Consider the following 144,179-nt stretch of genomic DNA (forward strand, 5'->3'; position numbering starts at 1 on the left):
TTGGGTGGTGGAGGACTGTTTTTGGTTACCACAAGAGAGATGCTTTCACTCAGAACAGACCTATTGGAATTAATGCCCATGGCTTGCTTAGGTCCATTTATTTCAATGGATCCACTCTGAATAAAACTTAAGTTTATGCTGACTGGCTGTGCCTCTCCAGAATGTCACAGACAGGGATCTTTTCCAACTCAATGTCATGGACTGGTTGGGCACAGAGGAATGGTGGAACCAGCTGGGGAACTCGCAAGGGAAGAAGCTCAGAGCCCAGGGATTGGTGGTTTGGATGACGATGAGTGGCCAGAGGGAGAAGACTGGGGAGGAGGAGGTGTCAGAAGCTGAAGGCGTAGCAGGGTTTAGGGAACTGGGAGAGTCTTTGGCATGGAGAAGTCCAGTATCAGAGGCAGAAGCTGAAGCGGGAGAAGAGGGAGGCCAAGAGGCAGAGATAAGTCAGGCTGGTGAAGAATCATGGATGTCTCCCCCACCTGCTGTGACAAGCTCCCCTCCTTCATGGTCTCCCAGAATCAGAAGAGGGATGAAAAGGGTAGAGAAGAGGTTGGTTGCAGGCAGACACAGTCTCTGATTGCTTGGAAAAGCCCTGGAGAGGAGGGGACTTAGACAGCTGTGGGGAAGGGCGGGGGGACTTTCAGTCTCAGCAACTGATCATAGGGCAAGACTTACTAGGGATGAGCTACTTTGCTCATTAGGCCTAACACTCCACCAAGTCTGTGCAGAATGTGTTCTTGCTAATGTTGTTGTTGTTTAGTCGTTTAGTCATGTCCGACTCTTCGTGACCCCATGGACCAGAGCATGCCAGGCACTTCTGTCTTCCACTGACTCCCGCAGTTTGGTCAAACTCATGCTGGTAGCTTTGAGAACACTGTCCAACCATCTCGTCCTCTGTCGTCCCCTTCTCCTTGTGCCCTCCATCTTCCCCAATATCAGGGTCTTTTCCAAAGAGTCTTCTCTTCTCATGAGGTGGCCAAAGTATTGGAGCCTCAGCTTCAGGATCTGTCCTTCCAGTGAGCACTCAGGGCTGATTTCCTTAAGAATGGATAGGTTTAACCTCACCAAAATGCTGGAGAGGGTGCACCTCCACAGGCACATACCTCCACATGTGGTGGGAGTGTCCCAAAATCCAACTATTCTGGACAACAGCCATACAAGAAATATGTAAAACAACTAAGCAAGTATTAGACTTCACCCCAGAATTGGCCCTACTAAACATCTTCCAAGACAACAATGCCCATTTACACCACAAAGAACTCATAACCCACCTACTTTCAGCAGCCAGAAACACCATAACCAGACACTGGAGAGACCTGTCAGGAGTAAGCATGGACCAATGGTACCAAATAGTATGGGAAACAGCCCTACTAGAAAAATTAACTAATAAACTGAAACTGACACGGGGACAAACAGAAGAAGACACCTTCACCCCGGTATGGCTCCCCTTTATCACATACACAGCCCAACAGGACAATGACAATAATCCACCAACAGCATACAAATCAATATGGCTAACCTGATCCAAAACACCCACCCACCTCACACACACACGAAAACAAAGATCACCACAGCCAATCACAAACAAACAATCACACCCTAGGCCAACCCCAACCTCTCTCATCACCAAAGGAACACAAGTGAACAACACAAGCACGCTGACACCAAACTCTACATACATTAAGCGTAATAGAAACACCGCTACCCGACCCCACCCCCATCCATCTCCCCTCCCTCCACCCCCTTTCTTTTTTTCTTTCTTTTTTTTTTTCTTCTCCCCCTAATGCCTCAACAAATGAAACAGATTTGTAAAAATGTTACATGGGGGGGAAAAAAATACGAGGCATTACACTTACACTGTAAAACAAGAAAACCCTTAATAAAATATTTTTTTAAAAAAAGAAGAATGGATAGGTTTGATCTTCTTGCAGTCCATGGGACTCTCAAGAGTCTCCTCCAGCACCAGAATTCAAAAGTTCTTGCTAATACAGAGTTTATTTCAACTTGAACAGTGTGATTTACAGCCGGCTCGCACCTGACACTCTACCTGGAGATGCCAAGACTACCTGCACACAAAGTGTGTCCTCTACTACTGACCTGCACTGAGGCCTGAACGGATTCCCGTTCCTTTAAGAGTTACGTAGAAACACTGAATTTCACCAACTTTCTTTCCTTGCCAATTGTTGCAGACACGGGAAACGTTGAATCTCCTTGGCACCTCAGAAACATTCATAGGGGGCTTAAAAATGTCAGGCCAGATTTAACTGGGGGATCTGTCTCAGTCCAAACTCCATACCTTGGATTTGTTTACTCAAAAACTATCCATTTCAAAGAGAACCCACGTCACACGCCTGGTAAATACAGAATTGTGCTTGATGATCAGATAACACCAATATTATTTCTGTGAAGACAACATTCATTCTTCCTTACATGCCTGGCCTTTGCGGATTTAAAAGCAGAGGTCATTCACTCCTTGGTGAAGGACCGCAAGTGTCCCACGTTCTGTTTAAGAGGGTCAAACAAAGCTCAGCAGCTGCAATGCATTTCATACCAAAGGTCTGGGATATGAATGCATAAAGCCCTGAAGAACTCAAGACTAGCTTATGTGAAAGATCATCTGGGAACATTTTGCTCCTGGCATCGCACCCTAGAGAATATCACTGGCAGTGGCCTCAAATCAGGCATTTCCAAACATTGTCCCTGCACTCTGGAATGCCCTTCCCTCTACCATACGGGGAGCAACACACAACCATCACTTCAGATGTACTGTGATGACATTTGTTTGCTTGGCTTTCACTGACCCAGACAACTGGACTCAGTTATTACTGATTTTATTCTTTATATTAACAACAGCGTGGGGAGAGGACAGGAGAAAAATCCATTCTCTCACCACAGACTGCTGTTTGAAATGATTTCTTCCCATAAATCAGAGTTGGAATGGAACTCAAAACATCTAGCCCAGCCACAAAAAAGTCACTGCTACGCAGGGCCGGATTTAGGTTTGATGGGGCCCTTTATATGTCCAGCTGTCTTTTGTCAACAACAAATTGTTGCTGTTTTTTGTGTTGAATATATGCTATCTGGTAATTTATGGACCTGATAGGTATCTAAAGCCATTTGCACATAACAAAATATGGATTTTATCAAAGTAATTGTTGAACTGAAATACAATTAAGAAGAAGTATATTAATAGTGAAATACAATTTTTGGGGGCCCCCCAAAGAGAGTGGGGCCCTAAGCTATAGCTTGTTTAGCTTAAACGTAAATCCGGTACTGCTGCTACGTCACCCCGATTCAAGCCTCAGCTTGAAAAGCACTCACGACCGAGGGTCCCCCACTTTCAAGGCAGCCAACCCAGCTGTCAAAAAGAAGAAGAAGAAGTTAGAGTATGGTGCTGATAATGCCAAGGTTGCAGGTTCGATCCCTGTATGGGACATCTGCATATTCCTGCAATGCAGGGGGTTGGACTAGATGATCCTCAGAGTCCCTTCCAATTCTATGATTCTATGACTAAGAAGAGTTTGGATTTGATAGCCCACTTTATCACCACCCAAAGGAGTCTCAAAGCGGCTAACATTCTCCTTTCCCTTCCTCCCCCACAACAAACACTCTGTGAGGTAAGTGAGGCTAAGAGACTTCAGAGAAGTGTGACTAGCCCAAGGTACACTACCGCTCTTAACCACTATACCACACTGGCTCTCTTCCTAAACCATGATCACTTTTAGTATCGGAGCCAAGCTGGGGATAGACGCCTTCAGACAACAACATGCAGGAAGAGAAAGTAAGAGGAGGGTGGGATTTGCTCCTGACCTGCTCTCCCTCTGTTGCACGCTGAAAGCATCCCACCTGTTCTTTATAGATAAAGCTAAAGGGACCCCTGACCATTAGGTCCAGTCGTGACCAACTCTGGGGTTGCGGCGCTCATCTCGCTTTATTGGCTGAGGGAGCCAGCGTACAGCTTCTGGGTCATGTGGCCAGCATGACTAAGCCACTTCTGGCGAACCAGAGCAGCGCACAGAAATGCCGTTTACCTTCCCGCCGGAGCGGTACCTATTTATCTACTTGCACTTGGACATGCTTTCGAACTGCTAGGTTGGCAGGAGCAGGGACCAAGCAACGGGAGCTCACCCAGATGCGGGGATTCGAACTGCCAACCTTCTGATCGGCAAGTCCTAGGCTCTGTGGTTTAACCCACAGCGCCACCCACATCCCTTAAAAGGTAAAGATCAAGGGACCCAGTTCTTTATAGGCAGACTGTAAAACAACAGGGCATCTGAATTGTCTGTTAGCTTTCCAGGGAGAGAGCTGAACATGGAGGTGGGGGCATAGCTGTCAACTTTTTCCTTTTCTTGCGAAGAATCCTATTTGGAATAAGGGAATTTCTCTTAAAAAAAACCTCCCACAACAGCCAACAACTATAAACCTAAAAGCCTGGTTGGACCAGGCCAAAGGTCCGTCTAATTGCTGTTCTCAGAGGGGCCACCCAGAGGCTTCTTGCGAAACCCCAAAGCAGAACACGAGTGCATCAGCGGCACTCTCCCTACTTGCAATTCCCAGCAGCTGGCATTCAGAGGTGTACTGCCTCCAATAGCAGAGGAAGTACATAGGCTAGAGCACGGGTAGGAAAACTAAAGCCTGGGGGCCGGATCCGGCCCAATTGCCTTCTAAATCCGGCCCGTGGATGGTCTGGGAATCAGTGTGTTTTTACATGAATGTGTGCTTTTATTTAAAATGCATCTCTGGGTTATTTGTGAGGCATAGGAATTCGTTCATCCCCCCCCCAAAAAAATATAGTCCGGCCCCCCACAAGGTCTGAGGGCCTGTGGACCAGCCCCCTGCTGAAAAAGTTTGCTGGCCCCTGGGCTAGAGCCATGATGGCTAATTCCTCTTTAAAGCCATCCAAGACGAGTATGATGAATCAGCAGGTATAATGGCCTTCTGGATCATGCCAGAGGCCCATCTAGTCCAGCATCCTGTTCTCACAGTGGCCGACCAGATGTAACATGAACCAGATGTGGTGGTGGTGGGCACTGAGAAAAGAAAATACAATAATGACCGCTCCGCACATTAAATGGGGGGTGCCCTTTGCGTGGTCGTGCGCAACCCCCTGGACCCTATGTGGCACTATTAGCACAGGCTTGGCTTTGCCTTCCCCAGGTGGGATACCTGGAGGTCTCCGCCTACCTCAGCCAGTTGCCCAATCCCACCTGGGGAGGCGTTGCCACGGTGATCAGGCCAGGTAGGGGGAGGGACCACCCTGCCCACACAATAGGGGGAGAATCTTACCTGGGAATCGTCAGTTGGCTCCAGAGCTTCTCCCACCCTACCCACCCTCAGTTAAGACTCCTTTTGCAGGTTAAACTTTTCTCCACAGGTACGCAGGCGCTGCTATGTCCAGGTGGCTGTTGAAGGGCTGGAAAATAATTCTCCTGCATTGGCAGGTTTGACTTTCCCGTAGCAAAATGTCACAACTTTGGCGGTATCAGGCCTTGGGTGGAATCCTTCAGTCTCTCTTCCCTGAATGGGGGTGGGGCATGTAGCGGTGACCCACACCCCCCTTCTCTTTGTGGCGGCGATCCCAGGGTTCCCCGTTAAAGGGATTGTTTTGAGGGGAGGCTTTGGCCGTACACCTAGAGGTTGTCATTGCTCTCCTCTGCGATGCCGGCATAACAGGGGCGGGCTCTCTCTGTTGAACATATGTTCTCCAGAGCCAGCCCACCCCCCCGCACACTCTGGATAACCTTGATGTTCCCCAGATCCCCGGCGGGGGACTGGGAGGGATAAATACCCAATGCCTGAGCAAAGGTCTACCCACATATGAAACATAATAAAGTTGTGGCCAATTTTTAATCCCATAGCACGTTGTCTTGAGTCGTTATTCCACATGGGGGCCGCCCAGGGTGTGGGGGGCTCCGCCTGTCCACGCAAAAGATAGAAAACAGAGATGCAACATCAACAAAAACAAGTAAAATGAGATTATAAAAACAGACTGAAAGCAGGAATTCAGTAATGACAGGGTCTGATCTTAAAGGTCTGGGGGTGGGGGTGGTGAGGGGAGCCCAGAACTAAGCAAAAAGATATACAGTCTTTGCAAGATGTTTGAGGGAAGTGCTTCATGTATGACAGAGAGGACATTCCGGTGTTCAGAGGCAATGGTGGTATTCTGTAGGGCGCAGTGTCATGGGTAGCATTTCTCCAGATGATAACAAACTATTGTACCAGTCTCTACAGGGGCAGGTGGTCCCTCAGGTAACCTGGTCCCAAGTTGTTCAGGGCTTTAGATGTTAACAAGAACATGGCCCAGTAGCTGGTTGGCAGCCAGTGAAAAATGGTGCTCCACTCAGCATCCCAGAATGGCTGATAAGTAGTGTCTGATTCCTGTTTTTAAAAACACAGCTGTTACCCAGAGCTGACTCATGCCTTATGGAAAACACAAACATTCCTGATTAGAGTATAGAAATAACAAGAAAGATGGCACTCTTTACATGAGCATAAAGGTAAAGGACCCCTGACAGTTAAGTTCAGTCAAGAACGACTCTGGGGTTGCGGCGCTCATCTCGCTTTACTGGCCAAGGGAGCCAACGTTTGTCCACAGTTTTTCCAGGTCATGTGGACAGCATGACTAAGCCGCTTCTGGTGAAACCAGAGCAGCGCACAGAAACGCCGTTTACCTTCCCGCTGGAGCGGTACCTATTTATCTACTTGCACTTTGACGTGCTTTCGAACTGCTAGGTGGGCAGGAGCAGGGACCGAGCAACGGGAGCTCACCCCGTCGCAGGGATTCAGACCGCCGACCTTCCGATCAGCAAGCCCTAGGCTCAGTGGTTTAGACCACAGTGCCACCCGCGTCCCACTTACATGAGCAAAGCAAGAGATTAATTCTGGGTGGTATACTAGGTAAACAAGTGAACTGAAGCCCTATTGTGCAATATATATTGTGACTGGAAGGAAGGGAAGTCTAAAATGTAAAGTCCCTCTGCAGGTATAGAAAATCATATTCCTCTGGTTGTAGATTTTGCCCTTTGGGGCTTTGGAGCCAGTTTCCAGTTTTATGAGCCACTTTGGGACATGATTCCAGAGCCACAAAGTTACTCTTTCAGGGGAGGAGAGATCTAATGCAGGGCTTGTAGATGTGCTATCTGCTTCTAGAAATTTATTTTCAGAATGAAAGGTATTTGCCTCCAATCTGCTGTTTGTATACAAAGCAAATATTGCCGAGACACTCACAGGCTGTCTTATCTAAAGCAAACAAAACCCTGTAGCTCTGCATCTGGTATGTCTCACTGCTTGGGGAAATGCAGAATGCACGTGACAATATTACCCAAACCTCCATGTTAAGCGGCTTTGCGAACTATTGAAACTGTTAAGATAACTCCCCATACTAGTAAACAAAACTTGCCAAATGAATAGACCAAAATACCATTTGTTGGCACTGTAAGCAACATGAGTTGGTACTATACAAAGCACTATGAAAGCATGAGTGCTGTTGCACCCATAGCCTGTCTGTGAGCTTCTCATGACCACTTGGTTGGCCACTATGGGAACAGAATGCTGGACCAGATAGGCCTTTGGTCTGATCCAGGGGTCCCCAAACTAAGGCCCGTGGATAAGGCCCGAGGGACTCATTTATCCAGCCTGCGACAACCCCCGCCACCCACTCTTACCAGCGCTGCGCTGCGTGGCTGCCCACTTCCAGGTCAGAGGAGCACCAGACATAGCTTGTGCGCATGCGCAAGCGTTATTTCCGGTGCACATCCGGGTCGGAGGATGCCTGTGCACATGCACACAAGCTACTTCCGGTGCTTCTCCGACCTGGAAGTGCGGCAGAAATAGTGTGTGTGCACGCGTATGGGCACGTGCTCCCCCGCCCTCTGGCCCGCTGCACAATCGGCACTGGAGACACCGGCCCGAGGTGCGGTAAGTTTGCTGACCCCTGGCTCTGATCCATAAGGTTTTCTTATTTTCTTCAAATAAGGGTGGTGAGCCCGTTCAGACAGCCTGTTCTCAGACACTTGGTGGAACCTGACGTGTTCCTGAATGCTCTGGGGCATTTTCCAGTGAAGAAATTTGACAATCTTGTTGACAATCCCCTAGCCTTGCTATAGAAAGATAAAACAGGCAGTTGACATGACCCAAGCATCCTCTGCAGCACTGGCCAAACTATGAAGCAAGTTGGACAGAGTCTAGAGTGTGAAGTGGTCTCACACCAAAACTAACAGAACACTGGTTAACAAATACCTCTGAGTCCACTATGTGGCAATGTGAGCTGTGAAGAAGGCTCACTTTGCAACTTGTGCTACATCTTCTAGTAGATGGCTGGCAGAATTATTTTGGTAGGTCTGGAGGTTACTGACTCCTTCAGGGGACGGGCAGGTGGGGGACCTCTAGAACAACAGGGGACCTACCCTGACCAACTGGCTACACGCTTTGAGGATAAACTGCTTGCTTTTGGAGTGACCTTGACTCTGAAGCTGCTGCAGTTGCAGATGAAGTAACCAATGCCAGAGCCAGTGATGTGTTGTGGGATCTGTTTTGACTTCTGCAGTCAGCTGATGTGGACAAGGTGTACTAATTTAAAACTGAAAACATGGGAAATCCAAATCGATAGATTCACTCATCCCATAGATTGATCGATCGATAATTTCAATACAGAATTATTCAAGTATTATGGTCTGGGTGGACTTCATGAGAACCCTCTGCTTGACCCCAAATGTTTATTTAGTTTTATGGTTACAAATCATGTTACAGCTCCATCCTGTGTATCTGGAGTAAACAAGAAGAGATACCATCAGGATCTGGAGGCAGCAAAGAGGCTGTAGGAACAATGACCTCTCATCCTGAGCTGGCCAAGCCCTGCAGGGGTTTTTCCATTGTGATCTTAAGATAGAGGAGAGCCAAGGGCTCTTATATAAACACAAAACTCTCCTGTTCCCCACTCAGACTACTTGAATGGGTTTTAACCTGACTGGACACTGCCTACGTCAAGGGACACGGTTTTTCATTCACCTGAAAATTACTTACACATTGTGATTTATCTGGCTAGGGGTTATTGCCCAAGATTAATTTCTCCCTTGCACCTGTTCCTTTTTGGCCTTTTCGGTAGCTGCTCCTCTGATGCAATAAATATCATTTGAACCAAGTCTTAAGGACACCACATTATGTTAGAGAAGGGGGAATGAAGCAAAATGTTGCCAGTGGTTCCTGTTCCTGTTCAGTATCTTAGTGATGCCTTCTTCCAGGATATCCCATTCAGGGGCCCTCCAGACTTCACTTTTATTCATAATTATTTGTGCTCACGACAGTATTGGGGTGGTTTACACACAATCCTGTTTGCATCTATAGATTCATTTCATTTTATAGCTTCATTTCCAATCAGTGTGGGTCCCGTAACTTCCTGCTGAGATTTCCTGCCACAAGTGTTCTGGGGTGTTTTTTTTTGTCCTGCTTTTCTTGCAAGAGTGCCCCTCCAGATGGCAATAATGCAATAACACTGTGGATCTGGAGATCATGGTTCATTGGGGTGGGGGTGAGAGAGGGGGGAATTACCCCCTTGTTTGTATGTATATATTACTTCTACAAATTCTGGTGTTCCCCCAAAGCCTAAATATACCTTCATATTCTGCATGCGTACTGCCGTGTTGGCCATGTAAGGGTTTATGCTTAAAGGAGGAACTCTTTATATGATCCCACACTTGTCAATATAGTTTTCCTCTAGAACAATTGCTTCTGAGGGATTGAATCCAGAAAAAAAACAAGGACCAAGATGTACTTAAAATGGGCCCTAAAGCAACATGCCCTGTGGGGATTTTGGATTCCCTCATCACACTTTGCTTTTGAAAGCTCCCCATGTCCCAAAGAAATTTTCCGTAGGGCCTGGGGGCTATAGTTGAAGAAAGCAGACTAGATCAACCTTAAGGTTCTTGGGATCCTAGTCCGTGCTGCTCACTTAATCTTTTAAAAAACACAAAAACACCACCCTAAATTCTTTTATTATCTGCAAACGTGCAAGACTGCACTCCTTGTGTAGGAACTATGAGATGGGGAGGGGGGAGAGGGCCAGGAAAAGGTCATTGGAACTATTAATAGTCTGGAGCCCTTTCCTTAAGAAGAAAGGCTAAAAGCACCTGGTTACTGACAGCTGAAATGCTTAATGTTGTCCCACTCCATTAAAAATGAAGACTCATCAACTGTACTTCTAAAGAGCAATTTGACAGTGGAGCCAATGCCTCAGAGGGGTGGTGGGCTCTGCCCTCAATGGAGGTCTTCAAGCATTGGTTGGAGAGTCATCTGCTGGGGATGCTTTTGGTAGACTAGAAGGATGAGGGCTCAGTGGTAGGGAATGACTATTGATCAGTGAGGATTAGGGCTGCTCAGTCTCTCAGCCTTACCCACCTCGCAGGGTTGAAGTGAAGATAAAATGGGGGAAAGGAGAACCACGTTCACCACTTCAAGCTCTTCAGAGAATATAAATATAATAATAAATGTGGAAATTGGATGGAACAGACTTATGAAGGCACGGAAAACCGATGTGGAACCCCTCCTTCCAAATGCTTTTCACATATTACTCTTACCCCACCAGGCAGTTGAGCAACACTTTGATAATGCTACCTACCCCCTTCTCCAAAGGATCCCTTCCCACCTCCACCACTGAGCCCCTGTTCTCCCCATCCAGCTCTTGCATTGAGGCAGTTTGTTTCACCTTCTGAATCCAAGTTCCCCAACCTGGTGCCCTCCAAGAGATTGTCTCCTATCAGCCCCAACCAGCATGGCCAATGCGCAGGGCTGGTGGGAGTTTGCAATCCAAAATATCTAGAGGGCACCAGGATGGGAAGGCTGTAATCTGAACAGCTGAGGGTGTTTCAAAACATGTATCATGAACACATCTGTAACTCAGCCAATGACTGAGAGTGGACTCATTTCAATCAACTCAAGGTGGGGCTAGAGATGCATTAAAAAGTGCAGTCCAGTGGGGCAAAGCCCCACCAACCCTCAGCCTCCTGGCAGTCAGCCTCACCTACCTGTGCCCTTACTTGCAACCACTCATGGGGTTGGCTCTGCCTTTCGTTGACTCTGGTGCCTGCTACTATTGGTCTTGCTGCCTTCTGCTCCACCAGTCCCAATGGGCATCAGCCACCACTGCCTGAGGCTCTGTGGGTGGGTGTTTATCCAAAAGCATGATTTCTTCCCAAATCTCTGTGCTCTAAACCTTTACTGGATACTGTATCTCAATTTCTGACAACAACCAGGGCGATCTAAAACAGGGATGGGGAACCTACAGCCCTCCAGATGTTGTACTACAACTCCCATCGTCCCTGACAGTGCTGAGGCTGATGGGAGTTGGAGTCCAATAGCATCTAGAAGGCCACAGGTTTCACAACCCCTGGCTCCGAAAGGTTATCTAAAGCTGCATCTATCTTCACAGGCACACAACCAATCAATCAAAGAGATTTGTATGATTGGATAGGCCTTGACACTGATGCAACAGCATGCGATGTCTGCAAGTCTTTACATTACCAAATATTCCACGTAGCACACATTTATTGTAATAACTGGTTGTGGAACAAGCATTTGCATGCAGAGGCCACATACTGGGCAGTGCAAGCTCCTACAGTATAATTATTGTCATTTATAGCACCACCCGCGGTGTGCAATTATCACCCTGGAACAGACCTCATTGGCTCAGAGGCCAGGATGGAATGTTCTGCCAGCTGATCAGACTGTGAGGATAAACAGCTATTAGCTGCCCTTCACAGTGATTGACATATGTTTGCAAAAGGTCTGAAAAAACTTCAGTCAAGTGAACTTCTAAGGAAGAAACACACAGTGTGATTACGAAGATGGATGGTGGATGGGTGTGGATCTGGGGCTCAAAACCCCCACAAACTCCCATCATTTCAGGCTACAACATTGCTTCTTGAACAACTGTGTGAGGCTGTGTGAGTTCAAAATTGAGACAGTCCGGGCACCATGGGGAAATAATAAGTTTTTGCCGCTTTGGCCCCTGTCAAAGTATACCAGAAAGTATACCAGACCTCCTTTCTTCTTTTTTTAAAAAAAGTTTGAATCAGCTGAATACACAATGTAAGCTACTTAAAAACATCTTTGTTTTCAGAGGACTTTATTCCAAACAACAGTGCAGCATTGACTCAAATTAAAGTCATCAGTGGGTTTCTTGAAATATGGCAGGTTTGGCTGCTAACCATCCATCCGTGGAGTCTCATTCTCCACCTTATTTGCCAAATTCAAAGCCCCACCTACACCCCTCCTTCTAGTTTCAGAAGATAAGTTGGGATCACCATTACTAGAAAACCATAAGGGATCACGTAAAAGAAAAATCAGAGCAGTGGTTCTGTGGAAGGAGGAGTTTGACCCCCTTCCCCATCCTGTTTTCCAGATCTATATAGCTCTGAAACTGCAATTAGCCTTGCTGGTGTTTGGTTACCTGTATTATTCTGATTGTTAGAGTAATTTACAGCTTCAAAAGGGGAAGGATTTAGATCCAAAAGGCGGGGGGGGGGAGGAAGTGTCACAGCTCCCATAAAAATTGGATTCCGCAAATGCAACTTTAAAGTAAAAAGAAAACAGAAAAAGGAAGAAATCAGGTGATACAATCACAGATGCCCCACCTAAGGGGCCGAAGGGTGGAGCTTAAAAGGAAAGTAAGACTTTCATGTGCCTTCCATCACTGAAAGCTGAGACTGCTATAAGGATCCCACCTTGGCCCATATATTCTGAAGGAATCTTACTAGTTTCAGTAGAGCTGGTTATGAAAGGATACAAAGGACCCCCAATTTAAGCAGCTTTAAGGGAACTGGATTGCGCCATTTCAGATTGCAGACTTTTCCTCATCTTCTTTTTGATCTGTTATCTTTTGCTTCAGTTCTGGATGCTCTGGGACAGGCTTCCTCAACCTCGGCCCTCCAGATGTTTTGAGACTACAATTCCCATCATCCCTGACCACTGGTCCTGCTAGCTAGGGATCATGGGAGTTGTAGGCCAAAAACACCTGGAGGGCCGAGGTTGAGGAAGCCTGCTCTGGGAGATTCATGAGGATGAATGATCCAACACCCCCAGGGATGTTTCTCCATCTCTCTTCAGAAAGGGCAGTTTGGAGCCTCAGCTCAGTAGCAGTTCACTTGGTCACGATCCTGCCCATGAAGTAGACACTGTACACCTCCTTGATGTCTCCCTTCACATTCAATATGGCTGATCCAGTCACAGGCTGGTTGGGCTGCAGAGACAAGATGGAAGGAAGCGCTAGGCAGAAATTGCAGGCAGCCCAGTGGACAGAAATGCTAGCCTTGCCTCCCCATTGACTTCTTTATGTTTTCTGAACTACAGCTCCCGTCCCCCCTGACCACTGGCCATGCTGGCCGGGCCTGACAGACTGCCTGGAGGGCCACAGGTGCTCCAGCACTGTTATAAAGGGTGCATAAATGTCACTCACCCCCTCCCCACAACCAAATAGATTCATCTAAAGCAGGAATGGGAGACTTGTGACCCTCCAGATGTTGCTGAAATACAACTTCAACCATCCACCAGCACTGGTCTTGAGGAAGATTCCTTCTTTGCTTCTTTTTTGGCAAGGGGTAGGGGAATTCCCCATCGGCAACAATAGGATCAGGAGGGAAGGAAAGAGTTAAATTCTCCCCATACCACCTGCTGCAGTCTGGAGAATTATCAGCCCCCAAATCAGATGCTACTTGCATTAAAAATAAAAATGCACGGTATATACAAAGCTGCTTGTCGTGTTCAGTTTGGCCCTGAGTGTCTACTATAAAATGACTCTCATGCTTCACATGGACATATGAAGGTGCATTTTACAGAGTCTGACCATTGGCCCATCTAGGCCGGACATCTAACTGGCAGTGGCTCTGAAGGATGTCAGGCAGAGATGTTTCAAGCCTGGCTATGCAAGATCCTTTTAACTGCAGATGCCAGATATTCAACATGGAATATTCTGTCAGCTATGCTGGTGTTTTACCTAAGCCTCCTTTGCTTAACAAGGAAGCTGACCTTATAAAAAACTTCCCTCCTCCTATCCTACTGCTTGGGGAAGTATAATACAATAGCAATAAATGGCACATTTTAAAACTTGCAACATACATTTGATCCAGCAGGGGGCACCCAAGAAACATTGATGGGTTTGGTTTGTCCACGCTCAACGCTTCCTTTCACAGGATCGACAGTGAATCCTTTTAGCTGAAGAAGTTGCATGTTTTCCCAGTTGAATTCTACATTCTGCAGAAACGAAAGGTTCACAACATGCTGTCAGACACTATGGCTGATGAAACCTCATGGCACAAAACATGCCTGGGTGAATAAGCGAACATGTCCTAAGATCTGCTCCTCATTTGTAGAACTGATTCAAACTGGGATTCTTTTTTTAAAAAAAGGAAGGCAAGAGACCATCTCAATTTTTCCGAGTATCCCATAATAAGCTGAATCTATAGCACTGATTTGTGCTGGTGTTAAAAAAAAAAATGAACACCAGCAATTTCTGCTCCCATTTCTGTTTGTGCATGAATTCTCTGGCATCCCTAGACACAAAGATGTGCAGAGCTGGACTCTACATGCTGGTTTGCCAGGGTTTGTAAGAGAACGATGGGGTCTCTGCCACTGCGCCTGACATCAAACCTGACCTATACCTCTATTTCCCTTTTCCTTCTTCACAATTCTCCTCAGGGAAACGGTGGTGGGAGTTTTCCCCAGGTGACACATCCCAGGGTATTGTCGCTCCCTTTCTCAATGTGCCTCTTTCACCTATGCTAGCAAAATGGTTCATGAGAGGGGAGGCCAAAAATTGCAGAGAGACTTGCAAGGATAGAAAACGACTGAGGGAGATGATTGGCTTTTTCCTACAACTTGAGTCCCATCCCTTCCAAACAGTGTTAACACACTCCTTGGAATATGGCCCATGTTTCCCAGAAAACCACTGTGCTGGGTCCTCCAAGGGTGAGGATGTTGGGACCCACTGACATATGCCTGGTCCCTATGGCTCCTGCACCTTCTTTGATGCAAACTGAGTGCTTCGTATCGCGCCAACTCTCAGCTCCCGAGTGGCTGGGATAACAAAAGTCTCTGACTGTACACATTCCAGGTTCAGAAGAATGGAGTTTGTAGATTTGCCGCTCTCTGCAGGAGAAACAAATCCAGTTGTAATTGTTGGTGGGGCAAGAAGAAGTTGGTAAAAACACATACACATACACTCCTAAACAGTATTAATTGGGATTGTACAGGGACCATAACTACTGTCACTGGTAGGGATAGACAAATTTGCCAATTTCAGTTTGTTTGTTTGTTTGTTTGTTTGTTTCATAAAATTTATACACTGCTTGGTTTAATAAAAAAATTCTCAAAGCTGTTTACCAAAAAAGACAATGAAATTATCAGTTAAAAACAACTAATTAAAAACATAAAAATCAGCAATAAACAAAAACAGATTAAAACATACATCAGCATTCTACATGGTGTGGTAAGTTAATCTAAACATGCTTCTAAAAATGAAACAGGGATTCATCCATCAATATGGATGGGTTTAAGGTGGGCTACCTGCTTTGGTTGCTTCTTCAGCCATAGAAGTAGTTACGGCCAGTGACTCAATGGGCACATCCAGCGGGTCACCTCCTTCCACATACATTATGTGGTTCCGTGCTGCCCCTTTCAGCTGGATCACACGGATGGTTTCCTAAAAAGAAGATTATCGCAGCCTAATGTTTATTCCACTTTACTGCAACAGCCCTCAGTCGTTTCGGCAGCAATTCTCTTTGCAAACAGCTTTGAGGTTTTTTTTTTCTTTAAACAATTAAGTGGTCTGGAAATTAAGTGGTTGCTTTTGGGCAACCATTCAAAGCTCTCCACCAAAGTTCAGAAACTTTGTAGAAATCCAAATGAAGTTTGGGCTTTGCTGGGGGGTTTTAGTGGCTTTGCAAAGGGAAGAGTTGTTCTTGTTTCTTTTCCAGGGTATTTGAGAGTCCTTTGCCCTTTGGCCTAGTAAACACTAGATGGCACTCCTCATTCATCACCAATGTTCCTTCGTTCACTGGTTCATCTTAAAGTAGGGAAGACACTTTCACAACTCAGTCCTTGAGGCCAGTCACTTCTGTTTGGATTGTGCCACACGTAGTGTACCAAGAACCAAATTTACAAGAGCCTTAGGAACATAGGAAGCTGTTTTACACTGCATCAGACTCTCAACACCGATTGGAGGTTAGTCTCCAGGATTTCAAAAAGGAGTCCCCCTGCTGGGGGTTGAACCTGGAATCCTCTACATGCAAAACAGATGCCACACCGCTCAGCCCTTTCTTTAAGATACAGGAACAAAGGAAGCTGCCTTATACAGCTAGACCGTATTGGGTCCACCTAGCTCAGTGATGTTGATACTGGCTGGCAGCAGCTCTCCAGGGTTCCAGACTGCAGACACTCCTAGCCCTGCCTGGAGATGCTGGGGATTCCAGGACACTAGCAGGACCTGAGCAGAACAGAACTCTCCCCTCCTGCAGTTTCCAGCAACTGATGTTCAGAGCCCTACTTGAGCCAATCTCACCTTGCCAAAGATTAAAATGTGGATGCAATCGGAATAATACAGGCTCTCATGATCAGGGCTGAAGGTGATGGTGAACTCTTGACACTTCTTGAAAGTGATGGTGCCTTCCACGGGAGAGACGCTGAACACACTCAAGCCATTGTAATTTTGTGTACCTGGGAAAGGATGGAAACACAAACTGGTAGGAGAAAAGCAGCTGGAGAGCCCCATCTCCTTGGCCAATATTTTCAGCACTCTGTTCTACAGGAGAGGTAAAAAACCCAGCAGCAAAGCTGGAAAAATCTGGATGATTAAAAGTATTAAGCTGGAGCCTGCTGTCAAGCCTGTAAAAAGGTATAAGAGAGAAACACACAACACACATACACACGGCTTAGGGAACTAAAGTACCACAGATTAGAACAATTCAAAGCAAATATTGAACACAAGGCTTGTCACCTGGCCAAGGAAGCCCTATCTGTTTTTAGTTTATTAAGTAAAGCTGCATAACTATGCATGTGAGAAAAGATTACTTAAGATTTCAGCAGTCACAGCAGTCTTCATCTTACAGGAGAGATCCTCATTCTTTCCTATTCAGGTAGGAATACCTCTGAAGATGGTGCTTGCAAATAGTTGTATTAAAAGTAACCATCTAAAAATCTGCTGCTTAGTTGATCAGTTGCCTTAGTTGAACACCGTCGCCTACATTTTGTTAACTCCAACTCCATAGGCTTTCCCCTCTCCTTCATCTGCCATCCAGCAGCAGCTATTCCATTCGTCTGCTGCAGAGAAGAGAAGCAGGGCCAGCCCTTTTCCCTTTCACGCTGCACCTTCCAGATTGTAAATTTGAGGGCAGGAACTGCTACAAACTGCTACAGTTTGGCTTTTGCTAAAACGTATGCTATACATCTCACTATCTGCTCTGACCAAAATGAAAACAGTTATTTCTTAAATTAATTTCAGTGGAAAAGGAATGTCAAAAATGATGCAGAAAATAATGTAATTATTTATGTTATGTTCATGGACTAAAAAAAGGATGGCGGGTGATTGTGTGATTTCTGTTCCTGACCTCGGACGAATGTGCGGATTGCAGCAATTTCCACTCCTGGTTCCAAAAGAATTCTCCAACATCCCTACTTACACCGTGTGGCTGGAATTATAAACAGCAACTGTGCCTACTCTTAGAATTACTTTCATAGAATATATACAGATCCTGATCAACACAGGATTGCTTTGAGTAAGTCCACAATTATCTCCATCACTTCCATTAATGAATATTCAAAAGCATTATGAGCAATTATTTACCAACTACGTCTGCTTTCCCTGGAGATGCGAGGAAAGGGGGAATCTTTGGCTGTTCTCTCTCTCTGCTTGGTGAGAGCGAGTCAAGAAGAATATTGTATTTCAGGGTCAGATTCGAAGTGTTCTCTATCTGCAAGAGACCAATCAACCAACGGCAGAATCAAAAGCTGTGTTCCTGCAAACTGACTTCAACCTTTTTCTGTGGTTGTCTTTCTGCTATATCCATGCATGGGCACATTTATATTAACAAGGAATCTTGATTAATAATAATAGCAATCAGCTGCAGCTGCCTTAATGTTTGTATACCACCTTCAAGTATTCTATATGCTTTGCATGTGTGATCTAGTTGTAATCCTTACTCTGTACAGAAGTGATGGAGAACCTGTGACTTTGAGTGTTGCTAGACTCCAGCTCCCATCAGCCCCAGGCAGCTTGGGCCAAGGATGATGGGAGCTGCAGTCCAGCAACAGCTGGAGGCCCACTAGTTCCCCATCCTTCCTGTGAGGTAAGTAAGTATTATTATCCCACATGCTGCAGATGAGGGGACAGAGGCTGTGGTTTGCCTAAGGCCAGCTAGTGAGTTGTGAAGCAGAGGTGGGATTCAAACTGTGAGTTTCTTGATTCATAGCCCAGTGACTTAGCCACTAATTTAAGGCGTTGTTTGTTTTGTCCCTGTAAAAAACCATCATATAAATACACTCGTTCTGGTCATTACTTTGGATTTGGAGCATACTTTCTCCTGGCTTTTTACAGTATTGAAAAGGCAGCTGTTTATTCCAAGCTTCCTCAATCTCGGCCCTCCAGATGTTTTTGGCCTACAACTCCCATGATCCCTAGCTAGCAGGACCAGTGGTCAGGGATGATGGGAATTGTAGTCAGATGTTCGGGTTCCAAAGAATGTTCGCAAACCGGAACACTCACTTCTGGGTTTGCCGTGTTTGGGATCCAAGGTAAAACTGTACTGCTTTTATTCACATGCGTAATTTCTGTTCCTGACCTCAGACGGACCATCTCTTTCCATTTTTGATGGAATCCTTCAACATCCCTATTCACAGTGCAGTTGTGATTTACCTTGAAAGTGGCAGTGGCTGTTTCCTTAGCAAGAACATATCCCATGTTGAATACGTCTCCTTCCACTGAGCAAGAAATTGAAGGGATGACACCCTGGCCTGTCAGGGTAAGGGTTAGAGTGAATTTCCCACTACGGATCTCCAGCATTTCAAAGTACTGTGGGATAAAACATTATTGGTCAGTAAGGATAGCATTATTTCAGGTGGCATGAGCCACCTAAGGGGCTCAATAAAAGCTGAGTGTCAGTGTCACCTTCCTGATATTTAGGGGCGACTGATAGTAAAGTGTCCATTAGGGATGGCTAGACCCATTTGTCTCAAAGGAGAAGGGACTAAGTCCCACTGGGAGCATTGATAACATTCCATCATTCTCAGGGCAAATTGTACAGAAGAAAACCACTAGGGGCAGCCATGTTTCTTTTCTGTACACTTGGACTAATGAGCAAATGGGGGCATTGACCCACCAACCTCAATCTCCTCTCAGCTAGCCACCACTTGCCTGCCTTCTTACAACCAGTCAGGATGTGGCTCTGCCTGTTATTGTCTCTGGCTCCACCTGGCTTTCATTTGAATGTGTGATATACTTAAAAGTACATACACATTTCTATTTATATATGCATATTCATTCTTTCTTTTAATATGTCTGTCTGTTTGTACTTATAGTTAATTGAACGAGATTTTTTTTTGTATTACTGTCATCAGAGAGGTGGAAGATGTGCCTGTGAGATTTCATCCCTCAGGTGCCAAAATAACCTAGCTGGCCTTGTAGCCTGACTTTGAGGGGAACCGTGTCTGCTGGCTGCACTGCCTCAGGCGGCAAAATGTTTTGGCCCTTCCCTGTGCACTTAACATGTCTGCCCAGCATTAACAAGCCAGGCATACATGATCCGAGCGCAGACTCTGCTGGCATGCTAACACAGCATGTATTGTGGGACAGCGCATGTGACAGGTATATTTAAGCATGGTGGGGGCATGCAGAACTCATGCACGATTAACCACCTGTCATGAAGTCTGCATCACATATAAACTGGGCCTTAAGATAAAATGGAGAGTATGCCAGGGCTGCAGAACCTTTTTCAGCCAGAGGGCCACATTTCCTTGTGGAAAACTTTCCAGGGGCCACATTCCAGTGGTGGGCAAAGTCGGAGGTAAAAAAAGGGGGGGAGCAATGGATGTGCCTCTTACCTTTGTACATAGGCAACATTTCAACCACTGAAAAGTCACATCCTCAAAGAATTTCAGCAGGCCCAGGGAATGGTGTGAAACGGGTTGTGGCCCATGGAGAGTTCTGAGGGTCAAATAATGAAGCCTGGAGGACCGCAGTTGATTCCTGGGCTTGAGGTTCTCCACCCTTGCAGTACGATCCCCTTGGAGGAAAGGTGGGACACCAATGAAATAAACTAAACCAAATCCTTGTTTAGAGACTCACCGGTGTGTTCTCCTCTGGGCAGAATGAGATGAGAAGATTGCGGGATTCACCTTCCTCCAGTGTCCAGAAAGGATTTAGCACCGTGAAGGATCCAAAGGGATTCAAGAAGGAATATCCCAGCTGAAAATGACAGCTCAAGGAAACACAAGTTTAGTGGTAACCAAAGCAACCACCCCCAAAAAAGAAAAGAAATGGAGACAGCCATGGCAATCTGTTACCTAGGGACTATTACAAGAATTAGCAAGCATGAGGACTTCCCTTCAGATATTACCATATTTTTCGCTCTATAAGATGCACTTTTCCCCCTCCAAAAATTAAGGGGAAATGTGTGTGCATCTTATGGAGTGAGTGCAGGCTCCATGGCTTCAGCGAAAGCAACGCGAAGCCTCCAGAGCGCAGCATATATGACATGGGGCTGGCTGCCCCTCCACCAGGTCACTCCCTAACACCTCAGATTGCATGCCAAGAACAATATCAGATGGTGGACAGCTGATATGCAGGTTGTAGCAAAGTGCCTCATCTATTTCATTTATTTGCAGATTTATAAAAACGCTTCGCAACAGAAAGTTAACAAACAGTAAAAATATACCATACTTTTCCGTGTATAAGACTAGGGTTTTTTTTAACTAAAAAGTAATGTTAAAAGGGAGGGTAGTCTTATACATGGGGACAATCTCCCCCCATTTTCTTAATTTTGGGTCCCCAAAATTAGGGGGCGTGTTATACACGGAAAAATATGGTACAGGATATATAAAATATCATCTTACTTTATGTTCCCTACCTCAAGCAGGCTTACCCACTATTGCTGCTGGCAGTGACAAGCAAGAATGTGATCTGTAGCTGATGACTCCGAGATCCCTGGCATTTTAATTTACCCACAATATCCCAACACAAAGGCCTTGTAGTGGGCACAGGATCCCACCTGCTCAGCTTCCAACCCCTTCCATTGCTGAGTGCAGAAGGTCTTAAGGGGCCTCCTATATCCAGATGACAGGGAACACTGCCTTTTCAGGGTTCCAGATTGTGTGTTGGTTTCAAACAAATAGATAATATAGCCCCTTTCAATCCTTGCCCACTCAGCACAGGAAATTCAGTAACTGAGATGTGCTCTTATAAGATGTACCTACTATTCCATTTTCTTTTTTGTATAAGCTCCACTACAGATACAAACTGTTCCTGCTCCCCAGGAAACCTCTGGGAACAGTAGTTCTCCAAAGCGGTGGAGGAAACCTCTAGTGATTCTCAACTCTCTCACAACCATAATTTTCAGGATCCTCTGGTTGCAATCATGCCAATTCAATGGGTACCCAACTTAAATTAGTAGCACAGGTATCTCCATAATATAATATTCTAACCTGTGACTTTGAAAATGGAAGTATATGTGGGTATCCTATTGTTTTTATTTTGGAATATTTATTTTGGAATATTTCATTCATATTTGGAATATTTCATGGTGAGTCCAGTTGATGTCTTCTACTGAGTAGCCACAGATTTTGGGGAACAGAGAGGGGATGATTCAACTCAAAGGATACAACCAGTTGTTCTTGAGAGATGTTATGTAGCTTCACTTCTTTCTTAACTGTGTGCCCTAGTAAGCAAGAGAATCTCACATTTACAAAGGTGAGCCACCCAGAAAGCAACTTTATTGGACAGCCATACAAATAAAAACAATAAACAAACAAACCAGGAAATCAAGCCAGCAGAAGTCTATTTTAAAAATCCACCCGGAAGCCATTCTCATATTACTCCAGAAAACAAAACACCCCCCCAAATAAAATTTAAAAATCAAAAAAGAATTCTTAAGATGCTTTCAGATGTTTCAGTAGGGAAGACAGAGGTCCAGCTGTTCCATGTGTAGAACTGGGACACTTTTTACAAGTGCCACACAATGTTTATTTGGTACTTGCAAGGAACTGATCCTTTACTGTGGCAGCACCTACATTTTGGAACTCCCTGTCCATTGATGTTTGTCAGGGGCCTTGACTGTTTACTGGTAGTTTTCAGCACCTGGTAAAACTTTTTTTGTTTAGGCAAGCCTACCAACACATGCAATTTTTAGCATGTAATGTTCATGACATTTGTTGCAAAACTGCTTTTATTTTAATTTTGATCAATGTTTATGTCAGCTGAGTTTTTTAACATATGACTTTATTGGCACCTAAAAAAAAGTTTATTAATTTTCAATATAAGAACAAACATACAATCGGTTACAGTTTCCCCCTGCTCCCTCCCCATAACAACCCCAACTACGTATTAGCATTTTAAATTATTATTATTATTTGCATTTTTTTCTGGGAAAGTCTTAGAGGCTTTTGGTGATTAGGCAATGGTATAAGCCTTGTTAAATAAATACAGTGTGGCTGCCAATGCCCTTTTAGGGACAATATATGGTTCGAGCCATGTCAAGAATCAGACAGCGTGTGTTCTAAAGTTATCTAGTGAGTTCACAGTAAAGGCAAAGACTCAAACAAGGGAGTCCCTCCTGATTCAGCACTACAGCCTCATCTGTGCTACACATTTATATCACTATCATGTCACTTTAAACATTCCTAACTCTCTACAAGGCTCAAGACAGATCTGGCTAATGGGTGGATTTTATGTTTTAAAAAGTGGAGGAGCAGCTTGTGTAGCGATTAAACCAACTCAGCTCTTTACTGAGCATTTGGTCTGGTTTGTTTAAGGAGCAGTTATATGAAAATGACCGCTCGTCTGATATTCATCCTGATTTGCTTTGCGGGGTACTTACACATCAGCCCACTAATCATTTGTTCACTCCACAATTCTCAATGCATTTCCCTGTCACTTTCCAAACCACTTTTGTTTTTTTAAAGTGGAATTGTCGTGCCAGGTCCTTTAATTCACTTTAACTGCACAAACCTACAGTTCCAGTTAAGTGTTCCAATCCCTCCTGCAAAATGTTTACAGCCTGGAGATCACCCCATGTGTTTCCCAGGGGTCATCTAGTCCAACCCCCTGCAATGCGGAAATCAGAGCTAAAGATTCCTTGATAGATGCCCATGCAACCTCCCTTTAAAAACCTCCAGTGAAAGAGTTCAGCATCTTCCAAGGTCTGCTGCACCCTTCTACACTCCATCTTCAGACTCATGACATATTTTTGCTGCTTTAACACCATTCTAGCAATAGGGTGTGAGGAGGCTTGGTTCCATACCTACGGCAACATCCCCAAAGTTGAAGACTGTTCTCCCATTATTCGAAATCACCATAAGAGCAGGTGCTACGGAAGGACAATGCAGCTCTAGGTACAAGGTAAAATAAGGGCTACAAACACACACACACAAAAAAAAAAAAAAGATGATTGCTCTCAGAATATATAAGGTATCTGGTTGTTTCAATATATGGACTGCAAGCCACCCTAGTGTTTTATTCAAGGTCTCAAGTACAGTATGTGCAAACATGGCTTGAAAATGGGAGGCATTGGAAATACAGTTTTCTTGAATTTCAAGGCTTGTGCACCAATATCTGATATATGGGTTGGGCTAAAAATGGTATTTCCCTAATATGGATTTTTAATCAGCAGTAGAATTAAGAGTCTAGAAGGTATGAAAGAAGAACATTTTCCTTTGGGCTAATGGTAGTATAGAGTAAAGGGAGGGGATTTTTGCTGGGACAATAGTGGGAGGGGAGAAAGGGCAAAACCTCTCCTCCTCCCCCATGGCTAAGTAAGGTCCATTAATTTCAATGGATCTACTCTGACTGGTTCTTAATTATGGATTGAGAATCATGACTACTTTGGTCCTCAGTTAATCCTGACAACAACAAAAACATGGTGCCCAAATTTAGGTGCTTTCCTATTTTATTTCTCTTTCTGCATTGTATTTATTAGCCTGTGGCCAGGGACTGAGATTCCTTTCTTAATCTTTGTATGGTGCTGAGGAAACTAGGAACTTTATAAATAAATTAATGAACAACCACACCCATTGAAAAGTAGGAGAGACATTATGCTGCACAAGGGGGCAGAGGATGAGAAAGAATGGTTGGCCTAAGGGTGGATTGGGGAACTTTTGACCCTCCAGAGGCTGCTGGACCACAACTCTCACCATCCCTGAGCACTGGCTGTGTTGGCTGGGACTGATGGGAATTGGAGTGCAATAACCTCTGGAGGGCCAAAGCTTCTCCAGCCCTGGCCCAAAGCCATGAAGTTAGTTCATGAGAGAAGCAAGATTTGAACTAGAACTGCCTGGGTTTCCTTTTAGTCATTTCCCCACTGTGCTACACTAACCAATTTATTATTTATTACTGTCTTATTAATCATTATTATTACATTTATATCTCGCCTGTTCTCCAAGGAACAAAGGGTGATGGACACGGATCAGCCTCACCCCATTCTATCCTCACAAAAACGCTGTGAATTAGGCGAGGCTGAGAGACTGTGACTGGCCCAAGGTCACACCCAGAAAGCTTCATGGTCGAGTGGGGATTTGATCTCTGGCCTCTTGGGTCCCAGTCCAGCACTCTAATAACTACACCACAGCAGCACTTGTTCCAGCTGGCTTTGTGTAGTAAGCTTCTTAACTGGTTTACCTATCCACTCGACTCCTACTGCAAATAATCCATCAGTGCAGTGGTAAATTACAAAAAATTGAAGTGTTTTTTCCTTTTCCTTTTCCATTTTCATATTTAATAGAACAAAATAGCTACTTTAAAAGTGACCCCTGATACACTGCCATGTGGCAGGGGAAGCAGTGCACTCTCTCTTTCACACCCACACCCCAACTCCCATCTACATCTCTGCTCAAGGCATTTAAAACTATACGACCAGGGTACAAGTCTGACAAAAGTATGCTTGAGCAAGTCTAGCCTTTAATTATCCTGTGACGCAAAGAAGTCTGTGTCTGTTGCAACAGGCACACAGACTACTTGCTAATTTTAGCAGCTACAGATGTAGCCAAAGCAACCACAACAACAACACCCCCGCCACATGAACTGTATGGGGGATTGCAGCTCCCAGATAGTGCACCTGCTTGGCTTGCAGGAGGCCTTGGCTTTAATCCCCAGCGTCTCCACAGTTAGAAGGGGAAGGAGATGGGAAAGATCTTTCACTCTCTGCAATTGACCCTGGAGAGCCGCTTTTAGTTAACAGACCAAGAATGGGAAGCCTGCAGCCCTCTAGATGTTGTTGGACTCCAGCTCCCATCAGTCCTAGCCAGCAGGGCCAATGGTCAGGGATGATGGGGGCTGTAGTCCAACAACATCACAGAGGTCCACAGGTTCCCCACCCCTGATTCGGATCGAGAGAATTCAGAGCCACCCTAACAAGGCTGCAGCACCATTCAACTCCATAAGAATGGATATTTTGATCTGACTAAATGCATATATCTTTCTCTCAGCATCATCGCAGAGGCCCACAGGTTTCCCTTCCCTGGACAGAAGGCTCTTGGGAGCTGGGAGCACCATCCAAAAAAGAAGGCTGCCTGCTGTGTCTCTGTAGGAGTAGCTGCACTGTCTTTTATCAAGGCTGATTACAATGCAGATGGGGAACCTGTGGCCCTCTTGATGTAGCTGGACTCTGCCTCCCAACAGCTCCAGCCAGCGTGGCCAGTCCTTTGGGATGATAGGAGTTGTCCAATAAGAACTAGCCACCCAGAATGGCTAGGGCAACCCAGACAGATGAGTGGGGTACAAATAAATATTATCATTATTATTATTATTATTAGTAGTAGTAGTAGGCTCTCCCTCTCAATGGCAGACAATACTGGGCTAGCTGAATCAGTGGCCTGGCAGGTGGCTCTGTATACATTTAGTTCCACATTCATCACTGTACTTGTAGTGTAGGTTTTCAGTTCCTTTCTTCTCGTCTATATCTCCACATGCTATCAGGCAAGGGATAACGTATTTGTCAAAGTGGTTGGCGAAGCTCCGGATCAGAGATAAATGAGCTGCGATATACTCTTCGGAACTAGAGAGGAGGGAAAAAGAACATTGATGGCAAGGAAAAAAGAAAAGCAAAACAAATCATCTCACGCATCCTTTCAGTAACAAGTCATGGCTGTGGATTTGATGCATTTATAGCAGAAGAGGAGTCATTCACAGCTAAATGAAGTTTCCCTGTTCAAATGCAGTATGCCACTGAATACCAGTAGTGTGGAACAGGCAACTGGAACAGGAGAGGTCTAGTCTTTAGGTCCTGCTGGGAAGCACACAATTGGCCACTCTTGGAAATCTTTGATCTGATCTATCTGAGATTTTATTATGCTCCCTACCAGCGATCACTAAGAGGGAAGAGCAAGCCGGGGATGAGTCTATGGCAGCTGCAGGCACAGTTATCTCAGACCAGAGCAGAGATGACTTTACTGGCAGGCATCAGAAAGGGCCAGTAGAGCAAGAGGCAGACAGATCTGATCCATAGGCAGGGACTGAGGCTCTAGGTGGGGATGTAGAGAGAGTGTGGTAAATCTACAAGGGGGGCCTGGAGCAGGAGTCAAAGGGAGTAGGAATGGACAAGTGCGGAGTATTTGGAAAGATTTTCCCTGACAAGTGTACCAATAAAAAAATTTAAAATCTGTGCCACGGTAAAGGTAAAGGGACCCCTTACCATTAGGTCCAGTCGCAGATGACTCTGGGCTTGTGGCGCTCATCTCGCTTTACTGGCTGAGGGAGCCGGCGTACAACTTCTGGGTCATGTGGCCAGCATGACTAAGCCGCTTCTGGCGAACCAGAGCAGCGCACAGAAACACTGTTTACCTTCCTGCCACAACGGTACCTATTTATCTACTTCTGCTGGTGTGCTTTCAAACTGCTAGGTTGGCAGGAGCAGAGACTAAGCAATGGGAGCGCACCCCGTCGCAGGGATTCGAACCGCTGACCAAATTACACAAGTAAAGGTTAATTCTGCTACCCCCATAAATGATTCTCTGCTACTGAGTTACAGCCCTACCTGCTTAGAAGTGGGTAAAAAGAAGCCAGGATGACTGCTGGAGAGAGTTCCATCAAATGGCAAAGTTGCTGGCCACATCTTTTGTAAGGGAGACTGCTGGCTAATCCATTAGGAATCTATCCTAAATTGTAGATTATTGATTAGGTGTGGGAGCAGCCATTGTGGTGCTCTGCAAATGAGTTGCACCAGCTCTGCTTGCCTGTTTCCTGCTTGTTTGTTCTTAAGTCTTCAGTTATTCTGGGGTCCCAATGCTCTAGCAGAATCTACCATCTCTGAAGCCTATCCTGCCTACTCTCATGCTGGGTGGCTATGAGCCACTTTTAAAAAAATTCAAATAATGCTGAAGTTTAACAAAGCATCACTCTGGGGTTTGTGGGAAACAGCAGCTCTTGGCTACTCACTTTTACCATTAGATAAATCCATAATGGGGGGAGGGGTGCTAGTGTAGGAGGATGGCCCACTGAGGACATTGTGCTAAAGATTTCCCAAGCCTGATGCCAGCCCCAATTAGCCGTCCACACCCTGGCATGCACCCTGACAGTCACGGAGAGGTGCACTTGGTCAGCCGTGGATGAGGGAAATGGAAAATGCCTTTTCTCACGCACTCTGGAGAAATGTCCTCTGGGTTGGGCGGCTGAAATGGTCGGGTGTGCTTTGAGATTTGACTGATGGAGAGTATGCTTGATGGCCTCTTTCCATCTTTCCGGGTAAGTAGGGCTTCCTCTTTCCTTCTCTGCCAGAGAGAGAGAGAGAGAGAGAGAGAGAGAGAGAGAGAGAGAGAGAAGCAGGGAAGCAAAACCTTTTGATTAACTGCTGGAATGGGGGGGGGGGGGTCAGAGCAAACCTCCCCTTGCTGAAAGCAGGTGCCTAATGGGAGGGGAAAGGAAGATGATAACAGAGCTGAGTAGAGAGGAGAGTTATGGGGAAGGAATATGTTGTGCCATGAGGGCAAGACATGGACTCCACTTCCAATGAGGACCTTGTGCAGAAGTGGATCACCAGGTGCGGAGGAGTCACTATGCTTGCTTTCTGGCAGGTGGAACGCTTGGTTACGGAGGGAGTTGGCAAGGTGTCAGGAAGGTCTGCATGGTGTAAATGCACTCACGGAGCCAATCCAGTGCTCCTGCTGATGCCTTTGCCCCATACCGACTTCCCCGTTGCCTCACCCCTCCTGAAAAGCAACAGCAATTTACATTCTGGGAAGTGACTGTAGTGGCTCCTCCCCACCCAACAAGTTGCTTCTGGCTCTGTGAGCCCTTCTCGTAATGGACTGCTTGTCGATAGGGGCTGATTTGTGGGCAAGAGCAGGGATATGGTAGAAATAGGCATGTCTGGAGAGCAAAATGTTAACAGGAGGTTGATGAGGAAAGACCATCACTATCTCCAGTACCAGAGGCAATGTGCCTTTGAATATCAGTTGCTGAAGAATGGGTAGTAGAGACTGGTTCACTAGGGCAAATGGGGCACTGCCCCACCAACCTCAGTCTGCCTGCAGACAGGTCCCCCCCTGTCTTCTAACTTACAACCACTGCCTGCCAGCATCCTCTTCCTTAGTGTCAGTGTCACCATTAAAGGATGGGGACAAAACTAGAATTGGTTGGCTTTCACTGTCAACGGCTTTGACCCTCCCTACTTCTTGGGCTCCCTTGCCTTCGGTTCCACCAGCTGCATCAGCCACCACTGCGCGGCTTGGCAATTCCTAAAACTGCACCTGCCTCTCCACACAGTGTGACATGGGTACGGCAGATGTTCTTTGCAATGAGCAACACGCAGGAGGCATAGATCCCTCCCACACTTACCTGCAGTTCCAACTCCCGAGCCTTCCTCTCCATCTGAGCCTTTGCTTCAGCAGCCTGGCATAGCAGGTGGACTGCCTCCAGCCTGATAAGCTGATCACACAACACTGGACGGAAGGACACTTCCAGCATGCATTTCTGGCATGTGGGGGAGGAAAGAGGAGGCCGGAAAGAAAGAGAACATGCAGAATGAACTTGGGTAGTTAAATGGAGTTCAGACTTATGCTACATTTAACAGACACTCCAATCCATAATAGAGAACAAAGCAGGAGGCCTGCTGGATCTGGCCAAAGCATCCTGTTCTCACTGTTATCCACCTCAATGCTATGAGGATAAAATGTGGAAGAAGGAAACCATAGATGCCCCTTTGAGCTCCAATGGAAATCCCACAGCAGGAAATGAGTAGAACAGCACTCTAGCACACATGATACCTAGCAACTGTTATTCAGAGGCATACTGGAGGTAATATAGATATTATGACTGGTAGCCTTCATGGATTTGTCAAATTCCCCTTCAAAGTCATCCAAATTGGTAGCCAGAACTATAGTTTGTGGCAGCGAATTCCACAGTTTAACTGTGTGCTGTGTGAAGATGTAGCTCCCTTTGACTGTTGTGAATCTCCCACCATTCCGCTGCCCTGTAAGACCCCATGAGGTTACAGTATTGTGAAAGAGGCCTATCCACGTTCTCCAAACTACGCATAATCTTATACGCCTCTATCATGTTCCCCATTACTCAATTTGCTTTCTAAACTAAAACTCGCCAAGGCATTGTAACCATTCCTCAAAGGGGAGTTACTCCAGTCCCTTGATCATTCTGGTTGCCCTTTTCTGCCCTTACACTGTATGGTGCCCCACAAGGCCTGTCAATTCTGTGCCTCCCTCTGGACTCACAAAATATACATTGTATAGCAAATGAACACAATCCAGTTCATGTCCATGTTACTTCCTAAATCTGGGGTTTTACGCTTGCAGCATAGGCTCTCCTTATTAAGAAGCCTGAACTATATCTAGTGGAGAACAAAAAAAGGACTCTGATTACATTTCTTCTTTAAAAATGTGAATTAAAGCTACATGTGCTCTCAACACTTTATTTTCCTTTAAGGGAGGTGCATCAGGCCAGATACATAGGCTGTAGTACTCCATAAGCATGAAGGTTCTATTTTTATCCAGATCTTTAATAGGCTGAGAGTGTGTGTTTACCTTTCCAGGCAGGACAGTTCCGACACATGGCATGATCGTAATAGGAGAGTCTTCTGGAACAAGGAACTGGAAGGAAGTTGGCCCAACGGGGGCCACTTCTCCTTTGCCAACTCTTGGGACACTGTGAGTGAACTGATTGACACTGACGTGATTGTTGATCACAAAGATATTTGCTGCTGACACGTCGTTGAGAGCAGTGGCAGAAAACTGGACCAAGGTATGAGAGAGCTCAAGAGGAGGGTGGACTCCGACTGCCTTGCATGACAGCTTGAATTCTCTAAAAATGGAAACACAGCTGAAAAAATCCGGTCACAGCACAATACACAGCCTGTTGCCAAGACTTTAAATAAGCCCTATGACAAGTATCTCATTGCTTTCAAGTAAAAAGATATTTCGCTGCCCATTCCAGGTTCTGTGGCACCCCTATGGCTCAAGACTATACGGAAATCAAACCATGATGACACAAGATGGAAACAGCCCCTCTAATCCCAATGTTCAGGTGTGAGTGTGGTTGCTTAAGTAGCCAAAATGGCTCCATACCCATGCAGAATAAAGAGTTTTCATCAGAGGACAAAAAAGGTTGCACCAACCAAGTTATTCTTAGAGTAGATCCACTGGGTTGGTCTTCAATGTTAGCCCTATGCAAAATAGACCCACTGAAATTAATGGACATGGCTAATGTACTCTTAGTAAAATTTAAATGATACAATCAATTGCAATTAATGGACCTAAGTTTGCTATGTCTTTTATTTTCAACGAGTACACCCTGAATAGACCTGAAGATGTATAAAACTCAAAACCTTTCTTAACAAAAAGCTTAAAGGGGAAACATTCCCCAAACAGCCCTACAAAAACATGCATCCTGGATGAACACACTGCACAGGAGCACTTCATGCTGCAACATTTTGCTCTCAGTCCCACTTCTGGAATACTTAATTTTCACTGAAAAGATGCTGCTGATGCTGAAACATGACTGCAGAAATGCTGAAAGAAGTTGGAATGTTCTCTGGTGGTTTATTACAAGTAGAGCAACTGGAAATATTCACTTTTAAGTTTTGGGTTTGTTTCTAACATGCAAAGCTCCGGAGCGGGGGAAGCTTTGCTGCGAAGAAGCGACAGGTAGCAATGCATGTTTAACTCAGTCCCACAGCTGCTAATTTTCCTATGCAGTTCTTCCACCCTGGCTGATTTCCCCTCAGCAGGGCTCCAAGATTGGTGGCATTTCCAGGCTGTCATTGTTTTCATGTAGGATTCAATCACACACCAGCAATTCCAGACTGCACAATTATAGTTGATGGGAGGGAGGGGTCGGGTCTTTTGCAACAAGCCTTCTTTCCCCCAAAGGTTGAAAAGTGGCAGGGAAATGCAGTTTGAAAGTGTGGGGTAGCACTTTCATGCCACATCATCTAATCTCCCTGTGAGGAATTCAGATTGCATGCTCATTAAATAGCCCATATCATCTGATCTCTCAGCAAACAAATCAGGATGAATGCTCAACGAACAGGTCATTTGGAAGCATTCTGAGGGTCCTGGCTAAGCAAAGGAAAGTGGCCTCTGCGTGCATGTGCATGCAGAATGCAAGCACCCTGCCCCCAAAGCAGTAAACAGGTATAGGTTGGCCTTCACCTCCTTCCCACTAACTGCAATGTGTTTTGGCCATTTGGGGCAAACCTGAATCAGACCGGGGGATCAAACCTGGTTATCCTGCCTCATTGGCAGAACCCTTGATGGCTTGAAACTCTGTGCGCACCTGTTGATTTCAGTCTTGCAAGTCAGCTCAAAATTGTATTCTTTTGCCCGCTGGGCTTTGAAGATGATGTCCAGCTGCAACTGTTCAAGAGGCAGGAGCATTCCAAATCCATCATTGGGCTGAATTTCTACAAACTTTCAGAAGGAGGCAAAAAAGCATCACTCTCTCAGACAAACTAGCCATAATCCAAATGTTAACCCTCCAGAAAATAACCTACCTATTCTAAACCCTCCCAATTTGGATCCCGCCCCCAACCCAACTCCGTAAGTGGTAGAAAAAAAATCACACTCATTTATATATAAAAGGATGTCACATAGAGGAGGGAGAAAGGTTGTTTTCTGCTGCTCCAGAGAAGCGGACACGGAGCAATGGATCCAAACTACAAGAAAGAAGATTCCACCTAAACATTAGGAAGAACTTCCTGACAGTAAGAGCTGTTCGACAGTGGAATTTGCTGCCAAGGAGTGTGGTGGAGTCTCCTTCTTTGGAGGTCTTTAAGCAGAGGCTTGACAACCATATGTCAGGAGTGCTCTGATGGTGTTTCCTGCTTGGCAGGGGGTTGGACTTGATGGCCCTTGTGGTCTCTTCCAACTCTATGATTCTATGATTCTATGATCTTCTCACAATATAAAAACAAAGACACTGCATGTACTTTTGTCACTTATGGAAAAATCTTTCAATAAAAACGTTTTTTTAAAAGAAAGGGAGTAAAAGAGAAAAATAAATGTACAGTATTGAGAATATACCAAAAGGAAAAAAAGCACTATAGATCAAATGGAAACAGGGGAAATGCGTTGCCTAATAATGCACTTATCAGGAACAAATATTCATTTGGTCCTAGCCCATGCGTATTGTGATGATCAGGGCTGTGTGTTTGCATATATTCTGAGTGGAGTACAGAAAACCCTAGAGTGCAGTACTGGGAACACAATTATGCTGAAAATCTCCATTTAAAAAAAGTTCCTAGCCTTCATGGCTATAAAATGGTATACTTTGAAAGTGTGGGTGAAACGAACATAGCTCCTCGCCACTTTTCCATAATGTGCAAACCCAGAATGAATTAACATGTTAGAATATATTATGCAACACACACTAAATGATATACATTTGCTTAGTTTGATAATTTGTGCACTTTACAGAACTGAGCTGTTCATGGGACAGATTTTATTCAAAATGAGATATATGCAGCTCTGATAGTAATCATTTGGGTGCAGTTCTCTCCCTCATTACAAAACTTCATGGAATATTTATTGTGTTAGAAACTGAGAAGAAGGTATTTACCTCTGGGAGTTCCACAAATCCAAATTCCTGGGGAAGGATGGCTTTGTTTGTTAGTGTGATTGTTGTTTGGACAGCTTCGTAGATAGAGCAAAATCCAAAATCCACTTCGGTTGGTGTGATCTCCAAATCTGAGGTTGTAACGATTGCATGGACCGTAAATTCAACTGGCTTACTCTGAAACAAGAACACAAGTTGTGTTGTGGTGTAATGATTGAATTAGGACAGAAGAGATTCAGATCCAAATCTCCATTCAAATATGGAGCGCACTGGGTGACATTGAGTCAACTCAAGTTTATTGTTCCAATAATTTTGTTACGAGATCTCTCCCCATCCTTACTATCTTAAGTGCAATTCCTAGAGATCCCTAGACAGAAAGAATTACCATTAAAACAATGTGTCCACCTTGTAGATATGCTCTAAGAGAGATGCATCAAGAGAAACATATACATTAAAAAATTAAAACTGAAAACATCAGAATGACTTATGGGAATTATTGGGAATGATTATGAAAAGCGGTAGAAGTACGAGATGAGATGATCAGATCTCCCCCAACCTCAGAGCATGGTGAAGTCCCCCTGAAAAATTTATAATTTGGCATAATATTTGGATTGATTATTGAATAATATGTATAATTCGGAATATACGATGTGGTTTGATTGGATTGTTAAAATGGAAAGTTTAATAAAGATCATATATATAAAAAAACCCTGAACACTGTGCTTTAGATTACAGTCCTAGACTTTGTATCCCTTCAAGGCAACTCCTGCTGGCCTGGGGAGCTCTCCTAGGTTCTGAAGAAAACCATTCTGACCCAATCCCTGCACTTCACGGATGAGGAACATTTTTTAGCTGAGGAGCTACATTCATTTATGGGTAACCTTCAAGGGGTGGGTGGGGGTCAGTGCCAAAGTGGGTGGGGCTGGAGGTAGGGCAAACTGATGTGCCTCTCACCTTCCTACAGTAGGCTACATTCGAGTCATGCCAAACTCAGAAGTTCCTGCATACACATTTTCCCATGCAACACCCAGGCAAGCAAGAAACATTATTATAACTCCAGCCATGCCCTTGAAGAAGGGTACAGAGCTAGGTCAGCAAAGAGGGATGCTCTGGGGACAGTGAGTACAGCCTAAAGTCTTGAGGGTCAGATAGAGAAGCCCCCATCATAGGGTGGGCACATTTGGCTTCCAGACCTGATGGTCCCCACCTCAGCTGTACTTGGTTCTCTGTTTCCTACCACTGATGGATATTATGCTACTCAAACCATTTCCCTCAGACCTGGACCACACCCAGCAGGCTCTCATCCTGCCTGAGCAGGACACAATCTTCCCTTGTTCTCTAACAACAAGCAGCTGAATCTTGCACCAACCTGATCTGAAACCATGACCATCATTGGGACTTCCAGAACTCTTGTTTTTACATCAAAGTACTTCCTTGCATCTTCTCGAAGAGAGTGCCTGAAACAGCAAAGTATCACATACTCTTTAAAGAGCCAAGCAGAAGGAATCAGACAGAAGGAAATCATTATGAAAGCCTTTTAACATGGCTGACTTTTGTCCTGTTAGCATGTAGCCAAACCTTACAAGAAGACGGGGACAGTACTTGAGAAGCTGTTTGGGGCTTTTTCAGCTCAAACAAAATGAGGTACATTGTGCTTGAAGAATGTCTGCTGAACCTGTGCAAGTAATGCTATCTGGAAATATGCTTCCAGGGGAAATTTTGGCCCTCCAGATGCTGGGCTACAACTCTCATCATTCCCAACCATTAGGCGTGCTGGCTGGGGCTGATTGGAATTGGAGTCCAACTACATATGGAGGGTCAAAGGTTCCCTAGCCCTACAGTACAGGCTTGAAATGTATTTCACCCAGATAACAAATGCTCATAGAAAAGATTCACATTAAGTGTTTAGATCATTCAAATGACGTTAATAATTGCCTATCTCTTTCAAAACCTTAAACAACAACTTCCCCCACCCAATACTGCATCAAATCGCTGAATAACAACTGATTCCTGCAATGTAGATAGTGTAAAATCCAGGCTTGTTTCGTGCGACAGTGTATTTTTAAGTACCAATTCCATGTGGGAACTGCAAAGCACATGAAAGGGTCTTGGCCTCTGTTTCTTTGCGTGTAATTCCCATTAATGCTCTCATAAGTGTTTTCGGCTTGCATTACTAAAGGGAGCTGATTATGGGGCCATGTTGTATTTACCAGCGTTTTAAGAAAGTATTAACCGATATATTGCTCTTTTCCTAGCAAAATATTGACGACTATAAATAGGGCTTTAGAAACTTGCTCGATAATCAGTATGCAAGCTTCCTTGGCCCCAGCTGTAGTCAGGAGCACAGATGAGACACCCATCTTGGGCAATCTGTTCCTTTTGACATTGACGTTAATTAATTACCAGCTCTTCTGAGTCAGTATCAATAGGAAGGCAATACCACACAGATACTGAAATAAGAGCAGGCTGCAAGGAGAGTCGTAAAGACCATCTCCGTCTGTCTGATTACCCACCACGGAGAGGGGATGTGTAGGGATTCGCTTGCCAGAGCTTCTTGCCTAGCGCAAGCCTTGTTTGCAATTTTGAGCCAAATTAGTACAAACAATGTATCATTTTTAGAACCCCCATCCTATTTATAATCTCTGGATCCTATAACACAGAGTGATTTTTCCCATTTTGTCTCCAGGGAGACAGTGTTCTGTCTTGGAGTCTTCGCTTTGAAAAAATGGGTCGCTAGTGAGACGGTACAAGGTCATATAGATTTGGTTTCCCTCCTTTTATAATATCATAAAAAGTGGAGGCAATGCTGTGAAAATGTTGTAGATGTATGGTTTTCAAATTTAAAGAGGAGGAGGTAACCTCAAAATAGATTCCAAAGGGAAAAATTATTTAATGAGTTGCCCAGTATATGTTGACAAAATCTTTGTCTAGAGCAACTGTAATATTGTTAGACTATCAAAATCAAATCAGGGAAAACAATATTCTGTAAGATGATAAAACAATATTTATAAAAGAGAGGGAGAGAAACTGAGTAAACGATCAGCATACAATACAAAATTGCCAAATCTGAGTCATGTAAATACATTTGAAATCCTTTTTTGAAGAAATGATTGGCAACGGATTTATGATTTTTTCCTACTCAGAGCAGACCCAATGAAATTCATGGCCATGACTAACTTGCTCTGAGCAACACTTAGTTGGAGACGCTTAGAATATAATAGTTTATGACAACCTATTTTCAAGCCAGCCATTAAATGAACACCTTCAGCTAGCAAATTATGCAATATTCTTGAGAAAAAAGACAAATTTTGCATATCAAAAGGGCATCTTTTAGATTAGAAACCTGCAACAATTATATCAAGTTGTCCTCTTTTGTAGTCAAGCATTGTCACAAAAGCCATTGTATGTTTTTTGTTTTGTTTTTTTTCAGAAGAGAGCAAGGATCCATTCATGAAACTCAGGCTTCTGCTAGAATTTGTCTTCCCAAACAACCCCTGTGACCAAAAGCCCCTCTTTTGGAACCCCTCAGAAGCTTCTCAGGGTTTCCTTCATGAGAAAATTATTGATGGCAGATAAGTTTCTCCAAGCCCATTGGTACTGATCTTTCCCCTATTGCAATGGGCAGCCATGTGGGGAGTGCCAGGCGTGTTTCTAGATCACACATTTAGTTGACATGGAGTGATGGCAGAGCCAACAGGTGGTCAGTTGCAACCACAGGTTTGGCATCTGCTCAGAAAATGGATGGATACAAGGACCATATACAAATTGCACATTGATACTTATAGACACATAAACACAAAGGGAAGCAGGTGTTTACAACTGCACACATTAACACCCAATCAGAAATTAAGCGAAGCAGGGCAGTGATAAAAAGTATCTGCAAATTAATGACTCTTAGGTGGTGTGGTGTGATGGACACAGGGACATGGAAAACTATCTCATACCTTTGACCCTCTAAATGTTGCTGAATCACAATGTCTATCAGGTCTAGAAAGCATGGCCAGTGGTTGGGAAGTGGTTGGGGATTATGGGTGTTGTAGTTCATCTTTAACATTTTCAACACCAAACTTTAGTAAACCCTCCCTGTAACCCTGCTCTGCCTTCCATGCACCCCATCCCCTTTTATCCGATCTCTGCTTGGTGAACCAGTCAGGGGCTTATTTCATGAGTCAGAACCTCCTTAATCTCATCAAATCTCCTTTGAAGCTTTCCCCCAGCCCCCCCGAAATGCAGATTAACATTTTAAATCCAAGCTGTGTCGCCTCTATCCACTTGACAAAACTATAGCAGTGTTTCACAACATTTGAAGTTTAGGGACTGGAAACTGTCATAATAATGGTAACTCTCTTTCTATAATGGGATAGGAATTTAATTCTGCACAGAGACATGCAGTGTTTGCATTTCTTAAGGCTCTACTGCAAAAAGTGCTCTGGTAATTTATTCCACCAGAATGCAAATAACAGATGCTGATGCTGCTTTCATCTTGGTCTATGTAGTTCCGTGGTTCTCTAAAGTCTCAGGCAGAATCCTTCCCAACCCTGTGACCTGATGGCCTTTATCCCAGGGACTGGAAAACTGCAGATAGAAGGACCTTTTCCATGCATAGTCTGAAAAAGAGGCCTTACACTAAATCTGTATGTTGTAAGAACAGAAGTAGAGCCCTGCTGAATCAGGCCGAAGGCCCATCTAATCCTACATCCTGTTCTCACAGTGGTCAACCAGATGTCTCAATGGGAAGTCTGCAAGCAGGAACTGAGTGGAAGAGCCCTCTCCCGTCTTGTAATTCCCAACAACTGGTATTCAGAGGTATTACTGTATTTTTCGCTCTACAAGACACACCAGACCATAAGACGCACCTAGTTTTTGGAGGAGGAAAACAAGAAAAGAAAAAATTCTGAATTTCAGAAGCCAGAACAGCAAGAGGGATCGCTGCGTAGTGAAAGCAGCAATCCCTCTTGCTGTTCTGGCTTCTGTGATAGCTGTGCAGCCTGCATTCGCTCCATAAGACGCACACACATTTCCCCTTACTTTTTAGGAGGGAAAAAGTGAGTCTTATAGAGCAAAAAATACGGTACTTCCTCTGACAGGGGAGGGAGAACAAAGCCATCATGGCTAGTAGCCATCTGCTTCTCCTCCCCTGGAACTTACTCCACAGTCCTTTGGGACCCAATGTCAAAGTTGGTGGTATTCATGGACAACTGGTACTCAAAGGCATTACTGCCCCCAACAGTGGCAGCAGAGCATAGCCACCAGGGTGAGTAGACACTGACAGCCTTGTCCTCTATGAATTTGTCTAATACTCTTTTAAAGCCATTCAAGTTGGCAGCCATCACTGCATAGTAGGAATGTAATCCAAGTCAATTTCCTTTCTGGACACTCCTAAATATGTTGGGGGGGGGGGGAGGAAGAGAGGCATGGTGGGAAAGAGCCAATAGACTTTTTAAACTACATGGTAGTCAGAAGTGTATTCCTTAACGTAGGGTAAGCCACTCACAATATTTAAATAGCATGCTGCATAGTTCACATCTGTGCTGTTTAAATGCTATTGTTGGATGAACTGGTGATTAATTTTTTCTTACGATTAAGCTGAGCACAGGAAAGTTAATCCCATCTTCCCTTTCCCCAGTATACCTGAAGGAGTGTCTCCACTCTGCCTGGACACTGAGGTCCAGTGCCGAGGGCCTTCTGGCAGTTCCCTCGCTGCGAGAAGTGAGGTTACAGGGAACCAGGCAGAGGGCCTTCTTGGTAGTGGCACTCGCCCTTTGGAACGCCCTCCCACCAGATGTCAAAGAGAAAAACAACTACCAGACTTTTAAAAGACATCTGAAGGCAGCCCTGTTTAGGGGAGCTTTTAATGTTTGATGCACTATTGTATTTTAATATTTTGTTGGAAGCCGCCCAGAGTGGCTGGGGAAACACAGCCAGATGGGTGGGGTATAAATAAGTTCTTCTTGTTGTAAACTCTTAGTTAAGGTCACACAATTATACACCAACAGTACAATCCTATGAGTCCTTGATGGGGGGCACAGACTACCTATTTATTGACTGAGCATTTGTCCTGCATTCATTCTGATTTGCTTACAGGGTGTTTACACATCTTCCCATTAGTCAGTCATTCATCCCACACTCATCAAAGCATTTCCCTATCACTGTGTAATCTTGGTCCTCTCACTGCCACTCAGCCTAACTTGCCTCACCAGGTTGTTGTGAGGCTAAAAGTGGAGAAAGTATAATATATGTTACATTGAGCTCCTTGGAGGAAAGGTAAGATAGAAATGAAATATAGTAACAACAACCTTAAGACACTGGAAGTTGTCTTATACTTGGCCTATCTAGCTTAATATAGTCATACCTCATGTTATGTTTGCTTCATGTTATGTTCTTTCAGGTTATGTCCTGTGGTGACCCGGAAGTACCGGAAAGGGTTACTTCCGGGTTTCGCCGCTCGCGCATGTGCAGAAGCGTAAAATGACATCATGTGCATGCACAGAAGTGGCGAATCGCAACCCGCACGTGCGCAGATGCGCCGCTGCGGGCTGCACTCTTTTCATGTTGTGAACGGGCCTCCGGAATGGATCCAATTCGCAACCAGAGGTACCACTGTATTGTCAACACTGAGCAGCAGTAGCTCTCCAGGGTTTCAGACTAGGAATATTCCCAGCCCTACCTAGAGATGTTGAGGATTGAACACAGGATCTTCTGTATGCAAACAGATGCTCTACCACTGATCTAGGACCACTGATCTAGAACAACAGTTTGGGACCAGGATATCTGAAGGGCCACCATCTATGGTATGGACCTACCAGTGCACAGAGATATCTCCAGAGGCCCCATAGTGATGTCATGGCTAGGTAACTCCATCCCAAGAGATTTCCACCCCAAGAGATTTCCATCTCTCTTCTCCTTTCAATAACATCTCAGGATAGTTTTATTCTCTCATACCCTGGGTGACCCAATATGAAATTGTCTTGCTGCTACCTTCTGTTCCCATTTCCATGGTCTGCATTGTTCTGAAATTTTTGTAGGCTGCTTTGGGAGCTATAGAAGTGGGATGTCATTAGGGGCCAATGACTGCACCCACATGAAAAAGGCAAATAGATGATGGAAGGATCCCAGGCAGAGCAGGGAAATAAAGATCTCCCAGGATGGGCGACTAGAGGAGGAAATGAAAGCTCCCAGGCTGATTTGTGGGGAAGGTGGAGGCAGGATAAGAATTGTATTTGTGTACTGCTTTGTATTTTAGATACCCTGCTTTGGATTTTCTTCTTTATTTTTTATCTTGCTGCTGTTATAAGAATGTGTATTTCATAATGTATTTCTTATTGTCATAGTTGTATTTCTATAACCATTCAGAATTTTATGTTGTATAGATAGTATGCTATGTATGGACAAAGGGTGGTTTGTAAAGTTAATAAATATAAAAATAATAAAGATTAGCATTTAAATAGAATTGAGACACTTGGCCATGGATGGCTGAGGTCTACCTTGGCAGAAACTTCAGCTGCACACTAAAGGATGAATGAGCTTGAATGTAGCCTGTCTTTGGAAGCAGCTCCATGTGGTTGGCAAGTTCCTTGCAAACTTCAAACTTCAACCGCAAGGCACTTTTTGCTCTGCAAAGAGAAGAGGAACATCTGAGTTGGCATGACATTCTCTGGCCACCTCTACTGACAGATCTGACTGTATCAGCTACCATTTCTTCTCGCATTGCACAAATACACAATGATAGCTGAATATGTTAATTTTGGCTTCTCTCAGGCCACATTCACACCCTGCATTTAAAGCACTACTATGATACCACTTTCAACAGTCATGGTTTCTTCCCCCAAAGAATTCTGGGAGCTGTAGTTCAGTCCGGACACTGAGATCCAGCGCCGAGGGCATTCTGGCAGTTCCCTCATTGCGAGAAGTGAGGTTACAGGGAACCAGACAGAGGGCCTTCTCGGTAGTGGCACCCACCCTGTGGAACGCCCTTCCATCAGATGTGAAGGAAATAAGCAGCTATCTTATCTTTAAAAGACATCTGAAGGCAGCCGTAATTAGATAAGTTTTTAATATTTAATGCTGTATTGTTTTTAACACTCGATTGGGAGCTGCCCAGAGTGGCTGGGGAAACTCAGCCAGATGGGCGGGGTATAAATAATAAATTATTATTTTTATTATTAAGGGTTCTGAGAGTTCTTAGGAGACCCGGCTTCTCCTCATAGAGCTACAATTTCCAGAGTGTTTTAACGTTGGAAAGGGGATGAGCCTATAGCCTATATTTTAAGACAGCAAAAACATCTCATTTAAGGAGCAATTAGCAGGAGAGCATTCGTCCAGTGCAGGATCCTGAACACCATACAAAGAAAACAAAAAATGATTGATATTTGGTTTAAAAAAAATATGAAAAGCAGCTCAGGTTTGGGGCTAAGCAACTTGACAGTTTTCTGTCGGGAACACCTCAAAACCTTGGATTTGCATTGTGAGGATGAAGCAAATGGATCTGATAGCAAAGATACTCTGCCACTATACTTATAATCCCTTTCCTGGTAGTGAATGTTATCTAGACCCAGGAAAGTCTCTTACATAACTTGACGTTTGTCACACTTGTAAGCTGAATTTCTGAGATAGCAGCTTTATTCATTTCCTTCCAACTGTGAAGAATCTCAGTGGGGTCTAATTCTAGTAAGGAGTTTAGGATGTATCTCTTTCCAACAAAAATAGGGAAAAAAGGAAAAGAAAAAAAAGAGAAAAATAAATACCATTCAATTGTATTCGCTTGCATTTAACTAGAATGTGAAATAGTGATAAAGAGGAGCAAGTTAAAAATAGCAAGACTCAACATCTAGCTAGCAAAATCCATGGATTCAAAAAAAAGGGGGGGCCGTCAGCAATGGCTGGTCAGGGGAGATGACAGAACCATTTCTAAAAAGCAAAAATTGAGCTTCCATGGCCTACAAGTGGGATGGTGCTTGTCTGCCAAGAAACAAAAACCTAAACTTTTTTCTTTTAAAACTTCCATGTGTAGAAGTCCTGTGGAGATAAATGGGAATCTTATATCCCTATGAAACTACAATATAAAAATATGGGCCAAGGGCATATATCAGCTAATCAATTAATTACTTTGTTACCGCCAATAACCAGTATTCACAGAACAGCTAAATAGAATACAAATATCCAGAGCCAGTCTAATTCTGGACCACCTGCCCTGCTTTTTAAAAAAATAATAATTTACTTTTAATAGTTTTAATAAATACAGAAAAATGAAAAAGAGAGAGGGATAAGAAGCCCCATCCCCTAACAACAACAACAAAACCTGCTTAATTTCTACAAAATTAAAGAACTTGGGTGTAGCCAAATCCTACTCAGAGTAGACCCACTGAAAGTAATGTACCTAAATTAGTCATCATCATTAACTTCAATGGATCTACTCTGAATAGGATTAGCAATGGATGCAACCCTATTCAGAATAGATCCATTGAAGTTAATGATGATCAGCAACCAGCACAGCTTCCCCATCACTTCCTTTAATATGGACCCCAGAGTTGCTTCTGACACATGTGAACAACCCAGCAAAGGCTAATGGAAATGAGCTGTCTGCCCAAAGCTCTCCTGCTGTTTACATTGGGAAGGAAAGGGTCAGCAGGCCTTTGCCTGCATTTGAGGAGAGAGCAAATAATGATAAGGTGTGCAGAAAAGGCCCGTAATCATGGGGTAGGGCTGGGAGGCTGTGGGGTTGAAGGCTGGCCACCCAAAGGCAAGGCTGGCCACCCAAGGTGACCACCTCTGAGGAAGGCAGGAAACAGACTGCGGTTGAGGAGGACTAAGCCCTGCCTACTTACTACAGCTTTGTGTGCATCGGATGACAGGTGGCACCAATACCCATTGTGATGGACCTTCATCCCAGCAGAATAAAAGTGTACTTGGGAACACAATCGAGTTCCCAGCTTTAAATAAATAATGGCAGATTAACAAAACCAACAGTGCAATCCTATTCATGTCTGCTCAAACTAAGTTCCATTGAGTTAATTTAGACTTCCTCCCAAGTAAATGTGAATATGATTGCAGCAAATGCTAATAAATGAGGGCAAATTTAAGAATCAGTCAACCTGCAGAAGAACCTGGAAGTAGATGAATTCCTGGGCCACACACCTGCTTTGGATGATGATGCAGTCCTGATACAGCCTGTCATACATGCAGATTTTGAGGTCAACGTTTGGATTGGGCACCCACACCGGCACAGCCACAGAAACAGCAGTGACACTGAAGGACAACTGAACACGAACAGATGCAAAGTTTCAGGGGCAACACGGTCTTGTATGCTGAAAAAACAATTGCTGCCCCAAGTGTTCAGGTTCAAACTCTTCCCCCAAACTCTTGGAAGCCCAAATTACATACGAGAGTGGCAGATATGTTTGCTTAGTCTAGGGATGGGGAATGTTTGTGGCCCTCCGGATATCTTCCTTACCTGACCTTTGGCAACACTGGCTGGGGCTGATGGGAGCTAGAGTGCAACAACATTTGGAAAGCCACAGTTTCCCAAGCAGCCGGTAGAGTGCTTTGAAACTCTTATCAGCTTAGGGAGGAACCACCTTGTTTCAAAAAGCACTCCCTTCAATAGGAACCTGGATAGGGCTGCCCTCGTCTACCTTTTCTCTTCACTCTACTTCTCTTGTGTGTCTTTTTAGTTCCTAAGCCCAAGGGAGTGACCATTTCTTTCCACTTTTGCTGTTGATGCCAGCTCTCTCATTTATCTGAAAAGTGTGGGGGGGTGGGGGGGGTGATAAATGAATGAATGAATATTGTATCACTTTGCTCTCACAGGAGGCAGTGATGGCCACCAACTTGGATGGCTTGAAAAGAGGATGGAGGACAAGGCTATCAGTGGCTATGGTTAGAAGCAGTAATGCTTCTGAATACCAGTTGCTGAAAACTGTGGGAGAGCAGAGTGCTATTGTGCTTGAATCTTGCTTGCAGATTTAGCAAAGGCATCTGGCTGGGCACTGTGAGAACAGAATGCTGAACTAGACAGGCTGTTATTCTGATCCAACAGGCTCTTTTTATGTTCTTATGCTCAAGTCTCCGAAAAAGCACCATCATCCTAAGAAGGGGCGCTAGTCAGAATTGCCTGCAGATCTTAGGGTGAAAAATACACGTTTGGAGGCAACTCAGGTGACCAAGGGCACTTCCAAATTGCCTGTTTATTGCACATTCATTCCTATTTGTATGCAGGGAGCTTAGATGACGTTGCATCAAAGCAAGTGTTGCCCTACACTTTTCAGTGCATCTCCCCATAAAAATCTGTCACAAAAGTCTGATCTTTGTGAGGAAACTTGGTTTGTTGTGAAAGACTTCCCAGTAAACTGCAATTGCACAATGTGATTTACTAGTACGAGGTTGAACCCCACATGAAAATAGTAACAGTATGAAAGTGCCCTAATCTGGGGCCCCAGGCCTCTGCCAAACAGCTACAATACTGTAGCTGTTTGCCCTGGAGAAGAGGTGGCTGGGTGCTTAATGCTTACTCCTTGAAAACCCCTTTTCTTGCTCAGGTTTCTGAATGTGCCTTTGCCACATCAGGGGAAAAGAACACCTGTGGGGACTAGAAGACGATGTTGCGAGGATGGGGTGTGGGGGATGGTGGGAAGCGGGAGACAAGTTAAGCACCTTTTTTGGCAGAAGGTCCCAGTTTGACTCCTGGGCATCTCCAGGCAGGGCTGGGAAAGAATCCTCCATGGAGAGCTCCTGCCAGTCAGTGTTGACAATGTGACACTATATGCCCTGGCTTGATGTAAGACAGCTTCCTATACTGCTCTTTTCACCTGCCACTTCCCCACTGCTAAGCATGTTTTACTGCTGTTTGGCAGCAACCCAGCTTCCCAGACCTGCTAGGTGCATATGTGGGCCTGTCAGGTGTACACTTCTGGACCTTCCAGAAGAGGGTTTCAAACCCATTTTGTCCTGAGCAAATTCTTCTAGAGCCATGCCTACCCTGGCCACATCCCTCACTAGCCTTGCTTTGCACCCTCCCCTAGTGATTGGCATTCCATGGGTGGAATGTTTCTTTGAAGTGTGATAATACTTTTTGTCTGCCTAGTGTCTGGCCAAACCCACTCTGGGAATGTGGACTCAGCAAAGTTCCCCATGAGAAAATGTGGCCCTTATGCTGAAAAGCCCTCCATCCATTCCACAGCACATCCTAGCACCAGCACAAAAAGCAAACATAAGACTCAGAGCAATAACTACTCACTGGTTTGCAGTCTGGGTTGTCAAAGGTAATCTTGAAATCAGCCTGCACAGCCCCAGGAACTGCTGGGGTGAACATAATCTGAAGTTTGACAGAGCTGAAGGGTCCGATATCACCTTCAGAAACCTGGATAATAAGCAAAAATGAAGAGTAACGACAGCTCAACTTTCTAAAAATGGTTTGTGGTTATTGCTTACTTTCACTTCCTTTTTATTTTCACTCTGCATCTTTTCTCATCCATGTTTAAGTTGCATACGCACCATACTTTTAAAGCATATTTCCCACCTTCCCAAAGAATCCTAGGAACGCTAGTTTACCCCCACAGAGCAACAATTCCCAGTACCCTTTACAAGCTACCATTTCCAGGGTTCTTGTGGGGGGGGGGTAAACACTCTCCCTAGTGAAATGTGTCTGTCTCCATCATTATTAAGCTTCAGGAGGAATTTGGCTGAAGGACATGGTTTCTGGCATCCCCAAGATCACTGGATATAAGAATGTATTTTGACTGTAACTGCTTTTAAAATGTTTTTCCTTGGTCAAATTGTTGAGATAACCTTTCTTATTGTGAGCTGCTTATTGGCACAGTCCACTATGGGAAAGTGCCACTAAAATAAAAAAAACTACATGAAGATATCTCATCTAGGGTATTGGAGAGCCTTTACATTCACCAATAAGCTCACAGGGTTATATCCCATGTTAGTCCAACCCAGAGTAGACTCACTGAAATTAACAGGTGTGACTAATTAGGTACATTAATTCAAATTGGTCTACTCTGGGTAGGACTTTGTTAAGCTACAAGTTTCTCTTTCAATGCATTACCTTGCCCACTGTGATCTCAAGTACTTCTTCCCTAGATTGCTGTCCCGGAGGTCTCTCAGCTGAAGGGACTTGTAGGCTTTCCCCAATGATGTCCGTGTCGGAAGCCAGATTATCAAGTTGCCCTAAAAGGTAGACAAATGAGGAAACCCTGTAATATTATTAACCATATTTATTTATTTGTCTCCACCTCCTGCCTCTAAAATCGAACTCAAAGTGGCTTGTTAAAATCAGACATTAAAAACAATTGGAAAAACAAGGGGGGAAACAAAAACCCTGAACTGTTCACCAATAACATTATATAATATGCAGATCCAACTCAACCCCAACTCACGAAAAGAATAGCAGAAAATGAAGATCCAAATGCCTGGGAGAAAAAAGTGCTTTTGCCTGCTGCCTAAAACAGATGGTGCCAGCTGTGCCTCCCTAGAGAGAAAAGTCCACTAACAGGAGCAACCACCGAAAAGAATGGCCTCAGATGACAAAAGCAGTGTCAGGGTTGGTTCAGAGTTGGAGAACCTGTGGTTTTCTTGATGCTGTTGGACTACAACTCCCATCATCCCTATGTTCCTGGTCAGGGTTGGGGTTCTGCATGCCTCTTATATAGCATGTGTGGTCCCCCAGATCTGCTAGACTAAAACTCCCACCATCCCTATTAGCCATTTGTGGCAGGAGCTGGTGGGAGTTGGAGTCGAACATCTGGTGGGCCATAGGTTCCTCACCACTGCTATAAAACGAAACATGACTCTTCAGACAATGATACTAGAACCAACAGCCTCCTGAGCGCTGCAAAATTATCTAAAGCATGTTTGCTCCTTCTTGGTGTTTTGTAGAGGAAGTTGATGGGATGAGTGATTTCTCTTGCAATCATAGAATACTCCAGCTGTTCCTTTCTGACTTCTAGAAACTGCTTCCAAAGGGCTGGTGCTGCAACACCAAAAGCCCAGTTCCCAGTGTGTACAAAAAGCATAGTTGCAGCGATCTAAGGGGCAAGGAGGTCCCTTTGGCAACCTGTCCCAAGTCATGTAGGGCTGACATCAAAATGCTGCGCTGTCTTTGGTAGCGTATTGGCCACCAGTGAAGCCCTTTCAGTAGAGGTGTTATATGGTGTTTGCAGAATGTCTCAGTTAACATTCTAGCATTCATGAACAATAAATGAGAGTGAGCTATTGGGATAGGTGGCAGTTACTGTCACACACACCCCCCCGCATTGCTTTCACCACTGCAAGAGTTATGAGAGATAGTGAGGAAATGAAAAATATATTATAAAGGTGTGAAAGTACTGCTTGTCCTCTCCAGGCCTGCAAATGGATTGGGCCCAAAGGGTGAAAGCAGGGGAGGTAAGGGTGGCAAGAAACTGCAGAGGCAGATGTGAAATATATTCGGAGTCGAGAGTGGATTTCATGCTCTTTATTCAGCTCATAAATAAAGAGGTGAGGAGGAGGAATGGAAGTTCCCCGAGAATGCCTGCTTTATATATATTATTTACACAATGAGCCCCACGTGATTGGCTAATTCCGGGATTCACCTGTAGGCTAATCAGGTTGCGGATTCACTTCCATCTGGAGCTGCATTGGGTGGCTCCTGTGGACCAATCAGACTGCTGCATTCTGGACCCTATTGTTCTAGGACCAATCAGACTGCTGTATTCTGAATCCTATTGTTCTAGGACCAATCGGACTGCTGCCTTTTGGATCCTATTCAACTCAGTACATAACAAGATGATTCTAGTCAGAATTGGGCATTCTAATACAGCTGTGTCCAGGACCCTGATGGTCGCTGGAGACTGATTCATTAGGGTGAATGGGGCACTGCCCTGCCAATCACAGTCTGCCCTCAGCCAAGCCCCACGTGCCTGCCTTCTTAAAGCCAGTCCATGGGAGTGGCATTGTCCATCACCTTCCTTCCTCTTAGTCTCACAGTTTTCCCCTAGGGAATTCAGCTGGGAGGAGGCCAAGGATACAATTGGAATTATTACTTGGCTCTGCCTGTCATTGGTCTTTGCTGTGTCTGTGATTGGATCTGGCTCTGCCTACTGTTGGGTCTCCCTGCCTTCTGCCCTACCAGTCCCAACAGGCACCAGCCGCCACTGCTGTATTGCACTGGCAACTTGTTTTAGCTGTACAGTTCAAAGCCCACAGGCTAGAGTTTTGTTGAAAAGCAGCACAGCAGGGCAACTGTGGCACAGGCAGCATTTGATAAGGACAAAAAATGGGGGAGCAAATATTTCCAAACTGAATGGCTTTATTTTCTCCAAAATAAATAAACTTGATGACGCTTTTGAAACATTTAAAAGCTGGGGAGAGAAACTTATGCAATTTATCGTTGTGTCACTTTGTTCATAAAATTGCAGGTTGTAAAAATAAACTTGTCACATGGTTCTCGCTTTTTGAGAGGTGGGTGTTTCAGATAATTTCAAGGAGAACAATGATAAGGATTCTGTATCCGTGGGAAGAAATCCTTGGAGGTTTTGTATTTGAGGGGAAACTGCCATTGCCTGCTCAGGACAGGGTTGCATGAATACGCACCTTGAGGTGCTCCTGGATAATTCTTTGTCATTAGAGGACCAAGTGACCCCAGAAGGTTGGGAATGCTGTCCTTGGGCTGAAAAGGATTCCCCACTACTGTTTTAGGCCCTTTTCCAAGCTATCATTCTCTCTCCTTGCAGGTCCATGAAGATGGGGGGGGGGGAATCCAAAATCCATAGTAGGGTAATAATGTTATTAGGCAGCTAACCCAAATGTCACAAAATGGCGAGCATGATTTTGATTTCTTCAGAACTCTTGAACAAGCCAAGTTTTGAAGGAAGCTTTTTAAAAACAAAAACAAACCAGGCACAAATAGTATCTGCAAGAGATTTTTTTCTACTTCTTTTACTTACACTCTTGGAATTTACCTTAAATCACTTAAACCAGAAACCTTACCAAAATTGTCAGGCAGAGGGGTGTGGTGAATAACCTCTTCAGAGCGGTTAAGAGAAACCGTTTCCTTGTCACCAGTGAAGCGCCCCATACTAAAGTTGCTGTCTTTCTTATTCCCAGTTGTTGTTTCAACCACAGGGGCACAAACCTAATTGGGAGATATACAAAAAGCTCTCGGGTTTACGAATTCCAATTATTTTCAGCTGGACTAAGATTTGATTTGATTTATCGTATTTATATCCTGCTTTTCATTCAGATAAATCTCAAAGCCGCTTACAAACAATAAATAACAGTAACATAATAGAACATCACAAATACAGCATAAATCAAATAAAAATAATGAACAAATGATCAGTAAGCTTTATGGTTGAGTAGGGATTTGAACCCTGGTCGCACCAGCTTCTAGTCTGACTCTCTAACCATTATACCACACTGACTCCCAACACAGTATCTGATCAGTCTGGCCTCCATATAGGGCTATTTCCTGGACAGCTACTCAGCCTTTTGATTCTGAAGGAAAAAAACTATCAGTAGCCACAGAACAGGACCATCCACATAAGAACACCAGAAAAACCTGCTTGATCAGGCCAGTGGCCAGCGACTCATCTAGTCCAACATCCTGTTCTCACACTGGCCAAGCAGACATCTTATGGCAGGAGTGGCCAACTCCCCAGAGACTGCGATCTACTCACAGTTAAAGACTGGCAGTGATCTACCCCCTTTCTGATCTACCACAGACATCCAATGATGTTACCTGTTGGACGTGCCTGTCTTATGGAAAATATGCAAGCAGGACTTGAGCACAGCAGCACTTTCCCCACTTGCGATTCCCAGAGACAGGCTGCCTCTAACAGAGGGGGGTGGAACACAGTCATCATGATAAGAGATTGAAAAATAGATAAGAGATAAGTTAAGAGATAATATAGACAAGAGATAGATAACAGATAAGCAAGGAAAATGATAATATAAAAGATAAGAGATAACAATATATGAGATAAGAGAGATGAGAGATAAGAGGTATGTAAGCTATATATGATAGAAGATGAGATATAAAAGATAAGAGGCAGGTATGTAAAGAGGCAGGCAGGTGGGGACTGGCTGACGAAGACTGAGCTTGGTAGGGTGGCCTCCACAGAGTATATTAAAGGAAATGTCAGTGCTACATAAAACCTTGCCTTTTGTATCATCAGTTCCAGGGCCATTTCCCCTGAAACACTGCACCATATATTGCATAAAACCAGGGTATTTTTTGGAGGGGAGGGGGGAGACAAATACTCTTGAACAACATAATAGCCAGGAAACTCAGGCGGAATATATGGTCAATGAGCAGAAGCAGCCACTGACCTCAGTGTTGCTGCCATACTAGAGTAAAGTATACTGCCCTAATCTCTGAATGGCACAAATGGGGAACGTAGGAGTCTCAGTTTAGAGAAATTTTTCATTTGTTCCAAAATGAAAGAGAGCTCATAGTGCTCATAATGATCAAGGGGTTTGATGTTTATGGTTGTGGTAACTGCCTGCTCTCTGCTCCATTTAAGTTAGTCATCAAAGTGTTCACTGGCTTATCCCAAAAAAGGTTCCTGGGAAAAACACACACCTTGATTCGATAAAACAGTAACAAACAAGGCATGTGCAGTTTGGGACAGAGAAATTTTTTCATTTCAGTTTCTCATTTTTGCAATTCAGTTCAGCTGCCCCCATTTCCTGAGTTTGCTAATTTTTTTTAAAGTTCGCACAAAGTTTATATGCATTTGCTACATACAAGCAATTTTTGCAGACCAATTCCCTCAACATAATGTGGTTTTGTACATCATTTTCCATAATATGAGCATTTTTGTGCTTTTTTGTAAACATTTTTTGGTTGGGCGGATGCACCAAAAATTGAAAGCAGTGCAAATTTTCAAGCGATAACTGCATTTCACTTTGATGAATGGTTCAGGAAGTTTGGTATGTTTCTATTAAAATGCAAACAAAATATGTTTCTCCTGTATCCCTATATTCAGTCTGTACCCCACCCCATCCCACAAGAAATCTTATCAGAATGCTTTCTTTCTTTCCTTAATAGTCTTGCCTGAAAAGCAATCATTAATTTTGCTTTAAGTTTTCATATTTCTAGTAGCAACTTTAGGCTGGGGAGAAATAACATCACTGGGCTAGACTCTTGGATCCTATTTGGAAGCCAATCCAGAGCAAAAGGAATAGAGAAGAAACTCTGAATTGCAAACTCATCAGGAAAGGATTTCTGCTTCCAAGCAGGCTTAAGGGAAATGACAATCAGATCTCTCTGGGAAAGGAGCACCTATCAATGACTAGTTTGAGATATGCCGATCTATGTCGCTTAGAGCTCTCAACTGAGGAAGGCTTACAAAGACTGCTTTGTCGATGGAAGGTGGTGCAGTCACAGTATGTTGCACCATTGCAGTGTGTGTAGTGTCAGCTGCTTTGCGGAGCTGGAATCTTGTTCCCAAGGCGCCACAGTTCGTCAAGGTGATGGTCCGTGAAATTGTCTCTCCCACCACATGAGTGCCAAAGTCAATGAGCTCTTTATCTAGTGCCAGCTGAAAAGAGAGGGAGAGAGGGAGGAAACATAATTACTACTGTCCTAGATAGGCAGTAATGTCAGTTAAATGAACGGCTACCATTTCAAGCACAAGACCTTAAAATCCTTATTGCCGCTTCAAAAGGCAATGTCACAGTGGGATCTTTTCCCCTTGACTGTTGCATGGAAGCTGCAGCAGATTTATAAATCAATGATTTTTATATTATTTTTTTACAAAAAGAAAAATGAAATCAAATTATATGGAATGCAAATCATTAAAAAAAAACACCCATCTAAATACTACAGATTGCACTCAGTGTTCATCCTACTCAGAGCCAGGATTAAGGCCCATTAAATTCAGCGAGTCTACTCTGAGAAGGACTTACAAGGATACAACCCAACATCTCTCATATACAATTGGGTTAATACTAAATCTTGATAAAAGCACAAGTCAAAGTTTAATCTCTAAATTAAATCAATGCTTCTACTAGGTACATCAAGTTAGAGGAGGCTTTTCTATGTAAATGAAAAACTCACCGAATCATTTATCAAATATGAATATTAACACTCTATCACCCACTGAGGTTACAGGACCCCTCTAGTATGATGAACCCATCCTGCACTAATTATCTACATTCCACAACTGTACATTCATACAAATGTTTCTATCCATTTGGTGAGTATAGGACAGAATATTACAGCCCCTTCCACGGTACAGTAAAGATAATGCTTTTTTATCAACTTTGTATTTGGATATCAGGTCTGCTAAAAGGTAAAGGTAAAGGTACCCCTGCCCGTACGGGCCAGTCTTGCCAGACTCTAGGGTTGTGCGCTCATCTCACTCTATAGGCCGGGAGCCAGCGCTGTCCGCAGACACTTCCAGGTCATGTGGCCAGCGTGACAAGCTGCATCTGGCGAGCCAGCGCAGCACACGGAACGCCGTTTACCTTCCCGCTGGTAAGCGGTCCCTATTTATCTACTTGCACCCGGGGGTGCTTGTCCCCAGTACTTCATCCTCCGAGCTGCTGCCTCAGTGATACGCCTTCTGGGATGGGGCATTAACTATATTCATAATTCAGCTATTTTAGTATTTAGGCATGTTTGTTGTGCTGCTCAGTTTTGACATTTAGTGACAAATAAGAGATCCAGCTAACCAATTTATTAAGCAATTCATTTCCTGCCAATTTGCTGCTAAGTCAGGGGGCACATTTCTAAACTTGGCAATGCTGATTGCCATGGAGAGCCAGCAAGAAGTGATTCTCACCCAAGCGTTGAATACTTGTCATGGTTTATTTGATGGGAAATAAATTATTTATGAAACATCCCTGATAAGGGAAACACACATACACACACACACACCACAAAATCCTAAATGCATAAGGAGAGCCCTGCTGGATTAGGACAACCCTTTTCTCACAGTGACCATTTGCTAACATTGTCCTCCGAGATGGCTGTCTAACTGCAAACTCTTGAATAGTCCTGAGGTCCTTCTGTGGTCAGAAAGTAGCACAGAACACATTTACACTGGAATACACATCAGACTGATCCTATTAACTTGAGGCCTTGGGTGCAGTGATGCACTAACAGGCTTGTCTTTGGGACAGAGGTCCACTCAGCAAAACTAGTAGGAAGGCTCAGAATTGAGGCGTGTTTGCGGAAGGAACAAGCAGCAATGCACTACATAGACTCAGCCTAACCTACCTCACAGGGTTGTTACAGAGATCAAAATGGGGTGGAATAGAAACATGTGCACCACTTTGAGCTCCTTGCCCCTTTGCTGGTTTCCTACAATTTGCCTTTGAAGAATTAAAATGCTGCTACCTTGCAATGCCTTGATAGCAGGCACATGTTGTGGAACTAATCATGTCCTTGGTTGTACAAGGAGCTTGTTTAAGCATCTATGTTTAATAAGAGCGACTGTCCTTGATGGAACTGTGCGTCCGATGCCTAAAAATAATGCGTTGACGTCTTTTCCCCTCGAATAGCTGCTTGATAAAATTCTCGAAAGGCTCCCAACAATGTATCAGCAATAAATAAATAAACAAACAAAAGGTTCATAAACTTTTATTGCAAGCTGTTGGTTAGATTTCAAGATGCTGTTGTTTTCCACTGCACAGCTAATTTTAGGAACAAATTCTCTGAAGTTGTTGTCTTTGAGCATTATACTCAAGTGCACTTTTAAATGGAACCACCTACATGTGTTTTTGCAGCACTGGCACCTGTAGTCTTAAAAAGAAAAAACACTATAGCAATACGTATTATTTAAAATTTAAAACAGAGAACTTCTGTGTGTTTGGGACGACCCTGTTCTCTGCTGTTTTTCTGAGGCTTTCCTCCAAGTGGTGCTATGCAAAGCGGGTCCCTTTCAATAATGGCACAAATTGTGTGAAATGTCAGGTTTTACAACATACTCCTTTCACTGCCAGGTCAAGAGTGGTTTTCCCTGCTCTGAAGGCTTTAAAGTCAATTCTTTTCAGGCCCTTTTCAAGGGAGACAGCTTGAATGTGAGTGGAGGAAGACTCCAGTCGAATGAAGTCAAACACTGGTGAGGACTCATCATCGAGCCAACCTAGTGGCAGTGAAGGCAGAAAAGAAGGCATACTTTGCTGCCTCCATTGCATCCTCACTGTGCTGTTCAGCAGAGCTTTTCCAGGTAGTGTGGGTCCTTTTAAAGTCTGGCCCAAAGGAGGTGACAAAACCAACAGTAGTTTGCTGTGACTTGTTTGCTAAGCATTTTGAGGATAAAATCAATTGCATCTGCTTGGACCTTGACTCCACTCTTAAAGCAGATAATCTAGTCATGTTGGATGAAGTTAAACAATACGGCTTGAGGATGTGGACAGGTGCTTGGATTGGTCAGAGCAACCACTTGCGCTCTGGACCATTGCCCCTCTTGGTTGATAAAACTAGCAGGGAAGGGACAGCCAGATGGATGAGGGAGGTGATACCTGCCTGCTTGAAGGAGGCAGTGGTAAAAGCACTCCTCAGGAAACCCTCCCTGGATTCAGAAAATCTAAGTACCATATTTTTCTGTGTATAGGACTAGGTTTTTTCCTAAAAAATAATGTCAAAAATTAGGGGGCGTCTTATACACGGGGCCATCTCACCCCATTTTCTTAAATCTGAGTCCCCCAAAACAGGGGGCATCTTATACATGGGAGCCTCTTATAGACGGAAAAATACGGTAATTACCAGCCAATTGCCGGTCTCTCCTTCTTGGGCAAGGTTCTTGAGTCTGATTAGCGAGGGGTTAATGCCACAGAGTAAGCTGTCCTGCCAGGCCTCTGTCTACCTGAGAAGCTCAGAACCTAAAGAGGTATGAGCTGGTTGCTCCAAGCTCTAACAATATGGTTCTAACAAGCCTCTCTTGAGTTCCTGTACCAATAATTTAAGAACTTTCACCACTGTAACCAAGCCAGGTTTTAATGCCTGTGCAACTTTTTCTGATTGCTGTATGGAAAAAGCACATGAATCTGACCTTTGAAGAGTTCATAAGTAGAACGTTTTTAAAGCGTGTGACCTTTTCCTATGCTAGTGGAAGAGGGGAACTTTGGTAGGAACTGAGAAGAGCATATTTTAAAGGTCTAACAGCCTACATTTCCATGCTTTCCTATGTTTCATATTTTGTGATTTTAAATAACTGTTGGGGTTTTCTCACCTAAGAGTACTTGCCCCAAACCTGGATCTTGGCATCGAGGAAATTCTCCTTTTATGCTCCCCCCCTTGCCACCAACACTTGCTTCAACAGAGACGGTGGTGAACTGAGGCCTTCTGAACTTCTGTCTCCTGTCCACCTCTCCTTTGCTCCACCTTCTTTGTTGGAGAACAAGAGACTCTTAAAGAGCCAAAGCTATCAGCTGAAAATGGGCACTTCTCTGTTACTCCATGGTCTCCCACTTGGAACACTCTCCATACCAACAGACTGGTGTGTGTAGGAGTGCCAAGGCTCCTCTCATTGTAGCTATGGAGACAACAGCTGTTCCCGCTTTGGAGTGCTGCTATGCTGACCTGATTAGAGTTACAAGGCAGCAGCTTACTTAAAGGAAGCTAATAAGGGGAGGGGGGTGGAGCCAAGCATTCTGGAACACAAGCCTCAGACTTCAGGAAATCATACCAGGAGACAGTACTGGGCTTGGCAACTGGTGGGCACCCTCAGTACAGAGCAGCCCGAGTGTTCCAGTGGCCACTTCATCCCCTCCTGAAGCTGAGCAACAGTGGTGCTCTACAACCCTGTGGTCGCCACCAGCTGTGCCACAGCCAGGGCTTGGGACTGGTCTAATTCTTCTTAAGGCCAGATATACCTCCTCCATACTTAAGTTAGATGAAATCTTGAATTCTTGCACCAAGGAAACAACTTGCTCCGATAAAGCTTAACAGCAGATTGAACCTTTTTAAGACTATGCCCCCACACTACCTTTCCTGGGCTCCGCCCCCCACTTTGTGGATAACTTTAGGTTCTTAGTGGGCCAGCTCTCCGGTTGGAAGATGGGCACCCCTCCTCTGTCCCAAAGCCTCTTGCTTGTTGTGCTTCCTGCACCTCAGTACGGGGTCCTGTGAGGGGACATTCAGCTCCTCTGAGAAAGGTGCCAATGAATGAACTGGCTCTGCCAGTCTTCACTCTGGCTCCGCCTACTGTTGGCTGTCTTCTGCCCTAACAGTACCAGTAGCTACCAACCTTTGCTGCAACTGGATAATGAATTTAAGGTACTTGGAACACCTGTAAAGTGCTATACAAAATGTTAAGCATTGCTTTTACTACTTCAGCATTTTATAACTGCACAACAGGCAAGTCACAAGTGACTTGGGTTGCAGTTCCACAGACAAGTCACCAAAACATATGCAGAAATTGTGTTTACTCCAGAATAAATGGTGTCTGGATTTGCTGGATTAAAAAGGAGAGAGAATGCAACCAGTTTCCCTCCCTCTACTTGCTAATATCTTTACTTTCATTCCTATTTCCTGAAACAGGGCTGTCTCATCCAAAGATTCAAGGATAAGTATTGGACTCACCACACACTTCTTGGTTGAACACTTGAGTGGGATTGAGAAGGAGCCAATCTGAGATAAAAATGTGACTTCTCCTTCAAGATCTTGGTTTATCTAAAAAGGAAACAAAAATTGCTCTTCAGAATCTAGTTATACCTGTCAGTAAATTAAGCATTGCTTTAGACTACTTAAGAGGTTAATAAAAAGTGTGCAACATTTTGCAGGATTACAGCAAGTATTACAGTCTTTCCATATATAGCCCTAGCTCTGGAATTAAGGCAGATTCACCCAGCACTATTACTGTGATTTTTTTTAAAAAAAATCAGTCCTATTTGCATAAGCTTTTAACCATAATTAGTATCAACTGTCCACCAGCCCTTCTTATTGGCAACTGTGCTATTGTTTACTTACACATGGTTTAATCGGGCTATTGCTATTACTTCATACTGTTTTATATCTATTATGCAAGTCAACTTGAAAGCTGAATTAGTGGGTATACAGCCATGGTGAAGAACTTCAGGCCTGGAGGCAGAATGTGGTCCTTCAAGCCTCCCTAACTGGCCCTCAAAAGTCTCACCTAGCCACACACCTTTTCCCCGGGCAACACCCCCTCTCTGGCCCTGCTTCATGCCCCCTAGTGTTTTTGCCTGGCTGGTACGTGTCTTTGCTCCTTGTTTGGTTTTAAATAAAAACACTGAAGGTCAAACTAGACTCACATTTAAACTCTTATCATCCCGCAGTAGCCCTGAGTAAATCCTTGCTGTTTGCATTACACCAATGGAAACTTTTCCCGCCAATGGAAGTTTTTCTTCTAATGCAAATTGCAGGCATGCCACCCCTGTCCCACCCAGGTTGGAACATCTGCTTAAACAAAAGGGTTAAAGCCCCCTAACTTCTGTGTGAGGGTCTAATCCCAAACAAGACTCCTACATCTGCTAATCTGTATAGTATTATGGGTACATCCAATAGGTGGGACAATAGGGCATGTAACATTGTGAATGGACACTGCCATTGCTGGTTGGCTATGGCTGAAAGTCTAGCCACCCCTGCCTTAGGTGTCTATTAAAGTGAACAGGAGGGAAGCATTTGCTCTTGTAGACTGTCACCAGCCAGAAAGCATTTCATCAAGTCCATGGTCCCTCTTTAGATGCATTTATGGGAGGGATTGCAGTTCAGTGGTACAGGGGCTGCTTTGCATGCAGTAAGTTTCAGGTTCAGTCTTTTGCCCCCCCCTCTATTTTTAAAAATATCACTTTTTATTTGCAAACAAAACAGGAGAAAAAGAAGAAATAATTTTAAAAATAAACTCCTTTGCCAGCTGACATTACTAACAATATTCCATCTATCCTGATTTAAATGTATGAATATAGGTTGCCCGTAAAAGTATCTGAACGAAACAGATGATTACGAACCACACAATCAAATGTAGAATGGTCAGTGAGATCTTCAAATCACTGGTGGGTGTTTCTCCTTCCAACCTTACAGGATTCTCAGAACTGTTGTCCATCTGTTAGTCCCCACTCCACAAGAATATCATTTAAGAGCTTGTGAACATTCACAAATGTCAAGGATTTATCCAAGACAACATTGATGTGAGCAGTAATTTCTGATCAGAATGAAAACTCTGCAGCAATTTCAGTGCTCCATCAGCAACACCCGTCTGAACTGTCTGAATTCCTTCCTATGGAGGTGCTGTGGAGTCCAGTATGCCCCAAACATAAACCTTTGTTGGCTCAATCTCCATTTTAAATCTAAAGAAATGCTGCACACCAATGATAAAGCAACATTCCATTGATTTACCTTGCAGTACCTGGAATCCTGAAGGGCTACAGTCATTCAGAGTGGCCAACACTGGGGCAGAAAAATACTCTGCCCTGGGGGAAAAACAGCTTTCTACACTCCTAATTTTTCCTCAGTTCAAGAAGGAAGCATCTCAAAATGTCAGCTCTCTATGACTGGTACAGTTATAAAACAGAATGATGGAATTTCACGGTTTGCAAAAAGCAGATCAACCTTGTGTGACTCTTCACTTAATCCTTTTGCTATCATGAAATTTGCAAATGCCATTTAATCAGGATGACTGCATGGCACGCCTACCATAGGTTTAAAGGTCACCCCTACTTCGCAAGACATTCCAGAAGACATTGGGCCCGGAGGATCAAAGCTGCAGTGGGAAATGAAAGACAGAATTAGATGACCATTTGAATGACTTATTTGTGCTGTTCTTGTAACAGCAGCAAGCAAAATATGTGACTAAAATCATTTTAATCAATCAAGGTTTTTTTGAAATGAATCAGCTGTCATTTTCCAAATTAACTGACAGGTCTTTAAAATTCGCATATATTTTGAAAATTACTGAAACTTCAGTACAGAGGCCTTTTCGAGACCTACTTTAGTACATTTGCTGTTTGAGAGATTATTATTCACTGTTCAAAGGGAACAACAGATTTAATGTTGCTGTTTTTTTACAATCCTTATTAAAATAAAAGAGAAATAGTATTAAAAATAAGCTAGGGACAGGTGAATCTGTCCATTTCAGTTTCTCATTTTTCCAATCTCAAATTCAGTTCCCCATATTTCAACACCTGTCTGCATTTATTTTTTAAATTCTCATTAAAATTATCAGTAAATTTCTCCTAATAAAAACATTTTTTCAAAACAAGTTTTCCTAATAGAATGTATTTTGCACGTTATTTTCCCTAATATATACCATATTTTTCACCCTATAGGACGCACTTTTTCCCCTCCAAAAATGAAGGGGAAATGTGGGTGCGTCCTATGGGGCGAATACAGGCTTTCGCTGAAGCCTGGAGAGCGAGAGGCTCTCGCTCTCCAGGCTTCAGGAAGCTCTGCGCAACCCTCCGGAGCCCGGCGCCAAGCCGCGCCGGCCTCCGGAGGGTCACGCAGAGCTGCCTGCCCTCCCGGGCTCCGCGCAACTCTGCGCGACCCTCCGGAGCCCGGCGCCAAGCTGCGCCGGGCTCCGATGGGTCGCGCAGAGCTGCCTGCATTAGGAAGCCTCAGTGCGCCTGGGCTTCGCACAGCTGTCCGCAAGCCTGGGGAGACCGGCGCGGCTCCCTAGGCTTGCGGATAGCAGGCTCTTCTGGGGGCTGGGGTCGGGGGAAGCTCGGGCTTCCCCCGCGCCAGCCCCATGCCTGGGGGGGAAATTAAATTTTTTTCTTTATTTCCCCCTCCCCCCAAAAACTAGGTGCGTCCTATAGGGCGGTGCGTCCTATGGGGCGAAAAATACGGTACATTTTATGCACACTTTACCCTGGTATGTGCCTTTCTACAAACATCACTGGGCTGAAGAACTGCTCTGCAATTTTCAAAAGATGTACGTGTTTTACTTCACATCATGGGTGGTTGTTCTCAATAAAATCCTGGCTACATTCAGATATTTTTCCTATCAGTATCAATCTCATATGGATACCCATCTGGCCATCTGGAAGTCTTATATGAATCTAAATGCTTAATTTAAGATTCATGAACAGATGAGATGATCACTGTAATTCACGATGTGAACTGATGGTGGTCTATTATTAGTAGTATTCTTGATAGTATTTTTATGTATCATTATTATTATGTTTTTTTCTCTTCTCCTTCTTTAATTTTATTTCATCTTTTTTCTTTTTTTTCTTGTTAAATTTAAATAAACAAATAAGCAAACCAAAAGCGGTAAGCCAAGTACAAACCATGGCTACAAATTATGATTTCTTTGGAACAAAACAAACCATAATCCCTGATTCATGCATAACGCTAAACCAGGGTTCTTTTTTTAGTTTTTCCTGGGGTTTTTTGAGGCAGGGATACAAAGTGGGCAAAACTAGCTTATACACCATTAACTATGGGTCACACGCAGTGGTGGTATACAACATAAATCGGACTCTTGAAAGTATTCTATACATTTCAAGTATTTATCATTATTATTGCCCTGAATTTGATATTTGATAATTGACACACCAGTGTAACAGTGTTGTGTACCTTTAGCATAAGAAGAGAGAGCTCTGTCACATGACACATAACCACTGTAACTATTTTTAAGCATGCAAAGGTAGAGTTTCCTGCTTCCAGGGTGGGGGGGGGGCGGAATAATCCAGCCTGGCAAGCCAATCCCTGATTGGGACTCTTAAAAGGATGACATGAAAGTAAGATGTCAAGTTGCCATTTGATTTACAGCATAATTTCTGAACACTTGGCTAAAACCGGTCACTGTAATAAGCTGCTAATTTACAGCTTTCAACTTGAGATGAGAGTATTAGAGAGCCCGAGTTCAATCCACACAGATCTTTTCTTTCCAAGAGCCACCCCTAGCAGCAAATCTGCTGCAGCATGTAATCTTTGTCGAGAAGAGGATGTAGAGTCGAAAATGCTACCCACGTGCTTGCTTAATATGTGCCGACACAGGAATAAAGTTGTGCTTTCACCATATGAATTTGCTAATCAACATTATGTTCTTAAGTATCAGGTACCAAAGGAAATAAATCAAGCTTCATGAATGGTACCCTGTAAAACAGGAATTGGCAACATGCACCCCATTGTAGTTGGACTGGAATGCCCATCATTCCTGTTCATTGGTCATGCTGGCTGAAATTGATGGTAGTTATAATCCAACCACTTCTGGAGGGTTGCGGGTTCTGCATCCCTGATTAAACTACAATCCTAAACATGTTTGTTTGGAAGTAAATTCTGGGCTTCTTCCGTAGAACAATGCAGGGGGCCCCTGTGGCTCTCCAGGTGTGGCTGGACTCCAACTGCCACCATCCCTGGCCATTGGCCATGCCTGCTGGGATTGCTGGGAGTTGCAGTTCAGCAACATCTGGGGACCAAAGGTTCCTCACATACAATGACCAGGGACTTGTGGCTCTACAGGTGTTGCTGGGCTCTAGCTCCCAGCATATCTGGCCACTGGACTACTAAGGCGGATGGGAGTTGGGTCCCATAACATCTTGGGGAGGAAGGGCCAAAACTTCTTCCATCTCTGTCACAGGAGATGACATGGGGAAGCTAGCCTTATTAGACTTTACCGATGGTAGGGTGCGCGTTGCTCCCAGAACAGGGAGGAAGGAGTCAAATGACACTGAGGTTGATTCAGAGAAAGAGTTTATTCTGCTCTCCGGATAGCAGAAGGCACTTCCGTGGTCAGTTCACAGGAAGTACAAAGAAAGGAGAGATTTCATGCTGTATATATATCCTCCAGGCACCCTCTCCCTCCTTCCCCAGGAATCCAGACACGTAAGCTTATACACGTAAGTTGACATCACAGATGTTCCTGCTCATGTACTCTTAACCATAAAAGGGTGTTCCTGTTCCTGTGCTCTTGACCATAAAAGGGTGTTCCTGTACTCTTGACCATAAAAGGGTGTTCCTGTTCCTGTATTCCTTATCTTGGGGTAAGAAGGTCATCAACTCTAAGAGTACTCCTAGCGCCGTTCCCAGGGGGCTGACAAGGTCTGTGCGTCATTGTGGTCAGGAAGTAAGATAAGACCCAGACGTGCCATCCCTGCTCCACTCAGAACTGGCAAGGCCATCCATTGCCGTCATGGACTGATAAAGGAGAGGGCTTTGAGCACTTGTTTATACAGCTGGGTTTCTGTTTATACATAGGCTCAAGAGCTCAAGTTAATGCATTTTAGAAATGCTCTCTTGGAGAAGGAAAAATGCGGATTTTGGGGCCCGTTTCAGCCAGACTGCACAGAAACCCATTCTTTCCCCCTTCACAGGGAACCTTGGCTAGGACCCAGGCTAGGACCCACAGACTGTGAGAACCGTTGACCAACCATATGGTGTTGGCCTACCACTCCTGAATCCCATTAGCCTTGACTATTGGCCATGCTGATGAGAGATCTAGCTCAGCAACACTTGGAAGACCAAAGGTTCCCCACTTCTGCAGTAGTGGAAAATCCTGTTTCTTTACTACCATGGTCATTTGCTGCATTGCTGGCCTTCAGAAAAGTTAGCAGTGGCTGAAGCATCCAACTGGGAAGCTGTAAAGTCTAACAAGTGCCACTGCTCATTTTCTTTTCCACCTCCCCTGCACCCCCAGTCCCAGAAGAAGCAAAAATCCAACCAAATGTACTTACTGAACTGTGAAAAAATCCTTGAGGTGTTCACTGACTCCCACCAGCTTGCAGTAGTTAATGCTATAGAAAGCATTGATCAAAATCATCTTCTTTTTATAGGTTTTACCAATGTCAAAGTCCTGGAAAGAATTAAAACATGTGGTATTCTAACACACTAAGAGATTTTGTGGTGGATAGAAATGTCATTGACTGTGATTGGCTGAGCTGCCCTCATATCACACAAGAGTCAGGGCACTCAAAAGGCTTTCTTGTTGCCATTGGCTGAGTTCTATTGAACTTACTTCTGAGTAGACATGTATAGGATTGTATTGTTAATTATAAATTGTTCTTTAGATTCCAACAGGGATTAATTTGGCAGTGTACTTTTATTTTTAAAAAACAATTGTAATACAAAAGCTAACTAACGGGAGGTAGCATGCACCATCCTAGAAGAAGCATTCCCCTTCTTTCACACACAAGGGAACACCCCTTCTAAGACTGCCTACAATGGTGGCTAACTTGTGGCCCTCCAGGTGCTGTTAGATTCTAACTGCCATCAGCTCTAGCCAGCATAGCCAATGGTCACGGATGATAGAAGTGGTGGTTCAACAATACCTAGAAGGCCACAGGTTCACCATCCTTGTGTTATAGTGCGAACCTGTGAATATTTATTTAAATAAAGTCCCATAGTAATCAATGGTGCTTACTCCCAGGTATGGAATTGCAGCCATAATTCATAGTTCCATTAAACAGGGTCATTCTGCAATTGATTAATCCATGAAATACCTCAATTACAAGCAACCTGATTGGCTAAAAAAGATCAGTTAGGCTCAAGATCTATTTAAAATTTATTTTTAAATACATGAACAGCCATAGGTCAGGGTGGAGGAACCTATGACTTTCCAGGTGTTGTTGGATTGCAATTCCCACCAGCATGGCCAATAAGCAGGGATCATGGGATATGTCGTCCAGCAACATCTGGAGAGGCATATGCTCCCTATCTTTGGAATGAACCTAAAAAAGAATGCACAATATGTTTCAATATGTTGTAAGTGTCTTAAATATCTTTGAGTCAATCTGTTGCATACCTTTTGAATTTTTCAGAGCCTTATGTTTCCCCTTTCTTTAAGTATGAAGCTGTGTGTGTGTGTATATATATATATATATATAGACATTGCTCCACACAAATAAAGAAATATGCATGCAGCATGGAAAGCTATTCCTATGTGATATTGATTAATCAACTAAGATTTCTTAGATGAATAATTGGAGATTAAGTACAGTCTAGTTGTTGCAGTGCTGGACTAAATCACCCACTCAACCATGATGTTTCTTGTTTGACTATGGGTCAGTGTCTCACTGTATCTCCCCCTGCCTTCAGTCTCACCTACCTCAAAGGGTTGTTGCAGGGATAAAATGGACCGTGTACACTGCTCTGAGATCAATGGAGGAAGGGTGGGATGGAAACATAATCATCATCATTTTATGAAACTTAAACTTTGCCAGAGTAGGAAATCCTGTTTTGTGCATATTGTTAGAGTATGAATTAAAGCCACCAGAAGTCAATGGGCCATTTCTATTCATTCCAGAGCTGTAAACTCAGTTGTTAATTTTTTTAAAAACACATACCAAAAAACAACAACCCAGGCCCTGATCTATCCCCCACCCCCACGGAAACCCCATACCAACCTTAAAGTGAATGAGGCTTGGCTTGCTATAGAAAGGACACCCTCTAAATTCAAGTCCACAGACTTTATGTTTGCGAATAATTCCACTATGCAGCTTCTCCAAGTTTTGAGAAAATATCTCCTTTTCCAGTTTAGATGCACCAACAGGTTTGGAGTCTAAACCAACATCTGGCACCTGAGCAGTGTGAAACCATAGCGGGGAGAAGGAGATACATGATTAGGTTATTTCAAAGATGGGGAATATTTTTTTCACTTTTTTTCTTTTTTGCTAAGGCTATTCATTATTCGCAGGGCTTTAGTTAACAGTTGCAGAGAGGTCCACAGCACCAGGAAGAGAAGGTTAAACTCATTCCCTAAAGTTGCTAATTGTGCCATTGGGTGAAACATACAGGAGCCCAGCCTCTCGCCCACTCCAGCTTCAAATACCATGATTGTAAACTGAGAAAATGATGTGGAAAGCATTAGGATTTCAAATTGTGAGAAGAATTTCTGTCATTATTATTATTTTTAATTAAATGTGAAAAATCTTCCTGGCTGATCTTCTGGATCATATAATGGCCTTGTTTGCACACCAGAGTACAGCAAAGAAACAAAACTACAATCCCTGGTTCAGACATACCACTAGGGGCAGAATTCAACAGTGTACCCTTCTGATCCATCAATGAAACCATGAAGAGGAACAATTCCCCTCCTCCCCTGTAGCCTTTTTGGGGTTACTACAACCCCTCCATCATGGAGGGGGGCACAGGGGGGATACCTGTTGCACAAGCAAAAGCCGTTGCATGAGCTTCTGCTGATAGTACTCATTAGCTAAATCCTGTCCTAAGTCAGGGATTGTGATATGTTCCATCCATACACTACTGAGAAGACAGATTTTTAAAAGGACCTATCATTGTAAACCACTATAACTATGGTTTGCCACAATGTACAAACTGGGCCAGAGTTTGGCCCACAGTTGTCTCCCAAAAGCCACTGGAGAACAGAACACAAAGGTTCTTGGCAACAGAGTGAAACAGAGGTTTCCACTTTGTGAATGTACATTATTCATTTGTCTTCCAAGCCTTTAACACTGCTGCAGTGCTCTAAAGAGTCGCTCTGTTGTTTTAAGCGCAGGGTGAAAAGGGATTTCTTTTTTCCACATGAAATCATCTCCATCACCAACTCAACAGAATGTCATGTTCAGTCGCAACAGTCAAACAAGCCAGCAAACATGAAGTGATATGTGTCTTCACAAATCTCTGAGGCAAGACTAAGCCAGATATCTCGCCCCCCCCACCCCAGTTAGGAGAAGAAATGCTTTTGAAAATAGTCCCAGACTTCAGCTCCTTTAAAACAGAGCATCCTAACAAGAGTTTCGGCAAACCAAATGCTTCTCCAAGCAGAACTGAGGCGAAGGGGAGCCAGTTTGAAAATGGCATGAGAGAAGCATCAATCCAATAACATTAGGAAGCTGAAAACCATTGATATACTGGTCCTTTTGGAGTGCCAGTTTCACAGAGATGTAAAGAGACACCATTTCTGTCCTGGTCCATTCAATTAAACTATGGTTTAATGCAACATGCAAACTAGGGTCATATCCATACCATACACTTAAAAAAGCTATCTAATCTCTACTTCCTGAAGCAATAAGCAAACTGAAATACAATCATCCCTTGAGATTCACAGTTCTCTGAATTTTGCAATGCAGTTCTCCAGCAAAGTAATAAGCAGAAAAATGCTTATAATAGGATAAATTGTGCATACAAAATAACATACAAAAATGCATTATATTAGGAAAAACTGTTTTGCAAAAATCAGTACATTAGGCAAAATTGAGGTGTGGGTTATAGTCAATGCCAGTCCTACTTAGAGTAGACCTATTAACGTTAATAGACACAGCTGATTAAAGTTTGCTAATTTCAATGAGTTTACTCTGAGTAGAACTTAGTTAGGGAAATGCACACAAAAATGCTGATAAATTCTTACAAAAACTTTAAAAAATGCAAACTGATATGGAAATGTGGAGAACTGAAAGTAAAAATGTGAAACTGAGAGAAACCAAAATTGACAAATTCTCCCATCTCTAGCAGTGGGTGGGGTCTCTCACAACAACAGGGTAAGACTCTTCAAGGACTGATAGGGCACCCACACCCACCCACATCAAAGGAGTAACCTATCTTAGCAGAACCTCTTCTGCTGAAGGAGATCTAGTGTGGTCCTACCAAATAAATAAACAAAAAAGTAAGTAAAGCATGATGAACCTGGGGCATGCTGCACTCTTGGTTCCAAATTCCCGTAAACTCTGGCTTTGCTAGTGTCTCATCCCGGGTGTTCCCATCTTCTTCCTCCTCCTCCTCCTCTCGGTATTTGGTTTCTGCAATCATCTCTTGAGATGTTCCCATAAGTAAGTTTCTGTCATCAAGTGAGGCGCAAGGTGAAGGAGAACGCCAATGTTTCTATTGCAACACAAAAACACGAGTGACTGCCTGGCTACCCTGGTGAAACAGACTAAATCACCTTGAAACTTTTACTGATTAAAATTACATAGGGGGAAAATGCTGGAGATATATTTTATTTTTTACGTTGACAAATGATCTAGAAGTCTTGACAATATTACAAAACAACATATCATGCATTTCTAAGCAAGAGCAGCCCAAACTAGTCCAGGAGTCTGGCTTTCCTCAGTGACCAATTAGAAGCTTCCAGGAAACTCAGACTATGGGCACTAAGGCAATAGCACCCCTGCATCAAATTGCATTTGGTGAAATAGTATCACCAAACCAGGAAGTTCTCCTTAGCTATTAATTCCAATAGCCAGCCATTTATACACCTTTTATTAACTTGTCTAATTTGACTATGGTTGCCATGCGTTCAGAATTTCTTGGACATAGCCAGAATAATGCAGTCAGAAGCAGTGTCCAGAGGAAATCGCTGAACTGTCCAGGAAAATCCAGACGTATTGCAACCAATGCTGGTAGTCTTGATTTTGGCGTGTTTTATTAAAAATAGCTCAAAAACTTCATTTTTTAAAATAGATTTTGCAAATAAAGCTCAACCAACAACTTTGGGCTGGGAGAGATTCTGCTTGAAATCCTGGAGGGCTGCTTCCAGTCAGTGTAGACAATACTGAGCTTGGCGGACCAATGAGTCTGACTTGATAAAGCAGCATCTGATGTTCCTAATCACACCGTTAACATCACATGTAGTTAGGTGCCAAGACCCAGGCTAGATTATGCATTCCCTAGGGTTTGTTTTTCTTCTAGAAATAGTGAGTGGTGGGAGGGATCTTGGATCGGGATTGTGGTGTATAAGAAGGAGGGTGATCCTTCCCCCTGCTCCTATCATCTATCTCCAAAGGTGTCATTGCAAGAAATAGAACTTTAAGAGGCAAACAGTAGTTCTGAAGAGTTGATTTTTAGGGTGGAAACAGTGGAGGTCACAGTCCCAATCTATAAGGTCTGTTCTTCCCTACCAAGACATAGCTGCTGTTTCTAGAATTAAAACAGATCCTGCATTCTTTATAATCTGGATCTAAACTAGTGGCCATCAGCAACACACCGTACGTCAGTGAATTCCTAAATGGATTCTTATTTATTAATTATTAACTTTCTATTGAGCCCTTCCTTCCAAAGGAGCCCAAGGTGGCAATAACACTGAACCAGGAGCCCTACAGGTCTGGTACTATTTACCTACCCGTATCCAAACAAAAGGGACGTGGGTGGTGCTGTGGGTTAAACCACAGAGCCTAGGACTTGCCTATCTGAAGGCCGGCGGTTCGATTCCCCGTGACGGGGTGAGATCCCGTTGCTCGGTCCCTGCTCCTGCCAACCTAGCAGTTCGAAGGCATGTCAAAGTGCAAGTAGATAAATAGGTACTGCTCCGGCGCGAAGGTAAACGGTGTTTCCGTGCGCTGCTCTGGTTCGCCAGAAGTGGCTTAGTTATGCTGGCCACATGACCCGGAAGCTGTACGCCGGCTCCCTCACCAATAAAGCGAAATGAGCGCCACAACCCCAGAGTCGGCCATGACTGGACCTAAAGGTCAGGGGTCCCTTTACCTTTACCTTTATCCCAAAAAAGGAAGGAACTCCAGGCATTTCAAACTAGGACAGCCATACCACTGATTTATCAGCCCTTAAAGACAGAAGTGGGAAACCTTAGGCCTGGTGTGGGGAGTGAATGCTGCCCTCCAGGTTTGTCTGTCTGAACCTCAGAACTCTCCACAGACCACAGCCCTCATTTGCCCTTGCTGAGCACCTCAAATGTTTGCCTGGCTGGAGAACCCAGACAATGCCTACCACTTGTCTGAAAGGAGAATAAAGAAGTGATTTTTTTTCTGTACAAACTGGATTAATGTATAAAGGTAAAAAATTGCATTTGTTGCTCCACCCCCTTTTACCTCTGGCCCTGCCCACCACTGGCATCAGGCCCTCGGAAAGTTGACCTGAAGTGAATGTGGCCCTTGCGCTGAAAAAACTTCCCCACCTTAGTTTCAAAGACTAGCTACACTTCTGTTTACCTGTGAAACAGTGGGCACTGCATCATCACATGCTTTCTTGATGTACTGCCATGTTTTCATGCGCCATTTTACAGCGTCAGAAAGCTTATCCTGGCTCTTCAGGGTCTGTGGGCACGACTGCTTCTTCACTTTCTCCATCTGAGCATCTTCTTTCAAAATCTGACTGACAATCTCAATTTTCCTTGCTTTCTGCTGTTCCACAAATTCCCTGTATTGAAAGCAAAGATGTGCAAACTAAGAGACCTAATGAACCGTCAGATGGCTTCATCTTCACCTAAACAGCTGGAATGTTATTATAATTTGAAAAAAAGAATATAGAATAGAAAAAAGCATTCTCTTTGCATAGGCAAGGTATTCCCTTTCAAGGCTTATGTATAGTTTGTGCCAGCTAAGTAACCCTGTGTTATCTAGTACCTGTTAGCTACAAATAACCCAGAGATGCATTTTAAATAAAAGAGCACATTCTACTCATTTAAGAACACGCCGATTCCCAGACTGTCTGTGGGCTGGATTTAGACGGTGATTGGGCCAGATCCGGCCCCTGGGCCTTAGTTTGCCTACCCATGCTGTACAGCATCTAGTCCAACTCCCTGACCAATACATCAAGCCCATAGTTAGATCAGCTCCAACAGATGCCTATCTAACGTCAGCTTGATAAACTCCACTGTTGTGACTTGCTCTTCCCTGGTACCAGACACTGAGTCCTCAGAGGACGAAACAGTTGAGGACCTTGAGGGTCAAGCCAGGTCTCCTTCAGTCAGTGCCAAGGATCCTGTTGAGGAGCCCTGTGGGTTGACGTGCTGAAGGACCCTTGAAGCCACCGCTCTGTCCTTGAGCCCAGGCTGCAGAGTAACAACACAACATGTGTCTACAGACCCAAAGTCATCACACACCTCATGAGTAAGGGGTCTGGTTGTGCGTAAGCAATCCCTGGAACTCTACTATCAGCAGCTGGGGTTGGTGTGTGGTCTAGCATGTGTAGCCAAGTTATGAGAGTAGGGACAAGAATCACATACTGTATGTCACATTGGACTCATTAGAGGAGAGTCAGGCTAAACAAATTTTGGGGTGACAATCTTATGTGTTTTTACAGGTAGCTTTATGCAGCCTAAGATGACTCTCAGAAAATCCCTAGAAAGTCAGCACCTAATAATATAAATGACTTAATGCACAATGCCAATGCCTTCCTTTCTTTTTTTCGAAAGACCCAGCAAGCAAAGCATAAAAACCTTCATCTAATATTTGTCTTTAGTGATGCAATGCCTCCCACACCTTTCCAGAGTTAGATATTATATAAACCAGTGTTCACTTGGTAGTTTCCTCTAAGTTTGAGACTTCATATCTTCATTGCAAGAGACACAAATAGTTTCCTGTTCCTTTTTAAAAAGTACTACCATCCCCCCCCCCACCCCACACTCGCAAAAAAAAAAAGTGGCAGCTCACTTCTTCCGCTTCTCAAACTCCACCTGTCTTTTATAGAGAAAAGCCTCCCGGGTGACATTGTGTCCTTGGGCCTCGATGGTTTCCTTCATCTTCTGCTCTTGCTCTTGAGCATCAAGAAAGTTGGCTTTGTTCTGAGCCTGGTGAGTTCGGAGCTTTTCCTACATATTGGTGCAGGGGAGGGGTTAGATTCATTTGTGCACAGTTCCACAAGAAAGAAACTTAAGATAAATTTGCAGAGCACTACATATTTAAACATGCCAGACAGAGGGACATCAACCTACAACTGAAGACCCTTGGGACAAGAGGGCCTTTGCCATAGGGTTGAAGTTTGCCCTGCTGGCCCCTGTTATCAAGGAAGCACCCTGCCTGTCGAAACCAACTGAAGACACATTGATTTCAACACAGAGTTAAAACTGGTTTCAAAAAGTGCAATCCATTTCCAACCTAACCAAGATGCCAGTGAGCTTCCACTGGACTTGAAACAGGTTGCAAGCATTCCAGCTTTTCAAATGCTCTCCACCTTCCATATAATAGCAACACTGGTGGTCGTTAGAAGGGAGATTGTAATTAGAGCCAGTGTGGTGTAGTGGTTAAGAGCGGTAGTCACGTAATCTGGGGAACCGGGTTCGCATCTCCGCTCCTCCACATGCAGCTGCTGGGTGACCTTGGGCTAGTCACACTTCTTTGAAGTCTCTCAGCCCCACTCACCTCACAGAGTGTTTGTTGTGGGGGAGGAAGGGAAAGGAGATTGTTAGCCGCTTTGAGACTCCTTAGGTAGTAATAAAGTGGGATATCAAATCCAAACTCTTCTTATTACATATATATCCTTCCTTTCCTTCACAATTGAAGCAATACACATAATCTGCACACACTTGTAAGGTAGGTTAGGCTAAGACACAGCAGCTGGCCCCAAGTCATCAACTGAGCTTCATGGCTGATCTGAATCCTAGCCCAACACTTTAACCACTGTGTAGTCCTGTCAAGGGGTGCTAAAACAGACTCCTCAGTTGGGAAAGCTGGTCTACCCAAGGATTCCAAGGCATGCTTAGAAAAATCAAAGAACTTCAAAATAAAGCTAATACCCGATTGGAAGAGATATTGTTCTTCAGGGACAACACAGTTTCCATCCTCTTTTGCATATATTCCTGGTTTTTCTGTTCCTCGCTTGCTTCTTTGTCACGGATCCTATTGGAGGAGCAAATCCAGTCAAGTTCATGGCTGCATCTATCATTCCCAGTGTTGTTATTGAAAACTTAAAATTTTAATGAAGTGCAAATGGCAAACCTTCCCAAACTTTTCTTCAGAAACTTGACTGCTTTTTCATGGTTCCTCTGAGCATCTTCCAATGCTTTGGAAAGACGGTGCTCATAATCATCCCTGGCTTTCTGTATTTTTCTATAGAGAAGCGAAACACAGATTTCAAAACAAAATAACATTGTATGCCTGGCTTATATTCTTGAGTTAGTAGGACCATGGCTGGTGTTAGGGGTTGGTTTTTGTGGGCACCTGGCAAGGTCCACAATCCAGAAGGAGCCTTTTACTAATCCTAGCCCTGCTACTCCTCTTCATTGCTGCTGCTGTCTGTTTACTTGCCCTCTACAAGTAGAGAGAGGAGCAAGAAGGAGCACTAACCTTTGCCCAATTCGCCTTCCCTCCCTGGATGCTGCTGCTACTGAAACTCAGAGGAAGAGGCAAGTTAATGGATGGCAGCAGCATCAACAGCAGTAAGGAGCTGGCACCCACTAAAAACATGTTACCCAAGAACCACCACACAAAAAAGCTGGATCCAGCAGTGACAGGAACTTCAGAAGTTAACTGAGTTTGCTGTCAGGCTGGTGATCTGGAAGCAAGCAGGTCCCATTCAGGTGGACAGTCCAACCAGGAAAAAGGTGGGCTGTATAAAGTGGGTATGTGAAAGTGAAGAAGGGGCAGGCATTAGTTTGGGTCCTGCCTTCTGGAACAACAAGAAACAAACTTTGTTCCATCATCACATATTTCAATGATGATCTCTTATTTTATAATGATTTATCAGTACACAAGTATGCATCGCTAAGGGGAAGAGATATGAAGGAGCTGGAGAAATGGACAGCTACATTGCAGTATACTGAGGCAAGAACACTAGGAAAGAAAAACCAACAGAAGGTTCCTACTGCATTGGTTGCAGCTTGAGAACTAAGGCAGGTAATTTAGAACTCCAAAATCCAGGGAGAAATATGGATGGGGAGACTTCGGGAAACAATTCCAGAGTGGCCCCTGCACTGGTACCTTCCAGATATTGTTGGGAATAAAACCTCCATCAGTTCTAACCAGCATGACCAACGGTCAAGGATTTAGTCCTGGGGTAGGGAACCTTTTCAGGTTGAAGGCCACATTTCCTTCTGGTTCCAAGGACCACATGCCAGTGGAGCAATGACTGTAAAATTTACCTCTATACAGTAGGCATGTTTCTATACACACCTCTCTCTATCCTCCTTCCAAGCAAGCAAGCAAGAGGTGCTATCAGAGTTTAAGGGCACATTTCAGCCAGCCAAAAGCACTCAAGGGGGATGCAAAGCATGGCCACTGCTGGGTGTGGTCTGAGAAGAAGGGATATAACTTTGGGGAGAGTTTGATAAAGAAGCAAGTAGGGACATATTTGCCCCCTAGGCCTGAGGTTCCCACTCCAAGTTTAGTCTAGCAGCATCTGGAGGGGCTGGCCTTAAGTTGGGGAAGACTGCAGCACACACCTCACTTACCTCTCCATGGCCAGCCACCTCTGGTTTAGCTGCAAAGTTCGGTTCTTCTGGTTCTGGAGGCGTTCTGCTGCTTGCATTTGGTTCTGCTGGTCCAAATATTCCTCGTCCTGTTTGATCTGGTTACGGAGCTCAGAAAAATTGCCCTGCTCAATTTCAATCTTCCACATCTCGAGTCTTATAAAAACAGACAAAGGAAGAACAAGCAATAATTAAGGACGTCTGCTGACTTGACCGCTGAGCAATTTGCTAGCACTTTGTGGATGGGAACCATCCTGCATTTTCCCCCCAAACTGACCACAGCTTACAGTAACACACCAAATCAAGTGAAAGCTTGCCAAGTCACAGATTAAAAATATTTGACAGTGGAAAATAAAATGAAACATTACACTATAGAAACACCATGAAAGTAAAACTCACTTTTCAGCTACTGAACAGAGAAACCACCTTCAGCTCATTAGCCAGAATTTTCCCTCCCAAACACCCACACAACAGCCCAATAAGGATGCATCATGCTCAATAAGAACAGAATGCTTACTAGCTATTCAGGGCTTGAAAACCAAACATCAAGTGGGCAGGAGTACAGAATGGAGTATCCGTAGACCAGGCATGACTAGCTACTTTGAACCCTGAACAGGAGCACTTGATACAGCAACATTTTTTCATAGCTGCCCAATGTTTCTCATCATTACAAAACTTAGGTTATTTTGGTTTCATGTGATAAATGTTTTATGCTACAATTCTATGCACACTTACCCAAGAGTAAGTCTCTAGAGACTTAGTGGGTTGTATCTAACCAAGTCCTATTATGAGTAGACCTGCTAAAACTAATAGATTGCAGTTGGTTATGTCGCCTAGCGCCATTGGGTCTACTCTAAGTAGGACTACCATTGGCTAAATATAACCCAAAGGCAACGCCTAAAAAATAATCACATGTGGTCCTTTGCATACCAAATACTAAAACCCTCAATTTCATCCAATCCTTTGAATTAGCTTGGGCCAGCTGAGGCCACTTTTGACAGCCTTTTTTAAAAAAATATTTTTTAAAAATGCAAATGCCACTCATCACACTACTAAAAAAAGTGCCATGGAAGGTTTCTCCCCCGTTTCTTAAGCTTTTTATATAATTCAGCTGCAGGAGTCAGGCTGCTCTCTGGTTAATCAGCTGCTCAAGCTCTGCCATAAGCCCTTCATCCTGGACTCGCTTTGATGTGGCTGCAGCAGTGGTGTGACCTCCGAGACAAAAATAAAAAGGATTGGGTTTTTCTCCCCTCAAAAGACAAATACCTTGTATTTCCGTAAAGCATGATTTCAAACATGCAAGGCATCAGTTAAGAGCATGCAGTGCTGACTATTATGCCAGCTCAAACATAAATTGCTGAACTAGCCATTATTTTGACAATTCAGCCCCCCAAACACTCCTCTCTCATCCTAGTCCAACACTCTTAACCAGAATACCGCACTGCCTCTTCTCCCCTTTCAGGCAATTTCTATCTCAAGTGTGAAAAGGAAGGATTGACTTTCCTCCCTCTGTTGCAAAAGGAGCAGCAGGCCAAACCAGTGCAGCCTGGCAGAGCTCCATCAAAACATCATAGAAAGTTTGAGGAAGAAGTAGGTTAGACAAACATCTGTTGGGAATCGTTTAGATAGAAATGGTCCTCTTTCGGGGCATGGGATGACCCCATTAAGCTCCCTTCCTGCTCCAAATGTCTTTAATACTAGCAGTTGCTTTCATTTGGTTCAGCTTGTATATCGAAGTTTCATTTACAAAGCAGTTAATTGTAGGAGTGGAAGAGAAAATAACTAGTGCTTTTTCTACAAATATGTATGTTGAACACTTAAATTATCCAAAGAATCATTTAGTAACCTAAATCAAAGCTGCATTTTAAAAATACATTATTTCTTTTTGCAAGTTTATTCTGGATTGCACTGAAGACACAAATGACAACGTAAGGTTCAGGAGATGGGGCACTTTCTGCTTCCACCCTGCCCCCTCACATTCTTGCTGTGGAGGGGGGTGGGAAGGAAGGACCAGAAGATTTACCCAGTGCCTGACAGTTGGAAAGAATCAACATCATGTGAAAAAATATTTCTAGGCATCTCAGTTTTACCCATGATGCCACAAGACCAAACAAATAAACAAATAAATAAATAAAACTGTTTCCACAATGCAATTCAAACTTTCTTTAAGAGGGTGGTTGTCTTTTCACATTTTCCTTCCATCCAAGCATTAGGCCTTAACACATTTGCATACTTATTGATTAATTCCTCCACTTTAAAAAAACCAAAAAACATTAAGTAGGTTTTTCTGGACTCAGGGCTAAATTGCTAGGTTGCATTAATAGAAAACCATAATGATCAATCCTGCCTCTGTCTCTTTTGTGCTCTTTAAACTTACAGGCTTTCGTTCAGCATTGCAGTAATTTTTGACTCAAGGTCCTTTTCATTTCCCAGTTCAACACACACACGTCGATGCATTGCCTGTAGGCGGAACACGGCGGCACTATTACATTAAGGGGGAAAAGAGAGAGAAAGAGAAAAGAAGAAAAATGGAAATAATGAATGTTAAAACCTGGCACATAAAAAAGAGAAACAATTATGGTGCCTTGAGGGGTAAAGGCTTATGTTTTCAGAATTCTGCCAGTTTATATTAACAGAATGTCTTTCAATTACGTCCCTAAAGTGTCCATTCCCCGTTCAATCTCCTTAAAAACATCTACACAATGTGAATGACAATAACCATGGACAGCATTTTTGCAGACCTTACAGTCCATTTTAAACTGGTTTGCGAGTAAAAAAAGAAAAAGGAACAGAAAACATATTACAACATTTTGTAACTAATATATTTTAAAACACAGGAGATTGGTTTATCAGGTGTGAACAAGGTCAGGGGCATCTTACCCATAGACGTTAGTGGCGCAGGGTGCCAGGGCGCCAGATTTTGGAGGGCGCCACAGGCTGAGTGCCTGCTCTGGGGCAGCCCGCTCCTCTCCTCTCAGCCGCCCATTGGAGCATGCTGCGTCCAGCTCAGGGAAGGCCCTTTTTGTCCCCTCCTGCCGGGGCTGCCTGGTAGGTGCAATCGGAGGTCGGGGTGGGGCGGGGCAGGTGTGTTTCTCCCACCCCTCTCTGGCTGCATCGCTGCCTGCTGCCTCCCTGCTGAGTCTGTGAGCGGAGCAGGGAAGCACCCTGTGAAATCTCAGCACCGAGCAAGGATGGGACAGCCGGTGAGCCACCTGATCTGCTTGCTGGCCCTCCTGTCGCGTGGACTTCCCTGGACGGGGGCAGGTAAGGGGCACCAGGCGCTTAGAGGGAGGCTTTGCAGGAGGGTGTGGGAGGCCATCTGGGCTGTAATCAGCCCCCCTTTAAAAAAAAGTTGACAACACTGAGAAACGGGGGACGGGGGGCGCCAGAGAGATAGTTGCACCAGGGTGCCGGATATGTTTAAGACGGCCTTGAACAAGGCCACATTAACTGTCCAGGACTCGAACCAGTAGCAGACATCACTGGGCACCTGCAGAGGCCCCTGTTTCCCTGTTAATTTCCCCTGCTCCTGGTGTTCTTCCTTCTTGCTACTTCTGCCTTTCATCTGCCCTCTCTGAGTAAGCCGGCAGAAAGAGGAGCAAGGGAGAATGGTTACATCTGCCTGCCTCGTCCTCTGAAAAATGGTGCCAACCAGCTGAAATATACTCAGAGTCGCAAAGTGATTTCATGCTCTTTATTCAGCTCATAGTGGTGAGGAGGAATGAATGAAAGTCCCCTCAAAGTATCTGCTTTATATACATTATTTACACAATGGGCTGACATGATTGGCTAATTCTGAAATTCTACTGTAAGCCAATCAGGTTGTGGATTCACTTATATCTGGAGCATGATTGGGTGGTTCCTGCCAACCAATCATACTGCTGCATTGTTCTAGGACCAATCAGACTGCTGCAATTTGGATCCTATTGTTCTAGGATCAATCTGACTGCTGCAGTTTGGATCCTATTCAACTCAGTACATAACACCAGGTCTACAAGGAGACTTGAGCTGTTGGTTGGAGGAGTCACTTACAGGCCATCCCAGCTGGGTGTTTGCCATTGCAGCCCATGATTCCCCTCACGTGGGATGTCAGACGATGCTGAAGGACCAATTGGGCATGGTGGAGAAATTTAAGCACATAGATCTGCTGACTTCACTCCAGCTAGCCGACTCATCACTGGGGATGAGTCACATACTCCTCCCCATGTACCTGCAAACTTCTAGTTTACAGTCTAGCTATGAATGGCTTTAAAAGAGGAATAAACCAATTCATGGAGCTCAAGACTACCAATTGCTTTTAGCCACAATAGCTATGTTCTGTCTCCACCATGGGTAGGCAAACTAAGGCCCAGGGGCCAGATCCGGCTCAATCACCTTCTAAATCCGGCCCACGGAAGGTCCTGGAATCAGCGTGTTTTTACATGAGTAGAATGTGTGCTTTTATTTAAAATGCATCTCTGGGTTATTTGTGAGGAATAGGAATTCTTTCATATTTTTCCCCCAAAATATAGTCTGGGCCCCCACAAGGTCTGAGGGACAGTGGACCAACCCCCTGCTGAAAAAGTTTGCTGACCCCTGGTCTCCACAACTAGAGGTAGTGTGCATTTGAATGCCTGTTGCTGGGAAGTGAAGAGTACACTTGGGTCATTCTTGAACACCTAGTTTTTTAAACAAGTACCACAGATCAGAAAGTATCAGTGTGTGAAGAACTGAGACCAACTAGAAAGAATTGACAAGTATGAGCCTAACAACAAGCAAGTCAGCCTTTTGTGCTTTGGCTAGCATTGAAATAACCATTTGGAAAATCTGATTTGATGTCTGCTTTTATGATGAAGCATCCTCCAAATGTGTATTTTTTTTCTGAGCTGAAAACATTTGCAGAGATCACTACAATGTGTGGACTACTCCAGTTATCGGGCATCTGTACTAACTCTACAGCATAGATAGGAGCCTGTTATCCCTGATGACTGGGGCTGATGGGAGTTGGAGCCCATCAACATCTGGAGAGCCACAGGTTCCTCCAATCCCTGCTCTGTAGCAACTTTTTAGAATCCTTAACTGTAGAATTTAGTAGATGGAAAGAACATGAAGTCAAGTGCAGTTCATAATTTTAACAGAAGAAGAGTGTCATCAAAAGGTTAAGGAGAACAAAACAAACAAGGACTTCACATAACCACACTGCTGTTTAGAATAGGAATATGTTGGAATCTGAAGCCTAATCAGTCAGAGGAATTTGGCCACTCTCCAGGTGCCCGGCTTGGATTCCTTGTTGATCTCCCCCGTCAGCGACTCCCGGCAAGACAAGGCCAGATCTCTATCGGCCGATCCTCCTCACGAACGTGAGAAGAACACAACCACTCCTCCCCTCTTCCCTGCCATCCCCAGGGAGGGGAAAGAGACAGACAGAAATGTCTTTACATGCCTTTATTTCTGTCTTTCCAGCAGTGCAGAGAAACGTGTCTGCACTCTTTCCACAGCAATAGCAGAGAGAGAATACTCCACCCATGTACTTCCTGTACAGGGTCATGTGACACTCTGAGCTAACATCCGGTGCTCAGTGCACAGAATAGACTGTCCCTTGTTCCCACTGTACAGTCCCATAACATCAACATCCTGTTTGGCTTTCCAGCCATCTGGAGCACTCAGCAGCATTGCTCCTTTTTCGTAACAGGGGGAGCCATAAGTTTCAAGAAATAATTGGAATTCCTTCAGGATTATACTATTCTATCTCAGAACAAAATTATGATCATAACTTTGCATTTGGTTAATGAATCAGAAGCCCATCCTGCTGCTAAACACATTTGTGTGCCTTATTATTGCTTTCTCCTCAGTGAACAAAGCCATTAGAAATTACTGTCAAATTTAAATTAGTCCCATGAGCAAAGGGTTGGTAGCAGTACAGTGCCATCTTGCCCTATTCTCCTTAACAATCTGATATAATGATGGTATGAAACCATGAAAAGGGAACATTTTGCTTGATTTCATTTCACCTTTGTACCTAGTGGTTGTCTTTAATGCACAGTAGACCAACTGAAGTTATTGAGCATGACTAACTTCGTTCCACTGACTTCAATAGGTCTACTCTGAGTGGAACTACAACCCAAAACTCTCTAAAATAAGATCTTACAAACTTTTATGTACTTCACCTAGCTTGCCCCTAACAATAATACTTAAGATTTGCATAGCACTTCTAGTGTTCTGAGAGCTTCAGATACGTTATCTAGTGGCAGTTTTGATAGCAACCCTGCAAGGCAGGGATGGGAAACCTGTGATCATCCAAATGCTGTTGGACTACAATACCCAACATCCTAACCAGTGGCCACACAGGTTGGGGCTGAGGGGACTTCGGGTCTAACATGCTCCCCAATTCTGCTGTAAGATTAAGTCAGTTCTGTTTTGCAGATGTGGGGACCGAGGGAGCCTTGCTTAAAGCCCTTGAGTAAGTTCAGGGCAGAAAAAGTTATGCAGATCCAGAATAAAACTGGAGACATCCTGATTTACTTCTGAAATGTCATACACATCATACATTTAAGTCACATTAAAAACCCAGCCCACAGACACACACATAAGAGAGGGGCTATTGGTTTCTTTCTATTATGCATTTTGGGTTCTCATTTTGTATTTTTATGTTGTGAACAACCCTGTGATCTTCAGATGAAAGGAGGTCTACAACAACAAGGAATCATGGGAGCTGTAGTTTTACCCTCACATAGCTACAATTCCCAGTATCCTTAACAAACTACATTTTCCAGGATTCTTTGGTGGAAGCGAAGTGCTTTAAATGTATGTGTATGTGCAGCCTTACCCTGTATGCCAGGCTTCCTCAAACTCAGCCCTCCAAATGTTTTTGGCCTACAATTCCCATGATCCCTAGCCAGCAGGACCAGTGGTCAGGGATGATGGGAATTGTAGTCTCAAAACATCCGGAGGGTCGTTTGAGGAAGCCTGCTCTATGCTATATCAATTCATGAGAAACGAAGCATTTCCATTACGAGGAGACAGAAGGCTTAACTTGAGCGTGATTCCCCTGTGCATCCCCCCTCCCACAATCACCTCGTCTTGTGTGATAAGATCAAATGATCTTTGATCATTTTCTTTCTTCACTGCATGGTTCAGCCACAAAGAAAGTTCAGTAATCTGCTATTAGGCGCCTTGCATGTGTGAACAATTGCCCGACTGTAATCTTACCTCCTCCTTGGATGTGGAGAAGAAAAAGATCAAGCATTTCCAAAGCTGCTACACGCACCTAACTCTGCTGAGTAGTAGGCACCCACTGGGTATGAACAGTGTGTGACATACAGAGAGATGGCATCAGCAAGGAGGAGGCAAAGTGCTCCATCTGCTTCCCAGCACACAACAAAAGGTTAATGTTTTCTACCGCACACTGTGGTCCTCAGAGATAACTGCATTTGTGTTTATCAAACATTTTAATCACTGACTCATTAAGAACCATTCAACAAAGAGAATCAGGAGAGGTGGTGGATGGGGACTATCAAACACTTCCAGCAACAGCAAGAGGCCAGAGAGAGTAATCAAAGTTCAGAATGAGCCATGTGAATAAATACTGAAAAGGGTAGCAATCTATGACATGCAGGTACAGCTACGTACCTGTTCCCAGCCTCCTTCTCTCTCTCAATTTCGCTCTCTACAACCCTTTGTTGGTTTGTTAGGCTGTCGATATGGGAATGACAGGCGTCCAGTTCCTCCCTGAAAATAAGCAGACACAAATCACTGGGGGCAGGGAGGGGGGGTCTTCCTAAATCTTTGGCCCTTCTCTTTCTTTGACATTTCTGGCAACTAAGCTGCAGATTTCAGCACAGAATTAAGAGTCAAAAATCCATCTGTGTACAAATTAATGATTATAAATACTGTATATTTTAATACTGTAATTAAAAAAAACCCCAAGAATACCAGGTTATATCCAATGTTAGCCCTACTCAAAGTGGGCCCACTGAAATTAATTGACTAACTTCAATCTATTAATTTTAATGGGTGTACTTCAAACAGGACTTAGTTGTTTACAACAGATGTTCATCAATTCCAGTAGCTCTGCTCTGAGTAACGATACTTAGGGTAGTGTTCAACTTATTCTGAGTAGAACCTCAGGAATTAATGAAGATGACTGAAGGCTTATCCATACTTCCTCTTGTCCCGCTGCTTTCACCCGGGGAAAACCACTCTTCAGTACTCAATCAGGGCAAATGGCATTCATGTTTTCTCCGAATTGAGATTTGCTCCAATTTAGCACCAAAGAGCAGGTTTTCCCTGGGAAAGGAATGGGGCAGGGGGAAAACCACTCAGGCCAGTGCCTAGAAAGTGTGGGTCAAGTGGAAAACCACTTGGACACTTGCTTTCTAGGCACAGAACTAGCAGAAGTGTGGACAAGCCCTAAGTTAGGTCCAGTAATTTCAATGGGTCTACTATGAGTAAAATTTAGCTAATACCATCCTTTGTATTTATTTTTTACAAAAATAATTTCTAAACCACTTTTCATTTATAAATAAATCCTGAAGCAGTATATAAAAATAATATAGTGACAAAAAAATAATAAAACATTATTTTATGTTTATGGGCTTCTTTGAAGGGATGATCAGGATATAAACTGAATAAATAAACAAAACAAACAAATAAATAAATAACAACAGTGAAACAGTAAAAACTTCGCAATTACAGAAGCAGGTTCATCAAAAGCTAGCATCAATGGTTGAGAAATTTATATGAATTTATTTAAAATCAATGATACAGATTGTTGAGGGTTGGGGAGGTGGGTGCTTGCTTAGAGCAGCTGAGTGAGTTCATGGGAAGCGAGAGATTTGAACTGAATTTGTAGCCAAGAGCTTACCTGTGCCCTTAACCACATAAAACGTCATAAATTTCTGAAGAGGGAGACAGCAGCAATCTGTGTTAGGGCTCTAGCATGAGGGGTAGGGAGGCGTAAACCCTTCTGGACTGTGTGCAATTTGTGCTGCAAAACAACCTCTAATTCAAGGGCAGCTCTTTCCCCCAGCCCTCCATGCAAATTGCAGGTCTGTGTCCATGATCCCAATCAAGACCATAGCAGGGGGCAGGCAATAGGATTGTCAGAGAATTCTGATGAAAACAAAAAAAATGAGGTGGAAATTGCTGCAATTCACATGTTTGCACTCATGCGATTCACATATTTGTTCATACCCTTCTTGATTTTTTAAGTCCTCAAATGATCCATAAACAATGACTATTTTTTAAAACGTTGTTTTGACGTTTCCTTTACATTGAAATGAATGTAAGTCACGTAAATAGCTACATAATCTATGTTAAACAGTGAATAGTGAGACAAGTCTTGAAATATTTGGCAGAAAGTGAATTGCAGTGAAACAGAAACAGCACTGATTATGATGAATACAGATCAGAGCAGAAATTACTGCCTTTTATGCCCATAGGAGAAGCATTAAAGACCCTTTACCCACCATGCTAGGATCCCAGAATGCTAGCAATCTGCATATAAAGCACACCCCTGCACTTAAGGGCACTGACACATAGCTAACTATTGCCTAGCTCAGCCTTCAGTCGCTTGACACTATATTATGCTACTCAGTTCCTCCATTTCCTCCCCTGCCTGCTTACTCCTACTTCCAGGAACCCAAGGGTATTTTAAGCAAGAACATTTTCTTTAAAATAATGGCAGCAGACAGACCCTTTCAGCATAATGAGAAATCAAGTCTTTAAGCACAGCCTAAACCCTAAAAACAACTTTTACTCCATACATTGTGGAAACAGCGGAAAATGCTTATGTGTGTGTAGTGGGGAGGGTGGATGGAGAACTGACCTGGTTTTCCTAATAATCATCTCCTTTTCCTTGGCTAGATTGTCAAGTTGGTTCAGGTTCCTGCGCAAGTTGAGAACACGAACTCTGTCTGCGTAGTTCATTGTTTTTTTTATTCTCTGTGTCTTCGGTTGTTCTGAGCCTTCCCTGCTTGGTTGGCTGGGTGTGGGGAGAGAATAGATTTCTATTTCCATAGATCTTAAGATCAAAAAGCCATAAAAAGAGGCCTTATAGACCTTATAAATTTACTTGGTTTACTTATATATTTAATTAACATCTTAGAATTATTTCTGTTCCACCTCTTTGCCCCTACAAGGTGTCAAAGATGAAGACAAGCAACAAGAAGGAAGTTGTCATGTTTCTGCTTTTCTTGAGGGCTTTCTGTCTGGTATAGTGTCACCCAGCACTGAAGACAGGGATGCTGCATGAAATCAGGTTGAGGATTTCCTGTGCCCCTCCCTAGATCAAGGGTGGGGGCTGACGGCATCCCTCCCTGTGTCTCCATCTGGCCCTCAGCATTCTGCCCAAGTCACTCCCCTCAGTGGCTCTGATTTGTTTACCTGGCTGGAACATAAGTGTGAAAATACTTACTGGAGAATGGGAGAGTGGTGTGTGTCTATCTGCACCCACATCTCTCACACCCACCACTGGCATGTGGCCTATGGAAGGTTGCCCATGAGGAAATGTGGCCCTTTGGTGAGAAAAAAATCCCTACTCCCACTGTAGAGCTGTTGGATTAGAACTTCCAACATGCTGGTGCTCATGGGGGTTGGAGTTCAACCAGATCTGGAGGGTCAGTGGTTCCCCATCCCTAAAAGAGACCTTCATCTAATCAAGGGACACAAGATGCTGCCTTATATCAAGTCAAACCAATGGTGCATCTAGCTGTGTACTGTCCACCCTGACTGGCAGTGGCTTTCCAGGGGTTCAGGCAGGGAGCATCCTCTGTTCTACCTGGAGATACCAGGGATTGAACCAGGGACCTTCTGCATGCAAAGCAGATGTTCCACCACTGAGCTATGGCCGTTCCCCAAGCAAGAACATTATGTTCTTATGGGTACTCTCTCTGAATTCTGAAGTGAAAAGAGTATCTTCTCATGCCAATGCACTCACCCAATAGAATCCAAATGCTCTCCTTTCTCTCCTTCCTCTTCATCTCCTTCCAAAGCATCGTTACTGTCTGTGCGGGCCTCCTCCTCATAATCGTCTTCAAGTTCAGGTCCTGATGGAAAGGAAGGAAACTTTTGCTCTTTGCGACTTCGATACCCTTCCTTGACAAGTCGACACAAGACAAGAGGCCGCACAGATGACAAGCTAAAAGCTTTACTACTGTGTATAATGGGGGGGGGGGATCTTGTCACAAAATATATACAAAGACAATTTTACACTCAGGGACTTAACGCAGGCAAATGCACTCCACCTTGGCGACAGAGCTGTCACAAGCCATCTTTCCTAAGTGCTGCACAAAGGAACTCTGTAATAGCCAAATGGGAAAATGGAATTTACAGTTCAATGACAGGCTGTAACAGACAGCAGAGGAAAACGCATTTGTTTGAGCATTCTGTTCATACGTCTCCACCATTTCCATAAGCTCCACATCTATGCTCCATTGCTATCAGGAGAGGCAATGAAGGTCCTGAGTCAGTGCCTGGAGGTGGTAATGGACGGGGTTGCTACCCTGGGCTCCTTTCAGGAGGAATGGCTGGAAATAAATTGAACCCATAAATATGGACCCATAAATTGAAGCTGAATCTAGACAAAGTGAAGCTTCTGTGCTCCCCAGGTCCAGGATTGGTTGGGACAGACTGTTCTGGACAGAGTGGTAGCACACCTTGAAGGACATGAGGACATAATAGACTGCTGGATTAGGCCAATAACCCATCTAGTCCAACATCCTGCTCTCACAATGGCCAACTAGATGCCTGTAGGAAAACCACAAGCAGAATGAGAACACAAGAGGACTCTCCCCTCTTGCAGTTTCCAGCAACTGGTATTCAGAAGCATTGCTGCCTGGTAGGTAGTTTGGGAGTACTCCTGGAACTATCACTGTCACTTGAACCCCAGGTGTTTATGCCCAGTGTCAGGTGATGTATTAACTAGAGCCTTTTCTGCACAGGGATAGCTGGCTACAGTTATCCACACTTTAGTAACCACCAGGAAAGACTACAGTAACACACTTTATGTGGGGCTGACCTTGAAGGAAATACAGAATTCGCACCTAGTGCAGAATGCAGCAGCCCAGGGTGTTGACGGGGAAAGTCACATATAATCTCTATTTTCAGACAGCTGCAACATTGCCTCTCTGATGGGCAGACCTTACCTAGGATAATTTGTTTTTAAGATTCAGCAACTGTTGGGACAACTTCAATGCTACCATTCAGAACTCCATGCATGCTGTTGAGCCTGTATTGTTATTAACCTGAATAAAATTATCTTCCTTTCAAATCAGAGCTGCTGTAGCTGCAAAGCTCTGATGACCCAGAGTATAGCTCATAGACAGAGTAGAAGGTTTGCTCTTATGAAGACACTGATGTCTCTAAGGTAGGGGCAGACCACAGCTTTGTTATCTATCTACCATTCCCTGATGTTCCTCTTCCTCAGCTCATTGCCTATGTGTTTCGTGCTTCCTTCAGCTGCTTTGCTTGTGGGCTTCATGATACTTGGCTTCCTCACCACTCTGCGCCACAAAGCTAATCCTGCCCTATGACCTGTGTACATTTTTAACTAGCAATGTGCTAAAGGTTTTCTTTTGTTTATTTAAATACAAAAAGGGGAGCTGTGGGAAGAGCATGAAAAACACACTTTTCTCTAGCATTTGCCTTTTTTTTTTTTTTTTTTTGCCTAGGTTTCTTCTTTCCCAAGTGATCCTGACCATTCAGGGATCATAGAAGGAATCTGCCAATGCCACAGCATCACACCCGTGGTTTAAATTAGCAAGGGGTGAGGAAATTTCCTCACTGCCAAGGCAACTGAGCTGTGCAATCCTGGGTTTCTTGGCACCAGAGACACAATTTGTCCCTATTCTCCAGAAAAGTGAGTACAGACGCCCCCTGATTTGCTTGGGGGTTGCTTTCCGAGTCATCACATGCAACAGCAGACCATGCAAAAGCCTGCTCTGACCCCATTCTGTCCCCTTTTCCAGCCATTTCTGGGTCACTGCAATGCACATGCATGGACATGGTGAAAATGGTACTTCTAAGGAGACACAATTTTTTTCTGAAACTCATTCCCACCCTCCCACTTCCAGCTCAACTCTAAATTCCTGACCAAACTGGCGGCTCCCTTCCCCCACTGAATCTGGACTTCAAGTATTCTTGCAGTGTCCTTCCCTGAGCAATTGGAATGTTCACAAATATTCCATGTCCTCACACTCAGCTTGACCAATTGGTGTCAGAAGCCTCACAAGTGCAATAAAATATACACCATCATTTTATATATGAACCTTTCCAGCTTTCCTCCTCTTGCACAAGTTGGTCAGATATCATCTCATCTTCTTCATTATCTTCGTTCTCTTCATTCTCTTCAGGCCTGAGGTTCTCTTCTGAAATGCCAGTGGATTCCATGTCATTTATTTGGTCCATCTTTTTCCTTTCAAACAGAGCTTAGCTGCCAAAGAAAACAAGAAATGTTAGTGCGAAAATTGTTTTCAACCAAAACAAAGCATGTAATTTAAAACAAATAGTACTAAATAAATGTATTCCTGTTCTGCGGCCAAAAGACTATAGGTCCAATATTTAAAAACATTATATCCAACTAAGTTACTCTAGGCCTAAGCTAGTCATACTATTTAATTTCTGTGCGTCTACTCTGAGTACATATGAAACTGTGATAGACCATTGGTCTATTTAGCTCTGATTGGCAGTGACTCTCCAGAGCTTTTGACAAGAGTTCTACCCCAGCCCTACTTGGAGATGCCTAAAAGGACATGGGTGGCACTGTAGTCTAAAGCACTGAGCTGCTTGGGCTTACTGATTGGAAGGTCAGCAGTTTGAATTTGTTCAATGGGGTGAATTCTCATTGCTCTATCCCAGCTTCTGCCAACCTAGCAGTTCAAAAGCATACCGGTGCAAGTAGATAAATAGGTACTGCTGTGTCTGGAAGGCAAACAGCGTCTCTGTGTGCTCTAGCACTCGTCATGGTCCCCTGTGCACCAGTAGCAGTTTAGTCCTGCTGACCACATGACCTGGAAAGCTGTCTGTGGACAAACACTGGCTCCCTCAGCCTGAAAATTGAGATGAACACCACATCCCAGTCACCTTTGACTGGACTTATCCATCCAGGGGTCCTTTACCTACCTATCTGTAGGTAGGTAAAGGTAAAGGTAGATGCAAAGGATTGAATCCAGGACCTTCTGCATGCAAGGCAGATGCTTTACCAATGAGCTATTGTCCTTCCCCTAATCACCCAATGGTAGGATTAGCATTGGATACAACCCTTGATGTTTTCCTTAGAAATTATATGAAAAGTGATTTTTTTAAAAAACAAAAACACAGCCAAAATTAATTTTGTTCTTAGCCCTGTATTTGACTGTAAGCTGAATCAATGCAGGTCTTATGTGGCAACTCTTGAGAAGAAGTCTGCTCCCTAACAAATTTAGGAGAATTTTTAAAAATTCTGGTAAAAACTCTGTATATTTTATTATTATTATTATTATTATTATTATTATTATTATTATTGGACAAGTATGAGAACATCTGTTGCTTTTCAATGTGCTGAACATTTTGTACCATTCGTCCTTTCTTCTCCGTTTTTATGCTCATTATTTTTTGTATTGGCTTATGCCTGAAGTAAAGAAATTAATCTGAATCAAAGCTTTTATTATATAAAAATCATTATCTAAATCATCAGTTCATTATCTAAATCTGGAGTCAGTAGCTCATGAAAAAACATTCTTGGAAGCTTCACATTGAGTGTTTGTTCAAAGCATGAACTTCCCCTTCTTTCCAACAAACAGGTATATGTAGGTCACCTCCAGGCTGTATTTTGCAGGAGGGATTCACACGCATACCAAAAACATAAGTGTGTGCAGGTGGATTATAGCGCCCTGCCACCCTAGCACAACAAATCTTTCTTGGGCTTGATTTCAAAAACAGAGAAACTGAAGACCAGGGGTGGGAGGCTCAGTCAAGACTGGGACAATGGCCATCCCACCCACGCCATTTTCCTGCTAAATGTCACCCCTCAAATCTGTAATTTCTTTATTTAAACAATTTTATACCCTGCTTTTCATAGCTGAAAAACTTCCCAGAACCATTTACAAAAAAACAGTAGGAAGACAGCCCCTGGTTCATGGCTTACAGTCTAAAAGGCAGGACACACAAGGGAAAAGGGAGCACAGGGGGAAAGTCAACGCAGACACTTAAAGATACCTTCAAATGTGCATTTGGAGCGAGATCGCCACAAAAACAAGTACAGGAGATGATGGGAAAGACCCACTCATCATATTGTGTGTACCCTTCACCCTAGAAATGTACTTTTCTTTTTCTTTTTTCCACAAAGAAAAAGATAATGAGGTAAACCTATAGCCTATTCCAGCCCAACTCTAGGAAAACAAAAATTCTAGTACTGGTGGACTTGATCTGGAAGCAAAGGCCAGATGCTTTAACTAGACCCTGAGGCGAAACCTAGCACAAAAGCTGTCTACTCTTCCGGAGGTCCACAATCTTTGGGGTCTGCCATGTAATAAATAAAAACATAACAATGCTGTATATCAGAGGTTGACGCAAGAGTGTATACTTAAAAAAACGTTTTAGCATAGCCCGCCTTCCTATTAAAATGCTCAAAGCTGCTGAAATAAAACTGGGGTGCTTAAAAACAACCCAAGGTTGTAGCCAACTAAGTTTTATTCAGAGTAGACTCACTGAAATATGTGGGCTGTATCCAACGCTAGTCCTACTCAGAGTAGACACAGTGACAATAATGAGCATGGCCAACTTATGTCCACTACGAGCAATGAGTCTACTCTTGAGTAGGACTTTTTGTTCAATACAACCCCCATGTCTCTAAGTTAGTCGTCGCCATTCATTTCAAGGGGTCTACTCTGAGCAGGACGAGCACTGGGTACAACCTTCCAACAGTTTTAATTGTGTACACCTGTAGCAGCTGCAGAATATCAACTTTCCTTCATCCCCTGTTGGATTTATCGCTGTTGAGTAAAATTGTTATCAGCGCAAGTGACTTAAGATTGACTGATAAGTGTAGCAAACCAATCTGTACTAACTTTGGACGTCTTTTACATCTAAAACGGCGCCGCAGTGGAAACTTCCCCCACCCTTCAATCTCTCCCCTTTCCGCCATTGGTATCGCCCAACCGCCTCGAGTTTTAAATGAACTTGCCCCAAAGGAAGGACGCAAAAGGGAACACAACCGCCTTACCTCCGGAGCGCTTTCCACTCGTCAAGTTTGGAGTGGCTTCTAAGGCAACGGAGCGAACCAAGTTATAAAAAAGGGTGTGGGAGATCATAGTTTTGCTTTTATATTATTATTAAAAGGGGAGAAATATGTCGCTTTCCCGCACGTCCTCTAACGGAAAATACTTTTCTTTTTTTTGGCCATTGGTAAAGAACTGAGGCAAAGGCGGGTGGGCGTTGATGTCCCCTGCCTCGAGTTGAGGGGATGGTACATCCCAACAGCGCCTAGGCTGGCTTAGGTGAGCTCTGTCACCTTTTAAAGCTTGCGCAGAAGGGCAGCTTTTTAAAAAGCTGTTGAGGGGACAGCAGGAGAAGTGGCGTCTGACCTGATGGTGCCCCCCGCGCCCACAAACTTCTGTTTTAAATCTTAAAAACTCAGGAGCCTAATTCTTTCCTCTTCGTTTTCTAGACATCATGTTTCTTGGGAAAACACGAATTACAAACGTATACTCGCCGAAGCCAAGCGCGCGCGCACACACACTTATTACCTCAGCTGCCTCAATGCTGGCAAAATGGGAACCGATCAAAACTCAACGCCCAGTGAAAACATTGATAGCATTACAATCAAGCCTAACAATTGAAACATCTTAATAATAATAATAATAATAATAATAAAATAACATTACAAGTTCAGGTCAAAGGAACAGGGATAGCTCAGTCAGCTGTAGAGCATGAGACTCGTAATCTCAGGGTCATGGGTCCAAGCCCTGCTGGGCAAAAAGATTCCAGCTTTCCAGGGGTTGGACTAGATGATCCTAGGGGGTCCCCTGCAACTCGACAATTATCTGAATTGTATGAATGCTTGACTTTTCAGCAGGAGAACAGACTCCCACAAGAGTCTCTCCTTCCTTGGAGGTTTTTAAGCATTGGCCATCTGTCATGTAGGACCTTGTTGACATTCCTGCATTGCAGGGGGGTTGAACTAGATTACTCTCATAGTCCCTTCTAATGCTATGATTCTATGAACACTGGTGCCACCCGTGGGGAAAAAGTTCCACTACGTGTTCCCACCAGCCACTAGGCTGTGACAAAACTAACTGGGCTCTGTTAGTGTCCTTACTGGGCAGTGAAGAGAAATCTTTTTTTACCAGTAACCTGGTCCAGAGTTAGGCTGTGAGGGTGTGACTGGCCTGAGGACATCTACTGAGATTCTTCATGAGGATTTGAGCCTGGTTCTCCCAGATTGATTAATTAATTATTGGTTAATTAACCACTACACTAGTGATGGAAACCATTTTTTGTCCAAGGACCACATTCCCTGCTGGGCCACCTCTGCGGTGGACAGGGGACAGAGCAACAACAATGATTTTTTTACCTCATATGTAGTAGGGTAGTTTCTACACACACCTTTCTCTACAAGGAAGCATGATCAGAGGTCCAGGACATATTCTAGTCAAGCAAAGACACTCAAGAGGATTGTAGAGCAGGGCCAGTGAGGGGTGTAGCCTATAGAGAGTCCTGAGGGCCATTTAGTGAGATCTGAAGGGCCACATTTGGACCCTAGGCCTGCAAGATGACAGCTATTCACCTACACTAGTAGTCAATACCAGGCTGCTTGCAAGTTCAGAACCATAACTTCGAATTGCACCCAAAGACAAACTGGAAGCCACTGGAGATATTTTAAACTGGCAAAATATGTTCAGTGTGGCAGGTCCCTTCCAGATCACCACTTAATCTCTGGGTACGTTTTCCTGAACTAAACTGACACTGCTCAGCGATTGAGTTTGCCAACTGGCTGTGAATAAAAAACCGTCTGCCAACTGACAGGAAAAACAATTGATTTCAAAAATAATCAGCTAAATCCTTATTTAGAGTTCTCCAGTTTTCCTGTATATACATATCTCCAAGCCAGCCCTTTCTGGCTCCTCTTCTCTCTGTTCTTTTTTAAGAATTGGCAGATAGAACATAAATTCTTATAAAATGAAATCTCCTGCTACATCTGAGTGACAACTTCTCTGTTACCATTTTTAATTTGTATTTCATCTTCCCACTGCCCTCCCCCATAAAGGCTACTGTTGTAGAAATAGCATGTATAGCTATTTTCCCTCTTTCCTATACTGAGCTATAGGTTGCATCCAGCTAAGGCCCCATTGCACTGTATATTGAAGGCCGTGTCATACCACTTTAAACAGTCAACAGCTCCCCCCTGGGAACTGTAGTTTGTTAAGGATGCTGAGAGTTGTTAGAAGACCTCAGTTCCCCTCACAGAGCTACAATGAGCCAGTGTGGTACTGTATAGTGCTTAGTGTCAGACTAGGACAGGGGAAGCCAGGATTCAAATCCTGACTTAGCCATGAAGCTCACTGGATGACCTTGGGCCAGTCACAGCCTCTCAATCTATCCTAACTCACAGGGGATTAAGATGAAGAGGGGGGCGGGGAGAAAACTACATGCAACCCTTGAGCATCTTTGGGAAAAGGTGGGCTATAAATGCAATAAACATAAACATAATATTTATGTAATGGTTAACAATCAATTCCTGTTCCCAAGAAGTTCTGGGAATTGTAGGTCTGTGAGTGGAATAGGGGTCTCCTAAATAGACCTAAATAGTCCTAAATGGGACGCGGGTGGCGCTGTGGGTAAAACCTCAGCGCCTAGGACTTGCCAATCGTCAGGTCGGTGGTTCGAATCCCCGTGGGGGGGGGTGCGCTCCCGTTGCTCGGTCCCAGCGCCTGCCAACCTAGCAGCTTGAAAGCACCCCCGGGTGCAAGTAGATAAATAGGGACCGCTTACTAGCGGGAAGGTAAACGGTGTTTCCGTGTGCTGCGCTGGCTCGCCAGATGCAGCTTGTCACGCTTGCCACGTGACCCGGAAGTGTCTTCGGACAGCGCTGGCCCCCGGCCTCTTAAGCGAGATGGGCGTGCAACCCCAGAGTCGGACACGACTGGCCCGTACGGGCAGGGGTACCTTTACCTTTACTAAATAGAAATCAGCCCTGAGTGCTCACTGGAAGGACAGATCGTGAAGCTGAGGCTCCAATACTTTGGCCACCTCATGAGAAGAGAAGACTCCCTGGAAAAGACCCTGATGTTGGGAAAGATGGAGGGCACAAGGAGAAGGGGACGACAGAGGACGAGATGGTTGGATAGTGTCTTCGAAGCTACCAGCATGAGTTTGACCAAACTGTGGGAGGCAGTGGAAGACAGAAGTGCCTGGCATGCTCTGGTCCATGGGGTCACGAAGTGTCGGACACGACTAAATGACTAAACAACAACAAAATAGATATCTATGCAGAAGCACTAGCAGAGGAACAGGGGTGCGGGGGGAGCGCACCGCCCCCGGCGGCACAATCCCAGTGGGGTGCCATCACGGCTGCCCCCCCACAGGCGGTGCGCCACGCCCCCAGGACACGCACCACGCCCCTGGGATGCACACCAGCCATGCCCACACCTGCTCTCCCCCCCTGCCAGAGCTTGAAGCTCCTCCACTGTACAGAAGTCCCAAAGAGTTCAATGTGACTTCACTCCCAGTGTGTGTACACAGGATGGCACAGAAAATGCAAGCTGTGAGGTCATCCATTGTATTCTCCCTGTAACATTTGTTTTAATTTGTGTAAGCTGCCTTGATTCCCGGTTTTCGGAGGAAAGGCAGGATATAGATTATTATTATTGTTCACAAACACAAAAACACAGCTGAGAATCATCAACGTAGCCATTTCCAAACCCCAAACTAATTCTCTAGCTGTTCCAAAAATTCCAGCATGAGTTTTGTATGGTGATTAATCAACTACAGTACTTTCTGTTGACCCAGCTCTGTTCAGCTGGCTTAGGGACAAGATAGCAACGGAGGTGCCATTTCAGAATTGAGTGTGGGAAGGATGGAAAGATTAACACAGCTAGATTTGCAAACACCCACTCTTGGACATATTCAACCGTACATTTGATGTCTTATATTACCAATAAAATAAATGGGGAGGGTTTGTTCTGAAACATTTTAACACGTTTTCCATGAACGACATACAATTAAAAATAGATTAGCAGTACTGAGATGAACACTATTATTTTCACTAAGATACGCATTTTTATGCACCCTTTCCCCTCATATACTGTACATACTGTTGTGCAAATTTCAAAGGATGGCTCTGTTTTCAGTATGCATATCATTTTGGAAAAGGTAAATTAGGGCAAATTTATCCTACATCCCCACTTGTAATAAAACAGACTCTCCCCTGCCTGGTGAAATGCTAATGATAAACAAGTAAACAACCTGACATGAGGACAGGGAAATTTAAAGAGTCTGTGGGTCTGTTGTTGGAATTTAAGTGTAATAGATTTCCCATGAGCTTTAAAAGTGTGTAGGAACTATTAAAAGCAATTCTGGGGCTGGGGTGGAGAGAAAATAATTGAAACTCTATCAAGGTTGTTTTCTGCCTCCTGAGACAAGGTGCATAATGTTTGTAGATTACAAGCAATTGTAACTGGAGAAGCTCAGTCTTAGGGTGACCATGTGTGCATCACCGGAATATAGGACGATGCCTTATACCAAGGATGCATTCATCCATACATATGTTTTCTCTCCTGAAATTGCAAACCACACTGGAACACTTAATACTACACCTAATGTGTCTCTTTTGTAAGAAATTAGTAAAGAAGAAGAAGAAGACATCAAGCTTTCTTCTTTTTAAGGCCCTGTTTTCTGCTCTGGGTCTCCTAACTCCCTGGACCACACTCCATAGCAATATAAAGTTTTCAAGACAATTTTGCCCTGTTGCACAGTGAATGGCAAAGGAAGTTGTCCTCTGCTATTATTACCCAGCCCGGGGGCAAAAAAAGATGACATGACTCTTTATTGCACCCCCTCCTTTCTGGCAGTGATGGGAATTTTTAGCTTATATGAGTAGCTGTCACCTTGGAAACGCAGGAAAGGAAAAGCGAACCTATATCCATAAACAGCAATACCATATATATCACACAGAAGGAGTGCCCTGTACTTTATTGTATTTCAATCCAGTGTATATCTATCATGTGGCGTTTTTAAATTTTTAAGTGTGCTTGAGATCTTTATCACACTCAGAACAACCCTGTGAGGTAGGCCAATTTGATTATCTGTCTTACAGAGAGGGAAATTTTATGTTATCTCCACTTCTCCCCACTTCTCTTTCTCTCTCTCTTAAGAAAAGACCTTTATTGTCATTTTTTTCATAAGAAATGTGTTACAAATGTATGCAAATGCTGAATACAGCAGGAGCGATGATACTAAAACATAAGGTGAAAAATAAGAGAAGGGGAGGGGAAACTAGGATATAACAAAATGTGCAATGCAGCTTAATAGAATTGTATATAGAGAAAGAGTTCATTTCGTTTTCTAGCTTTCTACATGTTTACCTGGAAAACCAGAATTTAGAGGCTGTTCCTCTGAATTAACATGAGGAAAGAACTTGTGCCATGGCTAATGAAACAAAGGGCATTATATACTAATAATAGCACCTTGAATTTGTCCCAGTAGCAAACAGGCGACCAGTGCAAATTTCCAGCTTGAATCCAGATTTGTCACCAGGTGCCTCCTCGGTGGGCAAAGGCTCGCCAGCGGAAGGTGGTGTATAGTAGGCAAAATTGCATACAAATATGTGTAGATTAAGAGAAATCTGCACAAAGATGCTGAAAAATTTTCATGAGGACTTTAAATAAAAAAAATTACAAACTGATGTGGAAATGTGGAGAACTGAACTTAAGACAAAAACAGGGAACTCAAGAGAATCAGAAATGGACACATTTGCCTATCCCTAGTGGCTATTCAGCATGATCAATTCTCATTGGGCTGTTTTGGGTTTGTTTTGTTATGTCACTAGCTTATGGTTTTTGTTGTTTAAAGTCTCTTTTGTACTTCTGCAAACCTCAGGAATCTCCCCACTGAGCCTGCTGAACATCCTTCATTTCTCAGTGGCCCTGTTTTAGCTATAATCCTGTTGGCACACACTACCTGTGTTCAGTAGTAGAGGGTGTGATATATACTATTGTTCAAGTGCTCATCCCACCAGCTGTAGAACTGGAAGCAATCCCTGGGCAAACTCACCCAGAAGAGATCTAAATATTCCTGTGGCGAGATTGTTATTGATATTTCCAGCTCTGCTTGTAAAGATAGGGACAAGTGTGCAATTATATATTCAGGGATGTTTGGAGAGGCTGCCACACAACCGCCTTTCCTTAGGTGTTCATGCAGAGCTCGTGGGAGAGAGCGAAACTAATTGTGGATGTAGTGAATTTGGGGAGGGGAGACGGGATGGACTTGATTTATTTATTGCCTCTGGAAATTGCACGAGACAATTAGAGGTGCTCAGCTGACAGGTGGCTATGAAGCCACCTGTCATTCTTTGAAAGTGATCCATGAGAAAAACCTGAAACAATGCAGGTGCAACTTTTGAAAAGAATAATAATGAAAAATATACTGATCCAACTAAACAAAGCACACAAAATCACCCTCATTCCCTTGAAGATGTTGCTCTCATACAGAGAATTAATGGATCAAGTTGTAGCTCTAAGGTCGTGAAAACGGGCTGGTCCATTATGCCAGTCTCAGTCTGATCTCAGCCAACTCCCATCTGCCTGCCTTCTTACTTATTTACCTATAGCTAGCGCAGGGAGTGACCCTGGCTATTAGATCCCCCCCCCTTCCTTAGTTTTGCAGAGAGGAGGATAGGAATAAAACTAAAATTAGTTGACTCCGCCTACCATTGGCCTCCTTGTCTTCTATGCTACCATTCCCAATGGACATCAGCCATTCTGGTCATGATCCTATCAGTACCTGGAGTCAATTAGTTGTTGGTGTTGCCCATTAGACGCTTGTTATCTGAAGGTCTCCGAGTGATTTACAAAACATTTAAACATAAATCTAAACACATTATACCAATTATACCACATGGTAGTGGTGGGTGGCAGCATCTTAACAAGCAGAGACATCACCTTGCCAACAAAGGTCCGTATAGTTAAAGATTTGGTTTTCCCAGTAGTGATGTATGGAAGTGAGAGCTGGACCATAAAGAAGGCTGATCGCCAAAGAATTGATGCTTTTGAATTATGGTGCTGGAGGAGACTCTTGAGAGTCCCATAGACTGCAAGAAGATCAATCCTCTACATTCTTAAGGAAATCAGCCCTGAGTGCTCACTGGAAGGACAGGCCCTGAAGCTGAGACTCCAATACTTTGGCCACCTCATGAGAAGAGAAGACTCCCTGGAAAAGACCCTGATGTTGGGAAAGATGGAGGGCACAAGGAGAAGGGGACGACAGAGGACGAGATGGTTGGACAGTGTTCTCAAAGCTACCAGCATGAGTTTGCCTAAACTGTGGGAGGCAGTGGAAGACAGAAGTGCCTGGCATGCTCTGGTCCATGGGGTCACGAAGAGTCGGACAAAACTAAACAACTAAGCAACAACAACAAAGTGGTGGGTGGAGCCACAGGCAAAAGTGGGTGAAGCAATGAATGTAAAATTTACCTTTGCTTGCACATCTCTTCTCCATCAAGGCAAACAAAAGGCATTATCAGAGTTCAAGAGCACATTCCACCCCAACCTCTGAACAGTGCGAGATTCCAGGGGCTTCAGGTGCGTGTTTCCTTTTGGAATGAGACACAGCAGAGACAGTAGTGTCTTTATGATATATGGTTTATTTACACTTATATACAAACTGAGCCTATGCTGGCAGGGTTCACAGCATCAACACCCCAAAAGAGTCTTGTTTCTTCTATAGGCATAGCCTTGAAGTCAAGCAGAACTAAGCCATGGCACTTTCTCTCTGCCTTTCTGGCCTGAAGCTGTTTTCACTAGATCACATCACAGCAAAACTTTGCCCTCAGACTCTGCCTTTGTCCCTCTAACTATCTAAGATCTGGAGAAGGGCCCCCACCCCATTGCTATCCAGCACAGAGCCACTTTTCCTTTGTTCTCTTAATGGCCCATCACCCAGGTGATTACCCAAACATAGGAAGCTAGCCTGGCTTATATTTTAACAGTTGCTGGGTCCAGAGGTTAGACTGGGTCTGGTACTCACAAACTCATAACATTCCCAACCAGGCAAAAACACTCAGGGAGACTGAGATGCAGGGCCAGTGAGGGAAGTGGCCCCTGGGGAGGGAGGTGGTTGCAGAGAGTCACAAGGGCTAGGGAGAGAGGCCTGGAAAGCTGTATGTGGGACCTAGGTCTGAGGTTCCCCAACCCTGCCCTGCAGCATCCTTAGGAGTCAACACACCAGAATCCATCTGCCTGTATTTGCAAAAATTGGTCCCGAAAGGTGACAAGAGAATCTTCCTACAAGAAAACAGATTTCAAACAGAAGGAACTGAAACACATTTTGCTCTAGACCCAACAAAGTGACTTATGAGGTGTGACTTCTGTTTACTTGGCTGAAACAAAAAAGACACCCGGGATAAACAAACAACTTCCAGCTTCTGGCAGATGCAATTCATCTTCCTTATGAATTTCTTTACTCTTGCAAGCTCACATCTGTGCTGAGCTGAATTCCCAAATGTTCCCGCAAGGTCCTTAGCAGGCACACTTTTTCTCACTGCTGCAAAATTGTAACGGGAGAAGTGGCATTTGTCAAAATTCCCTCTTCTGTACAACACCTCTGACTTTTATTACATATAATCTGTTACAGAGCAGCTTCTGCTCATCGCACACAAAGTAATCTGTACATGTGAATATGCACATCTGAAGACGCTTCTCTGTATGATATACCAATCTCAGCTTGCCTCCTTCCAATCAGCCTCCACTGTGGGTTTTTTCATATCTTCATTACACATGTGAAACAACCAGCTACTCCCCAGCACTGAGATGAGCTGCCTTCAGGAAAGGTTGCCCACCACATCTCAGGAAGAGTCACTGTTCTGGACTTGCCTTCTTCCAGTCAGCCTCCCCCTAGAGAATGAGCTGGGCTCAGAGGAGCCTTCCTGTTGCATCTCTGCACAGGACTGCCAACTTGAATAAAGTATTGGGGGCGCAGGTAAGCCCCACCCTACATAACTGATCACATGATGCAGTGCATCCACACCATTTGAATGGCAATGCTGATCAACTGCGGGGGCTGGCCCTCTCAAATATTTTAGGGGGCGGCGGTGAAGGGACCTTGGCCCTTAGGAGTTGGCTCCTATGTCTCTGCATGAGTCTTGGCGCTTGGGTTGTCTGCTTCCAATAGAATAGATATGCCCAAATCACATATTTATACCGAAAAACAAGGGGCAGACTCTCCTGGGAATTAGTAGTTTGTAAACTCTGAAAAAGTGTGTTTCTGAAAAAGTGTAATAAGTTGCCTTATACTGAATAAGATCATTTGTCCATGTCTGCACTGACTGGCAGTCACTGTCCATGGTTTCAGGCAAGGGATATTCCGACCTGCTAGAAGATGTCAGGGATTGAACCTGGAACCTTCTGCATGCAAAACAGATGCTCCACTACTGAGCTGTGGCCATTTTCCTAAGCCACAAGAAGTTGCCTTATACTGAATCAGCTAATGGTCCATCTAGCTCAGGAGAGCATGTGCTGATTGGTTGTGACTCAACCTCTTTGCCAGTCCTACCTGGGGATTTGAACCTAGGACCTTTTGTGTGACAACTCCTGATTAATTTTATTTTAAAAATAAATAACGGTGCAGTGTTTAGCTGACTGATTGAAATGTTTTTGACTGATGAATGCAACCAATCAACCAAATAGGTTCCCCTGATTAAATTGACCGTTACATTGTGTGTGGGGAAGGAATGCAAATTATTTTTAATCTACATACTAATAAAAACTGCCCATCTTAGAAGAAGCACCCGCCTTTGGAATAGGGAGGGTATACATTTCCGAAGATGGCGTCTGCTTTGAGTTTATAATTCAGGCATTCCCTGCCTCCTTCATAGCTGTCATTTTATTTACACTAAAGTTCTTTTCTTACGAGAGTGTTTTTCACCCCAAGGGCCACATTCTTTTTTTGACAATCTTCCAGGGGCCATATGCTAGCAGTGGGCATGGCCAGATGCAAACATGGATGGAGCAACAGGCGTTAATTTTACCTAGTTTCTAGACACACACACACACCCTTCCCTATTCTCCCTCCAGAGAAGCAAGGGACATCATCACAGCTCAAGGATACATCCTAGTTAGGCAAAATCATCAAGCAGGGTATGAAGCAAGACCAGTGAGGGGTGTGGCCTGAGAAGAGGGGTGTGGCTTGGGAGAATTCCAAGGGCCAGACAAAGGGATGTGGCGGGCCACATTTTACTTCCTTGGCCTGGGGTTCCTCGCCCCAACTTAATACATTTCCATTAACATCGATTCACAGTCATAGGATTCATCCGCAAAGAATTATTTAACTGGGCGACTGCTCTAGAAACTAAGCGGCAGTGTTAGGGAGTGAGTATCCCACCCACCCCTTCAGAAAGCCCATAGTTGGCTGTGTTGCTGGGGCTTTGCAAGGGAGTGGATTGTCAGGGTGGGAGTGGGGGGTGGGAATGGCGTTTAACATATCTTTCCCTGGATTAAAGGAACAGATTTACATCTCTGAGAAGAGCATTTTGAGAGATTATCCAACTCAAGACTTCTGCGGGGCTTGTCATCTTGCATCCTCTTTTCCACTAGGGTCTATTTAAATACGAGCGATCAGAAACTAAAAATAAGTATCATGGCATAGGCAGGCAGACACGGCAACTCCTCCACTCCCAGCTTCAAGTGTGAGGCACACCATAAACCCCACCCTCTGCTGCAAGGGGTGGGGAACATCAGGCTTGGGTACTGAAAGCGGCCCTCTAGTCCTATCAGTCTGGCCCTTAGAACTCTCCGCAAGCCACCCCCCGCCCCGCAAAGGCTCTTCTCCTTACCGCCATCCCATGTTTTTGCCTGGCTGGAATGTGGCCTTAAATACTGAAAATGCCTCTTGCATATCTGGATGGAGGAAACAGGGGAGTTGTGTGAGTGCCCTAGCCTACTGTAAAAAGGTAAAGGTAAAGGGACCCCTGACCATTAGGTCCAGTCGTGACTGACTTTGGGGTTGCGGCGCTCATCTTGCTTTATTGGCTGAGGGAGCCGGCGTACAGCTTCTGGGTCATGTGGCCAGCATGACTAAGCCGCTTCTGGCAAACCAGAGCAGCACACGGAAACGCTGTTTACCTTCCCGCCGGAGTGGTACCTATTTATCTACTTGCACTTTGACGTGCTTTTGAACTGCTAGGTTGGCAGGAGCAGGGACCGAGCAACGGGAGCTCACCCTGTCACGGGGATTTGAACTGCTGACCTTCTGATCGGCAAGTCCTAGGCTCTGTGGTTTAACCCACAGCACCACCTACGTCCCTCTAGCCTACTGTACGAAGGTTAATTTACACCAGTTAGTCCTCCTGCTGTTGCCTCTGGCCCCCGCACCACTGGCATGTGGCCCCCAGAAGGTTGCATAGAAGCTAACACAATCCTTGGTCTGGGGGGCGGGGAAGGTTCATTTGCATGTGTTGATCTTGCCACCCCTCAAAAAGAGCAACTGCATGTTCTCCCTGGTAAGCAGTACTCTTTAAATACCACCACCAATTTTCAGGAGCAAAAAACCCACAAACCTGTCTTGCTGGATAACTGCAGTTTCACAATGAAAAAGGCTTATCTGTGGTGGGTGGAGGTGGGGAGAAGGTCTGATCTTCTTCCTACAAATCTAATTCCATCTAGAAGAGGACTGAAGCTTTGCTGAAGCTTTAATCCTGGCACATATCCACAGAATCATAGAACGGTAGTTGGAAGGGAACACAAGGGTCATCTAGCCCAGCCCCTTCCAATGCAGCAAATCTTAGCTAAATAATCCCTGACAGATGGCCACCCAACATACCTCTAGTGAGATGGGGGTTTGTGATTTGATGGTTGTATATTGTTTTCATTTCATTTCAATAACTCACAGTGTGTACTGCTTAATAAAACAAAATCTTTAAAACAATGACAATTATAAGATCACAAGCGAAAAGTCAGTACACAATATCAAAATTCAATTTTATAAGCTGGTAAAACAGCAAAACAATATAGAAATGCTGGAATTATGCATGTGGGCTGCTGCACTAACCTGAAGAAAAGTCATAGTGACCCACGACTCTGGCAAGTGACTGACAGCAGAGGCAATGTGGTTCTGGATGGACAAGAACATTTTGACTGACTTAATCTCTTGTACTTTTATTGCATATTTCCTTTGTATTCGTGTACTGTTCACTGGTCCACAAAGGAGTATATAAATAAAATGTCACGTAATTTAGCGGCATTTGCTTTTGAGCATCGACAAATATGGGATGGTGCTGTTCACTGTCTATTATAAAAAGAACACGGCCAGTTTAAAGGAAGGGCAGCAGAGAGCAAAGTGTGATGGGAAATGCAAAAAGTGGACACTTTAAATACTTACACCCGTACCTTAAATAGCTGTGCAGAAGGGGAAATTTCAGCAGGTACAGTGGTATCTCAGGTTACATATGCTTCAGGTTACAGACTCCGCTAACCCAGAAATAGTACCTCGGGTTAAGAACTTTGCTTCAGGATGAGAACAGAAATTGTGCTCCAGCGGCGCGGCAGCAGCAGCAGCAGGAGGCCCCATTAGCTAAAGTGGTGCTTCAGGTTAAGAACAGTTTCAGGTTAAGAACAGACCTCCGGAACGAATTAAGTACTTAACCCGAGGTACCACTGTATAACTTTATTTATTTATTGTTGCATGTATACCCCACCATTTTCTCCAAGGAGTTAAAGGTGGCATACCTGGTTCTCCCTCTCTCAATTTTATCCTCACCCTGTGACTGAGAGATCGTGACCGGCCTATGGTTATCCTGTGGGCTTCATTCGTGGCAGAATGGGTATTTGAACCTTGGCCTCCCAAGTCCTAGTCAGACACTCTAAGCACTACAGCACTTGCCACGCAAAGTGCACCTACAGCCCTCCAGATCATAGAATTGTAGAGTTGGATGGGAGAACCAGGGTCACCTAATAGTCCAACTTCCGGCAATGCAGGAATCTTTTGCCCAGCATGGGGCTCAAACCCACAAACCTGAGATTAAGAGCCTCCTGCTCTGCTGACTAATGTTGGACTCCAACTCTCCTCCTAGGAAATTGCCTGATATGGAGACAGATCTTTGGTTCACCCAGCTCAGCGTTGTCTCCTCTGACTGGCAGTGGCTGAGGCAGGGAATTTTCCCCACTCCAACTAAAGGTGGTCAGGGAGTGAACATGAGACCTTTCGCATGCAGATCAGGTGCTCTGATAACTAATCTGCTGTCCTTCCCTTAAGACCCAGGCAGACCACTGGCCCCCCTACCCCAGTACTGACTGCACTGACTGGCAGCAGCTGTCCAGGATTCCGGACAGGGAGTCTTTCCCACCCTGAACAGATATTGCTGGGCATTGGACATGGGACCTTCTGCGCCCAAAGCCGGTGCTTAACCACAGAGCGACAGCCCTTCCCCAATCACCAAGACAATTCTACCTCTGCCCACCAATTTTGCCCCCCCCCCTTCCAGGACGATTTCTGAAACCTTGAGCTCAAACAAAGTTCTTTGTTCACACTCTCACCCTCTCCCCAAAATTGGGTGGCTGAGTTTATTCGGGCATTTTTGCACTACTCTGCTTCTGTTACCCCCCACTAAAACAAAAAAAAACCTCTGGAGCTGAAACTGACGGATGCGGGGGAGAAGAGCGTGCTTCTAACACCCACCCATCCCTCCTGAAACTGACAGCTTGTTTTTCCCAGGAAGAATAAAGGTAGGGGGTGGGGGAGAAAGAGAATTCGCCTTCTTTTTCCAAGACCCTCCTTTCCAATAATTCCTGCCATCCTCCTCTGCCTTCTCCCCAACCCCGCTTTGCTGTGCCTTGGGGACCGCCTGACTGCTCTTTTTTATTTATTTATATACATATAATCAAAATCTGGGCTCGAACTGAGCACGTGGAGAGGCGCTGAGTCCTCCTCCTCCTCCTCCTCCTCCAGCTGCTGCGCTCTCTCTGGTAATGCTCAAAATCTGTAATTTCGGAGAAGGTTTATTTTCGGCCACCAGCTTTGTACGGATCTGCTTTTTTATGTTTAAAGAAGAATAACGGGAGAATAATTTCCCCTTCTTGGAGAAGGGAGGGAGGGAGGGAGGGAGAGAGAGCGAGAGAGAGCGAGAGAGAGAGAGAGAGCGCCATGTGGGGCAGGGTGCCATTTTTAGGGTGCCCGGGTGCGCGTTGCCTTTGGCATCCAGGGAAGGCGCCCCTCTGAGCGGAGCGGGGCAAGGCAGGGCAGCCAGGTAGTGCCTGTCCCGGAGTAGCTCTGCATCCCTCTCTCGCTACCCCGGCTCCAACTCCGGGGCGATGGTGGGAGCTGCGCGGCCGCCTTGGCGGCGACTGAGCCACTTGGCGTGAGGAGGACTTGCTCTCTGCCAACTTCCTCCCTGGGCAGGAGAAGGACCAGTCTGTGGATGCTCTCGGGAGGATGGCGACGTTACCCCATCGCAGGATGCGCCGCCGCCGCTGCTGCTGCTGCCGCCCAACCGGGATTTGCCAACTTCTCCTCGTCTGAACAGCGCTGGGGACCTATCTAAATACACACACACACGTATATAGGAAAAGATGGAATTTTTGACCTGGGTTTTGCCTTCCTTACTCCTGCTCTGCACCCAACAGCACACCTGCACCAGGTAAGAGGAGCAAGCGCACCGTGGGAAGCGACTCCCTTCTCTAGTTAGAATGGGGTTTGTTGCTTTATTATTTTTAAAAATAGGTATCTAAAGGCAGAGATCCCAGCTGGGAGGATGTTTGACTGAGCGCAGGGAAACTTCTCTCTGACGAAGGCTTTGGGCTGCAAGCCCCAGGCGCGCTTAACTCAGGAGGAAGGCGACTGGAGCAGAGCAGGACTCACTCCCGAGGTAGGGTTGCCTAATGGTTAGGCTGCACGCCTGCCATCCTAAGCGCCCTGGAGGCGCGATCCTGTGCGCGTCAGCCCGGAAGCCGAGCGCTGCAGAGGTCAGCCGGGCTTTGCTCTCAGAGATGCGTCTGAAGGATCTCCCAGCATTACAGGGCAAAGTGGGGCTTGCTTCTGAGGACCCTAGTGCTGAGTATTAGGAGGCGTTTGGGGGGTTGTTTCTTTTAATGCAAGATCCAGCGAAACTGCAACTCATCCTGGGACAGGGATGCGGAGCAGCTGTGGCTCTACGGGTGTTTGCTGGACCCTGCCGGCTAGCAGCCAGCGTGCCCAACAGCGGTGCCCAACATGGGTGACCAATGGGCTCCCCATTGTCCTAGGGTGACCAAGAGAAAGGGCTGGACCACCGGCCTTCTTAGCCCTTAAATAGTTGTGTAAGGAGAGGGGGATCCTCTCCCCCGCATGCCTCCAGCCCCTGCGCTGAAAATGTCTTTTTTTCTGCGCAACTCTTAAAAAGTACAGGAGTTCCTTCTTCCTTTACTTCCGACCATCGCTGGTTCTATCCCCAAAGTATTAATGGGGCACCGAGGATTCGAGTTAATGTTAGCTCAGGAATCTCTCTTCCCCCTTCCTTGTGCCACAGAGCTTTCCTATTACAGGCTGCCTCTGGGTATGTGCAGAGTGTTTATGAGATTTCGACGAGCTCGTGCACTATGCGAGCTGGGAAAGGAAAGTACACGGCGCACAACTCTCTCCCCCGACCCCCCTTAACAAAGGCTCTCAGCCCATCCTATGTAAGTTCAGTAGGAAAGTCGCACTGGGGTTAAAATGGGGGTTTCCTCCCAGTTGGAGGGGCTGGTTGGCTTGCATCACCCTGCCCTAGGGTGCGCTTGGCTGGGGGTATTATTTCCCCGTTTGCAAGAAAGCATTGCGCGCAGAAATGAACTGTACGTCTGAAGTGTGCGCAATAAAGGACGATAATAACGCACTCGGAGATAGACACAGATTGATGTAAGTACACACCCCTCATCCCTTTTACCAACGAGGATGAGAACGAGGGGCTTGAACAAGAGAAAGAGAGAGAGGGGGAGGGAGGGAGGGAGAGAGACCAGACTTTGCTGAGAGTTCCCCCGCACTGGGAGGCGAGATTCGAACTCGGGAGTCGCCGCTGCAGATCTGTCTGCAAGGCTTTGGAGTTTTGCCCTCAAACGGATGCCCCTCTTGGGTCTTCCCAAGGGCGGCAGATGAAGGTTGCACTGATCACTTGGCAGGGGAGAGGAGGAGGAGGTTTTCTGCAGTAGAAGAGAGAATCATCAAAATATGCCCTACTTGTTAGACAGGAGGGAACAGGGGATCTCCCTAGAGAGTTCATCCAAGGGGTTGGGTATCACTTTAAGGAGCTATGGACCAGAGCTTAAAATATATATTCCTTTTCTTCCCAAATGTGGGTTGTGCCCTACTGAGAGTAGGCTCAGTGGGTTGTATGCAACTTTACTCCTGCTCACAGTAGACCCTTTGGAATGGCTAGACATAACTTTGTCCCATTTATTTCAGTGTGTCTACTCTGAGTAGGACTTAGTTGAATCCAACCCTTTGCTGAAAGCCCCCCACCCCCCCTTTCGGTTTCTCCATAGCTATCTGAAGTTGAAGTAAGAAACACTCAGTGCATACTCAAAGACAGCCAGAGGTGATCAGATCACATAGGTAGACAGTCTCCCTTCCTCTGCCCTTTTCAAAAGGTGCAGTCCTATATGCAGTATTTCACTCTGAGTAAGTCTGGGGCTTGCTTCTGAGTAAACCTGTGCCAGATGGGACAAGGGAAGCAGTGTTACATTTACACTTCTAATAATAAACTAATGGTCCATATAGCAATTATTATAGTCACATTCGTTTGTGTCCTATATTAGTGCCACTTGGAGCTGATCCACTTGGGTCAATTAATTTCTATGGATCCCATCCTCATTTACATTTGACTACCCTGGGGAGGTGGGGGTGTTCTAGCAAATGTTTTTGCAAACTTAACTCCCTGGACCCTGGAGGCTGGGATATGTTTTGATGTAAACATGATAATAGCAATACAGTGGTTCCTCGGGTTACCTATGCTTCAGGTTACATACGCTTCAGGTTACAGACTCCGTTAACCCAGAAATATTGCTTCAGGTTAAGAACTTTGCTTCAGGATGAGAACAGAAATTGTGCTCCAGCGGCGCGGCAGCAGCAGCAGCAGGAGGCCCCATTAGCTAAAGGACCTCCAGAACGAATTAAGTACTTAACCTGAGGTACCACTGTAATAGCAATGGGGTTAATACTATTTTGAGGCGGGGTGGTGGTGGCTTTTTAGATTGTACTGTGTATTACTTTGAAAAGTGCTAAGCCAGCTGTGTTTGGGGTTCTCAAAGTCTTCCTTCTGAGTGGAGGCCCTGGACTCTGCTCAAAAGTCCTTCCCTGGTGGTGCCAACTGCTAATAATAATTCTGTAGTCAAATCTGTCAACTATTCAGGACTTGGGATCTATAACCCAGTGGTGCACTTGGGGACCCATTTCTTAATTTTTCAAAATATATATTTGTATGTTGGTAGTATTGCTTTTTGCAACCCACCTTAGGTCAGGCTGCGATCTGGTAGTGGGTCCCAACCCACCAATTCAAAACCAGTGCTTTAGACAAGTAGAACCTCCAGCTAGGTGCAAGTTCCTTAAAAAGGTTGTGCATTTTTAAATCTGAAAGCAGGGTATGTATATGAGATCAGTTGGATGTGTGTGGCGGTTCAGACTCTTGCTTGACCTCTGGGAAAGGTTATGACGAGGAAGGCCAAAAGGTGCCGAGAAACAAAACAGACCCATTTATGGTGTGTCTGTCCATTAATTGCAGGCAGGTGTGCACATGGGCACACTTGATAGGTGAAAAACTCTCTTGTCTGCAATTGGAGGTGGCATTTCTTCGGATGCTGTTAACTAGGCAACAGCCATGGAGCTTTTCTGGATGTGGATATGGTAGGAGAAAGCAATTTGATAATGCAGTGGAAACTGAGATGGGGAGGGGGGTGTCAGCTCATAATGCAGTGGAAGATTCTTGTGGGGTGTTATTATATTACTAACCTACACCTAGGTCAATCTTGGTATTTCAGGGCTGACAAGATGGGCAGGGAAGAGTCCCTTGTGATATTTGTAATGTTTTCCTTCTTTGGTTTTGTCTTGTTTTTTTGCAAGGAGGGAATATTGTTCTAAAAGGAGCATCAGAAATAAAAACAAGGAAGGGTTTTATGGATTCAGCATGTTTTGGATCCTTATGTGCCATCTTCATGGAAATTCAGAGAACAGTGGTTCAAAATTCAGATAATAATAACAGTGATGGTCACCGACTTAGATGGCTTCTGGTTCGTCTTGGGGGTCCCTATCTGAAAATCTGTTTTCCCAAGTAATTTTTTGTTTTGTTTTGTTGACTGAGGCAGGAAAAGAACAGAAATGCAAATTGCTCTGGCTGCACAGATTTAAACCAGCCTATCAAGGTCAAGGGATGCGGGTGGCGCTGTGGGTTAAACCACAGAGCCTAGGACTTGCTGATCAGAAGGTCGGCGGTTCGAATCCCTGCAACTCCCGTTGCTCGGTCCTTGCTGCTGCCAACCTAGCAGTTTGAAAGCATGTCAAAGTGCAAGTACCGTAGATAAATAGGTACCGCTCTGGCGGGAAGGTAAACGGCGTTTCTGTGTGCTGCTCTGGTTCGCCAGAAGTGGCTTAGTGATGCTGGCCACATGACCCGGAAGCCGTATGCCGGCTCCCTTGGCCAATAAAGCGAGATGAGCGCCGCAACCCCAGAGTCGGTCACGACTGGACCTAATGGTCAGGGGTCCCTTTACCTTTACTATCAAGGTCAAAGTTGACAAACCCCAAAAGACAGCATGGAATGGCAGGCATATATGCAAATACTTGACATGGCAGCAGGAGATTTGGGAGAAGGATCAAGAAAATGGGTTGACTCCAACAAGGTTCTACTCACAGGAGTCCTATTTAAATTAACAGAACACTGTTAGTCATGTCTCCTCTGGGTCTCCTCTAGGTAGGATTGGCACTGGATACAACGCAACAAGATTAAATACTGTCCACATTGTATGATGATAAATTGTATTCAAGTCGTGTGTTGTCGTCCCCCCCCCCCCCATTTAATAGTAAATAAAAATAAAGGTCAGGCTTAGCCAACAGCCATCTTGCACAAGAGGGTATTGAGTTTCTCTCTCTGCCCCCACCTCACAGCACAAGTTATGAACTGCTGGTTCAGGATGCCAGAGTGGATTACACTGGTAACACAATCACCCTCGCACAGGCGAGAAAGCTTTCATTTTTCAAAAAAGAGGGATGCACAGAGAGTGACCAAATGCACAGCTAACCCAGTGCTTTTTAACAGCTAGTGTTGAAGGGGGAATTTTAGTGAAAACCACTTCCCCCAGCCCACCACTGCGTGACAAGCTGCAGGAGCCAAGTTAGGATTTAGCAGTGCAATCCCCTCTGTCTGTACATCATTTAGGAGCATTTAGAAGTCCTGCTGAGTTCAAAGAGACTTACTCTTAGTGTAAGATTGAAGTCTTTAGATTTGGGATTTTGATTCCTGTTAACAAGGAGAAAACTTTAGGATGCTTTTATTAACCACAGTTAAATGCTACACGGCTTTCCAAAGGGAGGAACATCTCTCCCCTCAAAGCTTTAAGGGTTGTGTGTATCCAACTAAGTCCTACTCGGAGAAGGCCCAGTGAAACTAATAGACCTGTTAGTTATGTCTGTTAGGACTAGCACTGGATGTCACCCTAAGCAGTTTGCAAAGCAGAAACCCTAAAATCACAAGGCTGGAATACAAATTGAGATCCCTGCATTTCAGGGTGTTGGACTAGATGGCCGTTGCGGTCCCTTCCAACATTTCTATGATTCTATAAATCAAATGAAAACACATACTGGGTTGTAGCCAATTCTAGTCTTACTCAGGGTAGACTAACTTGGGTCCATTAATATGAATGGGTCTACTCTGAGTAGGGCTTATTTGGATACAACCCACTGCCAGCAAAAAAATAATAAAAAAAATCCAGCATCAAACTGCTAAAGCAAAATACTGAACTGTCCAATCTAAAAATTAACAGTCCTGAAATGCCTGAACAAACTGTACCCAGGCAGGCATCGCCAGCCCAATTGTTCCAGAGGACAGGCTCTCAAAAAGCAATTTAAAAGTTCTAGTCAATATTCTTTGGTTATATTAAATAAGTGCTGCCCTGGGAAGATCATGAAATCACCATTCGTCTTTTGACAGCAGTTCATACTGTAGGAGGATATGTCAGGCATGGAAAAAGCCGTACTTTCCCACAGTCTGGCTGCTTAACTCTGGCGTGCTCTGGTCCATGGGGTCATGAAGAGTCGGACACGACTAAATGACTAAACAACATAGAGGCCAAACAAGCAGGGAAGGGAAGGGAGACGATGGGATGATAACGTCATAAAACAAGTAGAGTTTGTAGTTATTGGAATTCAAGAATGTAGTGGATATATATTATTGTGGGAGAGATAAACATTGTGAATTTGGAGGTTTATTTTGTAGTGGGAACACCTTCTGATCTGATTGATTTGTTGAGCTTAATCAGTGCATCAAACAGAAGGATTTCGTTTAATTATATATCAGCAATGATATTGTTTATGACATATTACTTGAAATTAACAATAGGTTGTATCTGGTGCTAGTTATATTTAGAGCAGAACTACTGAAGTTAACAGACATGTCTAATTTGGGTCCATTGATTTCAGTGGGCCCACTCTGAACAGAACTCAATTAGATTAAGGCCAAAGTATCAATTATTAGTATCTCGTTTGTAGAATCGTAGAGTTGGAAGGGACCCTGAGGGCCATCTAGTCCAACCCCCTGCAATGCAGGAATCGTTTGCCCAAAGTGAGGCTCAAACCCATGACCCTGAGCTTAACAGTCTCATGCTCTAGCGACTGAGCTAGCCCAACAATTATGTACGTATTCAAAATAAATTCATGGCAAAATAAAATGTTACTGTAAACCTAAAGCACGGATTGGGGTCAAGAACTTCATGCCCGGGGCCAAATGCAGCCCCCCAGGCCTCTCCCTCTGGTCCTTGCTATTCTCCCTAGGCCATGGCCCTCACTGACCTGGCTTGACCTTGACTATATTTGCCTGGCTGGGACTCAGATAATGCCTCTTGATTGCCTGGAAGGCAGAAATGTGTGAGCACGTGCAGAGAGAAGCCTATGGTGCAAAAGGAGCATTTAATCTGTTGCCCTGCCCACTTTTGCCCGTGGCCCCGCCCACCGCTGGCATATGGCCCTCAGAACGTTTCTCAAAAAGCTAGGTAAGCTGGAAAGCTTTTCCTTCCCCAGCCGCACCTAAAGCTGTGCATAGCCTAGTACTTTCATCACTTTCGCCTCCCCTCTGATTCAGCTCAGGAACTTCACTCATCTCCTGAGACCCTTCCTGCTGTACTGTGGGTGGAAATTCAGTTGGTGGGGGCAGTGGGGACTTATACGTTGGGGAATGCTCTCCCCACTGAGATCCGCCTGGTGTCTTCACTGACCTCTTTTCGCTTTCAGGTAGAAGCAACAGTTTTCAATGGACTGCAGTGATGGTGTTTGCTGTCTGTTATGTTGCTGAAGCATTTAGGACTGCTTTGCAGATTTTCATAAACTGCATGCATTTTTACTATAGTATATGTGTGTGTGTTTTTAGCCTATTATAGTGATAAGTGAGGGATGCGAGTGGTGCTGTGGGTTAAACCACAGAGCCTAGGACTTGCCAATCAGAAGGTCGGTGGTTCGAATCCCCGCGATGGGGTGAGCTCCCGTTGCTCGGTCCCTGCTCCTGCCAACCTAGCAGTTTGAAAGCACGTCAAAGTGCAATTAGATAAATAGGTACCACTCCGGCGGGAAGGTAAACGGCGTGTCCATGCTCTGCTCTGGTTCACCAGAAGCAGCTTAGTCATGTTGGCCACATGACCCGGAAGCTGTACGCCGGCTCCCTCAGCCAATAAAGTGAGATGAGCACCACAACCCCAGAGTCGGTCACGACTGGACCTAATGGTCAGGGGTCCCTTTAACTTTACCTTTAGTGATAAGTGAGGATGGGGACACTTTTCATACCAAGATCACCTCTGCACCAGGGTTGGGCGAATCTGTCAATATCTCTCAGTTTCTCATTCTTCCTATCTTACTTTCCACATTTCTGCAGCAATCTCTGATTTTTTTAATTTAAAAAAATCATGAAAACTCCTTACCCATTTTAGTGTAATCTTGTCCTAATAACCACATTTTTCTATGCAGTTATGATTTACTTACTCATTTTTACAAGCAATCTCCCCATCAATGCATTGTGCATTACTGTCATTAAATTTTTGCTTTAACATTGTATGTTTTTTTGGAAATATTGCTTGTGCATACCGCAAAATTCAGAGAAGTGTGAATTTCAACAAGCGTATTTCAGTTCATGTATTGGTTTTAGAAATGTGAATTAGTTAGTTTCTAACTGGAATGCAAATGAAAGCAAATTTGTCGTCTCCCCCCCCCATCCCTCTGGGGTTCTAGTAAACCACCTATACTCTGCTCTTGTGTGAATTAAAACAATAGTGACTTTCTCCTGGGAGATCAGGATGATAAGTAAAATATAGACCCATTCCCTCATATTAGTTTCAGACGTCTCTCATTAAAATGCGAACAAAATTGAGTTTCTCCTCCACTCCTAATCTATGTTATTATGCATTCCTGAAGACCCACTTTTGTTAGACGACAAGAGAGTGTTTGTGTTGTTTTGCTTCAAGACAGTCTCGAACAAAACACACTTTGTCCCACTATGTGTTACCAACAGCAGTTGGGAAAATGTGCAAAGCAGCAAACAGCGCGGTGCATGGTGTGCTTTTCAGTGCTCTCCTCATGTCTGCATTTGCCAACATGTGCACTTGAGATGCTTTGCATCCAACCGTCCACCCACTCACCTTCCTTAAGCTTCTGGAGACCCAGGGGGAGGGAGCTGAACCTCGAAGAGCGACGACGCTAGCAAATTGCACAAATGAAATTTTTGGAAGAATCTCCCAAGTGGAAAAAGAAATCAAGGACAGTGGTCTGTTGGGGACAGATGTGGGAAAGGAGGGACACTCAGAGTAAAGTCTGCTCTTTTAACAGCAGTCTTGTCTGCAGCCATGAGAAATTTAGGAAGTCGTCTTATACTAAGGTAGGCTATTGGTCCATCTAGCCCAGTATTCCTTTATTTATTGAATTTATAATCTGCTCTTCATCCTGAAGGAGCCCAGAGCAACAAATCAATCCACAATCTAAAAAAACAATATATATATAAGGCAGTTAAAGCATTCTGTAAACAATTAGAGTGAAAGAACCTTCTAAGAGCATTTACAGTTTAAAACATTACTCCATCCAGTGATCTCGAGGTTGCCAGGAACAGTATCCTTCAACCACAAATGCCTGGGTAAAAAGGAATGTTTTCACATTCCTCCTGAATGTTAATAATGATGGAGACAGGCGCACCTCATTAGGGAGGGCATTCCACAAACAGGGAGCCACCACTGAAAAGACCTTGCTATGGGTAACTGCCATGGACAGCACCTGGCTGCAGCACCAACAGCAAGGCCTCACCTGCCAATCATTATGTCCAAGGCAGTTGGTACTGTCTACTCTTGACTAGCAGTTTTTCTCCAGAGTTCAGGCAGAGATCTCTGCCACCCCCCTGCTCCCTGTTTTATTTGGTTTAACTGGAGATGGTTTGCACCTGGGGCCTTCTTTGCGCAAATCATGTTCTTTATCATGGGATAGAGCCCATATTCAGTTCTCAGAATAAATGTCAATCTGGGGTGGGGGAACATTTCAGCAGTAAACTGGGTTTTCCCAGGAAAGGTGGTGGGGATCCCCCCCAAAAAAACCATGCTCAGATCTGTGCCTACAAATCATGGACCTGTGCGGGTGAGCCCTTATAGGCAAATCTACCTAATTCACAATTTCTGAAACAATACACAAACCAAAATAGCCATCCTTCGAAACTCTCACTTCTCCTAATTTTGCAATGCCGCTCTACAGTCTTGTAATGTGCAGAAAAATGTGTGTACTAGGGTAAAGAGTGCAAAAAATGCATATACCAATGAAAGTACATTATACAGTACTAGGGGAAACTGCTTTGCAAAAATGTGCAATTAGGCAAAATTGCAGACAAATGTGCACATTTCATTATGAAATGCTGATGTATGAGAATATATATATTTTTATCCCAAACTGACGTGGAAATGTGGAGGACATGAAGACTGGGGAAAAACTGAGAAATTGAAACTGACAGATTTCCTAGGTGGATTGAACTTTTGTGGGCTAGAGTCAATGTCCTCAAGTGAAAACTCGTCTCAGGCATCTGGAAAAAGCTGGTGTGCTGTAAGAAATTTGTTCGTCCTTCAGGTGGTAGGACAGGCCAGTTTTTTGTTTTGGCAAGCTTATTCATGCCAAATCGTCTTCCAAGCGGGAATTGCTTTTCCTCTTTTAATAGTACATGAAACCATAACATTATGGTTTACATCGCAAAAAGAAAGAAAGAAAATAAATCCAATTAAAACTTTAAGCTTATGCTTTCCTTTTTAATGCTGTCTTAAAAGCCAGCTACCCAGCTGAGCTATGTTGAAAACGCAGCTTCAGTGTCCTATACAAATGCAGTCAAACTGCATTTAGAGAATCCTTCACAGAAACCACATTTTCTGCAGTTTGTCAGATGTAAGCCCTGTAGCCTGTAGAATCTGGAGAAAGATCTTTCAAACTTGGGCATTGTCCAGCTGAAAGCTAATAAACAAAAGGTGGCTTTGGAAAGCTACCTGCAGGGCAGAGCTTCTGCTTATTCAACTATTCTGTTGTTTCTGTATTTTTATATCTTTCATCTCAAAGCCACCCGATAAATATTTATATTTGAAGGGCAGCATATGAATTCTTAAAATAACTAAATAATGAACAAATGCATTCTTTCTTAAAATTAATTTTTATTAAATTTTCAGTTTCACATCTTAAAATAAACATTAACATACTGTTAGATATCCAGTGACTTCCCTCCTCTTTCCTTGGTTCATTTTAGTTATCTTTCATTCCTGCATATTTTGCTATAACCATTTTAGCCAGTTCTCCACTTTTATATCACTCGAACATTAATTACACCGTTGATTTTATCTTAAGCTGCCAAGCGTTTTCAGCTGTGTACAGTTACAGTGGTACCTCGGGTTACAGACACTTCAGGTTACATATGCTTCAGGTTACAGACTCCGCTAACCCAGAAATAGTACCTCGGGTTAAGAACTTTGCTTCAGGATGAGAACAGAAATCGTGCTCCGTCGGCATAGCAGCAGCAGGAGGCCCCATTAGCTAAAGTGGTGCTTCAGGTTAAGAACAGTTTCAGGTTAAGAACAGACCTCCGGAACGAATTAAGTACTTAACCCGAGGTACCACTGTATTTTCCATATACTCAGTAAATATTTTCCACTCTTCTTTGAATATATGTTCTTACTGCTCTCTTATATGACTTATATGTTAAACCTGCAAGCTTTGCATATTCTACCATCTTAAGTTGCCGGTCCTCTTTGCCTGGGACCTCCCTCACTTTCCATTTTGAGGCTAACAAAACTCAGGTGGCCATTGTTGCATAAATAAATAAATTTTGTTGACACTTAGGATTTCAGTCTGGATTATTCCCAACAAAAAGGACTCTGGTCCTATTGGGAAAGTTATTTTAAACATTTTTTTTCAACTCATTTCCCAATATTCTTTTACCTTTTTACATGTCCACCACATATGAAAAAAATGTTCCCTTCATTTCTTTATATTTCCAACACATATCTGATTCTGCTTTATACATCTTAGCCAACTCTGGGTCAAATACTATCTGTGAATCATTTTCATATATTTCTCTTTCAGTGAGTAACATGCAGTAAATTTCAAATCATTCTTCCAAAGTTTCCCCCAGAGGTTTAAATCTATGTTGTGTCCTGTATCCATTGCCCAGTGTGTCATTGAAGCTTTGACTAGCTTGTCTTTTGTTTCCCATTCTAATAAGAGGTTATACATCTTGGACAATAACTTATTCTTATTCTGTAATAATTGTCTTTCAAATTGTGAGCTTTGGTCCAGGAACCCATTTTTTAAATCTAACTTAAACATATCATATAACTGATCATACTGTAACCAGTGTCGGAAACTTGGCTACTTACATCTTGCATTGGTTTCAGTCTGGGTTCCCTCCCTGTAAGGTCCAACAGTTCCCTATAGGTTGCCCATTGTCTGCCCATATTAACTCTTTTAATTGTAATTGCTTAAATGGGGGATAGTCATAAAGGTGTTTTTCTTTCCAGCAAGTAGCCAGTGTGGTGTAGTGGTTAAGAGCGGTAGTCTCGTAATCTGGGGAACCGGGTTCGCGTCTCCGCTCCTCCACATGCAGCTGCTGGGTGACCTTGGGCTAGTTACACTTCTTTGAAGTCTCTCAGCCCCACTCACCTCACAGAGTGTTTGTTGTGGGGGAGGAAGGGAAAGGAGAATGTTAGCCACTTTGAGACTCCTGAAGGGGAGTGAAAGGCGGGATATCAAATCCAAAACTCTTCTTCTTCTCTTATATTTCTCCCAAACTCTATACAAATTTGTTGTTGTTGTTTAGTCGTGTCCGACTCTTCGTGACCCCATGGACCAGAGCACGCCAGGCACTCCTGTCTTCCACTGCCTCCCACAGTTTGGTCAAACTCATGCTGGTAGCTTCAAGAACACTATCCAGCCATCTCGTCCTCTGTCGTCCCCTTCTCCTTGTGCCCTCAATCTTTCCCAACATCAGGGTCTTTTCCAGGGAGTCTTCTCTTCTCATGAGGTGGCCAAAGTATTGGAGCCTCAGCTTCAGGATCTGTCCTTCCAGTGAGCACTCAGGGCTGATTTCCTTAAGAATGTAGAGGATTGATCTTCTTGCAGTCCATGGGACTCTCAAGAGTCTCCTCCAGCACCATAATTCAAAAGCATCAATACTTCCTAATAATGTGGTCTGTAAAACTCTTATAAACTTTAGCTTTCCCATACCAAAGGCATGCCAGCCAAATTTTATATGTTGGCCTTCCAAATGTCTGCATTTTCCAATACGATCCATTCCTTTAGTCAACGCAAGCAAGCTTCCCTGTAATACAATTGAAAGTCTGACAGGGCAAAGCCTCTTTCTTTTACGTCTATCAGAATGAAACCAACAAGCACCCCAGTACTGGCCATCCCACTTGTGTATCTCTCGATTGCACTTGAATCCTGGTGCATGGGGTGGAGCGGGGTGGTGGTAGAGATGCACCTTGTATATGGTGCACGTGCTTATAAATACACATGCACTGTATCCTGCAAATCCTCCTATTTCCAATGCTCCAGCTTAGAGGGTTAAATTCTGAGTAGTCGCTATGATAAATTACAGTATTTTCCCTAGTGTGTCTTTAAACTAAAGAACCGACACCCTTTTTGCTTTTAACTCGACACAGGACAGGCTATTTTAGGGGAAATTAATGCAGTGTTACCCACAGGGAATAAATGTGTAAGCGTTTGTGTGTGTGTATGACAATGAGGGCACTGCAAGACTCCAAGTACACAAGGAATAAGACAGCCATGTGGGTCATTGGGGGAGGGAATGGAAAATGGAACAGAGGGTTCTTTTATTTTTGTGTGACAAATTCACTTATCCTTTGTTTAGGTGGTGTGATACTGAGCATTCAGCCCTCTAAACCCCTCCAGCAAACCATGGTATTTCATTCTTTAATTAAAAATAGAAACATAATCTCTTATATTTTGTTTGTAGGAAGAATCTGTATTTTTTAAAAGAAGAATTGAAGCTTGTCTATTTGCAGATAATTTGTCACGTACTTCGTGCAATCTTTTAACCTAAGAGAAGAAAAGCTTTTAAAATGTAGACGCTATATAGATCTAAAGAGTGCACTATGTGGTGCTGCTTAAAGCTAGCAGGGAAAAGGAAATCTGGTGGGGTTTTTTGTTCTTGTTTTTTTTTTTTGCATGTTTGCAAGGTTGCTGTGAATTAAGCCTAATGCTTTTTCAATTACATTTCAAAATATAGAACATATTTACAGTGAGCATCACTTAGAGTCAGGAATGGCAGATGGAAAGGGTACGTGAATTGCTCTGGATTATCCCAGAGGCCAATGCAAGAGAGAATTCATGCGGTGACCCCAGAATGACTGAGAGGCTGTCCTAAAGAGGTGTGCTTTTAATGGTGGTGGAAATAGCACCAGGCCCTGCTTTGAGATGCTGACCTGTAGCAAACTGGTCCCAGGTAAGGAGAAGCAGGACGTTCTTCAGGATTTCCAAAGAGGCAGTAGTGTTAGTCTTCCACAGAAAAAGCAAAGGCCCAGTTCAGGCCATCCTATCTCACCTTAATGAACTGATATGTCCTCTTCCTTAGGTGCTTTGCCCTTGCATTGCCTCTTCCCTCTTCCTTCTTAGCACACTCTGGTAAGCCAGGAAGCCTTCAATGAACCATTGTTTTCAGGGTTGTCTTAAGCATATGCAGCATCGGGGTGCAGAGATCCGCCCGGCGCCCCCACCCCCAGTTTGCCCAGTCCCAGGTGTGCAGGAGGGCGGAGCTGGCCAGCCGCCTCAGCGTCTCGCTGGCTCAGTCGCCCCCGAACTCGCGGCGCAGAGCCGCCCGCAGAAGAGTCTGCTGCAGCACTCCGACCGACGGGCAGGCTCTTCCCTGGACTCAACTCTCGAGCCCCGGACTCTTGGCCTGGCGCCCCTAAGAGCCTGGCACCCGGGTGCCCCGCACCCCTAGTGCCTATGTGTAAGATGGCCCTGATTGTTTTTCCAGTTATATTCAAACAGGGAAACAATGGTTAGTTACACAGTATGGATGTCCTTTTAAAATGTGGCTCTTTTGGGGGGGGGAGTTGTTGGGTTGTTGTTTTTATTATATAACACACACACACACACACACACACACACATACAGTGGTACCTCGGGTTACAGACGCTTCAGGTTACAGACGCTTCAGGTTACAGACTCTGCTAACCCAGAAATACTACCCCAGGTTAAGAACTTTGCTTCAGGATGAGAACAGAAATCGTGCTCCACCGGCGCGGCAGCAGCAGGAGGCCCCATTAGCTAAAGTGGTGCTTCAGGTTAAGAGCAGTTTCAGGTTAAGAACATACCTCCAGAACGAATTAAGTTCTTAACCCGAGGTACCACTGTACAGTCATACCCCATGTTGCGTCCGCTTCGTGTTGCGTCTTTTTGCGTTACGTCCCGCGGCAACCTGGAAGTACCGGAATGGGTTACTTCTGGGTTTTGCCGCTCGCGCCTGCGCAGAAGTGCTAAATTGTGCTTTGCGCAAAGCGCCAAAACATGTCGCGGTCCTGTGCAGACGAGCTTCGAGTTGCTGGCATTTCACGTTATGGATGGGCCTCCGGAACAGATCCCATCCATAACACAAGGTACCACAGTATTGTGGTTTTTGTGTTGATCTTTTCTGTGAACCACCCTGAGACCTCTGGTTATAGGGTGGTATATAAATCCAACAAATATTATAACAACAACAACAACATGGATTTGTTTTAAATTTGGTAACCATCATTTCAGGATTTTGACATAATGGGAAATTATGATTAACCAAAACTTACGGAATTATTTATGATGTCCCCAGAAAGGGATAGACACAAACACACTGACATCCAAACCAGGAGAAATACTCTTTCACCGTAATTATTATACATACCGAAACTGGCAGATCCTTCCATCCCTAGGTGGGGGGAGAAGTTCTCTGTATTTTGCAGTGAGTGGGCATTTGCTGAACACAGCCTCACCCTGCTAAGATCCTCTGCTGAGCTACAAAAACATCTCCAATAAAGGCATGTGACATTTATAGGAACTTGTAGATGGGTGTGTCAAACTCTCTTAACGCCTCCCAAGAAATGCTAATTTTGTAGTCAATCCTTATCAGCCATTCATCATCACCCAACATATTTATCAGCCCCCATTAAATGGTGCAGAGAAATAGAAGGAGCATTTTGTCTTACTGGGATCTTGTTTCACTAACTGACATAGTTCCCTGCCCGCCCCTACCAACAGAATAAATTATGTAGAGCAGAATAAATTTTGCAAGACAAAATTATGCAAATGAGCTTAATTTATAGAGATCTTAGGTTTTCTTATGGTATTGCTTTTGAGTTGCCTTGGCATAGATCTGTTTATTTGTGCTGTTATATTTTTTACTCGTGGAGTATGTGCATTCTTGCTACAAGGGCATCACATTGATACAGAATTCTTTCAGAAACTTAAACTAATGAGGATGTGGGTGCTAAAAACCTAGGCAGTGGCCTGAGGGAACACGGAATGATGCTTTTTTGAAACCTACATACCTCAAGGAGCTAGTCTATCACATCTGTAAGCCACCCATGAGGCAAGGTGAGGCTACTGCCTCAGGCAACAGGATGCAGAGGCGCAGCAGATCCAGCCTCCAAGGAATGAATCTCCCCGCAGTGGATACAACAAATGTGGAGGCCAGATCTGCTGCCTCCTTGGCATCCCCCACACAGTGCCACCTTCACAGCGGCCCCTTGGCAAATAGGAGGCCTTGCTGGTCTCCTCCCATCCTTATTCCTGATGTAGAGCTTCACTTACTCCTTTCCTGGTGCGGAGATGTGCCATTTTGTAGTTTGCCTCAGGTGCCAAAATGTCTTGCACCGGCCCTGCTGTATGGCAGCGGAAGTTCCAGGAAGGCACGGTCAGTTGAGAGTTGTATCCATTCCTGATTAAAAAGTGGCATTGGGGTTATTTGTGCTGATGAGTCATAATACAGTGGTACCTTGGGTTAAGTTCTTAATTCGTTCTGGAGGTCCGCACTTAACCTGAAACTGTTCTTAACCTGAAGCACCACTTTAGCTAATGGGGCCTCCTGCTGCTGCTGCTGCTGCGCCGCTGGAGCACAATTTCTGTTCTCATCCTGAAGCAAAGTTCTTAACCTGAAGCACTATTTCTGGGTTAGCGGAGTCTGTAACCTGAAGCGTATGTAACCTGAAGCGTATGTAACCCAAGGTACCACTGTACATTAAAAAAAACACCAAACACCTGGAAACAGGTGGATGGGAAAACTTAAAAACATTAAAATTGGGGGAATTACATTTAAAATCTTTCTTGGTAAGGAAGTTAACCAGCTTTAGTTGATTCAGCAACTTTGTTCAATGCTTCAAGAGGAAAGGTGTGGTATAAGAAAAGGTTATTCATTTGTTTTTGTTTTTTTAATGAGAGTTTGACAGCAGCACTTAAAGAATGAAGGTCAAAATGTTGCTCAATCTCCAGCCTGCACCACTAGAGAAACAGAGACCAACGTTGACAGCAAATCCTTGAAGTAATTTGATGAAATGTCCCTCCCTGGTCCTACAGTTCCTAAGGAACCATTACTTTTTGTTAGTTAGATTGGTGGCTGTTCCGTCAGATGGTTAGGAGATGGTTTCCTGAAAGGTGGGAATCTCTCCCTGTTTTTAAATGAGATGTTCTACAGAGCTTGGGGAAAGATGCTCTCCCTTGTGAAAAGGAAGAGACAGGGTGGTGTGGTGGTGAGTGAAGAAACCATTGTTTGTGATGGAGAGGGATGCAAGGGGTGGCAGATGGGGGCAGCTTCCCCCCTGTCCCGGATCCACAAACATTCTTGAAAAGCATTTAAAGTACTCAATTATCTGAGGTTCTGCCCCCTGCCCCAGCAGAAGCCTGCCCCCTGAAATGTCCTATTTACGGGGTATATTTTCCCGTGATTTCCCAAGAAAAGCTCAACAGATGCCAGCCTGGCCAGGACGGATTTCCTTTTATAACTTCTGGGCTTGATGAGGCATGTGACCCTCACCTGTCCTGAGCCTACGCCAGATGAGGAATCACACACCTCCCAGAGCTAGCAAGCCCTACCTGGGCTGTGGGTCCCTGCTTTCCTTCCCACAAAACTGACAGCGGTAAGTTCTGGAATCCTGAGGTCAGAGATGGTGGTGGCCTGGCCAAGACAACGGCTCAACAACTTTGGCTGCTCCCCCCCCACACACACAACAAAAAACCTGGCTATGTCCATGGAGGGATGTACATTGTTGTGAGTTTTTAGGAGAACACTCTTCCCTTCTGAGAGCTACAGTTCTCGGGGGGTTTAACAATCCATCCCTCATCCCAGAGATTTCTGGGAATGATAGCACTGTGAGGGGAATAAAGGTAAAGGGACCCCTGACCATTAGGTCCAGTCATGACCGACTCTGGGGTTGAGGCGCTCATCTCGCTTTATTGGCCGAGGGAGCCGGCGTACAGCTTCCGGGTCATGTGGCCAGCATAACTAAGGCGTTTCTGGCGAACCAGAGCAGCGCACGGAAACGCCGTTTACCTTCCCGCCGGAGCAGTACCTATTTATCTACTTGCACTTTGACATGCTTTCGAACTGCTAGGTTGGCAGGAGCTGGGACCGAGCAACGGGAGCTCACCCCGTTGAGGGGATTCAAACCGATGACCTTCTGATCGGCAAGTCCTAGGCTCTGTGGTTTAACCCACAGCGCCACCCGCAACCCTCGTGAGGGGAATAGAGGTCTCCTAACATCTCTCAGCACCTTTAACAAACTATAGTTCCCATGATTCTTTGGAGGAAGCCATGACTGTGTAAAGGGGTGTTTTCTGGTTTAAATGCCTAGTGCAGATGGAGCCTCTGCCAGTCAGTGTAAACAACACTGAGCGGGATGGACCAATGGTCTGACTTGCTGTAAAGCAGCTTCCCACGTTTCTAATTTCTCTTGTGCTGTCTCTCTCTATAAAAACCCACATTTTAACGAATGACACAGAGGTTAGTAACCAAGAGGGCATGACTTGCTGAACCTTTGAATACAGGGGAAACATGTCAGAAAGAAATGCAAGGGTTGGATCTCTCTCTTCTTTCCCCTCTTTCCTCCCCCACCCCACCCCACATCCAGTGATGCCATTGCTAATGACAGCTCCTCACACAGTGGCTTTTATTAAACTCTGATGCGGTGACTGAATGCAGGGATGAATCACTTATCTTGGGATACATTTTCAATTCAGACATGCAGTATGCACTTGCCAAAGGGAGTGGGAATACAGAAGCAGACGGCTTTGTTTGGCTTTTTTTCCTTGTTATTGTTCTTTTAAAAAAAAAAACAAAAGCATTGTTTCATATGCAGTGGTACCTCTGGTTAAGAACTTAATTCGTTCCGGAGGTCCGTCTTTAACTTGAAACTGTTCTTAACCTGAGGTACCACTTTAGCTAATGGGGCCTCTCGCTGCCATTGCGCCGCCGCCATGCAATTTCTGTTCTCATCCTGAGGTAAAGTTCTTTACCTGAGGTACTACTTCCAGGTTAGCGGAATTTGTAACCTGAAGCGTTTGTAACCCGAGGTACCACTGTAGTGCAGTGGTGGGGAGACTCAAGCCCATGGGCCCTCCATGCAGCCTTCCAGACCCCTACATCGGGCCCACAAGTCTGTAAACCCCAGTTGCTGTTGTGCTCGGATCCTGTTTCTGGGCTTCCCACAGGCATCTGGTTGGCTTCTGTGAGAGCAGGATGTTGGACTGTATGGGCCATTGTTGGCCTGATGTAGCAGGACTCTTATTGCATTCTGTAAAGCTCTTCCATCTTTGACAACTCCACTAACAGCAGCTGATGGTGTCTGTGTTACTCAGAACATACATCCACAGAACGGTATCCCAAAACCCCCTGACGCTCTCTGTGCATACATGGGAAGCCAGAGCACAATCGGCACAAAAGCTGAATAACACTTTCCGCCCTGTTTGTTTTGCAGAGCAATTCAAAGCATGGCCTTGTGGCATTAAATGCAAAAGACCAACTTCGGAAGTAGGGCTTTTGCTTCCTTTTTTGGGCCAGTGACACATGGAAGAAGAAGAAAGAGGAGTAGGGGGGGGAACCCCTAGGAAAGTTACGTAAGTCCCAAGACAGGAAATGCTTATGGTATATTCGACTACAGCCTTTCATCAATATTTAACAAGATTTCTCTCCTTCTACCCGCATTATTTCTTTTCAAGCGCTCTGCTTATTTCGGAGCCTGGTGGGAGCTGTTGCGCCAGATCTGAGGGCGGCTCTCATCTAATGTTTTGAGTTATGTAGCTCATGTAGCTCTGGAGCTTAACTCATTACCGGTTTTGAGGTCCAACAGCAAGTTATCTCTCCCACATCCACGAGGGCCTCTGTAAAGGGAACTGTTGTCAGAAGGAGCTGCTCAGGGGACGTTAAGGACAGTGCTGCAGGATCAGACCCAAGGCATCTTGTTTCCCCACAATGGCCAATCGGATGCTTCTGACTGGGTACAGAATACTGCAGCCAGGCTACTGCCTGGGGTCAGTTAAATGTAGGGAGCATATTACTCCCCTGTCAAAACAATTTCACTGGTGACTGATCTGTTTCCAGGCACAATTCAACATGTTGATCATGAACTATCAAGTCCTATGTGGCTTGGGCCTGGGTTACTTGGAAAATTGTATCTCCCTTTATGAACTTGCCCGGGTGCTAAGATCCTCAGGTGAGCACCTTCTCCAGGCCCCATCAACATCAGAGGCACAGTTGCTGGCGACCTGCGAGAGAGCCTTTTCTGTGGCTGCTCCCATGTTGTGGGACTCCCTCCCAAGGGAGGTTAGATTGTGTCCCTCCTTGATATCTTTCTCTTGGCAGGCAGAGACCTTCCTATTTAGTCAGGCCTTTGGGCAATCAGTGTTTTCATGCTAGTTATAAATGTGTTTTATTGTATTTTAACTATTGTTTTCAACTGGTTTTCACACTGAGAGCCAGTGTGGTGTAGTGGTTAAGAGCGGTAGTCTCGTAATCTGAGGAACTGGGTTCGCGTCTCCGCTCCTCCACATGCAGCTGCTGGGTGAGCTTGGACTAGTTACACTTCTTTGAAGTCTCTCAGCCCCACTCACCTCACAGAGTGTTTGATGTGGGGGAGGAAGGGAAAGGAGAATGTTAGCCGCTTTGAGACTCCTGAAGGGGAGTGAAAGGCGGGATATCAAATCCAAACTCCTCCCCTTCTTCTTCTTGGTTTGTTAGAATTATTTTGTATTTCAGAGCTATGTTTTTGAAGTTTTGAAAGCCACATTGAATCCCATCTTGGGAGACAGCCGGGATATATATACATTAAACAAATAAGTGATACCCCTCTCCCATGGTCTCCCCCCATTGCAATCGGTAGTCAGAGGAATTATCTAGGACAGGAATGGGGAACCTCAGGCCCAGATGTCAAATGTGGCCCTCCAGGCCCTGGCTCTCAGAATTGTCCCCAAAGCCACACCCTCTCTTTTTAGGCTACACCCCTTGCCTGCCCTGTCTTGAGTGTTTTTGCCAAGCTGAAATGTGTCCTTGAACCCTTATCATTTCCTCTTACTTGTCCAGAGGGAGAACAGAGCACAGGGAAAGTTCTCAGGTACAACAGATCCCTGCTGCAAACGTCCTGCCCCAACACACGGACTCCTGCCACTGCCAGACAATGTGGATAGTACAGTGGTACCTTGGGTTACATACGCTTCAGGTTACATATGCTTCAGGTTTCAGACTCCGCTAACCCAGAAATAGTGCTTCAGGTTAAGAACTTTGCTTCAGGATGAGAACAGAAATTGTGCTCCGGCGGCGTGGCAGCAGCAGGAGGCCCCATTAGCTAAAATGGTGCTTCAGGTTAAGAACAGTTTCAGATTAAGAACGGACCTCCGGAACGAATTAAGTACTTAACCTGAGGTACCACTGTACTGACCTACAGTTACCCAATGGCCTGACTTGGAATAACTTGGCAAATTCCTGTGTTCTGATGACATGTTTTTTCCCCTCTTTTTTAACAACAACAACAACACAGAGCTATGAACGACATTGGAGATTACATCGGGTCAAACATAGAAATATCTTGGTTGCCTAATTTGGACGACCTGATGAAAGGGTATGCAAGAAATTTCAGGCCCGGAATTGGAGGTAAGATTCTGGCTGACGTCGTTAAACCACCCTGGGAATCGTAGCTCCATGAGGGAAATAGGGCTCTCCCAGAAACATTCAGCACCCTTAACAAACTACACTTCCCATGTTTCTTTGGGGGAAGTTGTTGACTCTTTAAAGTTGTATGTTACTGCTTAAGATGTACAGTGTAGATGGGGCCTAAGCTGGATATGGCTCAATTTTTTAAACAAACAAGCCATGAAACAATTTACATTGCAGCAAGGTAGCATATATCTGTGGTTACAGGGCAAATTTCAACAGAATATTACCATGGGCTCCTGATTTGGATTGATGGATATGCCATGGATCAGGACCGCACAGTCTTTTCTCCACATGCCTAAACGTGTGTCTGATGTATAGTGACAATGACAACACAACAAGTGTTAACACTTGGGTTAACTCTGGAAACCACATGTGAGGCTGTGGAGGTGAAAACTAAGTAGCCAGTATAACTCTGAGCCTGTATAGGATAGTTGCGGAGGGTTTTGCAGTTGCCAAACAATATACCAACCTGAAACGTGAGTATTAACTGTTTAAGCTTTTTCAGAAAGTCCTGGAACCGTGGCTTTTAAAAATTGCCATTATCCGATCAAATTACAAAGTTGGAGGAGGTAAGGGCACCAGCTGGGATGTGCCCGAGTATAGGTGAAGGAGAGGGGGTTATTGCTTTGTTTTGCTCTTGTTTTTATTTGTTCCTGTTTTTATTATGTATTTTGTGTTGGTTATCTTGTATTTTTATGCTGTGAACCACCCTAAAATCTACGGATGAAGAGCAGTCTACAAATTTAATGAAGAAGAATAATCATGCGTAGTTTGGCCCTTAGGCTTTGTTAATGGCACGAAAGCCCCCTTTTGGACACAATCAGGTGGCAAGTGGAGAAGCAGTCACTATTCCCTCAGTTTCACTGACGGGGGTTCTACTTGCAAATTGTGTAACTCCTGTTTTAAAAGCTGCACGGGTTACCAGTTTGTTGCTGGGCCTGATTCAAAGTACGGACCCCTGGAAGATTTAGGTAGGCCTCAAATATATGAAAGACTGCCTCTTCACCAATCTCCCAGGGTGTTAAGAATTGCCAGTTTGGCCTCTCTTGGTAGTTTCACTACCCTCAGAAAAGCGGGGCATTGGTGGCCCGGGACGGAAGGGGCCTTCTCTGTGGTAGCCCCTAAATTGTGAAATTGCCTCCCCGTAGACATGTCTTCATTATATCTTCACTGAGCCTCTTCATTGTACAGTACACATCACTTTATCCTGGCCTGTGGCTTCTTGCAGTTAACATGCTTTGCTTTGTGGGACCCACCTCTTTTGCTGAATGTAAACTTTTGTGTACTGTTTTGAAAGGTTTGCCTTGCTTTATAATAGTGATGGGTTTTTTCCTTTTTAAAGACTAAGCTAATATTCTATTGTTGTAACCTGCCCTGGGACCTTATGGTGAAATGGGGAGTAAGAAATCTCATAAATAAAATTAAATAACCCCCTCTTTTTTTCTTTTCCCTAATTCAGGCCCCCCTGTTAACGTTGCTCTAGCCATTGAAGTTGCCAGCATTGACCACATATCAGAAGTCAATATGGTAAGTTGGTGCTTGAAGAAAAATAATGCTGCCGTGTCGTAACATCCAACATTTTTCGGGGGTGGGGTGGGGAATAAAGATATATGTTTCTCCAGATTATGGAATTGTGGGAAATTTTAATGGCAGCCAGTGGTGGTGATTCTTGTCCTCAGGAATACACAATGACAGTCTTCCTGCATCAAAGCTGGCGCGATGACCGGCTGTCGTACAATCACACCAACGAAACCCTGGGCTTGGACAGTCGCTTTGTGGATAAGCTGTGGCTGCCGGATACCTTCATCGTCAATGCCAAGTCTGCCTGGTTCCATGACGTCACTGTGGAGAACAAGCTCATCCGGTTGCAGCCTGATGGGGTCATTCTGTACAGCATCAGGTAAAACAGAAACTTCATGAGGAAGAATGACCTTTTGTGCTGGGTAATTAGATGGCAACCTTTGCTGGGTTTTAGGTGGTTTCCCAAGTGCTGCATATTGTTCAGGCAACATGTGTTTGTGGGCAGGGACCTGTTGGCCTTTGATCAGCCTTGTGCGGTTCCACTAGATTCAGAAGGATCTGTAGTTCATGCTGATGTTTACTTGCACTTGTATAGGCTGGTGAAGCGCTTGAGAAGCAGAAAGTCACCAACTCACCAGTCACCATTAGTGCTGCCTGCCCCACCAACTTGTTGGAGGGGCTGCTCAGGTGTTGGGTTCATATAAGCACATGTGGCGGACCTGCAATAGGGGAGCCACATTCTGAGGGGAATTATTCAAAGATATTAGGGAGATAACCGGACAAAACACAGTAAAAGGCCTGGAGTTCGCATTACATAAAATTTACCTATGAGACAATATGACCTGCATTTTAAGCACATTTTTAAAGTTTTAACTGGCCAGGTAGGGTGGGATGGGGTTATTTAAGCATCTTATGTTTTAATTGTTGCCACCTGACCTGCAACCTTAGGCTGAAGAATGAGTAATAAATTATAGTAGTCAAATCATCATCACCATCCAGCTTTTAGCAGCAGCCAGGCTAGTAATAACTAGATATTGGAAATTATTAGAAGGTGCAACATTGACCACAAGTTATTTTTAAAAAGCCTGGCAATTTTGCACGGACAGAAAAATTAACCACTAAACTAAAAATAGCAAGGAGAATGAAATGAAAAGGTACATTTTGGGTGGATTGACATGCTTTTATTATGTACAGTGCAAAAGAGGAGAATGCGGGACCTTCTCCAGTTTATAAAGTTTTGTTTGCTATCATTGCAGGCAGTAAGAGAAATTGCCACCAAACTGGAAATATGACAATTTAAGGGATGCAAGCTCTGATGTAACCCAAACTCATGTCTTCAAAAATAGTGGGAGGGTGGGTTTTTGTTTTAACACTGCTTCTTGTTGTTTTGTAGTATAAAACAGTAATAATAATAATAATATTTTTTAATGGCAAATGTTAGCCTATATGTAATGGTGGTTTTTGTTGCTGTCTTCATTTTGGATAGAATCACCTCAACGGTGGCCTGTGACATGGACCTTACCAAGTACCCTATGGATGAGCAGGAGTGCATGCTTGATTTGGAGAGCTGTGAGTTCAATTCTGAGGTGTCTATTTTAAAAAGGTCTTCTCAAATGGGAGAGCAGGGAGTGGAGGAGATAATTTCCTTCACACAGGGTAGCCTTGGCCCAGAGTGCAAACCCCTTAATTATTGGAGCAGGAGCAGGGAAAGCGCAGCTCTCCCAGCTCCCATAATCCCTGATCATTGGCCATGCTGTCTGGTGTTGATGGGAGTTGGAGTCCAACGGCATCTAGAGCATGGGAGGATAACCTTTGGTGCTCCAGGTTTGGCTGGAATACAGCTCCCAACATCCCGGACATTTGCAGAAATGTGCATATTAGGAAAGCTTCGTCCTGAAATGCTGCAAAATTTTCATGGACTTGTTTTTGTTTTATCCCAAAGTAATGTGGAAATGTGGATAACTGAACTTAAAGACAGGGAAAAGAAGAAACCAAAATTAACAGATTTGGCCCTACCTGCAGTTTATTTGAACGTTTTTAGTGGGCTTCTTGTAACTCAAGGCAGCTTACAGCAAATGTCCACGTTGCAACTCTGTCTAAATGTGGTTTCGTCACAGCACCACAGAGCTTCTGAAATCTGGCTGGTGGTGGGGTGGCAGGTTAAATGGTGCTATGCATGGCCTGATGGCACCATGGAAACGCTGTTGCACACAGTTTAACGCCAGGATGACCTGGATGCTATTTCTCTAGGCCTGAATAGCTGTGCACTGGGACTAGAAAGCATTAGAGCGGATTGTACGCTGGTGAAAGTTTTCTCCTCCTCCTCCTCCTCCTCCTCCTCCTCCTCCTCCTCCTCCTCCCTCTCATTTCATTTTTAGCACTGACTGTTTTCTGAGCAATTAAGCACAATACATTTTTATCCCACCAAATATCGCAATCTGCAGTTCTTTTCACTTATGCAATCAGTAAATGCAGAGGCAGCCAGAGAATGAGGCGGCAAAATTTTAGTCTGCTGCCGAGTTTTTACAGAGGGCTCGGATTTTAATTTAATTTTGCAGATTGTGTTTATAGAGCAATAATCACAAGGAGAAATGAAGCCTCTTAAAACAGATTAAAAAAAGGAAAGTTGGTTCTCCATGGGAGTGGGGGCAGTTTAAAGACAAGCGAGGAGATATGTTTTGTGGGGAGGGGAATGTTGATGTAGAAAATGGACAGGTGAGCCGAGCACTTGAAGAGTAGCAATTTTGCACAAGTGAGTAGCAATTTTGCACAAGTGAAGAGAAGCTTTAATTTTATTTCTTACAGAAATATTTATTTCTTACAGAAAAAGCTGTAATTTTATTTCTTAATATATACCTTGCCTTTTCCTGTGAATGTTGGGGTGGGGAAGAGGTGGGTGAATCTGCCAATATCAGTTTCTTATTTTTCATAGAATCATAGAATTGTAGAGCTGGAAGAGACCCCAAGGGTCATCTAGCAGACACCCTGCGATGCAGGGATCACAGAAAAAGAATCCCTGACAGATGGCCATCCAATCTCTGCTTTAAATCCTCCAAAGAAGGAGAGCCCACCACTTTCCAAGGAAGTTCGTTCCACTGTCAACCATCTCTTACTGTCAGAAGGCTCTTCCTAATGTTCAGTTGGAATCTCCTTGCTTGTAATTTGAATCCACCGGTTCGAGTCCTACCCTCTGGAGCAGCAGAAAACAAGCTGGCTGCACCTTCCACGCGACAGCCCTTCAGATATTTGAAGATGGCTATTATATCTCCTGCCAGTCTTCTCTTCTCCAGACTAAACATACCTAACTCCCTCAACTCTTCTCCATATGGCTTGGTATCCAGATCCTTTATCATCTTAGGGCTTATCCACACTTCCTCTTGTCCCACTGCTTTCTTGGGGGGACAGGGGATGACAACTACAACGACCGCTCTTTAGCACTCAATGGCAAATGGTTTTCCGCAGATTGCAGTTCTGATCTAGAGCTAAAGAGTGGGTTTTGCCTGGGAAAGGAGTGTGACAAGGGGGAAACAGCTCAGACCCATGCCTAGAAAGTCCGGGTCAACCGGACCCATGCTTTTTGGAGAAGCATGTAGTGTGGACAGGCCCTTAGTCATTGTCCCATGCATACATTCCAGCTGGCTAATATCCTTCTGTCTTTCCAATCCTCTCTGCATTAGCTTGTGATTCTCTAAGTAAAAAAAAAAAGTCACCGTGAAAATTCATCATGCATTTTTGTGTGAATTTCTTTTAATACACACATTTTAATGCAATGTTGCCTAAGGAACATTTTTTACACAGCAACATCCCCTCGTATCATGCATTTCTATATGTTGTTTTCATTAAAATCTGCACTGCAGAATCTGGAGAAGCCCAATCAGTGTAGGCAATGCTGAGCTAGATGGACCAGTTGCCTGATTTGGTGCTTCCTATCTTTCTAAGGGATGCGGGTTAAACCACAGAGACTAGGGCTTGCTGATCAGAAGGTCAGCGGTTCGAATCCCCACAACGGGGTGAGTTCCTGTTGCTCGGTCCCTGCTCCTGCCCACCTAGCAGTTCGAAAGCACGTCAAAGTGCAAGTAGATAAATAGGTACCGCTCCGGCAGGAAGGTAAACGGCATTTCTGTGCACTGCTCTGGTTCATGACCCGGAAGCTGTACGCCGGCTCCCTCGGCCAATAAAGCGAGATGAGCGCTGCAACCCCAGAGTCGGTCACGACTGGACCTAATGGTCAGGAGCCCCTTTACCTTTACCTTTACCTTTACCTTCCTAAAAGGGGTGAGTGATGGGAAGAGAAGCACGAGAACACCTTGCTTGTTTCCAGGTCAGTTAGCTCTGATACACTGAACTGGGTTCATTAGGTTTGAAGTGGGCCAGAAAGCATTAACCAGTGGGACCAGTAAGAGAACTGTGGCCATGGATTCTGAGTGTTTCATCCTGAGCATGTCAATCTTCTTATCTTTCCCCGTATCCCTGTATTTATTCAGTTTCTTTTGACAGATGGCTACTCCTCAGAGGATATCGTCTACCACTGGTCTGAAAACCAGGATCAGATCCATGGACTGGATAAGCTGCAGCTCGCTCAGTTCACCATCACCAATTACCGGTTTGCTACAGAAGTGATGAACTTCAAATCTGGTAAACAAAGCTTCCAGTCCTTTTAAAAGCCTTGCAGGGATGGGACTGGGTAACATCCAACTAGGTTTTGCCCAGAGTTAGGGAAGGAAGGATCTCTGGATATTGTGATCTTTCCAAACTTAAATTCAGTTCTCCACATTTTTGAGCAATTTGAGATTTAAAAAGAAAAATCTTCATGATAATTCAGCAGCATTCTAATGATGTGCACATTTTTGTGTGCAGCTTTGACAAACATGCGCTTTCACACGTAATATACACTATATACACATTTGCATGCAGTTTCCACTACCGTAATATTAAATTAATCATATGCATTTTAGTTGATTAATTGATCTTTGCAAGTTAAATCTACATATATCTTTCCCCCTTACAAATAAAACCTGGTTTGGACCAGAACTGTGGAGAGACCCAGGGTTCAACTCCCAACTCAGCAGGGTCTCCCACATCTGGGGTGAGCTCCTTTGAATAATATAAATGTGGTGGCAGGGGAGGGACAGACACCTTTTAAAATCAATTAACTGCATTATTATTTATACAGTCCCATTAGGAATGAATGGATAAGTCTATTTTGGGTCAGCATCAGTTCTGCATTTGTTCATCCATAAGACTGCATCATTCTGCTATTCCACCCCCCCATGAAAATGGATTTCACATGAAAATGTGCATTTTTACATACTCCCCCCAAAAAGGGTTTTATCCAAATGTTAGTCCTACTCAGAGCTAGCCTACCTCACAGGGTTGTTGTGAGGATAAAACTGAGCTAAATGGGGGAGAGAACCATGCAAGCCACTTTGAGCTCCTTGTAAGAAAGGTAAGATGTAAATAAATATATTTGCCTTTTTGTCTCCTTTGTTTAGCTGGTCAATTCCCCCGGCTGAGCCTCCACTTCCACTTGAGGAGGAATCGAGGTGTTTACATCATCCAGTCCTATGTGCCTTCCATCCTCTTGGTCGCCATGTCATGGGTTTCTTTCTGGATCAGTCAGTCAGCCGTGCCTGCCCGAGTCTCGCTAGGTAAAAGTGTATTGTTTGATGGCTGGGGACCTATTGTAGGGTGTTAAAGCCCACAGATGTGGGATGAGCATTTTGTGGGATGGGCTTTAATGGGTAGGTGAGGCTATATTAATTGCAATTTATGCCTCCAGGTGCCCATATGTGTGGGTTGAACAGTTTTAAAATCCCATCATTGGCGGCCAAATTAAAAGGATAGGAATTAGGCTATAAAACCATGTTTTTGAGCAAGTCCAGCTATGAAGTAAGCTTGTTCTCCCTTTCTTACCCCATTTTACAAAGAATCAGGCAACAACTTGTAAAGTAAGTTTAAAAAAAGATGTACTGTACTTACTTTATAATCATGCATTGGTTCACAACAACAGTAGCAATAAAAACTATGCAGGCAAAATACTTATATTTACAGTATAACCAGCTTCAGGCATGTGGCTAAATTTGGAGCAAGCACAGGGCACATCTGCCCTCATGGCTGGTCACAGAAAGAGAAAGGATCAGGAAGTACTATATGAACTTTCCTCTTTAGGTGAGGAGGGGGAAATGACATCACACAGAGCCCTCTCTACCAATTGTATTTCTATGGCCTGAGTATCTATGTATTCTATGGCAGGAAATTGAAGCAATTAAATGCACAAATTGTCATCTCATCTGTCCTCCCAGTTGAACGACGTGGCCCAGGGAGAGAGGGAAAAATAGTGGAAGTGAACAGCTGGCTTCACAAATGGTGTAAACAGGAACGGTTTGGATTCTTAGATCACGGACTGCAGTTTCTTGAAGATGGACTTCTGGCAAGCGATGGGCTGCACCTCACAACGGTTGGGAGGAATGTTTTTGCCAAAAATCTCAGAAACCTCATCAGGAGGGCTTTAAACTGACTAATGTGGGGGAGGGAGACAGTGCTCCTGAAGGTAGGAGTCTATCAATTGATGAAGATGATCATCCAAATGTCATAGACCAAATGGAGCAAACAGCATGCAGACCTAGTGGTGGGAGGAAAAAATCCTTAAATAAGAGACACGGGGGAATGATTAATGGACTTCAATGTCTGTACACTAATGCGCAAAGCATGGGAAATAAACAAGATGAGCTTGAGCTCTTGGTACATCAAACTAAATATGACATAATAGGCATCACTGAAACCTGGTGGGATAAGTCCCACGATTGGAATTATGTAATAATGGAGGGATACAATCTATTTCAGAGAAACAGACCAGAGATGTGAAGAGATCCAAGATTTAGAACCTCAAAGCCAAAGTGAGAGCATTTGGGTCAAAATTAAGGGAGAGAAGAATAACAGTGACCTCACTGTGGGAGTTTACTATAGATCCCCAAGCCAAACGGAGGACATAGATGATGCCTTCCTGGAACAGATGGCCAAGCATGCAAAAGGAAGGGAGATAGTAGTAATGGGGGACTTCAATTACCCGGATATTTGTTGGATGTCAAACTCAGCCAAGAGCATAAGGTCAAACAGATTCCTCACTGGCCTTGCAGACAACTTCATTGTCCAGAAAGTGGGAGAAGCAACAAGAGGAACAGCCATTTTAGATCTGGTCCTAACCAATGTTGATGACCTGGTTAGTGGGGTAGAAGTGGAAGGATCATTAGGCGTGAGTGATCATGCTCTTCTGAAGTTTACTATACAGCGGAAAGGAGCAGCCAAGCATACTAGGACTCAATTTCTTGACTTTAAGAAAGCCGACTTCATAAAACTTAGGGAAGTGCTGGATGAGATCCCATGGACAGTAATACTAAAAGGAAAGGGAGTTCATGATGGCTGGGAGTTTGTTAAGAGGGAGATAGTAAAAGCACAACTTCAGGCAATACCAATGAGACGGAAACATGGAAGGTGCCTAAAGAAGCCAGGGTGGCTATCTAAAGAACTTTTAACTGAGTTAAGATTAAAAAAGGATGTGTACAAAAAATGGAAAAGGGGGGAAACCACCAAAGAGGAATTCAAACAAATAGCCAGCACGTGTAGACACAAAGTCAGAAAAGCTAAAGCACAGAATGAACTCAGGCTTGCTAGAGAGGTTAAAAGCAACAAAAAAGGCTTTTATGGGTATGTTCGTAGCAAAAGGAAGAACAAAGAAACAGTGGGGTCACTCAGAGGAGAAGATGGTGAAATGCAAACAGGGGACACAGAAAGGGCTGAACTCCTCAATGCCTTCTTTGCCTCAGTCTTCTCCGATAAAGAAAACAGTGCCTGACCTGAAGAATTTGGAGCAAATGATTCAGCAGAGGAAACACAGCCCAGAATAACTAAGGAGATAGTACAAGAATACTTGGCTAGTCTAGATGTATTCAAGTCTCCAGGGCCATATGAACTGCATCCAAGAGTATTAAAAGAACTGGCAGATGTGATCTCAGAACCACTGGCAGTCATGTTTGAGAATTCCTGGAGAACAGGCGAAGTCCCGGCAGACAGGAGGAGGGCAAACGTTGTCCCTACTTTAAAAAAGGGGGAAAGAGAGGACCCAAATAACTACCGCCCAGTCAGTCTGACATCAATACCAGGGAAGATTCTGGAGCAGATCATTAAGCAAACAGTCTGTGAGCACCTAGAAAGGAATGCTGTGATCACCAATAGTCAGCATGGATTTCTGAAAAATAAGTCATGTCAGACTAACCTGATCTCGTTTTTTGACAGAATTACAAGCCTGGTAGATGAAGGGAACGCAGTGGATGTAGCCTACCTTGATTTCAGCAAGGCATTTGACAAGGTGCCCCATGATATTCTTGTAAAGAAGCTGGTAAAATGCGGTCTTGACTATGATACCACTCAGTGGATTTGTAACTGGCTGACTGACCGAACCCAAAGGGTGCTCATCAATGGTTCCTCTTCATCCTGGAGAAGAGTGACTAGTGGGGTGCCACAGGGTTCTGTCTTGGGCCCGGTCTTATTCAACATCTTTATCAACGACTTGGATGATGGACTCAAGGGCATCCTGATCAAATTTGCAGATGACACCAAACTGGGAGGGGTGGCTAACACCCCAGAGGACAGGATCACACTTCAAAACCACCTTGACAGATTAGAGAACTGGGCCAAAACAAACAAGATGAATTTTAACAGGGAGAAATGTAAAGTATTGCACTTGGGCAAAAAAAATGAGAGGCACAAATACAAGATGGATGACACCTGGCTTGAGAGCAGTACATGTGAAAAGGATCTAGGAGTCTTGGTTGACCACAAACTTGACATGAGCCAACAGTGTGACGCAGCAGCTAAAAAAGCCAATGCAATTCTGGGCTGCATCAATAGGAGTATAGCATCTAGATCAAGGGAAGTAATAGTGCCACTGTATTCTGCTCTGGTCAGACCTCACCTGGAGTACTGTATCCAGTTCTGGGCACCACAGTTCAAGAAGGACACTGACAAACTGGAACGTGTCCAGAGGAGGGCAACCAAAATGGTCAAAGGCCTGGAAACGATGCCTTATGAGGAACGGCTAAGGGAGCTGGGCATGTTTAGCCTGGAGAAGAGGAGGTTAAGGGGTGATATGATAGCCATGTTCAAATATATAAAAGGATGTCACATAGAGGAGGGAGAAAGGTTGTTTTCTGCTACTCCAGAGAAGCGGACACGGAGCAATGGATCCAAACTACAAGAAAGAAGATTCCACCTAAACATTAGGAAGAACTTCCTGACAGTAAGAGCTGTTCGACAGTGGAATTTGCTGCCAAGGAGTGTGGTGGAGTCTCCTTCTTTGGAGGTCTTTAAGCAGAGGCTTGACAACCATATGTCAGGAGTGCTCTGATGGTGTTTCCTGCTTGGCAGGGGGTTGGACTCGATGGCCCTTGTGGTCTCTTCCAACTCAATGATTCTATGATTCTATGATTCTATCTATCAGCAATACAGCTCTGTTGTATTGGCCCCTTCTCATGATAACTAGCAAGAATATGCTTTTGTTAGGTTTGGTTGTTAATCTCTCACACATTTGCCTTTCCTTTTTGGTGTTTCTTCCCCCCCCCCCCACTAGTCGAGCATAATGTCTGACGTGAAGCTGCTGCACTGGGTGCCTGTTTACTTTTGAGCCAAATGCAGCCCTCTAGCCCTCCAGGGTATGGTCCCGACTCTCTCTACTCTCCCCAGGACTCTCCCCATGCCAAATGCCTCACCAGCCTTGCTTTGCACCACCCTTTGGTGCTTTTTCCCTGGCTGGAATGTGAACTCTGATAATGCTTATCCTGTATGAGGAATAGAGTGGTTTATGTGAGTGAGTATAGAATCTAGCCTACTGTGCAAAGATGAAATGTGCATTCTTTGCTCCACCCACTTTTGCCACTGGCCTATGGCCCTTGGGAGGTTGCCCAGATGGGAATATGGCCCTCAGACTGAAAAAAGCTATTCCCAGCCTTGGACTAAACAGAATTAAACTCTAGCTGGGACATCCTCCCCCACACCTTGTTTCTTTCAGGTATAACTACAGTCCTCACCATGACCACCCTGATGGTGAGTGCTCGGTCTTCACTCCCACGGGCTTCAGCCATCAAGGCCTTGGATGTGTACTTCTGGATCTGCTACGTGTTCGTCTTTGCCGCACTGGTGGAATATGCATTTGCTCACTTCAATGCAGACTACATGAAGAAGCAAAAAGACAAGATCAAGACCAGCAGGCAGGCAGAAGAGGTCAGTAAGAGCCTCTGGTGGGTTCAGACTCTGATCCACCCATTCGGTAGAACTGGGCTGAAATGTGTGGTCCAGCATTCTCCAGCCATGCGGGGGGGGGTGAGGGGGGACAGTAATGGGAGAAGCAAGCTACTTTCTGATCATATAAACTTATCTGCCATGGACTGGTTGGACACAGAGGAATGGTAGCAGGAACCAGTGGGGGAACCCCCATGGAAAGAAGGCTCAGAGCAAGGGGATTGGTGGTGGGACAACGATGTGTGGTCTGAGGGAGAAGAGGAAGAAACTGGGAGGAGAGGTCTGTAGCTGCAGTGGTAACAGGGCTTAGTGAGAGGGGGGAGTCTGGGGCAGAGAGCAGTCCAGAATCAGAGCTAGAAGCTGCAGCAGGAGAGTGGGATAAGGGAGGCCAAAAGGCCCTCCTTTGCAGATCCTGTTTTTTTCTAATAAAGAGTTAACTTTACTTACTCCGTGTGATTTACTGCTGGCTTGAGGAAAATATTTAAGGGAGAGTCAAGGCAGGCGTCAGCAACAAGCCCTGGCAGTTCTCCAAGGATACCAGGAGCTGATGCCAGCCCCCAATGCTTGCTTGGAGAAAGTCCCGCAGATATCAGTATGACCACCTAATAACAAGACAATGACAATAATCCACCAACAGCATACAAATCAATATGGCTAACCTGATCCAAAACACCTACCCACCCCACTCACACACAAAAACAAAGATCACCACAGCCAATCACAAACAAACAACCACACCCTAGGCCAGTCACAACCTCTTTCACCTCCAAAGAAACACAAATGAACAGCAGAGAACCTGCACGAGCAACGCTGACACCAAACCCTACATACATTAAGCAAAATAGAAGCATCGCCACCCGACACACCCCCATCTTCCCCCCCTCCCCCCTTCCCCCCCCAAATGTCTCAACAAATGAAACTGATTTGTAAAAATGTTACACGGAAAATATACGAGAGACATTACACATACTTCTGTAAAACAAGAAAATCTTTAATAATAATAATAATAATAATAGTATGACCACCTAATTCAAGTATGGGGAACTTGTTCCTCTCCAGATGTTGCTGGACTCCAATTCCTATCAGCATCAGTAATATCAGTAATTGGTGATGATGGGAGTTGCAGTCCAGCAACATCTGGTGGGCCACAGGTAAGTCACCAGTGATAACCAACATGGTGCTCTCCAGATGTTGCTGGACTACAGTGCCCATCAGCCTCAGACAACAAGGCCTATAGGGAGGGATGGCAACATCTGGTGGGCCACAGGTTCCCCATCCCCTGGCCTACAGACATGTTGATCATCTTCTGCTTCTCATTTCAGGTCAATGTGAAGAACGCCATTGTTATGTTTTCCCTCTCGATAGCGGGCGTCAACCAGGAACTTGCTGTTTCCAACAGGCACCACAGAGTCCCTAAAAACTTGCCTGGGTCAGTGGAAGTGGAAGCAGGAGAGACCAAGAAGCAACAGGAGACTAAACCCGAGAAGAAAAACGGCCTGAAGTCTCTCTTCAAGCCCATCGATGCAGATACCATCGACATATATGCTAGGGCAGTTTTCCCAGCAGCCTTTGCAGCAGTCAATGTCATCTACTGGGTGGCTTACACAATGTGAGGGTCACAAAATGGAGGCAGGCTGGGCAACAGGCAACTGAGATCCTCTGAGCCAAAGGAGAGCGTCTTAATGGAAGGGCCTTACTCAGGGCCAACTTTTTAACCACAGCACTTCCAAAGCCAGATGGATATTCCGTTAATAGAGAGGATTGTTCTTCTCCCTTCCTCTGTCACTGAGACAGCAAAGCAGTTGGCCACCACCCCTTTTTATTGGCTTGTTTCCCCCTCTTTAGTCTCCACAGAGCGAGTCAGATGCCACAGTCTCCCCCAGTTTGGCATGAAACTCCTGCCAAGGCTCCACAGCTGCCTAATCCTGCGCAACAATAAGGCGTTTCACTTCTTCATCCGTCGTGTCATCTTCCAGTTTCAAGAAGGATAAGTCCTGGATTGGGGCCTGAAGAAAAATAGCACCTGGTGCATCAGGGTCTGATCCAAACTAATCTGGTGTGTGTCGCCAGGGAATAATTTCTTTGCCGGGTGTTTGTGGGGAGAGATGCTTAAAAGTGGACCAAAAATGCAAGGGTGGAGCTCTGCATGGTCTGGATTTTAACCGGCTTTTAAGGACCCAATAGAAAACCTTTTTATTTGAGATTGGACTATTAAAAGGCTAGCTGGCTGGCAGTCCATTTCTTTGCAGTTCTGAGAACTTTTCTTTCTTCAATCTGCACCTGTTTTAAACACACACACACACACACACACCCTACTTGACTGCACAGTTTGTGTCATAGCTCTGTATGGACATGATGGTTTAGCTGTGATTCCTGCAGTGCAGGGGTTGGACTAGATGACCCTTGGGTCCCTTCCAACTCTACAATTATTTGATGCTATGATATCTGTAGCTGGGCATTTTGATGGCCAGGGGTAATGGGGATGTGTGTAGGGTGGGGTGGGGGAGACACACACACACACATATGCATATACATGTATTCCTTGAAGTTTCTTTAATGGTTTTAAAATCTGGGCAACAAACGGTAATACTGGGTTTTGGGATTCTGGTTTTTTTAAAAAAACTGTATCATTTGTCTTGGATAAAGTATTTAAAACACTTTTTTATCCTCTTCTAACCACAGCATGAAATAAAGCCTATGACACAGAGCTTGACTGGAATTGTTTTATCGTGGATACTTCATAGCTGGATTGTGGGGAACAAAGATCCAATGGAAAGGGAGCAAGATTCACTGCAGAGAACAAGGGATTGCGAAATTACAGAGAGAGAGAAAGATTTGTGTTTCTTATATGTACACCATAAACACAGACATGTAAGCAGCTCTGGAGAATCACTGGGTGGATCCAGACCGCCTGTTTATTGGGTGTTCATCCTGATTTGCTTGTAGGGAAATTAGACGACATGGGCTATGTAATGAACATTCTTCCTGATTGGTAGATTAGGGAAAATTGCAGAGAAGAATTATTGGGAAAGTTGTGCTATTATCTTGATGAATAAGGACTTGCCTTTTTTGTTTTTTAAAATTGTAAACTGGTGCAGAAATGATCGGAATTGTAAACTGGTGCAGAAATGATCAGGAAAAATGAGCAAGCGAAATAACATCCCTACCAAGTACCCGGGTGGGCAGAGCTGAGTCAGGTCGGGCCCACGCAAATCATCCACCCTGGTCCAACTCAGCCACCTGATCCACAATTACAGACCGGTGATATTTTCTTATGGACTAGCCTGTCTTTCAGAAACAGCACCACAAGGTTGAGAGGTAAGTTAGCATCACTTCCCAAGATTTGTTGCCTGGGGAGACTGGGGTATGTGTGGAAGAGGCAGCAGCCCGCAAACATATTAACTCTGCATCTAATCCCTTTGCAGAAAGCCTTCCTTTAATACAACTTTAGATGTTAATTTGGCTTTAGCAAAAACAAGAGGGGGTGGAAGAGTGTTGATGGCATGGCCCAGTGAGACCCTTGTGCGAGCTTCTTCTGCTTTAATGTTGGAGGAACAGACTGAAAATGAAGCAGGATAGCGTAGTATGTTACAGATGAATGAGGGATGAGGGTGATGTAGCTGAACATCACCATCTGATGCAAACGGGGCAGTGAGGCGGGGATGGATGGGGAAGTGGGAAGAGTTGAGGCTTTTGATGATAATCATCCAAAAGGCTCCCACTTTGGCTCTTAATGGGACTGTGTTACTTCAGCAGATAATGAACTAAAAAAACAAAAAAAACCCCAGCACAACCCCAATGAGCCTTCTACAGCTGGAGCAATAGGCTCCTAATGCACTTCTTCAGCTAATAGGTGCTGCCATTGGGTTAAGAAAATTGAAACACTTTTTAATGTTAGAATCAACAGACTGCCAAGTTTCTTTCTGCCAATGCTTGGCACCGAAAAACTAAACAAGAGAAAAGAAAAGAGGGTTGGGTGGGGTGGAAATGGAATTCTCCCAATATTACATTCAAGAGGGATTTAAATGGTGCTTTTTAAAACTATATTTACTTGGAAGTAAGATCCAGTAAAATCAATGGGCTGTATTCAATGCTAGTCCTGCCCAGAGTAGACCCACTGAACTTGGCATCCATAAATTTCAGTGGGTTGACTAAGTAGGACAATCTGGTGGGATTTATTTATTCAGTAAATGTTTTGGGGATCTGCTTGGGTGAGTTCAAAGGCACAAGGTCAGACTATTTGTCCATATAGGCTGGTACTGCCTACTCTGACTGGCAGCGGCTCTCTGGGGTCTCAGGCAAAGATCCTTCCTGTCACTTGTTATTCTTTCAGCTCAGGGATGAGGAAGCAGCATTGCTGGACTACAGTTCCCATTAGTCCCCACCCCAATCAAAATGAGCAATGGATGGGGATGATTGGAAGTGTAGTCCAAAAGCACCTGGAGAGTGACAGATTCTCCATCCTGAGTGATGCCTGTGAATGTCTGCCTGTTTGAGCTGCAGCTCCTGCAGGTGACAATCTACTGCTGGAAACAGGAACCTCAGCTCTTATTACCTTTTTAATTAGCAATCTTTTATTCCTCGGGCTCCATGTACTGAACATCTCTTAGAACGCTGTATGGTCCTCTTTCACAAGAGGTGTTTAGGAACAGCAAATTTTTTCTTCGCTTGTTTTAAAAACTCCCGTGTCTGAAATTCTAGTTGTGAAGGCTCCCTTTTTATTGTTGGAGTGAAAAATAAGTTTTCATCTTGCGGTAGTTGAACACATGCCAAAGAGTGTAATTTATGTGTGCCTTTAAAGCACTTGGCAATTCCTCGCCCACACAGAGGATTAAAAACTAGCTTTTCTATTTTAAAAAAATTGATGAAATACATAGGAATCCTTCTCTAGAGGGCTTAGAACACTGTGTTAAATAACATCACAGTAGCAAGTTCTGACTTACATGATCTATTTCTTTTTTTTCCTGTTCTGAATGGTGTCTTGGATTTTCTGGCATCAGATCAGTCTTTAGTCAAAAAGCAAATAATCCTCTTTGATCTCCTTTGAATGTATCACTTACTATGCTGGAACCAGGAGTGTATATACCATACACTTAAAGTACATGCTTTCGCCCGAAGAATCAAGGAAACAGTAGTGTGCTAAGGGTGCTGGGAACTGTAGCTCTGAGGTAAACTATAGTTTGCAGGATTCTTTGGGGGAAGGCATGTATTATGTGTCCGTAGCCTAAGCATAGCCTGGGCTCCTAGATATAGGGGATGCTGGATGTAGGAATGACAGCGTTCCCCCCCCCCCATCTAGTGTGGATGCTGTAAGAGTGTTGGGAAATGGCATTTTGCAAGCTGTTTGGGTCCTTGCAGGGCCTATAAGCTTAAGCAAAGCCAGTTGGTCAGTCAAGTACAATCCACAAGGCATCTGGTGCCGTAGCTTCCTTTGGAATGATATTTCCTCCTTCTGCACATGTGAAGAGCAAGGAGAGAAATAACAATTCTCCTTCCTGAGTACCATGTAATATACTGCATGTGTGCACCATTCAAGAACTCTCCATCCACCACCTACTGGCACTTAGCCATGGTTGGCACATCTAATGTATCACAACTCCCTCTTAAGAGCAAACTCAGGTGGTGAGTGCCGGCAGGACTGTAGCCAAAATGGGGCCACAAGCAGGAGATTTTTTAGAGAATGCTCAGGAGGATTCCAAGGTTCACGTATGGACTGGGAGCCTTGATGAAGCCTAAGGAAGGCAGCCACATACACAAACACCCCAGTGAGACGCCCTGTGACCACAGAATGTTGTGTGCCTGTAGAATGGAATGGAGTCCCCTGAACGTTTTGTTGCAGGTCTCACTCGTTCCCTTGGATAGCGAACTGGGGTGCCTATCCATTTGGAGGCAAAACGGCGCCATCCAAAGTATGTTAGTACTATCTCCATACTCGGGAGATTGCTGAGCTACACACAAGTATATGCATTTGTAAATTCGTATGGAAAAGGTTGAAACTACTAACCCCCAAACAGCCAGTAAAGGACATCTGAGTGTACAGAATGTACAAAATGGTGCAGTTTTGGCTGGGAGGGAAGTGGGGGGGGGGAAATGGGGAGGGAATTCATAGCAAGTATCATAGAGGGAAGGAATAAGTATTGGGGTGGAGGAACTCATGATATGCCCCATGGGATTAAAAATCTCTCATTGCAAGACACAATGGGGTTTAAAGAGGGAATACAGGAAGAAGAAACATTTCCTCTCTCACTCTGCATACTGCATCCACCAGCTATATAACCAGTGCTTTTCTTTCCCTAAAAAAATGTTTAGGGGTACTCTCATTTTCCTACTCATATTGAAATACTGCCCCTCAATGAGGCCAAACTTAGATTCACAAAATGTTTAGGGGTATGCATACCCCTGTGTCCCCCCAGAAAAAAGCACTGTATAGAACTGTTACAAGTTTTTTTTTGGGGGGGGGTAGGCTGTACACCCAGACCCTTCTAATTCCTGGGTCCAGCAAATTATAAAATCTAAGCAAGGATTCAAATTCCTGGAATAGTCAGACTAGCTTCCTAGCGAGGTAATGGGTCGTTGAGGTAACAAAGGAAGTGGCTTGGTGCCAGATAGCAAATACAGAAGTGGATTTAGGGTAGTGCAGGCGGTTCCCTCACACAGGGTGCTGAGCCAGGGTGTGTGTATGCAAAACTGAACATCTGCTTGGGGATGCCCACTGTTGGCTTCACACAGTGTGCCATAATACAAAAGATTACCACAGTCCACCCCTGGCAAATAGGTGCCCCCCTCTCTTAACTTGCTGGTAGTTAGAAAGACAAAGCCCAGAGCTGAGAGTGGAGTTATGTGAGCTGGGAGCTGGAAGCAAGGAAGAAGGCTGGGAAGTCAGAGGGTCAAAGCCATGCTTGACTTCTGCCTGAATCCAAGGCTGTGGCTATGGGAGAAGCAAGACCTTCTGTAGGGTTGCCATATTTTGAAGAGCAAAAAAGAGGACACATTTGCCGACTTCTGCTTTTAACTATGGATAGCTATGACGACTCTCATTTTATATACCCCTGGGGGGAAAAGAGGATGCGTCCTGGAAAAAGAGGACATATGACAAACCTATTTGGGATGTTAATGTTGTGGATCT

General features: G+C 44.4%; 2 protein-coding genes across 7 annotated transcripts; one reads left to right on the forward strand and one right to left on the reverse strand.

Moving 5' to 3' along the window:
* Window positions 1-12,104: 12,104 nt before the first annotated feature.
* Window positions 12,105-89,501, reverse strand: CFAP74 (cilia and flagella associated protein 74). 6 transcript variants are annotated; one of them, XM_083628397.1, is made up of 40 exons: window positions 89,354-89,501; window positions 86,421-86,584; window positions 84,092-84,200; window positions 82,982-83,137; window positions 80,785-80,883; window positions 75,554-75,658; window positions 73,159-73,332; window positions 71,708-71,818; window positions 71,506-71,608; window positions 70,424-70,581; window positions 68,981-69,188; window positions 66,726-66,920; window positions 64,487-64,660; window positions 62,819-62,937; window positions 58,836-58,902; window positions 56,763-56,852; window positions 51,580-51,771; window positions 49,217-49,361; window positions 46,296-46,417; window positions 45,480-45,602; window positions 43,382-43,503; window positions 40,732-40,860; window positions 34,617-34,704; window positions 33,251-33,424; window positions 31,970-32,103; window positions 30,220-30,496; window positions 29,021-29,155; window positions 27,827-27,954; window positions 26,109-26,243; window positions 23,496-23,605; window positions 21,859-21,914; window positions 20,327-20,446; window positions 18,899-19,054; window positions 17,831-17,957; window positions 16,550-16,704; window positions 15,556-15,691; window positions 15,011-15,138; window positions 14,110-14,244; window positions 13,038-13,234; window positions 12,105-12,894 (listed from the first exon to the last, which is right to left on the reverse strand). In XM_083628397.1, the coding sequence occupies exons 2-39, from the start codon at window positions 86,557-86,559 to the stop codon at window positions 13,136-13,138; spliced, it is 5,133 nt and encodes a 1,710-aa protein (XP_083484523.1). In that variant the 5' UTR covers window positions 86,560-86,584; window positions 89,354-89,501; the 3' UTR covers window positions 12,105-12,894; window positions 13,038-13,135. The 6 variants fall into 6 exon arrangements, with proteins under 6 accessions (XP_083484523.1, XP_083484524.1, XP_083484522.1 ...); XM_083628398.1 differs by lacking the exon at window positions 89,354-89,501 and adding an exon at window positions 89,199-89,329 and having other exon boundaries at window positions 12,105-12,921; window positions 13,070-13,234; XM_083628396.1 differs by lacking the exon at window positions 89,354-89,501 and adding an exon at window positions 89,199-89,329.
* A 13,706-nt stretch (window positions 89,502-103,207) lies between these two features.
* Window positions 103,208-139,760, forward strand: GABRD (gamma-aminobutyric acid type A receptor subunit delta). Its single transcript, XM_083628810.1, has 9 exons — window positions 103,208-103,972; window positions 125,064-125,176; window positions 126,699-126,766; window positions 126,919-127,139; window positions 128,247-128,329; window positions 131,258-131,395; window positions 132,253-132,408; window positions 136,824-137,035; window positions 138,376-139,760. The coding sequence occupies exons 1-9, from the start codon at window positions 103,905-103,907 to the stop codon at window positions 138,664-138,666; spliced, it is 1,350 nt and encodes a 449-aa protein (XP_083484936.1). The 5' UTR covers window positions 103,208-103,904; the 3' UTR covers window positions 138,667-139,760.
* The last annotated feature ends 4,419 nt before the right edge of the window (window positions 139,761-144,179 follow it).

This window comes from Podarcis filfolensis (assembly GCF_964270895.1).
Source record: "Podarcis filfolensis genome assembly, chromosome: 8".
Classification (NCBI taxonomy): domain Eukaryota; kingdom Metazoa; phylum Chordata; class Lepidosauria; order Squamata; family Lacertidae; genus Podarcis; species Podarcis filfolensis.

What these genes read in the sequence shown, in the direction of transcription:
- GABRD (XM_083628810.1), top strand. Translation starts at nt 103,905, where the DNA reads ATGGAATTTTTGACCTGGGTTTTGCCTTCCTTACTCCTGCTCTGCACC. An exon ending in CATGCTTGATTTGGAGAGCT is followed by an intron (nt 128,330 to 131,257) that starts GTGAGTTCAATT and finishes TTCTTTTGACAG; the next exon opens with ATGGCTACTCCTCAGAGGAT. An exon ending in CCAGCAGGCAGGCAGAAGAG is followed by an intron (nt 137,036 to 138,375) that starts GTCAGTAAGAGC and finishes TTCTCATTTCAG; the next exon opens with GTCAATGTGAAGAACGCCAT.
- CFAP74 (XM_083628397.1), bottom strand. Translation starts at nt 86,559, where the DNA reads ATGGACCAAATAAATGACATGGAATCCACTGGCATTTCAGAAGAGAAC. An exon ending in GTTCAACCAAGAAGTGTGTG is followed by an intron (nt 51,772 to 56,762) that starts GTGAGTCCAATA and finishes CTCTCTTTTCAG; the next exon opens with CTGGCACTAGATAAAGAGCT. An exon ending in AGGGAAAGCAGACGTAGTTG is followed by an intron (nt 16,705 to 17,830) that starts GTAAATAATTGC and finishes ATCCTTTCCCAG; the next exon opens with GTACACAAAATTACAATGGC.